General features: G+C 43.5%; 1 protein-coding gene across 1 annotated transcript; it reads right to left on the bottom strand.

The window, feature by feature from the left end:
• Positions 1–37202: 37202 nt before the first annotated feature.
• LOC126210215 (general odorant-binding protein 72-like) lies at positions 37203–124522 on the bottom strand. The gene is made up of 7 exons (XM_049939399.1): positions 124412–124522; positions 84782–84860; positions 69449–69501; positions 69186–69221; positions 61445–61559; positions 50819–50883; positions 37203–37470 (listed from the first exon to the last, which is right to left on the bottom strand). Exons 1-7 carry the CDS (start codon positions 124478–124480, stop codon positions 37453–37455), a joined length of 435 nt encoding a protein of 144 aa, XP_049795356.1. The 5' UTR covers positions 124481–124522; the 3' UTR covers positions 37203–37452.
• Between the last annotated feature and the right edge of the window lie 19657 nt (positions 124523–144179).

The raw sequence follows: 144179 nt of genomic DNA, 5'->3' as shown, positions 1-144179 counted from the left end.
TCAAGATTTAGCTGAGTTTGAACATGGTGTTACAGTCGGCGCACGAGCGATGAGACATAGCATCTCCGAGGTAGCGATGAAGAGTGGATTTTCCCGTACGACCATTTCACGAGTGTACCGTGAATATCAGGAATTCGGTAAAACATCAAATCCCCGACATCGCTGCGGCCGGAAAAAGATTTTCCAATAACGGGACCATCGACGACTGACGAGAATCGTTCAACGTGACAGAAGTGCAACCCTTCCACAAATTGCTGCAGATTTCAACGATGAGACACCAACAAGTGTCAGTGTGCGAACCATTCAACGAAACATCATCGATACGGGATTTCGGAGCCGAAGTCCCACTCGTGTACCGTTGATGACTGCACTATACAAAGCTCTACTCCTCGCCTGGGCCCGTCAGCACCGACATTGGACTGTTGATGACAGGAAATATATTACCTGGTCTGTCGAGCCTCGTTTCAAATTGTATCGAGCGGGTGGACTTGTAGCGGTATGGAGACAACCTCATGAATCATGCATCCTGCATGTCAGCAGGAGACTGTTCAAGCTGGTGGACGCTCTGTAATGGTGTGGGGCGTGTGCAGTTGGAGTGATATGGAACCCCTGATCTAGATACGACTCTGTCAGATGACACGTACGTAAGCATCCTGTCTGATTACCTGCATCTATTCATGTCTACTGTACATTGTGACACACTTGGGGAGTTCCAGTAGGTAAATGAGACACCCCACACGTCCAGAATTACTAGAGTGGCTCTAGGAACACTCTTCTGAGTTTAAACACTTCCACTGACCATCAAACTTTCAAGACATGAACATTATTGAGCATATCTGGGATGCCTTGCAACGTGCTGTTCAGAAGAGGTGTCCACCCCCTCTTACTCTTACGGGCTTATGGACAGCCCTGCAGGATCCATGGTGTCAATTCCATCAAGCACTACTTCAGACAAGTCAAGTGCATGCCACGTCGTGTTGTAGCACATCTGCGTGCTCGCGGGGTCTCTACACGATATTAGGCAGGTGTACCAGTTTTTTTTTTTACTCTTAAGTGTGTATTTGTGTTAGGCTATGTCTCAAAAGGGTGGGATTTTAAGGATATGGGACCTGGATAAACTGACTAAACCAGAGGTTGTACAGTGTTTCAGGGAGAGCGTAAGGGAACAAATGGCAGGAATGGGGGAAAGAAATACAGTAGAAGAAGAATGGGTAGCTTTCAGGGATGAAGTAGTGAAGGCAGCAGACCATCAAGTAGGTAAAAAGACGAGGGCTAGTAGAAACCCTTGGGTAACATAAGAAATATTGAATTTAATTGATGAAAGGAGAAAATATAAATATGTAGTAAATGAAGCAGGCAAAAAAGAATACAAACGTCTCAAAAATGAGGTCGACAGGAAGAGCAAAATGGCTAAGCAGGGATGGCTAGAGGATAAATGTAAGGATGTAGAGGCTTATCTCACTAGGGGTAAGATAGATACTGCCTACAGGAAAATTAAAGAGACCTTTGGAGAAAAGAGAACTACTTGTATGAACATCAAGAGCTCAGATGGAAACCCAGTTCTAAGCAAAGAAGGGAAAGCAGAAAGGTGGAAGGAGTATATAGAGGGTCTATACAAGGGCGATGTACTTGAGGACAGTGTTATGGAAATGGAAGAGGATGTAGATGAAGATGAAATGGGAGATATGATACTGCGTGAAGAGTTTGACAGAGCAGTGAAAGACCTGAGTCGAAACAACGCCCCAGGAGTAGACAACATTCAATTAGAACTACTGACGGCCTTGGGAGAGCCAGTCCTGACAAAACTCTACCATCTGGTGAGCAAGATGTGTGAGACAGGCGAAATACCCTCAGACTTCAAGAAGAATATAATAATTCCAATCCCAAAGAAAGCAGGTGTTGACAGATGTGAAAATTACCGAACTATCAGCTTAATAAGTCACGGCTGCAAAATACTAACACGAATTCTTTACAGACGAATGGAAAATTTAGTAGAAGCCGAACTCGGGGAAGATCAGTTTGGATTCCGTAGAAATGTTGGAACACGTGAGGCAATACTGACCCTACGACTTATCTTAGAAGAAAGACTAAGGAAAGACAAACCTACGTTTCTAGCATTTGTTGACCTAGAGAAAGCTTTTGACAATGTTGATTGGAACACTCAAATTCTGAAGGTGGCAGGGGTAAAATATAGGGAGCGAAAGGCTATTTACAATTTGTATAGAAACCAAATGGCAGTTATAAGAGTTGAGGGCATGAAGGGGAAGCAGTGGTTGGGAAGGGAGTGAGACAGGGTTGTAGCCTCTGCCCGATGTTATTCAGTCTGTATATTGAGCAAGCAGTGAAGGAAACAAAAGAAAAATTCGGAGTAGGTATTAAAATCCATGGAGAAGTAATAAAAACTTTGAGGTTCGCCGATGACATTGTAATTCTGTCAGAGACAGCAAAGGACTTGGAAGAGCAGTTGAACGGAATGGATAGTGTCTTGAAAGGAGGGTATAAGATGAACATCAACAAAAGCAAAACGAGGATAATGGAATGTATTCGAAATAAGTCGGGTGATGCTGAGGAGATTAGATTAGGAAATGAGACACTTGAAGTAGTAAAGGAGTTTTGCTATTTGGGGAGCAAAATAAGTGATGATGGTCGGATATAAGAGTAGACTGGCAATGGCAAGAAAAGCGTTTATGAAGAAGAGAAATTTGTTAACATCAAGTCTAGATTTAAGTGTCAGGAAGTCGTTTCTGAAAGTATTTGTATGGAGCGTAGCCATGTATGGAAGTGAAACATGGACGAAAAATAGTTTGGACCAGAAGAGAATAGAAGCTTTCGAAATGTGGTGCTACAGAAGAATGCTGAAGATTAGATGGGTAGATCACATGACTAATGAGGAGGTACTGAATAGAAATGGGGAGAAAAGAAATTTGTGGCACAACTTGACTAGAAGAAGGGATCGGTTGGTAGGACATGTTCTGAGGCATCAAGGGATACCAATTTAGTATTGGAGGGCAGCATGGAGGGTAAAAATCGTAGAGGGAGACCAAGAGATGAATACACTAAGCAGATTCAGAAGGATGTAGGTTGCAGTAGGTACTGGGAGATGAAGAAGCTTGCACAGGATAGAGTAGCATGGAGAGCTGCATCAAACCAGTCTCAGGACTGAAGACCACAACAACAACAACATGTCTCAAAGAAAAAGATTAACAGGTCGGACTGAAAGACGAAGTGCTAGAAAGACACAATTTTTTTATTGAGAAAGTAACAGGAATAATTCAGATGTTGATAATGATAATTCTATTGTCGTTCGGAAGGATACATTTAAATGAGCACTGAACATACTGTAATTCCAAATAATTTTGAGAACTTTAATTGCGGTTTGATGAGTTTACTCTGCAGATCTTAATCATTTCGCATCTGAGTTGACTTTATGCGCTACAACGACATTCACGTTTTGTTGTCATAAGGGAAAAGTTAATTTGCCGCCATTAACACAAAATTTATTTTTCAACGGAGTGTATCAAAGACTCCCTTCAAATGATCGAACAATTAAAGGGCAATCAAAGTATTATTTCAAGAATGCACGTGGCTACGATGCATCATTTGCCATGGATCAGTTCTGCGGCTAAAATTCCAGGCACTTTAAGGTACATGGCATTTGCTGTCACAGATCAGGTCCACTGTCGCAATTGGTCGAATTTCGACCTGAGGCGATACTAGTTCAACAGTAATGTCCGTGTCGTAGACTGCAAGCATTCTCAGTGTTCATTTAGAAATATCTTTTAATTCGATCAGGTTATTATGAAATTAATGATGTGTCTAAAAATGGTAAAATCCGGTTAGATTATATACCCTTCGTCTTAAACCTTCGGGTGGAATATTTTGATATATTGTACTCCTATAGGAACGCATAGGGGTGTGTGGCTTTGGGGCAATGTAAAGGTATTACTTTAGCTGAAATGAAATTCGGCTGAATATTTTCACTCACGTGAATTAATCCAAGGTGGACAGCTCTAATAGATGATAATGACAATATTGTTGTAGCGTAATAAAGCAGACAATAATATGAACAGCTAAGTATGCTACCAAGGCACATATGTTTGTTGAAGCTATCAGTACAACTGATGAACATGATATCTTCTGTAAATATTACAGAACGATAACGAAAGCAGACAATTGCCGACAACTGCCTAGAACTAGAACAAAGCTCCAATTGTTCTGTCTTACAAGAAAGGAGACAGACTAGATAATAAACAAGTGATACACCTATCATCGTACTCTCCTTAATGAATTAGGCGCACCGGAAAGTAATGTCGTTTTTATGCATTGAATTTAAACAGATCGTTTGTTAACTAGTTTTTATTTTAAATATATCGTAGTCACTCTCGTTATCAACGTACCTTTGCGCAGTTTTTCAATGACGGATCCATAAAAATTAATTGGTTTTTAGCGAAATATCTGGAGATGACATTTTGGACATCATCGAAAGTTTCACATTGTTTGCCATTCAGAAAATGTTGTGGCGTTCGGAATAAATCGAAACTGATGGCGCAGAATCGTGCGAGTATCGTAGGTGGGGCAGTACCTCCCGGGGTTCGTCTTGCGTAGTGCGGTCTTGCATTATCGTGTTGGAGAATAACGCCTCATCTGTTGATAATCGCTGGGCACTTTGCAGTTAAAGGTTGATTTACTCGATCCAGCTGTTCACAATAAATATCTGCATTCACAGTTTGTCCGGGTTTCGGCGCTTCATAATGGGTGAACCCGCGAATACTCCGCCAAAGGAACAAAAGTGCCTTTTTGCGGTGTAAACCTGATTTAGCTCTACTTAGTGGCGATTCATTCGGAGAGAGCCACTGCGTTTTGGGTTTTGGATTATCATAGATGACCCAATTTTTACCTCCGTTGATGAAGCGATCAAACAACGCTTCAGTATTGTGCCGCTAAAGCCTATGATGGATTGGTTAGCTTTGTTTATCTGCATCAATCTGCTACAGATGTTCTTTGGTGGTCGACAAAGATTGATTATGAGTGTTTGGCAGTTCCTCGACATCCACCCTTAATGTGACGTTGTATAAAGTTGTTGGTCTTCCTGATCCGTACGAATCGGAAAGATCAAAATCATCTGATTTGAACTTATAAAACCACGTTTGTCATTTACGAACGTCTAATGCACTTGGATAAAGATCGCAAATGCTTTTGGTAACAACTCTTGCGTTACTATACTACCGAAACTCAAAAAGCAGATTATGTACCTCTGCTGGCGTTTGCTTGGCCATTTCAACATAAATTGCAAAAAAAAATTAAGAATTAATTATTTACGAGTAAACAAGTCATTCAAAATGACTTTGGCACGACTTTGAAGTACATAATGAACTGATAAACGACAAACGCATATCGATACCGAGTGAGGTGGCGCAGTGGTTAGCACACTGGACTCGCATTCGGGAGGACGACGGTTCAATCCCGTCTCCGGCCATCCTGATTTAGGTTTTCCGTGATTTCCCTAAATCGCTTCAGGCAAATGCCGGGATGGTTCCTTTGAAAGGGCACGGCCGATTTCCTTCCCCATCCTTCCCTCACCCTAGCTTGCGCTCCGTCTCTAATGACCTCGTTGTCGACGGGACGTTAAACACTAATCTCCTCCTCCTCCATATCGATATGCGCAAGAACGACACTACTTTCTGGTCCTGCTAACGCAGGATATTCGCTGAAGTTGTCACTAGCCACTTAACGAAAACGTTAGATTTCAGTTAAGCAACAAACTTTAGAATTGGAGTAGTACGATGGACCATTTGAGAGTCTTTAAACGAATTATTATAGAACAGTGAAAAGAGGATGTATTATCGCTTTGTCTGGAATTCATTTATTAGCGGAAAGCCTTTGACTCAGCTGTAACAAAATATGCAGGAACAACCCAGTAGCCCCCATCCCGATTTCTTACAGTATCCAACTCCTGCGTGTAAAACAGCTTCAAACGTCTGATTACTTTACGATTTAGTTTTTCACACACTATCAATGTTTATAAAATCAAATCTCCTGAACTACGAGTCGTGCAGCAATATAATTTCCCAGCAACATTCAGTGGTATATGTAAACAATGTATGCAAAATGTATTGCGAACAAAGTTAATAACAAAAAAGTATTTAATTAAAAAATCGTGATTGATACTGAACTTTTACTGCATGAGCCGCGAAAATGTAGTACAGAGAAAGTTTTTTTCTGTTTTTTTTTATTTTTATTTTATTTTTCGGTGGGTGTTAGGAAGGAATACACTGAAGAGCCAAAGAAATTGGTACACATGCCTAATATCATGTAGGGCCCCCGCGACCACGCAGAAGTGCCGCAACACGACTTGGCATGGACTCGACTAATGTCTGAAGTAGTGCTGGAGGGAATTGGCACCATGACACCATGAATCCAGCAGGACAGCCCATAAACCCCCTGAGAGTGCGAGAGGAGGAAAGATTTCTGAACAGCACGTTGCAAGGCATCCCAGATATGCTCAATAATATTCTGGTTTGGGGATTTTGGTGGCCAGCGGAAGTATTTAAGCCCAGAAGAGTGTCCTGGAGCCACTCTGTAGCAATTCTGGACGTGCGGAATGTCGCATTGTCGTGCTGGAATTGCCCAAGTCCGTCGGAATGCACAATGGACATGAATGGATGCAGGTGATCAGACAAGGCGCTTAGGTACGTGCCACTTGTCAGAGTCGTATCAGAGGTCCCATATCACTCCACCTGCACACGCCCAGCCGGCCGCTGTGGCCGAGCGGTTCTAGGCACTTCAGTTTGGAACCGCGCGACCGCTACGGTCGCAGGTTCGAATCCTGCCTCGGGCATGGATGTGTGTGATATCCTTAGGTTAGTTAGGTTTAAGTAGTTCTAAGTCCCGGGGTACTGATGACCTCAGATGTTAAGACCCATAGTGCTGAGAGCCATTTGAACCATTTTGCACACGTCCCACACCACTACAGAGCCCCCACCAGCTTGAACAGTCCCCAGCTGGCTTATATGCGGGATCCATGGATTCATGAGGTTGTCTCCATACCCCTACACGTCCATCCGCTCGATACAATTTGAAACGAGACTCGACGGACCAGGCAACATGTTGCCAGTCATCAACAGTTCAATGTCGGTGCTGACGAGCCCAGGCGAAGAGAAAAGTTTTGTATCTTGCAGTCATCAAGGGCATACAAGTGAGACTTCGGCACGAAGCCCATATCGATAATGTTGCTTTGAATGGTTCGCACGCTGACACTTGTTGATGGCCCATCATTGAAATGTGCAGCAGTTTGCGGAAGGGTTGGACTTCTGTCCCGTTGGTCCCGTTCTTGCAGGATCTATTTCCGGCCGCAGCGATGTCGGAGATTTGATGTTTTACCGGATTCCTGATATTCACCCGTGAAATGGTCGTGCAGGAAAATTCCCATTTCATTGCTACCTCGGAGATGCTGTGTCCCATCACTAGTGCGCCGACTATAACACCACGTTCAGACTCACTTAAATCTTGATAACCTGCCTTGTAGCAGCAGTAACCGATCTAACAACTGCACCAGACACTTGCTGTCTTATGTAGGCGTTGTCGACCGCGGCCGCGTATTCTGCCTGTTTACATATCTCTGTATTTGAATTCGCATACCTACACCAGTTTCTTTGGCGCTTCTGTGTAGTTTCCTAAGGGTTTGAAATTATGTGTTAAATTTGTTGGAGGTCACCAAGCAGTCTCGTTCTCGATTACAGGATGAATATAGGATAACTTGAGCGCTGTGAGTTACTCTGCCTCAAGATACACGCATAGTTTCTAACTTTAATACTTGACTTATTGAGTTAAACTTTTAACATAATATTATACCTCTTAATGGGTAGATTATGACAGAATTGACTTTTTTTAAAAATTCTGTCAGTACATACCAGAAGAGAAATGCTCCTCTTGGAGAGCAAAAACAGCAAATGTACTCCTCTTTAAAAAGACTCTGACGGAAAAGTGGGCTACCAGGTACCTCAATCTTCTATCCTCGTTCCTCACCATAAACTTTGGCATCCAAACATATTTATTCCCTTTTAACGCAGAATATTCCAAATCCTTCTACCCAGTCGCTCTTTGTACTGCAGCCTTCACACTCAACATCTCCCTCTCACTGCCACTGTCTACATATGTCTCTCTCCCACTGTCTCCTTTGCACTTTCTCCTGTCTGCCTCTGCCATTGTCACTGTCTTCATCAGTTTCTCTCTCTCTTCCTTGCCACTGTCTCCTTCTCTGTCAGTTTCTCTGTCCCTCTCTTCCACTGCCATTCTCTTTGTCCCAAAATTTTTGTTTCCCATTGGTACTCTCTCTTTCTTTCTCGCACACAGTCTGCTTTCTTGCTCTTCAACCATAATTGTTTCTCCCTTCTACACATGTCCTTGGGGATGGTTTGCTCGAAGTTTTTAGCCATAGACAGGGAAACTTTATCACACTTTATAGGGGATGGGGGAAGTGTGCAAATTCTTTAGTGTTGAAGTTCACTGGTATGGTGAGTCCAGACCTCCTCAAGTTTATATATAGTCTGTACCCATATCTCTTTTTCATTTGCACTGTCTCCTCTCCCTTTTGCTCTCGCTGTTACTATCTCTATCTATCTCTCTTTCTCTTGTATTGCCACTATCTCTCACTGACAACAGCTGTCTCCCCTCTCTTTGGCTCCCACCACTATTGTCTTCGTCCTTCTCTCTTTCCCTTTCACTGAGACTTTCTGTCTCCCACCAACAGTGTCTCCTCTCTCTCTTTCTCTCCCAGTGGCACTGCCTCCTCTCTCTTCCACCGCGGCTGTCTCTCTGATATCACAAAATGCTCGAATATGTTCTCAAGGCAAAACGTTTCGTGAGGAAGGCGGAATGAGGGTTGATGCGGCTGGTCCCCACTTTCCTGTCAGAGTCCTATAAAGAGGACCATATTCGTAATTCTTGTGTTCTGACAGCAGCATTTTCCAGCTGGTTCTCTTCTTTTTTCTGTTCCACCAGGGTGAGCTGCTTATATAAACGAATGCTATAGGACAATAAAGTTTTAACAAATTATTTATATACTTCGACACATTTTTGTACTTTGACGCAAATAAACAACAAATAAGCACATATAATATGAAGTTAACACAAAATCGCCTCCCAGCGATCTCAAGCTCACTTTAAAGTTCCTTATAATTATAAAAAAGGCACAACATTTTTGGGCTACACCTACAGTATACCAAAAAATGCGGGGTTTGATTTACAAGTATAAAGAATTTCGTATCACGATATAACTTTTTGTAACTTGCGTACGCTACCGAATAATATCCAGGTGAAGAAAGCCTATATAGGCGTGAAGTACCAGTTATACAGAGTCATAAAGGTTTATTGTTGAAAAAAATGGTGACTAAAAACATAGTGTGGTGACCTCAGAATCCTTGCGATGATCCCAGGCACATTCCCACGAGTTCACTTCGTCACTTAAAACTACGTTGGTACCCCAGATCGGATATTACGTGCCTATTGTATGTGCATGAGTACTTAACTCTGAATCCCTGGATCTCGGTGATGGATAATGACAAATGGTTCAAATGGCTCTAAGCAATATCTTAACATCTGAGGTTATCAGTCCTCTAGACTTAGAACTACGTAAACCTAACTAACCTGAGGACATCACACACATTCATGCCCGAGGCAGGATTCGAACCTGCGACCGTAGCAGCCGCGTGGTTCTGAACTGAAGCGCCTAGAACCGCACGACCACAGCGGCCGGCCGAATAATGACATCGAAAAAAGTTTCACGATTCCCCTAACACGTCATCTTCAGAACATACTGTAAAAATGTCGTCGATTTGCCACGAATAGAAATTATAGTAGTGGTCCTTCCCACATCTTGTACATTTGGTACCGAAAAATCATGGTTTTGATAACGGATAACGATTTTCGAAGGCGGGAAAATGGTTTCTCTAAATAAATGTATAAAGAATCTACAATTAAAATTTGAGCAATTTTCTGCCGTTAGTTATTTAGATAATTGGGGCCCACAGTGGTAAAACGGCTAAAAACCGGTTTCTGCATAAGTATGGTAACGGATAATGATATCGAAAAATGTTTCGAAATACCACGAGAATATCGTCTTAAGAGCAAACCTTACAAAATCGACGATTTATCATGAATGGAAATGACAGAAGTGGCATTCTCACAATCCAAAAATCATGAGTTTTCGAGGTTTTTTCCGGAACCACCCATGAACAAATGGTGCTTTTATAAGCAGCCTAAAGCCACATCTAATACAAACGGTCGCTAGGCCAAGGACTATCAGAAACAGTTGACCCCATCTCTCTGTGATCAATAGAAGCTACCACTGGGAAGGATGGAGAAGAAACAGAGTGTGCCGTTTCAAAGGAAAGATCCCAGTTTTGGTCTTAATCGATTTAAGGAAATAATGGAAAACTTAAACCAGGATGAATAGATGCGGATTTGAACCACGTTTGTTAACTTCATAAGAAAAGTAATGGTTGGCCCTAACAAAAAATATCTGATGCAAAGGCCTGTGTGAGTTCACAGAAGGTTTGTTAAGGCGCCTAGTGGGACTATGAAGGTGTTCATTGTGACGAACTGCACCCAGGAGGGTGTGTCCATTGCAGTAGGACATGTTGTAGACAACTGAGACGTTTTGCTGTGACCATATAAGAAAAACGACTAAGGAAACTGCATCACGTGTTTCTGCTGTACGAGAACGTCTGTCTTCCCTCTGCTGATTTCACTTAAGAACCTATCCAGGAGCTTGGCTGGGAAGCAGTCACTACTGCACTTACTCTTCTAATCGTCCACCCACAAACGTTTACCTTTCTCGCTCATTATCGAACAACTATCAAAAAAATTTCTTTGGGGACGAAAAAGCAATTTAAACTTGGAATGAGGACATCTTCATCTACAAACCAGTAGCTTTCTACGGGCATGGAATCAAAATAGCTACATAAGCATCTTGATGATAAATTGAAGACATTAGTGTAATAACTAGATACGTCCACTTTGGACCTAAAATGAGATTTTACTATCATTGCACAGTTTGGAAATTGCTCTATCGTGTAGTTCAAAAATGCGATCTGTCTATGCGGTCAGTTCAGAATAACATAGGGAATCCATTGCACAAAAGTATGTAGTTCGCTGTAGTGTATCATTATTACAACTTACCTATCATGATTTCGTCATTCAGAAAGCCTCATCTACAACGATTTTTACTGAGAAATAAATTATAAAGTGCCTCTACCAGTTAAATATGAGAAATATAAAGAAGTCATGAAGCTTGCCAAGAAGTGTGTGGCAGTCTCAGACATGGAATTTTATTAAAAGGTGGTCCTTGAGAGAACTGTTACGAACGCTACATCCAGTTCATCAGAAGGAGAAACAATGAAATTGTCATTAACATTCCGCGTCTATGACTTTTATTAGGGTATCCATTTTTATTTACTTATTTTGCAACTCTCAGACTCTTCATCATATTCGATAAACTGTAAGGTGCTAAGAGCTGTTGCTTCTTTAGTTACTTGTTTATTTTCTGACATCATATTCAAAAACAAAAGTTGTTTTGTGCACGAGCAAGACAAATCCAATTTTTTTTTAATTCAGTAAATATCATAGTACATCTGTGTTTGATTATGAAATAAGCAGTTACGGTGCGTTGATGGACTAAGTAAGAGTTGGGATGACATCGATTAATAAAGTTTCCCATTTGGACAGGTTTTGTGGTTTACTGGGAAGTATCTAAACGTGAATTATCTGGTTACTGCACCAATATGCTCAATTTATATCTTACGTTTTTCCTGTTTCATTGAATAAATCAACAACAAGCACTATGAAATATCCATTGCTCTAAGACAAATGTATTACAGCTTACCATGCTAACCTTACAATGAAAGTCTACCTCAATAAACAAAAAATATTGTTAATACGAGCATGCGCAAAACCTCGCACATGGGTAAGATATTATACACTTTTGATCTTGATATGGTCTTTGTCTGCGTGAAGTCCTGTTGCCTACCCTAGAAACATTTTGGGACTACCAGGAAAATACGTAAATTTGGCAGTGAGAGTAACCAAAACAAAATCCAGTTAACAAATTAGTCAATACCACGCAACGATCAATCATACTGTGTCACAGGAAAGTATGTCAGTATAAGTAAAAAATACAAGTTTTAACTAGGGTGCAATGTCTCAATTTCTGAAGTTTTACACCTCTATGTCTAGGGACACTAGATTGACATTATGAGAAGACTTAAGATGGAGAAATTAAGGTTTCCTTACCGATTTTCGATCTGGAAGGTCGTAGCTTCGTAAGAGAGGAAGTGAAAACATGACAAATCGTCTAGGTCTCCAGCGAGATTGGAACCATTACCTAGCGGATCTGCCCCTCCACCAAGTGGCCACTTCACCACTAAGACAAAATATCGATACTGCCTGTGGTACACTATCATTGCCATAGTTATTGATAACACAGATAATTCACAGTATAAGATATGAGTTTAGATTGTGTGTGAAATTGTCTTCCTGGAATCAAATCATTTATTTAAAAAACCGATGTTACACCTTAAGCGAGAATCATTCAGATACAAGAAACTATCAAGCGAATTTAGCACGATAGTTCTCAAACCACTCCAGGAAGTTAATAGACGATCACGTAGTTGCCAAAAGTATTCAACAAAGCTGCCAACTCTCAATTAGACCGGCGACAGTGACAGCCAATCTGTTTCTTGAGTTGGGTTCTAGATGGGAAACTCGTACTTCAAAGATACAACAGCGCTGGAAGCCAAAATTCCTAAGGCACAGGCCAACGACTTCTTTCGCATTTCTGTAACTATGATTTGGGTCTAAAGCGTAGATACGAATAGTGGCCAGACGCACCGAGTACAACTCGAACAGCCGACCGCTGGTGGCCGAGCGGTTCTGGCGCTACAGTCTGGAACCGCGCGACCGCTACGGTCGCAGGTTCGAATCCTGCCTCGGGCATGGATGTGTGTGTTGTCCTTAGGTTAGTTAGGTTTAAGTAGTTCTAAGTTCTAGGGGACTTATGACCTCAGCAGTTGAGTCCCATAGTGCTCAGAGCCATTTGAACCATTTTTTACAACTCGAACATGATAAATAAAGAGCAATGAGGATTATCATTGGAGCAGTTTTAATCTTTAGTAACTGTTATAGGTATTTTTGTATTTCTGTCTTAAGAACACTGAAAACTAAAAATATCATTCCCAGAAGCGATCCATTTTCTTAGCATCCCCAGGTGCTAGTAACATTATGACCAAATAACATTCTTTTTAATGAGCAATAGTATCAGGACACACATTGATGGCAGCAGGGGCTATCTTGAAAGTAAACATCAAAGTATTGGACTACATAAGGAAAAATTCTTATGTTTCCCCGATTTGAAGCATCTGAGGACACAGAAAAATAAAAGGCTTTATGAAGCGTGACATTCTAGGGCGTTAGTTCTTCCACACGAAATTTTAGATGCAGTATTATTGTCTGGAAGAAAGGAATGATGCAATTTCATTTGCCAATCTAATTAGTCGTAACTAAGGTCGTGTTTTACATTGCGATAAACAGATGCAAATTACGTACATATCACGCCATCTTCTTCACACCATATTTATTCACATAGAAAGTTGCAATTGTTTTATTTTTACGACGCTACTCTTGTGCCAGAATGTGTTATTGTGTCCTCTGATGGTCCACCAGGGCTTTTATTCCTTCAGATTTTCTCGAAGACGTAACATGGCAAATTACATACTTTTCTGTGATTTAGTTTTGTTTCATCAACCATTTGGGGAAATCTTTGTTTTCAAACTCGTCTTTGTTGAAAGCCGTATTTCTTTTACCTTTATTCTTTGGGACAGACGAGCTTGACAAACTGTCTCCATCATTCCGGGAAGGACGAAGTATCTTTCCCGAACGCCGACCGTTTCTGATTCTACAATGCTCGAATTGGGTATGAAATCAGCTGGCAACTTAACTGTCCAAAAGCCCATAATTTAACATGAGCCAAATGTGTATTTTAGATCATGTATGGTGACAGGGAGAGAAAATTAACTCTTTCTCTTCGTACGTATGATTCGCAAATTAGGCCTAAGACGCAATGAAAGTATGTATCGAGTTCCTGTACCCTGGGTCCTGGACAGTATTTAAAATTCCGAGACAATACGGCTGAAAACTGGACGGGTGGCATTTTAAGACGTGTGTTTACACTTTTCCAGTGTTGACACGCTGGTCAGGCTTTCCTGGAGAATGGTGGACCTTTGCCAAGGAGCGATGATGATCTTAACAGTTAAATAACTGACCATTCAACCTTGACCTAACGGTCATCTTATCGGATATCGGCATTCTGCTACGGCCACTGTATCTGTAACCGATAGAAGCTCTCCCCTGTGTTGATGATATCTCGGCGCTGAGCACATTCTCTGCCCTTTCTGTCGCCCACAAACGATATTAATTTACTACTAGTATCGCAAGGGAGACACCAAGAAGTTGTATTCCGGTTCAAGCGTAAATCATACCTACAAGAGAGCGACAGAAAACGACAGAAGCTTAGAACGGAAGTGACTCACAAGAGGCGGCGGGGGGAGCATACGAAAGTTGAGTGAGTCACGGAGCAAATGTCACGATTGCACAAGCTTGTGCGTTCGGGGAAGAGGTAGTATGCGAGCCCACAAACGCGTTGAAATGCCGATCAGAAATGGGGGAATACACAACGACGAAAGAGCTATCAACACGTTTCACAAATTTATTTTCTTCTTTTATACAAATGGTTCAAATAGCTCTGAGCACTATGGGACTCAACATCTGAGGTCATCAGTCCCCTAGAACTTAGAACTACTTAAACCTAACTAACCTAAGGACATCACACACATCCATGCCCGAGGCAGGATTCGAACCTGCGACTTTAGCAGTCACGCGGTTCCGGACTGAAGTGCCTAGAACCGCACGGCCACCGCGGCCGGCTCCTTTTATACACTTACCGACAAAAACGTGGAGCACCCGGAAGGGTTGGAGGAAGAACATCAACGTCTCGCACTTAGTTTATAGAGACACGTGGAATAGGTGGACGAGTATTGTCCTACTGATGAAATGGTACCAATATGCTGTCGGATGAGAATGCAGTAGATCCGTGAGTGGCGTCAAGAGTTCCACCAATCACCTCCAGGGTGATATGGAGTCATATGTAGAGTTGTACTGTGTCAAAACTACAGATCGATACTTTAGGTACACGACGTACACTCAGCCGACAGATATGGGATAGCGATGTGCACATATACAAATGGTGGCAAGTATAGTGTACACAAGGTATGAAAGGGTAGTTCATTGGCGCAGCTGTCGTTTGCAGTCAGCTGATTCATGTGAAAAGATTTGCGACGTGCTTCTGACCGCACTTTGAAAGTGGAATGGTAGTTGGCTGGCTCTGAGCACTATGGGACTTAACATCTATGGTCATCAGTCCCCTAGAACTTAGAACTACTTAAACCTAACTAACCTAAGGACAGCACACAACACCCAGTCATCACGAGGAATGGTAGTTGCAAGTAGACGTATCGGTCATTCCTTTCCGGAAATCTATAGAGACTTCGATATTCAGGGATCCACAGGGTCAAGAGTGTGCTGGGAATACCAAATTTTAGGCATTACCTCTCACCACAGATAACGCAGGGGCCAACGGCCTTCACTTCACGACCGAGAGAAGCGGCGTTTGCGTAGAGTTGTCAGTGCTAACAGACAAGCAGCACTGTGTGAAATAAACGCGGAAATCAATGTGGGACGTACGACGAACATACCCATTATGACAGTGTGGAGGAATTTGGCATTAATGCGATATGGCGGTAGACGCCCGACGCGAGTGCCTTTGTTAACAGTATACGACATCGCTTACAGCGCCTCTCCTAGGACCGTAGAAAACTGGAAAAACGTGGCCTGGTGAGATGAGTCCCGATTTCCTCAGGTAAGAGCCGATTGTAGGGATCGTGTGTGGAGTAGACCCCACAAAGCCATGGAACCAAAATGTGAAGAAAGCACTGTGCAAGCTGGTGGTTGCTCCATAGTGGTGTGGCATGTGTTTACGTGGAACGGACCGGTGCCTCTGGTCCAACTGAACCGATCATTGACTGGAAACCGTTATTTTCGGTTACTTGGACAGCATTTGCTGCAATTATTTGTCATGATGTTCACAAACTACGATGGAATTTTTATGGATGATAATTCGCGATGTCATTGTGTGCCAGTTGCTCATAATTGAAGAACATTATGGACGACTCGAGGGAATGATTTGGCCACCCGCATCATGCGACATGAATCCTGTCCACAAGTATGAAGAGGTCCGTTCGTGAACAAAATCCTGCACCGGCAACACTTCCGCAATTATGGACGGCTGTAGAGGGAGCATGAGTCAGTATTTCTGCAGGGGACTTCAAAAGCCTTGATAATTCCATGCCACGTCGTCCTGCTGCACTATGATGGGCAGAAAGAGAACCACACGATATTAGGAAGTATCCCATGATTTTTGTCACCTCAGTATGAATGAGGTAGTAAGTGCTAAGATTAACAGTAGTCTTGGTAGCATTGGTAGAGAAAGATATGTAAATGAATGTGTAAGAGTGAAACGGGGAGCCGACAACTTCCCTTTCTTTTTTTGTTTGTTTTGCACATAATTACAATTGCACATCATTCGGTGTTAGTCCGCTGTGTATTTTATATCCTTACAGAATGTAAACTGCATTATGTAAGCAATAAAAGTTACATGGTCACGTGAGTACAATTTACACACACAAACGTATAGTCGTCATTTTGCGCTCAATAGTGCGTTCTTCATCATGACCAAACGAACAAGCAAGCAAACAAAAAAATAAAGAGAAGTTGTCCGTTCCCTGTTTCACTGTTACACATTCTTTTATGTCTCTTTCCCTACCGATGGTGCGAACACTACCGTTAATCCTAGCACTTACTACCTCATTCATACTGAGGTGACAGAAATTATGGGATACTTCCTAATATCGTGTGGATCTCTTTTAGCCCAGTGTAGTGCAGCACATCGACGTGGTATGTACTCATCAAGGTTTTGGAAGTCCCCTACAGAAATACAGAGACATGCTCCCTCTATAGCCGTCCATAATTGCGGAAGTATTGCCGGTGCAGGGTTTTCTACACGAACTGACCTCTGCATAAATGTGGATGGGGTTGACGTCGCGCGATGTGGTTGGCCAAATAATTCCCTCGAATTGTCCAGAAAGTTCTTCAAACCCATCATTAACAATTGTCACACAGCGACATGGCGAATTGTCATCGATAAAAATTCCATCTTGGTTTGGAAACATCAAGACAAATAATTGCTGCAAATGGTCTCCAAGAAACCAAAAATTACCATTTCCAGGCAATGATCGATTTAGTTGGACCAGAGATCCTAGTCCATTCCACGTAAACACAGGCCACACCAGTGCACAGTGCTTTTTTGAAATCTTGGTTCTGTGGCTTTGTGGGGTATGCTCCACACTCGATCCCTACAATCAGCTCTTACCCACGGAAATACCGAGACGTCTGGGCAGGCCACGATTTTCCATATTTCTACGGTCCAACCGATATGGTCACGAACTTATTGATGCAATTATTTACCAACAGCCGTATCTATTATAGAAATTTATTTTATTTTTTGAACTTCTATGTGCTACCAGTTTCGGCATTACATTGATGGCCGGCCGGAGTGGCCAAGCGGTTCTGGGCGCTACAGTCTGGAACCGCGCGACCGCTACCGTCGCAGGTTCGAACCCTGCCTCGGGCATGGATATGTGTGATATCCTTAGGTTAGTTAGGTTTAAGTAGTTCTAGGGGACTGATGGCCACAGCAGTTAAGTCCCATAGTGCTCGGAGCCATTTGAACCATTTTATTGCCGTCTTCAGGCCCCACTCGTCGTAGTCGTAAAATCGCTATACACGGAAGGAGCCATGTAACTGGATCCGTGAGTCAAGTCATCCTGCAACATCTCTTGGTGGCCAGGCGACACAGACTGAACTCGCCATATCGCATAACGCCGAATTCCTCCACACTGTTATAACGGGTACGGTCGTCGTACGTCCCACATTGATTTCTGCAGTTATTTCACACAGTGCTTCTTGTCTGTTATCACTGACAACTCTACGCAAACGCCACTGCTCTCGGTCCTGAAGAGAAGGCCGTTGGCTACCGCGTTGTCAATGGTGAGAGGTTATAATGAAACAGCCTTACCCAAAAGTCATAGGAAATGTCTGATACCACCCTTTTTGTATGCATCCGGGTGGTTGTCGGACGATTTGGTGCTTCCTAGGATGTTGCAGAGATACAAGTGTCATTCGACTCAGTTTACTAGAAAGCTGAATATTTTTTGATGACTTGAAAAATGTTTTTGGAGGAACGTACATTGTCATCATTATCAAGAGATTGTTGTCATCAACAAAATTACGTACAAATGCTGGATTGAATGTATAATAAAGAAACTGAAGGGATAAATATATTAAAATGCTGTGGAAGTGTTGGCATAGTTGGCTGCGCCTCTAATTACCATAATTACAATCGAGTAAGGAGCTAACACAGAAAACACCTTTATCTTAAGAAACAGCTTAAAAGTTATTGCCAAGCGATGAATTTTCATTTGTTATTTATTTTCATGTCTTCCTCTGCAATTAATAGTCTTTGTAATTACATTTCTTACTCTCCAACTGTTTACATTTCACAGTTTTCCAGTTTCAGAATTTGATGCTTCATGTGTAACTTTCTCGTATGCAGTCAGATAAAGCACAAGATTTGTAATGTCATTGAATGTTAGGAACCAAAACCCTACTGTAATTAACTAAGTAACTAAAATAATACGAGAGACAATATTGTAATTGAAGTTCAGAATGATTTTCTTACGGAAAACTACAGATATTACTAGAAAAGATTGTAATTCAAATATTGCATACTATACCTTATTCGGCTATAACATCAGTTTTGTAAATTTTAATTGTAACATTGAAATTGTACAAATTTAACAATGCTTTATTTTGGAAGCTATTGTTAAAATCCTATATAAATCGATGCAGCGAAACTGCGAGTTAGTTGTTGTTGTTGAGTCTGCTTGTCAGAGAGGTCAGTGATGTCGGTGAAGTGCTTTGTTTTAGCGTGTCGAGGATGCAGTTCTATTGTCAATAAATAATGAGAAGTTGTAAATTTATGTTCTTTCATCAAAATGAACTCCACGAAAATGTTAAGTAAGTAACGATCAAGAAGAATGTAGCATCGTTACAAGGTAATGCCAAAAATTTGGTATTCCCAGCACACTCTTGGCCCTGTGGATCTCGGAATATTGAAGTCTCTAAAGATTTCCGGAAAAGAAAGTCCGATACGTCTAGCTGCAACTTTCAAAGTGCGTTAATTGCCTTTGTGCAGTCACAACCACACCGTAAATCTTTTCACATGAATCAGCTGACTGCAAATGACAGCTGCGCCAATGGCCCACTCTTTTATACCTTGTTTACACTGTGGTAGTGATATTTTTCATGTCTGGTGCAAAGTGATATCAAAAGTGCGCGAGAGGTTTTTTTTTTTGGTCGTGTGTTGTTTTTTATCTTTGCCGTAAGACTATAGAGTCTCCTAGTTTTTGTTACTTCTCTTTTGTTTTTTTAGTTCCTTCTCATTGTGAGTTTTTACGAATAAATATTTTTTCGTTAACTAATTATACCGGACGGCTATGCAATTATTTGTTGTAGGCAAGTCGCCTACAACACTATACTTACCGCCATTTGTATATGTGTACATCGCTATCCCATATCTGTCGGCTGAGTGTACGTCGTGTACCTAAACTATCGATGTGTAGTTTTGGTACAGTGCAACTCTATATATGACTCCATGTCACATTGGTGGCGGTTGGTGGAATTATTGACGGCATTCACGAACCTACGGCGTTCTCATCCGACAGCATACGGGTGCCATTTAATCGCTAGGACAATAGCCTACTCGTTTACCTATAGCACGTGTCTCGATAAAGTAACTGCGAGATGTTGATGTTCTTCCTCCAACCTCTCCGGGTGCTCCACGTTTTTGTCAGGAAGTGTATAAAAGAAATAAATTTGTGAGTCTTGTTGATAGCTCTTCCGTCGTTGTGTATTCCCGCATTTCTGATCGGTATCTCAACGCGTTTGGGGGCTCGCATACTACCTCTTCCCCGAACGCACAAGCTTGTGCAATCGTGACATTTGTTCCGTGACTCACTCAACTTTCCTATGCTCCCCCCGCGGCTTCTTGTGGGCCACTTCCGGTCTGAGCTAAGCTTCTGTCGTTTCCTTGTTTCCTTATTGATGCAATAATTTACCAACAGCCGTATGTATTGTAAAAATTTATTTTATTTTATGAGCTTCTATGTGCATAAATAATAAAATAAATTTCTACAATACATACGGCTGTTGGTAAATTATTGCATCAAGAAGTTCATGCCAGCCGTCGTCCCACGATCCATAATGGATCAACGAAGATCTATCGTTTTCTGTCGCTCTCTTGTAGGTATGATGTCTTACGCTTGACACGCAGTACAACATCTTGGTGTCTCCCTTGCGATAATAGTAGTAAACTGATGTCGTTTGTGAGCGACAGAAAGGGCAGAGAACGTGCTCAGCGCCGAGATATCGTCAACACACAACACAGGGGAGGGCTTCTATCGGTTACAGATACAGTGGCCGTTGCTGAATGCCGATATCCGATAAGATGACCGTTAGGACAAGGTTGAATGATCAGTTATTTAACTGTTCAACATCGCTCCTTGGCAGAGGTCCAGCATTCTCTAGGAAAGTCTGGGCAGCGTGTCAACCCCGGAACAGTGTGGACACATGACCTAAAATGCTACCCATCGAGTTTCCAGCGGGATTGTCCCGGAATTTTAAATACTGTCCAGGAACCAGGGTACAGGAACTCGGTACATACTTTCATTGCGTCTTAATTTGTGAATCATGTATGAAGAGAAAGAATGATGTGTTAATTTTCTCTCCATGTCACTATAGATGATTTAAAACACACATTTGTCTTGTGTTAAATTAGGGGTTTTTGGATAGTTAAGTTGCCAGCGGATTTCATATCCAATTCGGGCACTCTAGAATCAGAAACGATCGGTGTTCGGGGAAGATACTTCGTCCTTCCCGGAATGATGGAGACAGTTCGTCAAGCTCGTCTGTCCCAAAGAATAAAGGTAAGAGAAATAAGGTATTCAACAAAGACGAGTTTGAAAACAATGACTCTTCCATATGATTCGTGAGAGAAAACGACATCAAAGCAATGTACATAATTTTCCCTGTTGCGTTTTCGAGAAAATCTGAAGGAAGAAAAGCTATATTCGATCATCAGAAGACACGAAAAAATATTTTGGCACAAGAATAGTGTCGTAAAAATAAAGCAATTACAACCTTCTTCGCGAAGAAACAGTCTGAGGAAGATGCCGTGATACGTGCGTAATTTGCATCTGTTTATCACAGTGTAAAACATGCCCTTACTTACAAGTAATTAGATTGCCAAATGAAATTGCATCATTTCTCGTTTTCATACAATAATACTGCATCTGAAATTTCGTGTGGAAGAACTAACGCACTAGAAACAGTCACGCTTCATGAAGCCTTTTATTTTTCAGTGTCCTTAGATGCTTCAAACAGAGGAAATATATAAAGTTTTCCTTGTTTAGTCCAATACTTCGATGTTTACTTTGAAGATAGCCCCTGCGCACATCAACTTGTTTCCTGATACTATTGCTCATTAAAAAGAATGTTATTTGGCCATAATGTTACCAACGCCTGGGGATGCTAAGAAAGTGGATTGCTTCTGGGAATGATATTTTTAGTTTTCAGTGTTCTTAAGACAGAAATACAAAAATACCGACAACAATTACTGAAAAGTAAGACCTCTCAAATGATAAACTCCATTGCTCTTTATTTATTATGTTCGAGTTGTAGTGGGTGAGTATGAAGACTATTCGTATCTGCGCTTTAGACCCAAATCATAGTTACAGAGATGCGAACGAAGTCATTGGCCTATGCCTTAGGTATTTTTGCTCGCAACCTATGTGTTGGCAGCTGGCGCTGCTACATCTTCGAAGCACGAGCTTCCCATGTGGCATCCAGCGCAAGAAACATCCTTGTCTAATTTGAAAAATATGTAAAAATCTGCCAACCGGTTGCATAGGTTTTCTATATACCTTGACCAGGTTTCGTCACCTCTAAGGGTGACTTCATCAGAAGGTAAGGTAATTACATGAAGAACATATCGTCAAAGATGTAGGTACAGTGATTTAAGAGCTGAGTTGCTCAAGTCATACATTAAAATATAAGACATAATGTTCTTCAAAAGTCAAACATTAAAACATAAGTAACACTGGTGTGGTGTGAGGAGACTGACTAGTCTAGTTAGCAGAGTTTTACATATTTTTCAAATTTGTGTGTACGGTTGCTGCAAACGTCAGCCATGGTCAAAGTTGTATCCTTGTCTAACGCATATTGAACGATGCTTTTGAATTTTTCCCATTTGTGTTGCACGTCTTTGTCCTCAGCACTGAACATTTGAGGTCGATTCTGCAATTTGTACCATGTCATTCTTGGTGAGCAAAAATACTTTTCTACTGCACTTTGATGGCCATTCTACGAGAGGTATTTGAAAAGTCCGTGCAAAAATAAAAACTACTTACGTGTTTGGGGTAAACCTTTTTTATTTTTCGACATAGTCTCCTTTTAGACTTACACACTTCGCTCAACGCTGTTCTAATTTGTTGATCCCTTCCGAATAATAGGAATTGTCAAAGTCTGAAAAATAGCTATTAGTTGTTGCAATCACCTCATTTGAATAAAATCTTTGTCCTGCCAGCCATTTCTTCAAATTGGGGAACAAATAATAGTGTGAGGGAGCCAAGTCTGGAGAATAGGGGGGATGTGAAACGAGTTGGAATCCTGTTTCCATTAATTTTGCGATCATTTAACAGCTGAGGTGTGTGCTGGTGCATTGTCATGATGGAAAAGGACTTCCTTGCGGTCCAATTGCCGGAGTTTTTCTTGCAGCTTGGTTTTCAAATGGACGAATAACAATGAATAATATTCACCTGTAATAGTTTTACACTTTTCCAGATAGTCGATGAATATTATTCCCTGCGAATCGCAAAAGACAGCGCCATAGCATTTCCAGCTGAAGGAAAGGTCTTCCCATTTTTGGCGCATATTCTCCCTTGGTAACCCATTGTTGAGATTGTTGTTTGCTCCCCATGTTGTTTGCTCCCAGGTGTATAGCAATGCATCCATGTTTCATCCACAGTGACGAAACGATGCTTAAAGTCCTGCGGATTCTTCCTGAACAGCTGCAAACCTTCCTTGCAACACTTCACATGATTCCATTTTTGGTCAAGCGTGAGCAATCACAGAACGCATCTTGCGGACAGCTTTCTCATGTCCAAATGTTTATGCAAAATATTATGTACCCGTTCATTTGAGATTTTCTGTCATCCATCACCATATCATGGATTTTATCAATGATTTCTGGAGTCGTAATCTCCACAGGGCGTCCAGAACGTTTGGCATCACTTGTACCCATATGGCCACTCCGAAAATTTTGAAACCACTTATAAACTGTTCTAATCGAAGGTGCAGAGTCACTGTAATGTTTACCAAGCTTCTCTTTAATCTCCTGAGGCGTTTTACCTTTCATAAAGTAATGTTTAATCACCACGCCAAATTCTTTTTCGTCCATTTTTTGACAATCACTCGACTTCCTTGATCCACACGAATGCGAAACACAAAAAAAAAAAGAAAAGAAATGACCAGTATGGCTGAAACTTGGTGTGCGTTCTTTCCAAAGATGCTACTAACTAAACATGGTGCCATCTCTCGGACTTTGCACGGAGTTTTCAAACACCCCTCGTATCTGTCACAGAGGATTACCGTTCTAATGATTTTCTTACCTGGCAGTAGTGTGCACATGTACAAAGTGACACTGACAACTGAGCATGTCTTCTCAGTGCTTAATTTTTATGTCAGGCAGTGTGTTTAATATTACTCGAAAGCAGCATGCGAAACATCAACTGTTCTTATGTTTTTGGATTAATACTCTTGATGACTGTTCATTGTAGTCATTCCGTTAGATGTCTGGTTTCTTTTTAATATATGCATCCACACTCTGAAAACCACTGTAAAGTACAAGGCAGAGGGTGCTTTGCGTTCTAAAAGATCCTTGGGCTTTGTCCTGCTCCATTTTTGTATGGAGTGTAGGAAGAACGATTGTGTAAATGCCTCTGTGCACACACTGTAATTAGTATTAACTTGTTCCCATGATCTCTATGAGAGTGATGTGTAGGCGGTTGCAGTATATTCCTACATTCCTCAGTCAAAGTTGGTAGTTGAAAGTTACTAAACAAGTACACTATACGTAAAACTGGTGCTCTTTGAATTAATTTCGCTATCCAGTTTCAATAATGCTTCATAACTTCATGATCACATAACGTTTAGAAACTGTATAATTGTAAAGCAGTACATCCTTCCAATCCTTCGTCGGCCACTCCCTACTCTGCAATGATATACAGATGTTACAGGAGATAAGTGACTAATGTCCCATCGTCAAAGAGGTCATCAGAGACAGGGCACAAGCTCGGATTAGGGAAGGATGTGGAAGGAAAGCGGCATTGCCCTTTCAAAGGAACCATCTCAGCAGTTGCCTAAATCGATTTAGGGAAACTATGGAAGGCCTAAATCAGGATGGCCAGATGCGGGGTTGAACTAAAGCGCTCCCGAATGCGAGTCCAGTGTAAAGACGTTACAGTTCTTGCCAAAAATCTTGAGACAATCGACTGAAGATATAACTTACATACAGAAATAATGAAACACATAGATTTTGTAATAATTTGAATTTATAGAAATTGAGTTAATAAATTAATTAAGTACTTGAAATATTTTAGTTTTATATTGTAATTTAAGAAAAAAATTAGCCGAGGGTACTAATAAGCTGCTTCCTGGACTCGGGTAGGCGCGCTGGCTGCAGATCAAATTCGCCTGGTGGATTAACGACAAGGGCCGGTGTGCTGGCCAGCCTGGATGTGGTTTTTATGTAGTTTTCCACATCCCATTAGGTGAATACCAGGCTGGTCCCCACGTCCCGCCTCAAGTTACACCACTCACAGAAAAACGTTCGCGCTATTTCATGAATTATACTCGACACAGACAGCTGGGGTACACTAACTCCATCCTGGGGGGTATGGGGTGGCGACAGGAAGGGCATCTGGCCACCCTCTGACGCTAACATCGCCAAGGCCACAGAAAATTATGACTGTAAGTAGAAAAATAATTTAAAAAATTACTAATACCTGAACTTGGATGCGAAAGGATCATGTGCATAATCATTATTTATGCAATCTTTGCTTCAAAAATAAGCCTGTAGTGATTTATCTGAATTTTGCATACGAAAATGATAAACGGAACTTGATGATGCAGCGCCATAGCATAAAAACGATAACGATTGAAATGAATGTCCGCACTTTGAACATATTACACAGCATTTCTTGGCTTCATGAATCATTGTCGTTTCCTTGTAAACCAATTGTTTCATTTTCTACACATATAAAAGTCAAGAAGTCTCAAGTCTGATGAATATGCAGGCCATTTTGTTTATCCAAAATGACTGATACAGCAATCTCCAAATGTTCAGTTAAGAAGGTTGAAAGATTATAGTGTAAAAATACCTGCATGTTGGTTTGAGTGGACCTGTAATTACAGCGTGGTGGACAGGGTTGTGAATAGTTTCGACAGACGTTTGGGCCATGGAAACTTTCACTGGGGAACTTCTGTATGTGTCAATGTGTGACAGATTTCTAGGAAGGAATGCTGAATATGGAGCACTTAAGAGAAAAATTTAAGCTCTTATATTGCAGCCCAGCTTGGAATACTTTTGTGGCAGTTTGCTTTAGAAATAATACAGGACAGGATTTTTTGAAAATATGTAAAAATCAGCCAACCGGTTGGCTGATTTTTACATATTGTCAAATTTGTGTATATGGTTGCTGCAAACGACAGCCATGTTCAAAGTTTTACAGGACAGGATGTTTCTGTGTGCAGATGGGACGGAGGTATTTCCAGTTACAAACATTCTCTGTTGGTGGTGCTTAGCCGGTGGGTTCCATATATGGGCAGTTTAGCTGGGCCAGTACCTAGGGGCTTAGCCAGCAGGCACTGATACACCTTCACTGATGTACAGACAGAACTGTCACCAGAAACTACTGAGACTGAAATTCCACCAAATTGAACTTACGAACATTTAGTGCGGGTACCACAACATGCAAAACTAGATACATTATTTCTAAACTGTGACATCCTTACTTAAAAATTAAAAATATGCAGATTCGTTCATAATTAAAAATACTCAAATGTGAATCAAAATAATATCAAACACTACATATTTAAAATGAATACTCTTTTAATTAATGGTGGCTGGTTGCCTCAAAAGGTATTTTATATCACATCATCTACATTTGCATACATACCTCGCAAGCTTCCATAACATGCATGGTGCAGGGTACCCTGTATATCTGTTAATCATTTCCTTTCCTGTTCCACTCACAAACAGAGCGAGAGAAAAATGTCTTATCTATATTCCTCTGTATGACCCCAATTTCTTGTATCTTATCTTCATAGTCCTTATGCAAAACGTATGTTGGTAACTGTAGAATTTATCTGCAGTCAGCTTCAAATGACAGTTCTCTAAATTTTCTTAATTAATGCTCCCTGAGAAGAATGCCGTCTTCCCTCCAAAGACTTCCATTGGAGTTACTGAAGCATCTCGAAACACTTGTGTTTTGTTAGAACCTACCACTCCACCTCTGAATTGCTTTGATGTCTTCCTATAATCTGACATAGTACAGATCCCAAACACTCATGCAGTATTCAAGAATAGGTCACACTAATGTCCTGTATGTGTACCACACTTACCCAAAATTCTCCCAATAAACTTAAGCTGACCAATTGCCTTCCCTAACACAGTCCTCACTTGCTTGTTCCGTTTAAGGAAGTCGGATGTATTTGTGCATCTCCACTGAAGAAGGTGGATTCAGTGCCCAGCTAGGCCTATCAAATTAAATGAATGTGTGGTATGTGTTCTTTCGGATATGCCCAAAAGAGTGGGCCAGATCCACAGCTGTTACACATTATACGTAAATTGAAGGTGAAGAGGGGAAGAAAGGAAAGAAAATAGGAGGGGTCACTGCTGTCAGCTTCATTGGGACATTATGCGGAATCAGTGGTGATGAGTGAAAATGTGTACTGGACCGGGATTCAAACCCATGATCTCCTGCTTACTAGATGGGTGCGTAACCACTGCACCATACAGGAGACAGAGTTACCACAGCTACGTGGACTATCATGGCTCACTTCATGGCCCATACGCATTTCTATCGAGCATCACCTATCTGCAGCCCCTGTCCATTTCTTCCATATTCACTCTTCTGAGATTCCCACAGGAGGTTGGATGCATTTGTGCATACACACTGAAGTAGGTGGATTCACTGCCCAGCTCTGACTATCAAATCATATGAATGTGTGGGAATCTCAGAAGAGCAAATATTGAAGAAACAAACAGAGGCTGCAGATAGGTGACACACGATGGGAGTGTGGATTGAGCATGAGGCAAGCTGAGATAGTCCGTTCAGTTCTGATAACACTGTGTCCTGCATGATGCAATGGTTACCACACCTGCCTAGTAGCTAGGAGATCCTGGTATCGAATCCTGGTTTGGTAAACATTTTCAGTCCGCTGATTCCACATAATGTCCCAATGCAGCTGACAGCAGTGATCCCTCCCCTTTCCTTTCCTTTCTTCCCCTCTCCACCTTCAATTTACACATAATGTGTAACAGCTATGGCTTCTGCCTGGTTTGTGTTCTTTTGGACATCTCTGAAAGAACAGACACCACACATTCATATTATTCTGTGTTATTTACGTATTTTTTCGTGAGTTTTTTCCCACCACCATGGATCCTTGCTCCTTCCATCTGCGTCAGTGCAGGAAAGATTCCTGATCTCTAGCCAGAACCCAGTCCCACTTCTGTTCCTTAGTTGTTGCTTGGCTCATGGAATCCCCCCAAATTGCCTTAGCATCAAATTACCAATCCCCAGCTGCCACCCTTCCTTCCATGATGACCTCCATCTGTTTAGATTCCACCAATCCTTAGCTCTCACCAACACAGTCTGGCAAAATCATATCGACCAGATCCAAACCTCCTTGCAATACCTTCTCTCCATTTGTATAATTCTTCTGTTATGCAATGCCAAATTCCCAGATCCCATACCACACACTGAAACTCTTGCCCTAGATAAATAAGAGCAACATGCACATCTCCACCTCAAAAAAACTCTCCAACCTGCTCACCTTCTCCCACCTTGGACTACCACTGTCCACCACCTCTACAACAACCTCCAAACCTCCATGTCCCTTCATAGCTGACAAATACTCTCTCGCAGACTTACTCTGCACTCCAGAACTCCCTCCCACCACTGTACAGAATCCAGAACCTAAACAGATCTGAAACACAGTCATGAACCCTTCCTCCTAAAGCCTTAGCCCGACAGAAGCCTCAGTCCTTTCCAAAGGCATCATGTTTTTCCCCACCTCAAGTCCGATCATGCAGGGTTTATTAAAGACCTTCTTTCCTTCTCCCGTTCTCTACAGTGGCAACAGTTTTCTGCTACCAATCCTACCAAACAGACTCAACCAAAGACCATTGTTGAACCCTGCCTGACTCAGTTCGCTCCTCCATCCAACTGTGATCCACCCCCACTGCCCCTAAATCATCACCTATTAACTTTCCAGGATTTCTTAACCTCGAACCTTGCCTCACCACCATTCCCTAAATCTCTCAATATGCAAATCAACCTTCCTAAACTCCTAGAATCCCAAACCCCTCAGCTGGTTCAGATTCACTGATGACATCTTTGTGATCAGGCTCAAAGCTGACGACACCCTGTCCACATTCTTCCAGAACCTTTACACCTTCTCCCCCATTCACTTCAACTGGTCCTACTCAACCCATCAAGCCACCTTCCTCGATGTTGACCTTCACCTCAAAGATGGCTATATGAGTACCTCTATCCATTCAAACCGACCAACCATCAGCAATACCTCCAATTCGACAGGTACCACCCATTCCTGTGCTTCCTGTGCCCATCACATCTGTAGTGATGAGTGGTCTCTCTCAAAGTACACACATCAAAAAAAATTTTGCATCACATCAGTTCCTAGAGTACTGGAACCTATACAGAAAATTGGAATAGAGATCAACATAAACATAATTTCCGCTCTTCTTATTGCTCGTGAAAACCACACATTGCATGTTGTACCACCAGAAAGTGAGACCTTCAGAGGTGGTGGTCCAGATTGCTGTACACACCAGTACCTCTAATACCCATAAGTACGTCCTCTTGCATTGATGCATGCCTGTATTCGTCATGGCATACTATACACAAGTCCATCAAGGTACTGTTGGTTCAGATTGTCCAACTTCTCAATGACCATATGGCATAGAACCCTCGCCCGAGTGGTTGGTGGGTCATGTCGTCCATAAACAGCCCTTTTCAGTCTATCCCAGGTATGTTTGATAGGGTTCATGCCTGGAGAACATGCTGGCCACTCTAGTCGAGCAATGTCGTTATCTTGAAGGGAGTCATTCACAAGATGTGCACAAGATGTCCATGAAGACGAATGCCTCGCCAATCTACTGCCGATATTGTTACAATATCGGTCGGAGGATGGCACTCACGTATCATACAGCCATTATGGCGCCTTCTATGACCACCAGCAGCGTACATTGGCCCCACATAATGCCACCCCAAAACAGCAGGGAACCTCCACCTTGCTCCACTCGTTGGACAGTGTGTCTAAGGCGTTCAACCTGACAAGGTTGCCTCCAAACACATCTGTGATGATTGTCTGGTTTAAGGCATATGCGACACACATTGGTGAAGAGAACGTGATGCCAATCCTGAGCGGTCCATTCAGCATGTTGTTGGGCCCATCTGTACCATGCTGCATGGTGATGTGGTTGCAAAGATGGACCTCATCATGGATGTCAGGAGTGAAGTTGCGTATCATGCAGCCTATTGCGCACAGTTTGAGTCATAACATGATGTCCTGTGGCTGCACGAAAAGCACTATTCAACATGGTGGCGTTGCTGTCAGAAATAATCCGTATGTAGTGGTCATCCAATGCAGTAGTAGCCCTCAGGCGACCTGAGCAAGGCATGTGATCGACAGTTCCTGTCTCTCTGTATCTCCTCCATATCTGAACAACGTTACTTTGGTTCACTCCGAGACGACTGGACATTTTTCTTGTTGAGAGCCCCTCTTGGCACAAAGTAACAATGTGGACATGGTCGAACCATGGTATTGACCATCTAGGCATGGCTGAACTACAGACAACACGAGCTATGTACCTCCATCCTGGTGGAATGACTGGAACTGATCAGCTGTCAGACCCCCTCCGTCTAATAGGTGTTGCTCGTGCATGGTTGTTTACATCTTTGGGCTGGTTTAGTGACATCTCTGAACAGTCAAAGGGACTGTGTCTGTGTTACAATGTCCACAGTCAACGTCTGTCTTCAGGAGTTGTGGGAACCGGGGTGATGCAAAACTTTTTTCCATGTGTGTATATGGAAGGTCTAATTGAGGCCTTTACAGATTGTAATTACCCTCCCAACCTTGTACAAAAACAGATCTCCCATGCCTTCTCTTTCCAGCCCCCGATACCTCCCGAAGCCCCACTGGCTGGCCACAGAGGAGCATTCCCTTCGTGATCCAGTACCACCCAGGACTGGAGCAACTTAATTTTCTTCTCCGTCAGGGTTTCGACTACTTCTCGTCGTACCCTGAAATGAGAAATGTCCAACCCACTATCGTTTCTGCTCCTTCCACAGAGGTATTCTGCCACTCATCAAACCTACATAATATCCTCATCCATCCCTACACAACCCATGTTTGTAGACCTTTGTCTCATGGCTCATATTTCTGTAATAGGCTGCAGTGCCTCTGCTAGATGCAAGACCTGTACCACACATCCTCCCACCACCACCATCACCACCACCACCCACTCCAGTCTGATCTCAAACATAATCTATTCCATCAAAGGCAGGTCTACCTCTGAAACCAGTCATGTGATCTACAATATAACCTGCAACCACTGTGCTGCATTCTACGGTGGGCATGACAATGAACAAGCAGTCTGTCTGCATGAATGGCCACCAACAAACTGTGGCCAAGAAACAACTGGACTTCCGTGTTGCTGAACATGCCACCAACACAATGTCCTTCATTTCAATGACTGCTTCATAACCTGTGCCATCTGGATCCTTCCCACTGAGACTGACTTTTCTGAATTGCACAGGTAGAAACTATCCCTGCAATATAATGTATGTTCCCGTAAGCCTCCCAGTCTCAACCTTTGTTAGTCATTGTCCTTACCCATCTACCCACTCCCTTCTTCATGTTTCAGCACTACACAGCCCTCTATTTCACCAGCACACCCAATATTTTTACCTCTCTCCTTTTTGCTAATACCCCTCTCTCCCTTGCCCTCCATCTAACCTCCCGACTGCACCCAGCTGCCCCGCTCTCCACGTAATCCCTGCATACTCCCAGCAGCTCTTTCCCATCCCCCACCCCTGATATCCCTCCGGCCTCTGCCCCAGCCTCCTCCTTAGCCCCACCTATTTGCCTCTACCATAATGCCCTGTTGTTATCATGTATGTATGAGTTGCATTTACATGAGTGTGTGTGTATGTGTATGTTGTCTAATTTTGAAAAGGGCCTTGTTGGCTGAAAGCTAATTGTGTGACAGTGTTTTTGTTGTGCCTTTCTGCAACTCAGCATCTCTGCTATATGGTGAGTATCATCTATCCTTTTCATTATATTGTTACATTCCAACCCAGGTTTTCCATTGTTTCATTTTGTAGGGTATAGATGTGGATATAAAAGTAGAAGTAAGTATGTCAGAATATATGAGGATGTGGTGAAATGTAGTGTCTTTGCATTTTTTTCTGTTCTCAATGTCAGGAGAAGTATTACATGTGATGCTTATGACTTGATCAACTTTCCTGCTTTGTTGACAAAAGTTGGAACCCTCTGCCACTAGATGACCTCAAATTGAAGCATATACGATGATAGTGCATAACATAACTATGAGAATACATAAGAAATGGAGTGCTTTATCTGAGTTTCTAACTGCAGAAAATTTACCTCCAATTGAAATCCGTAGAATAGTGAAAGCTGGGTACAGTGATGATTGTATTGACATCAGTAATGTATGACAATGGGTTATTTGTGCTTGTAATTAAGGGAATGGTGGTTACAGAGCTCAGAGTCGAACATTGTGTACAGCAATCAACAAGACTCATCAGAATTGTATTGATGAACTCATTTGAATTGGACTGATGAACTCATCAGAGAAAATCATTAGAGAACACAATGCAGCTCTCAGGTGTGTGTGGAATGTCACAAGAGTGTGTACAAGCCGTCATTGCAGAAATGAAGTACAGAAAAACTGTGTGCTCAGTGGGTGCCTAAAATGTACCCTCCTGGCATGAAACAGAAGATATTTGCCATCTGTCAACAATTGTAGTTGTGTTTTGAGCATGGGGGTGTGGGCTCCTTAACAATATCGTGACACGTGATGAAAGCTGGGTTCACTATTTTGACCCAAAAAAACAAGAGGGTATCAATGGAGAGCCACCACAAAGGACCACTGACACCAAAAAAGTTCAAGACCGTGCCATAATCAGGCAAAATCATGCTTACAGTGTTTTGGGATGTCCAAAGTGTGGTGCATCTGGATTTCATGCCTAAAGGCACAACCATACACTGAGGTGACAAGTCATAGGACAGTGATATGCACATATATAGAAAATGAAACAATCACATACACCAGATATAAAAGGGAGTGCAGTGGCAGATCTGTTGTTAGTGTTCAGGTGATTCATGTAAAGTTTCCATCATGATTATGGAAACACTATGGTAATTAACACACTCTGAATGTGGAATAGTAGTGTTAGACACATATGACATTCCATTTCAGAAATTGTTGGGGTATACAATATTCCATGATTCACAGTGGCAAGAGCATCCCAAGAATACTAAATTTCAGGCTTTACCTCTCAGCATGGACAATGCCAATGTCCTTTTCTTAATGACTCAGAGTGTACAGTTGTCAGTACTAACAGACAAGCAACAGTGTATGAAACAATGACAGAAACAAATGTGTGATGTATGATGAATGTATTCATTAGGACAGTTGGCATTAATGGGCTATGGCGGTGGACAACTGACACAAGTGCTTTTGCTAACAGACATTGCCTGCAGTACCTCTCCTGGGTTCGTGACCATATTGGTTTGGCTCTAGATGACTGGAAAACCCTGGCCTCCATGGTCCCAAGTTGTCAATAAGGTACTGTCCAAGCTGGTGGTGGATCCATAATAGTGTGGGCTGCGTTTACATGGAATGGACAGGGTTCTCTGGATGTCTGGCTACTTGGAGACCATTTGGAGCCATTCACAGATCTCATGTTCTGAAACAATGATGGAAATTTTGTGGATGATGTGCACCATGTCTCTGGGCCACAATTGTTCATGATCCATTTGAAGAACATTCTGAACAGTTTGAGCAAATGGTTTGACCATCCCAATTGTCCAACATGAATCCAATGGAACATTTATGGGACATAATTGAGAGGTCAGTTAGTGCTCAAAATCCTCCACCAGTAACACTTTCTCAATTATGGAGTTCTATAGAGGCAGTAGGGTTCAATATTTCTGCAGGGGACATATAATCACTTACTGAGTCTATGCCACATCAAGTTACTGCACTATGCTGGTCAAAAGAAGATCCAACATCATATTAGGAGGTATCCCATGACTTGTCACCTCAGCATAAACTCTGCAAGGTACTACAAGACCTACAGAAAACTGAAAGCACAAGTCTGAAGAGTACATCAACACATGAAGTAATCTATCCTTCAACATAACAATGCCAGAACACACACAAACACTGTAACATCTGCAATAGTCTGGCACCTTAGGTTCATTGTCATGTCATTCTCCATACATACCAACTTGGCCCCATGTGATTTTTCACCTGTCTCCAAAACTTAAAGAACACCTTCAAGTACTTCACATTGATAGTAGTGCAGAGGTGTGAGCAGAGGCAAGGTGGTTGTGTCAACAAAGTGAAACATTCTATAATGATAGTATCGACAAACTGGTCCCTCATTGGGAGAAAGGTGTTCATTGCCGGGGTCACTTTGTTGAGAAAGAAATTTGTAGACACAAAAAATAAAGATGCAGACTGTTAATAAAGTTTATTTTGCTTAAAAGCTTTAAGTGTTTTCACATAAAAAATTCATAAATATTACTGTATTTGTAGACTTGTGGGAAAGAATGGGATGAGGAGCAGAATGTGGAAACTGGCTGAAATGTAGAGAAGTTTGGCAGCTCAGTGAGTGGGGGAATTCTGTCAAAGATATGAGTTTTAAACAGTTTAGTGAAGGTTGGAAGATGTGACAAATTAATTGTAAAGAGTCTGAGGATAAGGCAAATTAGATATGGAACAAACAAAAACTAGTCAGTCGTATGAAATTGTGCCCCACAAAATAGCTATGGCGGAAATTGTTATACTTTCAGATCTCTGACTCATATTATGCAGATTCAGACAAACAATAATGACCTTCTAGCAGCAGAAGTAGACTTTCAGATCTCTGACTTATACTATGCAGATTCAGACAAAAATAATGACCTTTTAGCAGCAGAATTAGACATTAATTGTCATACACTAAATGAAGCACAGAGATTAAAATTTCATTGGGTCCAACTGGATAACAAGTTAAACTGAAGTCAACACATGGATAAACTAATCAAGAAACTCATTTCAGAATATTGCACCCTTAGAAACATCTCTCACTTGTTGACCTAAAGATAATAGTGTTGATTTATATTTCATATCTTCACTTTCTATTGTCTTATGGAATTAAGCACAGAGATTAAAATTTCATTGGGTCCAACTGGATAACAAGTTAAACTGAAGTCAACACATGGATAAACTAATCAAGAAACTCATTTCAGAATATTGCACCCTTAGAAACATCTCTCACTTGTTGACCTAAAGATAATAGTGTTGATTTATATTTCATATCTTCACTTTCTATTGTCTTATGGAATTATCTTAAGGAGCAGTGCATCCAAAGTAACTGAACTGTTTGTACAGCAGAAGTGAGCAATAAGAATAGAGTGTAAAGTACATAAACATATGGTTTATAAATGCTTTGTTAAGGATCTCAGAATTCTTGCACTCACTTCAAGAATACATTTACTCCTTAATGGTGTTTCTTGCTGATAATAAAAGTCAGGTTCAGCTCAACTGAGGTTTACACGGTCACAAATACAACACAGAAATAATTTACAGCAAGCTAGCATTATACCGGTTAGTGCTATTAATGCATATGATACCTAAACTGTAGGGAATGAATTAGGGAGAAAGCTGTTGCATTGGGAAAAAGCTGCTACCTCCTCAGTTTTTGTATACAGCTAATTTTTATCTGCTATTAGTAGCTTAATATTTCCTTGATTACAATGGCATTTTCTCACATCTGTAAATCCTGAACCTTATTGACAGGACGTTTTTACTTGTTATGCAGATTTAATACAAACACTGTTGCTTGCAATGTAGCTATTATAACTTTTCAGTCCCTGAATATAGATATTAAGATTATTTGTAAAAATACTGTCTTATAAAGTATGTTGTTAATTTTCTTTTTAAGTGATTGGAATTTCCAATTTCTTGATTTATATTGGATGAGAACTTGTTGAATATCTCCCTAGCAGGGCATATAACTCCAGTGTAAACCCTAAACTAAGAGGCGAAATCTACATCAAAATTAACCCTAAACAAGGAGGCAACATCTACATCAAAATTATTTTTGTGTCTTGTAATAGCGTGTGATGAAAAGTAATGCCTCTGAATGTTTTAAGATTTTTAATATACAACAGATGTTAGTAACATTAAACATCTTTATTCTTCATGTCTACATATTTGCAGCCTTCTGAGACTAAAGGGCTCCAAATTGCAGAATGTTTGTGCATGAGAAACAGCGTGCTGTAATCGAGCTTTGGATCTGAAGGCTTCGTCCACATGTGGCGACCCTTTCCTTTAACATGACAATGCCAGACCACACACAAGCGCTGCAACGTTTGCAGCAATCTGACTCTTGGGTTTGCTGTCATCAGTCATCCTCCATACAGCCTCAACTTGGCCCCATTCACTTTTCATCTGTTTCCAAAACTTAAAAAGTCGCCTTCAAGGAATTCACTTCGATAGTGATGAAGCGGTGCATGCAGAGGAGTTATAATGACCCTTGAAACAAAACCAAACGTTCTACAGTGATGGTATCAACAAACTGGCCTCACATTGGGAGAAATGTGTTTGTCTCTAGGGTGACTATATTGAGAAATAAATATGTAGGTATGAAGAGTAAAGATGTACAATGCTAATAAAATCTGTTTTATTTAAAACGGTTTAAGAGTTTTCACACAAAATATTGAGAGGTGTGTCCATATATTTATCATCTTGTATTGCTGCTTGATCTACTTCCATATGTTCCTTCAGAAAGTACAACTATTTTGTCTTTCTATCAGTTTCCAATTACTTTTAGTCAAGACTCTGTAAGAGCTTCTTTAGCTAACATGTGGCCATAGGCAGTATACTGCAGTTAATTTTGTTTATTGCTTCATTCTTGCATAACTCACAGCCTTGGATCTCTGCAGATTATCCTTCAGCCTTTATGTTCCATATATATTATGTGAATGAGCAAATGAAAGACTGAGTGGGTGGTCCCATTCAGTATGTGATTTAATACTTATCCTTAACTCAAAGTTCTTTTGTGTGCCCACAACAGTTCTACTACACTGCTGGAGATAAACACATATTTGATTATCTTACACAATGCTATCTGCTAGAACAAAGCGTACTCATTTTCAAACTGACTATGCTTGTTTACAACTTTCCCCAGAACACCCTCTTTGTGCTTCAATAAAATAACATTTGCTGTATTACATTGCTAGTTCAATACAATATAAAACATGGAGAATTTATAATAGTAAAATTCTGTCCATTATACCATTTAGAAAAAAAACAGTAATTAATTTAATGGAGTCAGCTCTTTATTTTTTATGTTTTCATGTGGTCGTCACAGATTTGGCATGCATAACATATTTACATATATATTAATGTTGGTATATTGTTCACTTTTGGAATTACCATCAGGTGATCATTGTGACTCATGCTACATGAAAGATAGAAAATACTGTCTCAGTCTGCTGGTGTAATTAATGCTGCTACTTCACTGGAATGAAAGATGAAACCTTGTGATGCTTGGCAGGTAGTGCACATCATGGGAACAAGAAAATCTAGAAAAGAAAAAGAAAAAAGTACCATTAGTAAAACCTTCTTGTAAGAACTGAAATGTTCAGTGTGTAGAACAAAACAAGAAATAGAATAATTTAATTAGAAAATATTAGACTTAAAAAAGATGTTTAGCATGAGCTTAAGTGTTCTAAATATTGTTCCTCCTTTTCTTTTATTTTGCTCATTCCTTGACATACAAACTTTATTTTATATGGTAAGGTTTTCAGGGTATATAGTCAGTAGATTTTTGAGAGTCCAACCAAGCTGACAGTTTTGTCTTTATGTACAGTATTTTGATGACTGATTTGTTTGTCCATCTGATTACAGACTGCATCAAGAACAACTAAGATCCTTATTTACAATAGCTGAGAAGACTGGTTTGGCCACTCATCAAAAATTGTACACAAAAATTGAAATTATCAACTCACCTGGGAAATTAAAAATACACTGTCACTTATCTAATGTTAAGTATTATGGAACCAACTACAGTCTAAAGCTCAGAAGGAAATTAAAAATAAACTGTCACTTATCAATGTTAAGTATTATGGAACCAACTACAGTCTAATTCTCAGTAGGAAATAGTATGCACTTAAATCAAAATGGAAAGAAAATCAATCAATTCTTGTATTACTAGTTTAGAGATGCAATTAGTCGATGACTATCAATGAAAAAGTGAAGTGCAGAGTATCTTTATTTTCTGAACTCATGTTTGCATTGTGTACTTGTGGTTTCCACCAGTGCATTACATGTTCCATTTGGCAAGAATCTTATTGCAGAGTTGCACATACTTAATTGGTGATTTAATAAAGTGTGTGGTTTTAATATCACTCGTAGTTTACTGTGGATCGAAGTACCCACAAGCAGTGGCTTCGAAGAAGGCGATGGATGATCAGAAACACATTACACAAAAGGAACATATGGTGACCTTATTAGTTAATGGCAAGCCTACAAAAGTTTCCATCCGGTCTATCTGCTCCAGGAGAATGACACTGATAGTTAGGCTCTCTATTGTCACCTGATGCCTATGTGGTATCATGTAGCAGTGCACATGCCTATGCTGTTCACCAGACCAGTCTCTACATCCAGTGCCTACATCAACTGATGCAGTTGCTGATGAGACTACGCCATCGACTGATGAGTCTCCATGGAGCACTCACCCAGTTTCTCCTGTTGTATGTCCAGTCTGCAAGAGGGCTGGCAGGATTGTATGGCACAAATCTCTCTTCGTCCCAGAAACTCCACTCTATGAGGGGGAGGGAGGGGGGCGGGGGGGGGGGGGGGCTGTGCGAGGACACAATTAGTCAAAGACTGAGAAGTGAAGTGCAGAGTATTTTTATGTACTGAACTCATATTTGCTTTGTCGCGTTTTCCCTGCCAGTGCATTGCATGTTTTCGTTTAGTGAGTACCATCTTTGTAGTGTTACATGTATTCAACAGGCAGTTTAATAAAGTGTATGATTTTAATATTGTTTATGTTTGTTGTGGATTATGTTTCTGATGATCACGGCACATGCAGTTTGGAAAAAAGTGCACTGAAGCAAGATGTTGTTGTCCTGAAGATTTTTAATCTCCATCCTTTGATCTTTATATACTTAGTGAAGTATGCTACAGAACAATGAAGGATAATGGCAGAGTAGACTGTACAGTAAACTTCACCAAAACATGACAGCCTAACTGTTTATAAATAACAATCATGAAAAATGTCGTTCCTGGGATCTGCCACAGTGCTGCAAATTGTCCAAGTAAATTGGCTACCCACAGGCTAGAAAATAATGGAATGCAAGACACAATGGCAAATTTTTTCCATTTGATTTACAATTATCTTAAATTAACTGTTGATTCTTATTTTTTCACATTTGTTGGCTTCTTATTCTGCAAACAGTCTTTCATCGCATCAAGATTCTCCCATTTTTTGTTCATTAGACAACTTTATTCTTACACTGCTACAGCTGAAGTCACTAATGCAAGGAGTAGTCATAAGGTTTTAATTTTCACCTCAATGAAGAAACACACGTTGTGACTATATAATTTGCTTCCAGAATGAGATTTTCACTCTGCAGCGGAGTGTGCGCTGATGTGAAACTTCCTGGCAGATTAAAACTGTGCGCCCGACCGAGACTTGAACTCGGGACCTTTGCCTTTCGTGGGCAAGTGCTCTACCATCTGAGCTACCGAAGCACGACTCATGCACGGTACTCACAGCTTTACTTCTGCCAGTATCTCGTCTCCTACCTTCCAAACTTTACAGAAGCTCTCCTGCAAACCTAGCAGAACTAGCACTCCTGAAGGAGAGCTTCTGTAAAGTTTGGAGGGTAGGAGACGAGATACTGGCAGAAGTAAAGCTGTGAGTACTGTGCGTGAGTCATGCTTCGGTTGCTCAGATGGTAGAGTACTTGCCCGCGAAAGGCAAAGGTCCCAAGTTTGAGTCTCGGTTGGGCACACAGTTTTAATCTGCCAGGAAGTTTCATATAATTTGCTGATGGTGTTAATCCTCTGCATATCTACCATGTATTGTGACACATTCTTACCAATTGTGGATCGCTTTGTGGGCACTTTGGTTGTGGAAGTAAGGGTGAGGAGAGGCACTAATTGACAGTGCAGAGAAATTACATATGTGACTGTGTCTTGTGCAGAATGAACTGACATGTTGTCGTGGAGCAAATACCTGTCATGCCCACCTACAAACTTGTCATGCTGTTTGGTGTTATGTTTGTTTGACAGTTTTCCTCTTATGACTGTACTATCTTAGGACCACATCTTGGTAGTCCCAGAAGACACTCAGTGTACCCTGCCTGGTCACAATCAGGTCCTCACCTTTTTCAGCAGAGGGGAATCCACATATTTCCACTGCTTGCTTTGCTTCTTTGTTTTGCATTAAACTAATACATCCAGCACTTGTCCATGGTGATTAGGTGGCTAAAGCAATCATCTTGATTGGCCTAACACAGCTTCAACATTTCTGTTGCTACCCTGTTCCATCGAGGTTTTTGAATGTGCATGAGAAGTTGCAGAACCCGATGAGGGGCAAGCTTCCTCTTGTTCAAAATATCCTATGAGATTTTGAAAACTGATCTGTGGCTAAATTTCACGTTTTTCACTGTGAGCTGGATTATGATGTGCTGTGATGTATCGTTCGTGATTACTAGACTTTGCACATATGCCCAGCATTAAATCCCAAACTTCTGGTGTCTCAGGGAGTGAGGACTCAAGCACAGTCTATAGTGAACCTTCTTTTGATGTGTATGATGAGCTTGGTGCATCCCTCCCCTGCCTTTCACACTTGGTGCCCATCTCTTTGATTATCATCAACAAGAGAAGACAGTTTGTAGGTTGTCTACCATGCACTATTTGGGTCTGCCATGAGATATGAACTGATCTTACAGGGAAATATTTCAGAGTACTATGAAAGTTTTATATTAGAGAAATAAGCTATGCAAAGAATGCCATCTAAGAAGGAAGATGAAAACTGTAAACTGCTGTTCCAGTTGTTCAATATCCTACAACTGCCATGCATTTATATAATGAAACACATTAATTATACAAAAAGCAGTTAGAATGCCTACACAAAAATATCTAATTCTCCTCCCCCCTGAAACTATAAATAAAATGCAATTACAAGTTATAACATATAACTCAAAAGTACAGGGCTATTACAAATGATTGAAGCGATTTCATAAATTCACTGTAGCTCCATTCATTGACATATGGTCACGACACACTACAGATACGTAGAAAAACTCATAAAGTTTTGTTCGGCTGAAGCCGCACTTCAGGTTTCTGCTGCCAGAGTGCTCGAGAGCGCAGTGAGACAAAATGGCGACAGGAGCCGAGAAAGCGTATGTAGTGCTTGAAATGCACTCACATCAGTCAGTCATAACAGTGCAACGACACTTCAAGACGAAGTTCAACAAAGATCCACCAACTGCTAACTCCATTCGGCGATGGTATGCGCAGTTTAAAGCTTCTGGATGCCTCTGTAAGGGGAAATAAATGGGTCGGCCTGCATTGAGCGAAGAAACAGTTGAACACGTGCGGGCAAGTTTCACGCGTAGCCCGCGGAAGTCGACGAATAAAGCAAGCAGGGAGCTATACGTACCACAGCCGACAGTTTGGAAAGTCTTACGGAAAAGGCTAAAGCAGAAACCTTACCGTTTACAATTGCTACAAGACCTGACACCCGATGACAAAGTTCCGGCGCGGTTGCAACAGCTCATGGAAGAGGATGTGTTCAGTGCGAAACTTGTTTTCAGTGATGAAGCAACATTTTTTCTTAATGGTGAAGTGAACAGACACAATGTGCGAATCTGGGCGGTAGAGAATCCTCACGCATTCGTGCAGCAAATTCGCAATTCACCAAAAGTTAACGTGTTTTGTGCAATCTCACGGTTTAAAGTTTACGGCCCCTTTTTCTTCTGTGAAAAAAACGTTACAGGACACATGTATCTGGACATGCCGGAAAACTGGCTCATGTCACAACTGGAGACCAACAGCGCCGACTTCATCTTTCAACAGGATGGTGCTCCACCGCACTTCCATCATGATGTTCGGCATTTCTTAAACAGGAGATTGGAAAACCGATGGATCGGTCGTGGTGGAGATCATGATCAGCAATTCATGTCATGGCCTCCACGCTCTCCTGACTTAACCCCATGCGATTTCTTTCTGTGGGGTTATGTGAAAGATTCAGTGTTTAAACCACCTCTACCAAGAAACGTGCCAGAACTGCGAGCTCGCATCAACAATGCTTTCGAACTCATTGATGGGGACATGCTGCGCCAAGTGTGGAAGGAACTTGATTATCGGCTTGATGTCTGCCGAATCTGTTGTGTCGATTCCCTAAGGTCTCGACACAATGAGTGGCTAGGTGCACGCGAAACTAACGCAGACGGGCGTAAATTCTGAAACAGGAGACTGGATGAAAACTATAAAGAAAAGAAGAGAGATTTTAATATACTTAACTTTAATGTAGTCTTGTTCTTGTTGAAATACATCTCTTGCATAGTAGTAAGCAATTAGCAATGATACACATGGCGCCTTGCTAGGTAGTAGCGATGGACTAGCTGAAGGCTATTTAATCTGTCTCTCGGCAAATGAGAGGAATACTTGGTAGGTCTAGTCGCAAGCTATGTCGTCCGTACAACTGGGGCGAGGTCATGTCCGTGTCTTGTGACCTGCCCTGTGGTGGCGCTACGTTTGCGAATACACAGTGGCGACACGCGGGTCCGACATGTACTACAGGACCGCGGCCGATTTAAGTTACCACCTAGCAAGTGTGGTGTCTAGCGGTGACACCACATTCCTCCCCCGCAAATCGGCGAACGGTCGTGAGATAAGGCTTCCGCCCGCCGTGGGGAGGACCCCATGTTGACGTATGCGATGAGGTGGGGAGCCTAACAACAGGCGAGGCTGTGCCACCCGCACCCGGCCATTCGGTCCGAGGGGAGCTAGGAAACGCCTGCAAACCTAGTCCAGGGTGCACGTCAACATGAGGTGTTTGCGCACGGAATGATATAAGAGGAGCCGCGGGGTCGACCTCCATGTGGTCGGAGCACCCGACGGGCGAAGACGACATCCGGTCCGGAGCGGGCAAGAGGTCCATGGCGGAGGACGGCTGGTCACGGGAAGCAAGCGGCGGCGCGTGACCCAGGGAGGCGCGAGGCGGCTGCAGCGAAGCGTCCGCTGCTGGCGGCGCCGGCGGCGGCTGCGGCGGCGCGACGCCATGAGGCAAAATGGAAGGCATCGTCGGTAACACCTGGGGATGAGGCGAGCCAGTAGATGGGTCCCCAGGGCGCTGACCTGACGGCTCCGTCGCTGAAAGCAGACGGGGAGCGGCAGAACCCAGGCGACGACAGAGGCGCAGCTGATTGAGATGCCGACGCACCTCACCAGAGGCCCCCAAAACCAAATACATCGCGCGGCCGAGGCAGCGAAGAATGCGCCCTGCGAGCCAACGCTGTGAACCGCGATAGTTGCGATAATAGACAACGTCGCCAGGAGCAAAAGCAGGAGTCGGCCGCTGCACAGGAACCTGATGTGGCGGATGCAGCAAAGACATCAGAGTTCGATGAGTGCGACCATGGAGCAACTCAGCCGGCGAGCGACCATCGCGGGGCTGAGAGCGATATGAGGACAAAAAGAGCAACAAAGCGTCCTCCCGAGAATGCGACTCTTTCAACTTCAACATCTGCGACTTGAAAGTCCGGACCAATCGTTCAGCGGCACCGTTTGACTGAGGCGAAAACGGCGCGGATGTCAGATGTTGAATACCATTGGCCTTGCAGAACGACTGAAATTCTGCGGACATGAATTGTGGGCCATTGTCGGAAACAATAGTCTGCGGAAGACCTTCAAGGCAAAAGATAGCAGACAAGGCTTGGATGGTGGCAGAAGACGTCGTGGAAGACATCCGGACAACAAAAGGAAAATTACTGAAAGCATCGACCACAACCAACCATCGAGCATTCCAGAACGGACCAGCAAAATCGATGTGCAAGCGTTGCCAAGGGGAAGTGGCTTTCGGCCATGCAAAGAATTTCCGCGGCGGTGCGGATTGTTGTTCGGCACACGCCACGCAAGAGGAGCACATATTCGCAATCGCAGCATCGATTCCGAACCAAGTACAGTGCTGTCGAGCAAGTTGTTTCGTTCGCACTATACCCCAATGTCCTTGGTGAAGAAGCCGTAAGACAGAGGACTGTAACGAACGTGGGACTACGACTCTGGATTGATCATTATCGGAACGCAACAACAAAACACCACGTCGTACAAAAAGTCTCTCCTTGTGAGCAAAAAAACGGCGAACCAAAGGATCCTCGATCCGTGACTTTGACAAGGGCCATTGCGTAGCAACAAAACGCAAAACGGGAGCAAGGACAGGGTCAGCAGCTGTGGCAGTAGCTACACGACGAAAATCAATCGGAAACGATGCGACCACGTCATCGGTTTCCGAATCAATGAACATGCAAGCAAGTTCGGAAGAATCGAATGCTTTATCCTCAGCAACAGGCAAACGGGACAACGCATCAGCGTTTCCGTGCTTAGCAGTGGACCGATACAAGATATCGTAGCGGTACTGCGAGAGAAAAAGTGACCAGCGAATGAATTTCTGCGCTGTACGTGGAGGTACAGGCTTGTTCGGATGAAAAAGCGATGTCAAAGGTTTGTGGTCCGTGATGATGGTAAAGTGACGACCATACAAGAAATCATGGAACTTTGTTACACCAAACACGAGAGCCAAAGCTTCCTTCTCTATTTGTGAATAATTTCTTTGCGCAGACGAGAGCAATTTGGACGCAAAGGCAATAGGGCGATCATGCGAGCCATCCTTGTGCGCAAGCACAGCACCGATCCCGAAATCCGATGCATCTACCATCAACAAAAGGGGTTTTCGGGGATCGAATGGCGTAAGGCAAGTATTTGAAAGTAACGCCGATTTCAACTGGCGAAAGGCGCGTTCGCATTCCGTTGTCCAGACGAACGGAACACCTTTACGGCGTAAGCGATGAAGCGGAGCTGAAATGGAAGAAGCATTGCGCACAAATCGGTGATAATAATTTACCTTACCCAGCACACTCTGTAGCTGTTTTAAGTTCTGCGGTGACGGCAAGTCCTGAATGGCACGAAGGTGCTCTGGACTCGGATGTATACCTTGGGCGTTAAGGACATGGCCCAGGTACGGTAAGTCCCGAGCAAAGAACACACATTTGTCCTTCCTCAAGCGAAGACCATTTTGTCGCAATACCTGAAATAATGTTCGGAGATTTTGCAAATGTTCTGCTTCTGTCTTTCCTGAGATTACAATATCGTCCAGATAGTTCGCAGCAGTAGGGACCGACGCACAAACAGTTTGTAAATATTGCTGAAATAAAGCAGGGGCGGATGCACACCCGAATGGCAGTCTTTTGAAGCGATACAAGCCAAGATGCGTGTTGACCACTAAGACGCGCTGGGATTCTTCGTCCACAGGTAGTTGCAAGTACGCATCTGCTAGGTCCAATTTTGAAAAATATTTTCCCGGGCACAGTTTGTCAAAAAGATCTTCCGGGCGGGGCAAAGGAAAAGTAGCAGTCACAAGTTGTGGATTCACAGTTGCCTTGAAGTCCACGCAAAGTCTCAATTTTCCGGAAGGTTTGGGCAAAATTACTAAGGGCGAGGCCCAGAGAGAAGCCTGCACTCGTTCAATGACACCTTGAGATTCTAATTCGGCTAATGTCCGGGCGACCTCATCACGCAATGCGTGGGGAACATTGCGCGCTCTGAAAAATTTCGGTTGCGCGTTGTCTGTCAGTTCCAAATGCGCTTCATAGTTCTTAGCGCAACCAAGGCCCGGTGCAAAAATGTCTGCAAATTCTTCACAAAGACTAGAAACACTGGCGGAAGGCACAGTCTGATTCACTGATAGGACCTGATTCACTATAGACAAATTAAACAATTGAAACAAATCTAAACCAAACAAGTTCACTGCACTAGAGGAACGAAGAACATAAAATGACACAAGTTTTGTCTGTCCCTTGTATGTTGCAAGAAGGCCGCACTGTCCTAACACAGGTATATGCTGTCCTGAGTAACTAGTTAACGTAACATTTGCGGCACGCAATGGCGGGGCGCCCAGTTGTTTGTACGTGTCGTGATTGAGCAATGAAACTGCAGCTCCGGTATCGAGCTGGAATGGTATCACTTTTCCTGCAAAGTCTAAGTCCACAAAAAGTTTATTGTCTTGTTGACGACAAGAGCGACTGTCTCGTGCAATTTGAACTGATACAGGTCCAGAAGCACGTGCAACTTTACGGGCTTTCCGGCGACGTCGACGCACACGTTGGGTGGGACGAACACAGTCACTGTTAGCTAAAGTGTCACTGGACGGGTGGGAATGAACTACATGGATGTCCATGGGCGAAGGTCCACGAGCCTGATTGTCCTGGGTTCGATTCCGGCGCGAAGCAAAGGGCCTGGAATTTGTGTGATTGTCTGATCTTAACTTTTTCCGGCAAACACTTTGTACATGTCCTTTCTTGTGACAGTAAAAGCAAATAGCTTGGCGTGACGGGCAATTTTCACGCGAATGTCTAGTTGCACACCGCGGGCAAGATTTCACTGCATTTGCTTGCTTACGCGGCGCACGTGGTTGCAAGCTAGGCGGCCGCAGCGAAGTCGGGCGCGAGGGCCGCTTAGCGTCCCGCACAGCGGGCCCGGCGGGCCGATTAATGTGACACACTGCTGGCGAAGTTTCAAATGATTCCTGAGCAAAGTCAAGTGTGTCTTGCCTGTCCAATATTTCTATCACTTGTTGCAGGGAGGGATTAACTAGCTTCAAAATCTGTTCCCTTATGCGAACATCAGAAACGTTCTGTGCAATTGCATCACGCACCATAGTATCTGAATATGGGAGGCCACATTCACAGGCAAACGCGCAGTCTCTAGTAAGGCCTTGCAAAGTTGCTACCCACTCCCTGTTAGTCTGACCGGCGGTACGTTTTGTACGAAAAAACGTATACCGTTTTGCAACAACATTAACTGTTTCTTTGAAATAGGCATCTAAAGCCGACAAAATTTCCTCGTAGGTCAGAGTTGCTACGTCGCGTCGGGGAAACAATTTCACTATCACCCGGTAGGTAGACACACCGACACAAGAAAGCAAAAACGGCTGCCGCTCTTTACCTTGAATTCCATAAGCTGTGAGGTGGAAGTTGAACTGATCGGCCCACTCAGTCCAGCTTTCTGTTGTGGCCTCGAAGGGCCTAAATGGCGGTGCGACAGCGTTGTGTGGCTGCGGTAGCGAAGAAGCGGCTGCCGCCGCATCGGTTTGCAGCGCACGTTGACCCTGGACGAGCTGTCCAAGGGCTTCCAATAACGCCTGCGTCTGCTGATTCTGCAAGCGAAAAAATTCGGACAGTACATCTGGAGAATGCGGCGAAGCCATGACACAAGCAAATTAGAGCAAATAGAACACAAAGACTGCAACGTGGGCGCGGCATCCCATCCTCGTCGCCAAAATATTGTTGTGTCGATTCCCTAAGGTCTCGACACAATGAGTGGCTAGGTGCACGCGAAACTAACGCAGACGGGCGTAAATTCTGAAACAGGAGACTGGATGAAAACTATAAAGAAAAGAAGAGAGATTTTAATATACTTAACTTTAATGTAGTCTTGTTCTTGTTGAAATACATCTCTTGCATAGTAGTAAGCAATTAGCAATGATACACATGGCGCCTTGCTAGGTAGTAGCGATGGACTAGCTGAAGGCTATTTAATCTGTCTCTCGGCAAATGAGAGGAATACTTGGTAGGTCTAGTCGCAAGCTATGTCGTCCGTACAACTGGGGCGAGGTCATGTCCGTGTCTTGTGACCTGCCCTGTGGTGGCGCTACGTTTGCGAATACACAGTGGCGACACGCGGGTCCGACATGTACTACAGGACCGCGGCCGATTTAAGTTACCACCTAGCAAGTGTGGTGTCTAGCGGTGACACCACAGAATCACTAAAGGGGCACATATCGAACATTTGTGAATGCCTAAAAAACTTTGAGTTTTTGTATGTGTGTGCAAAGCATTGTGAAAATATCTCAAATAATAAAGTTATTGTAGAGCTGTGAAATTGCTTTAATTATTTGTAATAACCCTGTATATAAAAATGATGTCAAATGTATTGGAATAAAAATATACACTCATCTTCTAGCAAACAACATATAAATCAACTGTTCAATAAAGAAGAATCAAAATAAAAAAAAACGGCTATTAGCTCATTGTTTCTATTCTACTAATGAATTTCTAGAAACAAAATTGTAACCTTCAGAAAATCTCAAACTTCTCTCAGTATGTGTTGTGTGTTCTTTCTAATCACATAGATACAATATTTTATGTGGCATGTTACTTTGTGAAGCTGAAATGTTACAGGTAAAATTTTCCTGTACAGTTACATTTATCACTTCAGTTAGGAAACCACCACAGCTTCACACAAGTAAGTCTAACTATCTACAGCTGGATATCTTGCCTACTGTGGCAGTAATTTTGTTTACAGCCCACTGTGTAGAGTTATGATTAAAATTAAGAGAATAACATTAAGTAACTGAATATCACCACTTTCATATAACTTAAACGATTTGGGCAGTGCATGCCAGGGAAGTTCTCGGGAGGCTTGAATCTTATCTGTTTCATATTTAATTGGTGTTTGGAGTGACATCTCATGGCAATGATGGGAGGTGTGAGCTGCTGCACTGCCCGGTCTGCCCAATTACAGTGTCAGAAGGGCATGGTTCACACAACCACAATAGAGTTTGGTGTGAGCTGAGCCACTTTCCTGTTGTCCAACTACAGTGTCAGTCCAGTGTGAGCAACATTTTCTGTGTGACCTTTTCTCACACTAACTCTATACCAAAAGCTGTGATACAATCAGCTTATTATCTGATACGTACTGCATTGCAGGTCATTCAGGAAGCCAGCAGTAGCTCTCACCAGCCAGCCAGTAGTGGTAGCTCATGCCAGCCTGGCACTATGGTCGGTGCCGAAACACCTTCCTTGTGAATCAGACTCTCTATTAGTGGATACTGTATCAAAATCTCTATAGTAGTTCCTGAGGTTATCCCAAAAATACAAACAGGAACTGTGGCTTTAATTTATACTGGATGTCTCACAAAGGTGTTTACACTGTTTGAATCTTAAAAACTGAGAAGGTATTAATGAAAACCTATTGCAATTATGCTTATATGGTGCTCTCTTGAATAGTGTGTGTAGCCATTCATTTGTTTTTCTTCTGTTTATTTTTGACTGCCAGTAACTACACATAAATAACAAAATGGCTGGAAACTTGTTCTTCAAGAAAAGGAAGTGGATTTTAAAATGTTAGTGGAAACGTGAAAACATGAAAGAAGTGTAGAGATGATGTTGGGCACATTTTGATACTACACCACTGTTACATATAGTACCAACAAAATTACATGGCAAATTTGTGAGGGAAGGAAGTTTGTGTGATTTGAAGAAGGGAGTTGTGGTAGGATGAAATCAGTAGTGGATGAAAGAGATGTGAATGTAGTGGTACAAGCTTTCACAAGATCCCCAAAGAAGTCCACACATCAAGCTGCATGTGAAGCAGATGTGTGCAAATTGATTTTTAAATCCAGCAAAGAGAAAACCCTACATTGCCAGGTTGCTTCATATGATGAATGAGAAGGACACAGATAGGCACCTCATATTTCGTGAATGTATTTGCAATAATGAACAGTTGACTGATGTTAGTGTTTGGTCTGATGAAGTGACATTTAAATTGAATGGAACCATCATTCACCATAATTGTGGGCAAGAGACAAGCCCCACATTACAAAAGAATGAGCTGATAATCTGGGGTACGGCATGTCTGTCAGGGGACTTGTGCGATGCCCCCCCCCCCCCCCCCCCCACTTTTTTTAAAAATAACAATGACAGAGATAAAGTATGTTACCATGTTGCAGGAACGAATTGTACCAGCTGTTCACCGAGCTTTTTCCAACAAGCCAATGTGGTAATTCCTGAAAGAAATATTTGCTGAGAGAGGAAATGTCAAAAAGGAAGTGCTGAGTTTCCACCCAGATTTCCCAATCAAACACTACTGGACTTATTCCTGTGTGGTACTCTATGCCACAATGCCACGTATGGTGGATGACTTGAGAGAGGTGACTGTGTCTGCCTGTGAATCCATTCCAATGTCAACCACAACACACGTGTGTTGATCTGTTCTGCAGTGTTGCAAACACAATATTGGGGGTGATGTATAGATTACACATTGCAAGAAGACAAATATTCTGCTGTGAGGAAACATTATTTATGATAGATACATGTAAGCCTTATATCACAAAATAGATTAGATGATCTCACTTTTCTGTTCAGTTGACAAGTTACTGCTTTAAGGGGCAGTGAAAGAAAATGCTAACCCTCAACTTAGTAAGGGTCACTTGATGTGTTGCATTTTCGAGTGGACCACACACTGATACAGAATAGGTCCATAAGAATTGCTAAAAAGCATTGTCTAGTACATAAATTGTTGTTCATTATTGTATTTATGTTCTTGTCTTTGAATTTAACCAAACATTTAACACACAATGTCTCAAAATATGGTCCTGTGGGTTAGCACTTCCATCCACTGACACAGTCAATCAGTAACTTGTCAGCTGAACAGGAAAGTAAAATCATCTAATCTATTTTGTGACATAATGGTTAAATGTCTCATAATAAATTAAAATCATGGTCTCTGTGTTTCCTTGTGGTAGGATATTTGTCTTCTGACAATGTCTAAAAGTACTGCCCTGCTTCACAGGGTTAAAATCTGAAACTCTTTCACTGATGTATTCTCAAACTTTTATAATGAACCTCAGTCACTCACCTCTTTGTCAGCTTCATAACTGCATTTAGTCAATTGATACGCCATTTCACAGTCATCTTCTCCAACTGTAACAAAAACAGTCATTTGCAGTAATTATGTTATGTACATATCCCTGATGCCAAAACCATATCAGGCTTAAGCACGGGAATAATAAGACCACAAAGAAATAATCACAATATTTTAGGAATCTTAAGCAAAATGCCAAACTGAATAATGAATCAAGAGGTTTTTGTATTTTTTTTCTTTTCAGATTAGCCCCTTTTCTACTAATTTTAGTATTTTAAATTTAGCCAAATAGATCACAACAGTCTAACAACAGCTGATAATTAAATCAGATTCTAAGAAATGCTTCGCTTTATTAATCCACTAGCTGATAAACTTGACATTGCCCACTTTTCTATTAGAAACGAAAACAAAAAAATAACTGTGTTTGTAGTGTAATACAAAAAATTTCATTTCCTTGTATTCATGAAAACACTTGTGAAATTATGAAACTGTCATATAAAGAGATATGCATGATGTACAAATGTACAAACAAATGTATGTGTATGTACAGTACTGAAATTAAGAAATATAATGTGCAAAATACAAATTCTCTCTAATGTTTACTTAACTCATAACTTGATTATAAACAATATTTATAGCTACATGCTCAGGAGCTATGAGGAATACATTCTTGGGTGAGCTCGCACTTGAGCAAGCAAAATAAAGTTGTCAGTGAGAAACACATGGAGATGTCAAATCCACTCCACAGTATTTAATACATTGTGCCTGAGACTTGTTAATTATAATGACAAATGCAAGTCTCACTGGAAACTGCCATTTCTTGAAATGAAAGGTGAGACCTGTCAGAGTAAGAAGTATCTTTTGAACTATGTGTTGTACAGTGATATATTTGTGTAGGTACATTCAGCAACATATGTGGATACTGTCTGCGAAATATCTTACAAAAAGAGTTAGAAGCAAAGAAGTGATAAAGTTATGTATCATACACAATGTGGCAGTTTTTGAACGAACTCAGTGACATGATAATGAAATGACCGCATGTCATTGTTTGTTCGAAGGTCCCAGCCAGGGAAGTTTGTCTGCCAGGTTGCAAGTCTTACTTCAGTCAATACCACATTGGGCAATTGGAGTGTCAATGACGATGATGATGAAAGGATGATGAGGATAACACAACATCCTGAGCACAACCGGAGAGATCTCCAATCCACCGTGGCATCAAACCTGGGCCTGCTGCCTGGTAGGCAAACACATTACCACTCAGCTAAGCAAGTGGACACCCAGTGACATATCTCCTAATCTATGTGTCATATAGTGGCATAAAATACATACGTACATTTTTCAACAATGGAAAATCCAGGATGGAATGTAACAATACAATGAAAAGGATAGTTGCTACTCATCATATAGAGGAAGTGCTCAGTTGCAGATAGACACAAGAAAAAGACTGTCAGAAAATGAGCTTTTGGCCAACAAGGCCATTGTCAGAGATAGAACATGCACATGACCACAGTCTATGACTGCTGAGCAGTCCGAGACTGTGGTCATGTGTGTGTGAGTTCTGTTTGCATCAGTGTGTGTGTGTATGTTGTATCTCTGACAAAGGCCGTGTTGGCTGAAAGCTCATTTTCTGACAGTCTTTTTGTTGTGCCTATCTGCAACTCAGCATCTCCCCTATATGGTGAGTAGCAACTATCCTTTTCATAATACACACACTTTTATCATATATATTGCTACTTGGAATGTTCCACATCACTGAAGGTTATCTCTCATGAGTGGATCTGTGGAACATGATGAATTAATAAAAGAAAATACACTGCTTTTTATTAAGTATGAATCATGTGGATAATCGATGCTACACAACGACAGAGTCATTCAGAGAGGTTTTTTTTTACTTTTTTGCTCTTTGTGTAAGAGGCAAGAACTGCAATGCAGCTACCAAACATGTTTACTTTACATACCCATTATAGAAAAGTTTTGTTAGTGATATGGCACGTATTGGTGCTCATCATAAAATTGCTTGACAAACAGTAAAAATAGTAATGTGCAGTAAACAGCACTATGTGTTAACAGACATAGGTAACTATTTTCTTTGAAAAATGTCAGAATCATCAAGGAAATATGAATCTAAAAAATAGAGATTTAGTATAGCTGAGAAAGCAGCAGCTTTCAATGTGTGTTACTTTGGTAATATCAAGAATAGCATTACGCAGAACTGTGAAAGTTTACTGTTAATACAGCTCAGATTAAGATTCTATGATCTGATTGAGTTTCGCTAATGTTTACCATCACTCATTCCACATTCTTGAAGATTTTACTTCTTGATGGGATCACCAGAATATGATGAACAAATGAATGAATGAACGTTATACCTCCAGTTCGCATTGCATTGAAAATGGTGCAGTAATAGTACTGTGAAACCAATATGCCAAACAAATATATACTGACTAATAAAAAGAAGCACCCAGAAAGGGCTTCTCCTTCTTGACAGGACCTTCAGAATATTTTGAATGAATTAACACTATACCTCCATTTTGTATTGCACTGAAAATGGAGCAATAATGCTTTGAAACCAATGTGAAAAATAAAAATACACTGCCTGTCAAAGAAGGTTAAGCACCCAGAAGGGTGGGTAGAAATGAAATGAAACTTCAGGAGTTGTTAGGGTATGAGATGTTATTCCAGTGATTACAAAATTGTGTCAAATTTACAAAGACCTTGCAAGTATGAGCCCACTTATCAATTTGATGTAGCACCCCTCTGGCCCAGGATTGGGAAAGGCATCATAAAGCTGTTGTATCCTCTGATGAAGGAAGCCAGCCCATAACTGTTGTAAGTCGACCTTGATGTCCTGGATACTTCCACTCAGATGGGGTTGATGTGTGAGTTGACTCCACACAACGTCTATTGGAGACAGATCTCAGGATCCTGCTAGTCATGAGAGTATCCCACCATCATGCAGACAGGTTGTAGAGACACGTGTCATACAGTCCTTTTGAAAAATGGCACCACGATACTGTCACATGAGAAATAACACATTGGTGAACAGGTTGTCCATGATGTACCATCAATCACTGCCAGCTGTGGACCTAAAGTCATACCCAATGATTCCCCACACCATGATGCAGGAATAGCAGAGCTGTGCCTCCCCAAAACATTGGAAGAATAGGACCTCTCCACAGGGAGCTGCCATATGCATTGACAATGGTCATCGGGGATAGTGCAGAACTGTGATTCATCTCTGAATACAGTGTAATGCATTCATCAGTAGTCCATCCTTCCTGATCATGGCACCACTCAGAACACTGCCGACCGAGTGAAGTGGTGCAGTGGTTAGCACACTGGACTCACATTCAGGAGGATGGTTCAAATGTGCATCCAGCCATCCTGACTTAGGTTCTCCATGATTTCTCTAAATTGCTTTGGGTAAATGCTGGGATGGTTCCTCTAATTTGATGGGACAGATGACCTTGCTGTTCGGTCCCCTCCCCCAAATCAACCAACTAAACACAGGCATCTGACAGAGCAATAATTCTGTCATCTGTCTGCCTATAGTCCTCAGTCAATGGTGCATGGTGACACAGAATGTTGCAGGGTGTGCACTACTTATTCTTGAATGGCAGATGCAGATGTGAAGGCATTATGATGGGTGCAGTGCACAATACAGTGATCCTCCCTTGTGATAGTCACATGTGGTCAATTGGAAACTGGATGATGAATATCCCTGCAGTCAAATCTCCATGCAGTCCACTGCTGGGCCACTGTCACCTCTGAATGCCCAAAAAATCTTGATATTGGATGATTTAATTGGTTGACTGGCATCTTTCAAACTCTGTCAGGTGATGATAATGCTTTCTCACACGGGTATGCAACATCTGCAAGTATTTCACAGTGACTACTCAATACCTGACACTATTCACACTCCTTGTACACCCTACCAGCCTGCATCTGGTGTGTGAGTGTGGTGTGTCCTTCCATAATGACATAAGGATCATTTTTTCTGGTAACTCACAAGCCAAGTTACAGTGTTCTGAGTCCAAAAGCATGCAACATGAAGTATTTGTGGTGTGAACTCAAGAAAATACTGCAGACGCTTGTTCAAGGAACTGCTGTTACTAACTACTGCTTCTCAATATATTTATCCTGTAATGAAATTGGTTATTAATAATATACCTCTTTTGAAGCCCACAGACCAGTTCAAGGAATTAATACTAGATGTAAAAATGATCTTCACGAAGACTTAAAGTCACTTACTTTGGTCTAGAAAGATCTACATTATTCAGGAACACACACTTTCAGTAACATACCAGAAGCCATAATTTAACTACCTATAAAGTTCAGTTTAATGGGAACTTATAGGATTTATTGGTTGCCATCTCCTCCTACTTTATTGACAAATTACCTAATAGAGGTTACTGATCTGTATGTAAAGGAGAGTCAAATGAAAACCTTAAATATTAATATTTTTATTGAACAAAAGTGGAACACAAATGTATCATTTTTTGACATAGTCTCCCTGCCATTCAGCACACTTCCTCCAGCATGTAGGAAGTGCATGGATTCCCCTGGAAGAAAAAACAATTCCTTTTGTCATGTGCACAGCTGCACCCCTTCATCAGAATGAAGTTTCTTTTTTCCTACCATCTCTTTGAGTGACCCAAACATGTGGTAATCACTAGGTGTGAGGTATGGTGAGTACAGCAGATGTGATAGAATATCAAAGTGCAGGTCATTGATGGCAGCAAGTATTGCATGGGCAGTATGAGGCCAAGCATTGTCATGTAGCAAAATGACACCTGCAGTCAGAAGTACAAGTTGCTTGACCTTAATGGAGGCTGAAGCTGATTTTTTTAACATTTGGAATGTGACACACTCATGATGGTGTTTCCCCCTAGTTGTATAGTGTTAGAAGACAATGCCTAGTCCATCCCAAAAGAGAGTCAGTAAAGCCTTCCTTGCAGATGGCTGTGTCCAGAACTTCTTGGGTTTCGATGATGATGAATGGTAACATTCCTTGCTTGCTCTCTTTGTTTTGGGTTGGTGGCAGCATACTCAGGTTTCATCTCCCGCAACAATTCTCACCAAGAAGGACAAAAAAAAAAAAAAAAAAAAAATCTCCACAGGCATAAACATGTTGCTCTTTCAGTTCTGGAGTGAGCTGCCATAGCACCTGTTTTGCAGACAGTATGACACTATGAATGATGTGATGTGCTGTGCCATGACTAATGTTCAGATTTGAAGCTATTTCATTCACCATCACATGGCAGTGTTCCATCACAATAGCCTCCAACTGCTGCAGTAGACTCTGATGTCACTCCACTCACATACTTGCTGCAGTAACAGACATGCATCACCATACTGGACCTCCATTTGCCAATTGATTTCAGTATGTTTCGTACCTTCACTATCTCAGAAAATGTATGACAGAACTCTGTGCTTCCTTGGTGCATGTCGCAAGTGGGGCAGTCATTTTGAACTGGTATCATAGCCATGTTTTGCTTGTCCATAGTATGCTGCCACCTGTAGTGCATTCCTTACATCACTGGCAACAGTCTGCCAGCTTTCAGAACAATGACACAAAATGTTAATTTTTAATTACACTTTTGAGGTCTTCATTTGATTCCCCTCTGCATATCATTAATAATATTAAATAATGTAAGCTCGCCCGGATAACCGTGCTGTCTAACGCGCTGCTTCCCGAGCAGGAAGGCGTGCCGGTCCCCAGTAGGAATCCGCCAGGATTTGTGTCGAGATCCGGTGTGTCAGCCAGCCTATGGATGGTTTTTAAGGTGGTTTTCCATCTGCCTTAGTGAATGTGGGTTGGTTCCCCTTATTCCAGCTCAGTTACACTATGTTAGCAATTGCTGTGCAAACATTGTCTCCACGTACACATACACCATAATTACTCTAACACGCAAACATTTGGGGTTGCACTCATCTGGTACAAGGTGAGACGTTCCAGGAGGGGGGGGGGGGGGTGTCCACTGGGGCTGAACCGCACAATAAGCCTGGCTTCAGTGTGGGCCAACAGCAGGGTGAATGACTGCTGCAACCTGTTGTGGTGTTGTGGACCACTATGGGCTATGGCAGGACGAAGCCTCTTCATCCCTTCTAGGTCCCCATTTCAATACACAATATACAGTATGAATAATGTAAGTATTTCATAAAGTATGACTTATGTACATCTTCAGCACGTTAATGTGAACAAAGTAAGTAAGTTTTGAACACAAATTTTTCTCTGTGATCATGCATGGTTACAACAGCCTAAGAATTATTATATGCAGCTCAGTGTAATGAATATCTACATTTTGTGACAAATTTGTTACTACATTTTAAACAAAAGTATGTCAAAGATTGTTTGGCTTCTTCCACATACACATGGACTGCTGATCTGGAATCTGTTGAAGGTACATTAGCATACCTTATCTTTTTTCTTTGTAAATATGTATTGTATATTTATGTTTCAGGACATGTTCCACATCCTAGGAGATCATTCATTGTGGGTCTATGTAATGAAAAGTACATCTAATCCAATCAGTAACTGGGAAGGAGTGTGACAGGTTTGTATTCTATCCCTACATCTACATCTACATCTACATTTATACTCCGCAAGCCACCCAACGGTGTGTGGCAGAGGGCACCTTACGTGCCACTGTCATTACCTCCCTTTCCTGTTCCAGTCGCGTATGGTTCGCGGGAAGAACAACTGTCTGAAAGCCTCCGTGCGCGCTCTAATCTCTCTAATTTTACATTCGTGATCTCCTCGGGAGGTATAAGTAGGGGGAAGCAATATATTCGATACCTCATCCAGAAACGCACCCTCTCGAAACCTGGCGAGCAAGCTACACCGCGATGCAGAGCGCCTCTCTTGCAGAGTCTGCCACTTGAGTTTATTAAACATCTCCGTAACGCTATCACAGTTACCAAATAACCCTGTGACGAAACGCGCCGCTCTTCTTTGGATCTTCTCTATCTCCTCCGTCAACCCGATCTGGTACGGATCCCACACTGATGAGCAATACTCAAGTATAGGTCGAACGAGTGTTTTGTAAGCCACCTCCTTTGTTGATGGACTACATTTTCTAAGGACTCTCCCAATGAATCTCAACCTGGTACCCGCCTTACCAACAATTAATTTTATATGATCGTTCCACTTCAAATCGTTCCGCACGCATACTCCCAGATATTTTACAGAAGTAACTGCTACCAGTGTTTGTTCCGCTATCATATAATCATACAATAAAGTATCCTTCTTTCTATGTATTCGCAATACATTACATTTGTCTATGTTAAGGGTCAGTTGCCACTCCCTGCACCAAGTGCCTATCCGCTGCAGATCTTCCTGCATTTCGCTACAATTTTCTAATGCTGCAACTTCTGAGCTGAGGGTATTACATTATCCAGAATGTTCTTCAAACCAATTGCAAACAACTGTGGGCCAGTGATATGGCATATTGTTATCCATAAAAATTGTCATCATTTTTTGGGAACATGAAGTCTTTGAATCACAGCAAATGTTCTCCCAATAGCCAAACATAACCATTTCCAGTCAATGATCAGTTTAGTTGTACCAGAGGACCCAGTTTATTCCATGTTAACACAGCCCACACCATTTGCAGTCAGCAGCAGCTAGCACAGTGCCTTGTTGACAACCTGGGTCCATGGCTTCATGGGGCCTGCACCACACTTGAACCCTATCATCAGCTCTTACCAACTAAAATGAGAACTCATACAATCTTTTCCAGTCATCTAGGATCCAACTGATATGGTCACGAGCACAGGACGGGCGCTGCAGGTGATGTTGTGGTGTTAGAAATGGCACTTGCATTGGTCTTCCGCTGCCATAGCCCCTTAACACGAAATTTCGCCACACTGTTCCAACACATACATTCTGCGTATGTCCCTCATTGATTTCTGCAGTTATTTCATGCAGTGTTGCTTGTCTGTTAGCACTGACAGCTCCATGCTAACTCTGCTGCTCTCAGTCGTTAAGTGCAGGCCATCAGCCACTGGGTTTTCCATGGTGAGAGGTAATGCCTAAAATTTGGTATTATCAGCACACTCTTAACACTGTATGTCTCAGAATATTGAATTCCTCAATGATTTCTGAAACAGAATGTCCCATGAATCTAGCTCCAACAACCATTTCATGTTCAAAGTTGATTAATTCCCATTGTGTGGCCACAATCATGTTAGAAACCTTTCCACATGACTCATTTGAGTACAAATGACAGTTCTGTCAATGTACTGCCCTTTTGTACATGATACTGCAGCCACCTGTATATGTCCATATCACTATACCATGGCTTTTGTCACCTCAGTGTAATTTCAAATGATTGAACATCTTTTCTGAAGTTACTTGTCTGGAGTGTTCAAACAATAAGGGAATAGAAAACTCTGAAATATGGTTGTCCAGGAAAATGTTGAGCATTAGACGGGTGGACTGGATGACTAAGGAGTTACTATTGAACTGAATCAAGGGGAAAAGAAATTGATGGCACAAGTTGACTGAGACATCAAGGAGTCTTTCAGTTTGATAATGGAAGGAAGTGCGGGGACTAAAAATTGTGGAGGCAGACTAAGGTTTGACTACATTAAACATATTGAAATAGTTGTAGGTTCCAGTAGTTATGCAGAGATGAAGAGGCCAGCATGGAGAGCTTCATCAAACCAGTCTTTTGGACTGCAGATCACAAAAATAACTCAGCTCGATACAAGTAAATTTTAAATCTACATTATTTTCATTCTGGTGTTCAAAAAACCAATATGTATATAGGTTGCGGCTGGTTCAGATTTACTGATGAAATGTTCATGAACTCAGGCCCAAGATACACTATCTTCATTTCTTCACAACCTCACCACCTTCTCTCCCATATGCTTTACCCGGTCCTCCTCAGCCGCTTTCCTAGATGTTGGCCTTCTCCCTCTGATGGCTCCATCCATACCTCTGCCCACATTAAACCCGCCAACCACCAACAGTACCTGCATTCCAACAGCTGTCATTCCTTTCACACTAAAAAATCCCTCCCATACAGCCTGGCCACACAGGGACTGCATATCTCTGGTGACAAGAACTCCATTTCCAGCATGCTGAAGGTCTCACCAAGGCCTTCAAAGACGGGCACTACCCCCAGGTCTGCTTGTGGAAGCAGATCTTTGCCACTACTCCTCAGACTCTCAATTCTCTCACCACTCCCAAGAACCAGCCACAAAGGAATGCACCCTTTGTCACCCAGTACCACTCCAGACTGAAACAGTTGAACCATTTCCTTCACCAGAGCTTTGATTAACTATTATTGTATTCTGAAATGAGGGAAATCCTACTTGAGATCCTTCCCAGCCCGCCTAAAGTCATGTTCCATGCCCCCCCTCCCCCCCATCCACCACAATATCCTAGTCCATCTCTGTGCCACTTCTGTTCCCACCCCCTTGCCACAAGGATCATATTCCTGTAGAAGACCCAATCCATCCAACCAACACTTCCTATTCCAATCCTGTTACAGGCTTATCAGAGGCTGGGCCATCTGTGAAAGCCGCTATGTCATGTACCAGCTCTGCTGCAACCATTGCATAGCTTCTTATTTTGGTGTGACTACCAAGCGGCTGACCATCAAGATGAAAGGCTACTGCCAAACTGTGGCTGAGAGCAAAGTAGACCATCCTGTAGCACAACATGCAGCTGAATATAACATTCTTGATTGCAATGGCTACTTCATTATCCGAGCCATCTGGATCCTTCCCTCCACCACCAGCTTTTCTGAACTGTGCAGGTGAGGGTTATCCTTACATGCTCTGCTCCCATGAGTTTCCTGGTCTCAACCTATGGCAACATACTGTCCCCACAACCTCCACCCAACAGTTTCCATCCCCTCTGTTCTATCACCTCCTCCCCATTCTCATCTTCCACATTCCATGTGTTTCATCCTTTGCCAATGCATCCACCCATCTTTCCCCACCCCTCTCCTTTTTCACTCTGTTTTCCCCACCTCCTTACCCCACAACCTCTGAGTGCTGCTCCTGTTGGCAGTCTAGTGCCTGTACACTCTGCCCAACAGCACTCCTCTCTCCCCCACCCATTTACTGCTATCCCTTCCCATTCCCCACCCCCTCCAGATTACTGCTTCCATTCTATGTGACAATTCCATTCTGTCTGGGTGGCTGAAGTTGGTGGTCATGTGTGCATGAAGTGTGCTTGCTTGTTTGAATGAATGGTGTGTTTTTATCTTCCATTGCCCCATGCAGGCTGTGGCCATAGCCTATGTGTAAGTGTCCTTTAGTTGCGCCTGAGGCGTCTAGTCGCAGTTTGTGGCTCCCCTCGTCGAAGGTTCGAGTCCTCCCTTGGGCATGGTGTGTGTGTTTTCCTTAGTGTAAGGCAGGTTAAGTTAGATTAATTAGTGTGTAATGTAAGTTAGGTTAAGTTAGATTAATTAGTGTGTAAGCCTAGGGACCGATGACCTCAGCAGTTTGGTCCCACAGTCCTTACCACACATTTCAATTGCACATGTTTGCAACTTAATGTACCATTTTTACTATAAGTAGCACAATCTTTTCCTACATTGTTGATATTCCAACATGGAATTTCCATTGTTTAATATATAGAATGCAGAGAAGAGGGAGCAGTACCTGCTTTGTCACTGCAAGCATCCAACATAGCTATGAATCTGTCCTTGAGATCAGGGGGCAGCATCTTTTCAGCCTGGTTCTTCGCAGCATTGACATTGTAACGGCCCTGGCGCAGCTGTAACATGCACATGATGTACACTCTGAATGATGTAGTCATACTTACTATCCTTTCTAATAAATGGTAAGATTGGTCTCTAATTACATTAATTTAAGCATTTCCTATTGTGCATAAACAAAAATATTTTCCATTTTTCAATTGCATAATTATTTTTAATACTGATTATTTTATTTTGCACTTTGTATACCATTTGCATTCCATTTGTATATTCAACCAATTCTACAGCATTATTTTTTAAGCATTGTACAGAAAGGTGTGCACTATCCAGCAAGTTTTATTTCTATAGGCTACCAGCAGAACTGAAAAAAACAGTGATAAACCTGAAGGTTCAAATGCAAGTTGGAAGATTTCATTGTGGAATTTCCTTGTATTCTGTTAGGTGTTCCTTGAGTATTTGGGAACCTATCTCTGTACTGTGTTGTTCATGAGACTGCTTTTTGTTTTACTGTGTTTTGTTAATTCTTTAACTCTTTGTTTATAAATTTTCTAATCAGCATTCTGTAGACTATGCAGGGACTCATTCCATGATCAAGTAAGTTTGCCTCGTGTGGTTCCATGGAACCTTATAAATAAATAAATTCTTTGTATAAAAAAGGTAGGTCTTGGAATGGGTAGGGAAAGGAAAGAGATAATGAAATACTGAAAGAGAATCCCATGCGAGATACCATGCAAAAGGCAAGATTAATACTGTATGGGCATGTTATAAGAATGGGAGTTGGCCACATACTGAGACAGATCCACTGAATGAAAATAGGAGGCAAGAATCCCTGCAAAAGACAGAAAGACAGATGAATCAGTGGAGTGAAGGAATGTGTCAAGAAGTGGGGAGAAGACTGGGGCAGAGTAAAGAGAGAAGTATTGCAGGACAGGAAAAGATGGGGGTAGGGGATGGGGGAGGGCTCTATGTTCCAAACAGACACAGCCAGGGCTGCGAACTGAAGAAGAAGAAGATGATGATGAAGAAGAAAAGATGATGAAATATTAATAGAGAAATGGTTAATGAAGATGGCAGAATCTCAGTAGGAATGATTGAACCTGGGGGAAAAGTAATGCAAAAGAAATAGCAAAATTATTTACAGAATGCCTGCAGAATAAGATAATGTAACAGCTCTTGAAAAAAGCTGTAATTTTTGTTTTGAGTCACTAGAAACGAGACAAAAAAAAGAGAAAAAAATCAACCAGTCAGTCTCCTTTCAACACTGTAGAAGATATTTCATTACAATCATCATCAACCACACAGAATATAAACATTGGCTCCTAAAAAAAGTAGATGCAGCAGAATGAGCCACTTGTTATATGTGAAAAAATTATAGAATATACGTAGCAACGAAAATGAATTACCAGTCTGACTGGAATTCATATATTCTGGGAAAACTATTGATCGGGTTTCAAAAATGATTGCTATCTATTTCTGAGAAAGAAGGAGTTGTTTCAAACTATAGTTTTGTACTGCTAGATATACAGAGGGTGGCACAGATGTCAAGCATGGGTTGCAGTGCCGTATAATTATTTTTTTTTGTAATTTGCTAATTTATTTTTTTCTTTTCAGGATTGTGAACATTTGGGACATGTATCATGGAGAGAGTAAGTTGTAAACAGTGCATGAAACTGTCAGAACTTTATTTTCAAAATCAAAGATCTGTCATCCTTATAGAACACAATGTTGGCACTTCAATGTGTGCAACTGTCCTCATCAGACTCCAATTCTCAATTTGGTAGCTTGCTTTTGGCATCATTATTCAATCTGTGATCACCCATGAATGGGCAGATGACGTTCAGTTTAGACTCCCAAAAATGTTCAACGAGTGTGGGACAGCATTAATAACAACCCCAAACATCAAACTAGATACATGCTACTCAGCTTGGGATGAACCGAAGGTCATTGCAAAGAATTTTAATAATGGAGTTGAAATTGTCCCCATACAAAGTGCAGGCTTTAGAAATATGGTGCTACAGAAGAATGCTAAAGGTTAGATGGGTAGATCACATAACTAATGAGGAGGTATAGAATTGGGGAGAAGAGAAATTTGTGGCACAACTTGATTAGAAGAAGGGATCAGTGGGTAGGACATATTCTGAGGCATTAAGGGATCACCAAATTGGTATTGGAGGGCAGCACGGAGGGTAAAAATCGTAGAGGGAGACTAAGAGATGAATACACTAAACAGATTCTGAAGGATGTAAGTTGCAGTAGGTACTGGGAGAGGAAGAAGCTTGCACAGGATTTTTGGAGAGATGCATCAAATCAGTCTCCAGACTAAAGACCACAACAACAACAACAACAACATAAAGTGCAGCTGATGCAGAGAGTGTTGTACCATTGATTCCTACTATTGCATACCTCTGAAATAAAGCAATTGTGGACAAAGCTTTATTTAATGTATTACTCTTATTTTGATGCAACACCCATGAAGTGTGTACTGTGACTTCTGAACCACACTGTATATGGGCACTGGAAAACTGCAAGGTATCTGCTTCTTTGCAAAATAATGAACAACGTACTATGACAAGCTGCTCTTTGTGAGGCTGTGAATGGCAATTATTTTAAACACATAACTTTTCCCATCTATAGCTTCCACATTCCCCAGCCATGTACCTCATTAGACAGGAGTAAATTATATGCATTTATCAGCACTGAAAAGAAAACTGGACAGAGCTACAATCAACTCATAGAACCAGTTGATGAGAACTGGTCTCTGTTTTTAGGGCAGATCAATACAATGACTGGATGGATGGCAAAAGAAATGATCAGAAGAGTAAATATGATCTGGAGTGGTTCTGTAAACTATATAGAGTTTTCTGTATCATGCTTTCAGTGTACTTGAGACACAAAGTTTACAATCAGTGTTGTTGTTGTTGTGGTCTTCAGTCCTGAGACTGGTTTGATGCAGCTCTCCATGCTACTCTATCCTGTGCAAGCTTCTTCATCTCCCAGTACCTACTGCAACCTACATCCTTCTGAATCTGCTTAGTGTATTGATCTCTTGGTCTCCCTCTACGATTTTTCCCCTCCACGCTGCCCTCCAATGCTAAATTTGTGATCCCTTGATGCCTCAAAACATGTCCTACCAACCGATCCCTTCTTCTACTCAAGTTGTGCCACAAACTTCTCTTCTCCCCAATCCTATTCAATACCTCCTCATTAGTTACGTGATCTACCCACCTTATCTTCAGCATTCTTCTGTAGCACCACATTTCGAAAGCTTCTATTCTCTTCTTGTCCAAACTGGTTATCGTCCATGTTTCACTTCCATACATGGCTACACTCCATACAAATACTTTCAGAAACGACTTCCTGACACTTAAATCTATACTCGATGTTAACAAATTTCTCTTCTTCAGAAACGATTTCCTTGCCATTGCCAGTCTACATTTTATATCCTCTCTACTTCGACCATCATCAGTTATTTTATTCCCTAAATAGCAAAACTCCTTTACTACTTTAAGTGTCTCATTTCCTAATCTAATCCCCTCAGCATCACCAGATTTAATTTGACTACATTCCATTATCCTCGTTTTGCTTTTGTTGATGTTCATCTTATATCCTTCTTTCAAGACACTGTCCATTCCGTTCAACTGCTCTTTCAAGTCCTTTGCTGTCTCTGACAGAATTACAATGTCATCGGCGAACCTCAAAGTTTTTACTTCTTCTCCATGAATTTTAATACCTACTCCGAATTTTTCTTTTGTTTCCTTTACTGCTTGCTCAATATACAGATTGAATAACATCGGGGAGAGGCTACAACCCTGTCTCACTCCTTTCCCAACCACTGCTTCCCTTTCATGCCCCTCAACTCTTATAACTGCCATCTGGTTTCTGTACAAATTGTAAATAGCCTTTCGCTCCCTGTATTTTACCCCTGCCACCTTCAGAATTTGAAAGAGAGTATTCCAGTTAACATTGTCAAAAGCTTTCTCTAAGTCTACAAATGCTAGAAACGTAGGTTTGCCTTTTCTTAATCTTTCTTCTAAGATAAGTCGTAAGGTTAGTATTGCCTCACGTGTTCCAACATTTCTACGGAATCCAAACTGATCTTCCCCGAGGTCCGCTTCTACCAGTTTTTCCATTCGTCTGTAAAGAATTCGCGTTAGTATTTTGCAGCTGTGACTTATTAAACTGATAGTACGGTAATTTTCACATCTGTCAACACCTGCTTTCTTTGGTATTGGAATTATTATATTCTTCTTGAAGTTTGTGGGTATTTCGCCTGTCTCATACATCTTGCTCACCAGATGGTAGAGTTTTATCATGACTGGCTCTCCCAAGGCCATCAGTAGTTCTAATGGAATGTTGTCTACTCCCGGGGCCTTGTTTCGACTCAGGTCTTTCAGTGCTCTGTCAAACTCTTCACGCAGTATCTTATCTCCCATTTCATCTTCATCTACATCCTCTTCCATTTCCATAATATCGTCCTCAAGTACATCGCCCTTGTATAAACCCTCTATATACTCCTTCCACCTTTCTGCCTTCCCTTCTTTGCTTAGAACTGGGTTGCCATCTGAGCTCTTGATATTCATACAAGTGGTTCTCTTCTCTCCAAAGGTCTCTTTAATTTTCCTGTAGGCAGTATCTATCTTACCCCTAGTGAGACAAGCCTCTACATCCTTACATTTGTCCTCTAGCCATCCCTGCTTAGCCATTTTGCACTTTCTGTCGATCTCATTTTTTAGACGTTTGTATTCCCTTTTGCCTGCTTCATTTACTGCATTTTTATATTTTCTCCTTTCATCAATTAAATTCAATATTTCTTCTGTTACCCAAGGATTTCTATGAGCCCTCGTCTTTTTACCTACTTGATCCTCTGCTGCCTTCACTACTTCATCCCTCAGAGCTACCCATTCTTCTTCTACTGTATTTCTTTCCCCCATTCCTGTCAATTGTTCCCTTATGCTCTCCCTGAAACTCTCTACAAGCTCTGGTTCTTTCAGCTTATCCAGGTCCCATCTCCTTAAATTCCCACCTTTTTGCAGTTTTTTCAGTTTCAATCTGCAGTTCATAACCAATAGATTGTGGTCAGAATCCACATCTGCCCCTGGAAATGTCTTACAATTTAAAACCTGGTTCCTAAATCTCTGTCTTACCATTATATAATCTATCTGATACCTGTTAGTATCTCCAGGATTCTTCCAGGTATACAACCTTCTTTTATGATTCTTGAACCAAGTGTTAGCTATGATTAAGTTATGCTCTGTGCAAAATTCTACAAGGCGGCTTCCCCTTTCATTTCTTCCTCCCAATCCATATTCACCTACTATGTTTCCTTCTCTCCCTTTTCCTACTGACGAATTCCAGTCACCCATGACTATTAAATTTTCGTCTCCCTTCACTACCTGAATAATTTCTTTTATCTCGTCATACATTTCATCAATTTCTTCATCATCTGCAGAGCTAGTTGGCATATAAACTTGTACTACTGTAGTAGGCATGGGCTTTGTGTCTATCTTGGCCACAATAATGCGTTCACTATGCTGTTTGTAGTAGCTAACCCGCACTCCTATTTTTTTATTCATTATTAAACCTACTCCTGCATTACCCCTATTTGATTTTGTATTTATAACCCTGTATTCACCTGACCAAAAGTCTTGTTCCTCCTGCCACCAAACTTCACTAATTCCCACTATACCTAACTTTAACCTATCCATTCCCCTTTTTAAATTTTCTAACCTACCTACCCGATTAAGGGATCTGACATTCCACACTCCGATCCGTAGAACGCCAGTTTTCTTTCTCCTGATAACGACGTCCTCTTGAGTAGTCCCCGCCCGGAGATCCAAATGGGGGACTATTTTACCTCCGGAATATTTTACCCAAGAGGACGCCATCATCATTTAATCATACAGTAAAGCTGCATGTCCTCGGGAAAAATTACGGCTGTAGTTTCCCCTTGCTTTCAGCCGTTCGCAGTACCAGCACAGCAAGGCCGTTTTGGTTAATGTTACAAGGCCAGATCAGTCAATCATCCAGACTGTTGCCCCTGCAACTACTGAAAAGGCTGCTGCCCCTCTTCAGGAACCACATGTTTGTCTGGCCTCTCAACAGATACCCCTCCGTTGTGGTTGCACCTACGGTACGGCCATCTGTATCGCTGAGGCACGCAAGCCTCCCCACCAACGGCGAGGTCCATGGTTCATGGGGGAAGTTACAATCAGTATGTTACAATCAGTATGTTATACAAATTTCATTGTATGGCGCTGAGACATGCCATAATCACTCAAAAACTGATGGCTTTCCACTGAGCCACAGAAATATGTATACTGAAAATTACAAGTAGACAGAATAGAAAGCAGCATCAGGTGGTCACTAACCAATACTTTGTCAGACTGGATAAAACACTGACTGCAAGTGATAAGTGTGAAGAGACTAAATGAACACTGTATAAATAGTTTTCATGTTATTAAGCTAATTTGTTACAAGTATGTATAAATGTATAAGAATTATACATTAGGTATAACCGAATAAGTTGTTGCATTTTTTGACACTTGCCTCAGACATAGGATGATGGAGTCTTTGCTCTGTCTGACCATTCTGATTTATCTTTTCCATGTAATGGTTCCTTCAACAAGACCACTGCCAATCACCTGTTCTGTCCTCTCCTCATTAAACACATGTCTGTATGCTTCATTATTTCACGGGTGTGGTGTTGGATAAAGTTGTGGAAGCTGCACAATATTTCAATGAGACAGCTGCTTGTCATCTTCAGGTGCTTACTATAAGCACCTGAAGACGATGAGCAGCTGTCTCATCAAAATATTGCGCAGCTACCACAACATTATCCAATGTGACACTCGTGAACCAGTGAAGCAGTTACTATGTCAGGAAAGTCTTAAACAGCAAACATGTATCATGACTGTATACTTGTATGTCTGTACATATGATAGATATTTTCCTTTATTTAAGCTGACAGATTCTATATAATTTTTAAAAAGAGCCATGGACGAATGAATTAATAATACCAATACTAACATTAGCCTCCTTTCGCCAGTGACCCACCACTCCCACTGAACAACAATCTCAAATTTCAAAAAGATGCATTTTCAAGCTCTACATTCTTTGGGAGAAGACATTACTGAGACAGAATGCTTGAATCTTGTGACATCACATACCTGACAAGCAGTTTGGTTGTTTGCCTTTCATCTCAATAAGAATTGTGACATTAATATATTCTATCTTTTTAGATAATACTTTCCTCTACCACTGGCTTGAAACTCACATAATTATTCAAGGAATGGTCAGGAATATTCACACAACTGGGTTGGCCCACAAAATTCACAAACTTAGTCCATTTGAAAATCCGAGGGACCATCAGGGACAGTGCATCAAATGTCGGTTACATCCAGATCATTTGTGCAAGATGTTGTGACGGGAGTGTTGACCCCTATATTTGGTATGTTGTCAAGCCCATACCACATAAAATCACAATATTTATCAATACTTGTGGGGGCATAACATGCTAGTAGTGTGTGTGTGATGAACTCATTGTTTTATGACCTTCAGTATATGTTAAGTTGTCTCTTAATAAAGTGTGTTAGCTGTATTACTTGATTTTTATATTTACAGTCAAAATAAAGTAAATGCTGCTGGGAAGATAAAAATGAAGAAATTAAATACACAAATACACTTACCACCTGCATTGCACCCATGCAGCATTTCATGTAACACTGAAATAAAAAAGAAAATGGGATGTTACTTACATGTGTCCACATTATATTGGAAGTTTAACTATGTAGCTTATGAACAACAGAAAGAAACAGGCTGATGCGATCATCTCTCATGGCAAATTAAACTTATGACTGTGATTATCTTAATCAGCTTTCTTGACATGTGTACAGTATTTTAAGTAAAATATTTAGACAGATCAACAAAAATAGAAGAAATGAGAACTCACTTTTAGGTTTTGGTCATCTGGAAACTTCCCTTCTTGGATTCCTTCCACGAGTGCTGAAATACAGGAAGCACATGGCATAACTCATTTAGTGTTTACTGCAGTTACTAGAATTTTGTACATCAAGGATATACAATTTTATAGATATATTACTGCTGTCAGAAGGCACTTTTTGCTGATTAATGAGTGATAAATGAGCTAGAAAATCACAGTGACGTATTTACTGCAAAAAAAGAAAACTGAATAAATCAAATTTAAGGCACGCTTCCCCTCCTCTTTTTCTTTATTTTTCTTCAGCATGGTGTTGGGCTATCACAGAGAGAAAGACATAGAAATATAGTTGTATACCTTGCAGCCCTTATGATTCATTACCAGACAAATTAAGACAAGTTATCTGATCTGCAATTGCTGCATTATGCAGGGTATGTAGCTTTCAGTTCAAAATTTGTAATGCTATTTAACAAATGTTATTGGTTCCAGTGTGTGGGAATGCATGAAAAGTGTCAGTATTTATGGCGTGGAATTCTGGGATAGGCCTACTCATAAAATCATATGTGAAAATATGAGTCACTCAATTACCTACACATGCTTTGTGTCCTACAGACATCCATGGATGTGTGGCTAATTAACTACATTACCACAGAGGTGATGAAGGATTTCTGTGAATTACATTAATAACTAACTACAGTTAAAGAGGTCCAATTATTTTGATTCTCAAAGCAACTTAGAACACACTATTGAGATTTCAAACCCATTATTTTATATATCATAAAAGAAGTAGAAACATGTCTACTTTAAGGAAAGAGGCTCCAACTGTTTTAATTTTACTGTTGATGAACTACCATTCAACAGTTATGTGAGAAGACTGATTGTTGGTGGTGGATAAGAGTTATTATTCACTATGTTATGGAAGACTATTACCAATAATTTTAAACAAACTACAGATACTCAGATACATTGTAGGTGTACCTATTGTTTGCTGTTGACAATTTATCATTATGTCATTTTACATGATATCAAACATGAGAGCTTAAAACAGAGAGAGCAACCCCAAGCTGTGGCTGAGCCGTGTCTCCGCAATACTCTTTCTTCCAGGAGCGCTACTCCTGTGAGTTTCACAGAAGAACTTCTGTGAAGTTTGGAAAGCAGGAGAGTATTTACTGGCAGACATAAAGCAGAGAGGATGGGTCATGAGTCATGCTAAAGTAGCTCTGTTGGTAAGAGCACTTGCTGATAAAATTTGAAGTTCCTGGGTTTAATTTCTGGTCTGGCAAACAATTTTAATCCACTAGGAAGTTTAATGTCATTACACACTTCACTGTAGAGTGAAAATCCATTCTGGAAACATCCCTCAGGCTTTGGATAAGACACCCTCTTCAATATCCTTTCTTACAGGAGATTGATGTTTCACATCCCGTCAACAAAGAGGTCATTTGAGACAGAATACATGCTAGGAATAGGGAAAAGTGGATAAGGAAAGCAGCCATACCCTTTCAAAGGAACCATCCTGGCATGTGCCTTAAGCAATTTAGGTAAATCATGGAAAACCTAAATCAGTATGGCCGTACACAGGTTTGAACTGTCGTCCTCCTGAATGTGAGTCCAGTGAGTTAACAGGTTCACCACTGCACTACCCCACTCAGTTCAAGTTTCATAGGAGAGCTTCTGTGATGTTTTGAAGGAACGAGATGAGGTGCTAATGAAAGTAAAGTTGTGTGAGTTTTGGGTGATACCTAAAATGGTCTTATACATATATAAACAGAAAAAATGATACGACATTAAAATAATATAAGAGTTATTATCTTACAGAAAACATAATTATTTTTTTACAAAACAACTTATTTCAAAATTTAGTGACTGCCACTTAAAATTATTATGACTATAGTTAATGTTTCTGTAATTGTTTTGAAAGAAAACATAAAAATATTTTTAACATAAACAGTTTATAATATTTAAATTTCATTGGAAGTAAAAAATCAACACTTTCTAAATTGCTGTGCTGTGCATTGCTGTTGAGTTAACATATTGTGGTGTGAGTTAGTAATGATTATCTGCTTGAGTTAGTTGTTGTCTATAATGGCTATGTGAGTCTGTCCATTCTTGGAGAGAGAAAGAAGACATGTTAGTTCGTTAAAAGCTGTATAAATATGAAGTTGTGATGATAAGATTGAATAAAAATTGTATGAAGAAATCCGACTTTTCATTAGCATGTTAATATAAATTACTCAAGCAGAATCTAACTGGATCTTAACAATCAAACAAAAAATCGGAATCGTATCTGACATGACAAAGAGACTACAATGGACAACAAGTGAAGTTCAGTAAGTACCTCTATTATATTATTCAGTTAGATTAATACTTGAGAACACAAACCCAAACAAAATCATGTTTTTAAGGGGTTTAAGGTAATATCATACTTTATTTTTGTAAAATTCAGTAAGAAGTAATGATGGAGGAGATTCGAATAGGGAGTTAAAATGAATAGGTTAGAATGGTGGAGCAATTCATAAGCCACACATTTCTGTAGTCAAGTGGCACTTGAGATGGTGTGAAGAGTAATGCCAATGAAGAGTGGATTACTGGAAATGAGTGATTCATGCCATATTCTGTAGCAGTCCAATGGAAGAGTTTGGGTTTGGCAGATTCCTGGAGAACCTCCACTGCTGTCATATGCAGTGTCAACATTTAACTACGGAGGAGGTGGTGTTACAGTATGGGGATGTCTTTCATGGTCCCCTAAATGTGCTTAAGCAAATGCTAAATGTGGAAGGATACAAACATGTGTTACAGCACTGTGTACTGCATACAGCAAAGGAGCAGTCTGGAGATGTTGATTGTTTGTAGCAGCATGGCAATGAACCCTACCATAAATTAGCTTCTATGGGGCAATGGTTTGTGGACAATAATGTTCCTGAAATGGACTGACCTACCCAGAGTTCTGATCTGAGACCAGTCTAACACCTTTGGGATGATGTAACTCTTCAGGCTTTCCCGGCAATCTAATGACACCTTGGGTTGTCGGGTGTTCTGCCGGATATCAGCGTTGTACTTGCATGATATTTTGGTCACGTAGCTCATAACCTTCATCAGGTGCGACCTGAGACTGCTCCTCGAGTGGACCTGGTCCAGTATTTATGCCTATGGTCTTCCCCCCCCCCCCCCCCCCCCCGCCCCCACCAACGGCTGCAGGCGCTTCCTCTGTGGTCCGCGCCCATTCCCTGCGACCTGCTGGAGCATTGCTGCTCCGTTTTCCGTCCGCTGCGGTTCTAGGTGTTCCCTCTGCAGTCCGCGTCCACCAAACCCGCTCCTGGGGATTTCATCTACGGTCTGGGGTACCAAGCATTCCCCCTGCGGTCCGCGCCCGCTCACCATGACCTGTTGGAGCGTTGCCGATCCGTTTTTCGTCCGCTGCGGCTCTGGATGTTCCCTCTGCGGTCTGCGCCCACCAGTACCACTTCTGGGTGTTCCATCTTCGGTCTGGTGCGCCTGGCAGTCCGTCAGGGGCTCGTTTTCCATCTCCATGTCTCTGGTTCTTCTGTTTGTGTAGTGTTGCAGCTGGCCCTGTTGCTCCTTTAACATTTCCAGAGCCGTATCCCAGGCTCTGCTTAGCTGGTACCCTGTGTCACGGTTCATAAGATCGTCAGCCATTTTAATTTCTATCGATTCTCTTATAACACTGTCCCAAAATCTGGGTGTTTGTGCTAGAATCTTGGTATCCTCATACTTCATGGCATGATCTAGCTGTAGACAGTGTTCAGCAATGGCTGACTTAGTCACCTGTCTTAATCTAGTGTGCCTCTGATGTTCTTTGCACCTGATCTCCACAGTTCTTGTCGTCTGGCCAATGTAGGACATGCCACATTGACAAGGTATATTGTAAATCCCTGGTTATCGTAACCCCAGGTCGTCTTTGACACTCCCCAGCAGTCCCCCGATCTTATTGGATGGACAGAAAACACAATTGATATTGTGTTTACGGAGGATCCTACTGATTCTGGCAGAAATAGAGCCAGCATAGGGCAGATATGCCACCTTGTTCGTTTCATCTTGGTCTTCTTCAAGAACCTGTGGTATAGTGGCTGGTTGGAGTGCCCTCTCAATTTGTCTGTCCATGTATCCATTCTTGGAGAAAACTGTTTTGAGACGTTCTATCTCTATAGGTAGATTCTCTTTGTCTGACAGGGCACGTGCTCTGTGGACCAAAGTATTCAGAACCCCATTCTTCTGTGCAGGGTGGTGACAGCTGCTGGCCTGCAGATATAAATCAGTGTGTGTTGGTTTTCGGTACACACTGTGGCCAATTGATCCATCTGGTTTCCTCTGGACTAGTACATCCAGAAATGGCAGCTGGCCATTCTTCTCCAGTTCCATGGTGAACTTGATATTAGGGTGGCATGAGTTAAGATGTTCAAGAAACTCATTGAGCCTGTCCATCCCATGTGGCCAGATCACGAAGGTGTCATCCACATACCTAAAGAAGCATGTGGGTTTAAATGTGGCTGTCTCCAATGCCCTCTCCTCAGAACTCTCCATAAACATGTTGGCAACCACAGGGGACAGTGGGCTGCCCATAGCTACACCTTCAGTTTGCTCGTAATATTGGTTTCTGTACAGGAAATACGTGGATGTCAGTGTATGACTGAACAGGTCCAACAGAGCACCGTCAAATTTCTCTGCAATCAGTTCTAGTGAGTCCTTCAGTGGGACCCTGGTGAACAGCGATACCACATCAAAACTAACCATGATGTCCGAATCTGTGATGTGCAGTTGCTTGAGGCGTTGCAGGAAATCTTCTGAGTTGCGGATGTGGGCAAATGTATTCACATTTAAATCCACATGCTTCTTTAGGTATGTGGATGACACCTTCGTGATCTGGCCACATGGGATGGACAGGCTCAATGAGTTTCTTGAACATCTTAACTCATGCCACCCTAATATCAAGTTCACCATGGAACTGGAGAAGAATGGCCAGCTGCCATTTCTGGATGTACTAGTCCAGAGGAAACCAGATGGATCAATTGGCCACAGTGTGTACCGAAAACCAACACACACTGATTTATATCTGCAGGCCAGCAGCTGTCACCACCCTACACAGAAGAATGGGGTTCTGAATACTTTGGTGCACAGAGCACGTGCCCTGTCAGACCAAGAGAATCTACCTATAGAGATAGAACGTCTCAAAACAGTTTTCTCCAAGAATGGATACACGGACATACAAATTGAGAGGGCACTCCAACCAGCCACTATACCACAGGTTCTTGAAGAAGACCAAGATGAAACGAACAAGGTGGCATATCTGCCCTATGCTGGCTCTATTTCTGCCAGAATCAGTAGGATCCTCCGTAAACACAATATCAAGTGTTTTCTGTCCATCCAACAAGATCGGGGGACTGCTGGGGAGTGTCAAAGACGACCTGGGGTTACGAAAACCAGGGATTTACAATATACCTTGTCAATGTGGCATGTCCTACATTGGCCAGACGACAAGAACTGTGGAGATCAGGTGCAAAGAACATCAGAGGCACACTAGATTAAGACAGGTGACTAAGTCAGCCATTGCTGAACACTGTCTACAGCTAGATCATGCCATGAAGTATGAGGATACTAAGATTCTAGCACAAACACCCAGATTTTGGGACAGTGTTATAAGAGAATCGATAGAAATTAAAATGGCTGACGATCTTATGAACCGTGACACAGGGTACCAGCTAAGCAGAGCCTGGGATACGGCTCTGGAAATGTTAAAGGAGCAACAGGGCCAGCTGCAACACTACACAAACAGAAGAACCAGAGACATGGAGATGGAAAACGAGCCCCTGACGGACTGCCAGGCGCACCAGACCGAAGATGGAACACTCAGAAGTGGGACTGGTGGGCGCGGACCGCAGAGGGAACATCCAGAGCCGCAGCGGACGAAAAACGGATTGGCAACGCTCCAACAAGTCGTGGTGAGTGGGCGCGGACCGCAGGGGAAACGCTTGGTACCCCAGACCGTAGATGAAACCCCCAGGACCGGGTTTGGTGGACGCGGACCGCAGAGGGAACACCTAGAACCGGAAGGAAAATGGAGCAGCAACGCTCCAGCAGGTCGCAGGGAATGGGCGCGGACCACAGAGGAAGCGCCTGCAGCCGTTGGTGGGGGCGGGGGGGGGGGGGGGGAAAGACCATAGGCATAAATACTGGACCAGGTCCACTCGAGGAGCAGTCTCAGGTCGCACCTGATGAAGGTTACGAGCTACGTGACCAAAATATCGTGCAAGTACGACGCTGATATCCGGCAGAACACCCGACAACCCAAGATGTCACCTTTGGGACGAATAATTATATCTACATTGCTCCAGACCCTAGCATCCAACATTACTATCTTTTCTAGTTTTGGATCTTGATGAAGAATGAGCTTTCATTCCTCTAGAGGCATTCAGACACCTCACTGAAAGTGTCTCCAACAGAGAAAAAACAACCTTAAGGGCAAAAGGTGGACACACTTCATTTTAATACCCAGTGATACATGTCTAGATACCTTTGACCAGATAGTGTATAGTGCTGAAAGTGTTAAGATTTTGAGGTTCCTAAACTTTCCTCTGCAAGATTTCATTGGATGTATTTTTGCAGTAGACCTCACAACTTTGTTTTAGAGCTTAACCAGTCTCTCTACATGTGTGTTGGCAGCACTCATGGTATACAACAAGAATTCTACTTTGACAAAGTAATTCATATATTTACAGATGTATTTCAGAGTCCAATGAGCACAATACTTTTGCAAACAACTGTACTGCCATCATCAGGTGTGCTGACTCCTTAATGGTTCATACACTGTGTCTCTCTCTTCCCTCAGCTACGTGCTTTGGTTGCAAAATATTCCAGAAACTTACATTTAACATAAAACAACAAATTGAGAATCTGTACCAATTGGAAAGGCAAATTAAAAATATACCTCAGTGTCCAATCTTTTCACAAATTACCTGGATAGGTAGATTCAGGGTCTTCAAAAGTGCAGTTAGCTACATGGCAAGTAGCAGTGCTGGTTGTAAAGTTGGATGACAATTAGTAATGACTGTAAAAAGGCTTAGACTTAACAGTTGCATGTAAATACACACACCAAAAAAAGTTTTCCATCACCCCGGTTCCCAGAAATCCTGAAGATAGACGTTGATTGTGGATATTGTATCACAGACACAGTCCCTTTGACTGTTTAGAGATGTCATTAAACCCACCCAAAGATGTAAACAAACATGCATGAGCAGCACCTACTAGATGGATGGGGTCTGACAGCTGATCAGTTCGAGTCATTCCACCAGGAAGGAGGTACACAGCTCATGTTGTCTGTAGTTCAACCATGCCTAGATGGTCGATACTGTGGTCTGATCACATCTGCATTGCTACTTTGTGACAGGAAGGGCTCTCAACAAGGGAAATGTCCAGGCATCTCAGAGTGAAGCAATGTTGTTCAGACATGGAGGAGATACAGAGAGACAGGAACTGTCAATGACATGTCTCACTCAGGCTGCCCAAGGACTACTACTGCAGTGGATGACCGCTACCTACAGATTATGGCTTTGAAGAACCCTGACAGCAATGTCACCATGTTGAATAATGTTTATTTTGCAGCCACAGGACATCATGTCATGACTCAAACTGTGTGCAATAGGCTGCATGATGTGCAACTTCACTCCTGATGTCCATGGTGAGGTCCATCTTTGCAACCATGACACCATGCAGCACAGTACAGATGGGCCCAACAAAATGCTGAATGGACTGCTCAGCATTGGCATCACATTCTCTTCACCAATGACTGTTTCATATGCCTTCAACCAGACACTCGTCAGAGACGTGTTTGGAGGCAACCCGTTCAGACTGAATGCCTTAGACACACGGTCCAGTGAGTGAAGCAAGGTGGATGTTCCCTGCTGTTTTGGGTGGCATTATGTGGGGCTGACAAACACCGCTGTGGTCATGGAAGGCACTGTAATGGCTGTACAATACATGAATGCTATCCTCTGACTGACAGTGCAACAATATCAGCAGAATATTAGTGAGGCATTCATCTTCATTGATGACACTTCGTGCCCCCATTGTGCGCATCTTGTGAATGACTTCCTTCAGGATAATGACATCGGTTGACTAGAGTGGCCATCATGTTCTCCAGACATGAACCCTGTTGAACATGCCTGGGATAGATTGAAAAGGGCTGTTTATGGAGGACATGACCCACCAACAACTCTGAGGGATCTATGCCAAATCACCATTGAGGAGTCAGACAATCTTCACTGACAGAGCCTTGATGAACTTGTGGATAGTATGGCATGATGAATACATGCATGCATCAATGCAAGAGGACATGCTACTGGGTATTAGAGGTACTGGTGTGTACAGCAATCTGAGCTACCACCTCTGAAGGACTTGCTGTATGGTGGTATAACATGCAATGGGTGGTTTTCATGATCAGTAAAAAGGGTGGAAATGATGTTTATGTTGATCTCTATTCCAATTTTCTGTACAGGTTCCGGAACTCTCGGAACCAAGGTGATGCACAACTTTTTTTGATGTGCATATATTCTTTGAAAAATACTATTGCAGTCAGTTAAATGTTTAGCTACTGATAGCAGCTAATCAGTAGCTGTAGTTTAACTGAGGAGGCAGGAGCTTTTTTTCAAAATAGCAGCTTTCTTAGCAATGTAATGGATGAAATTTTGATGTAAAAGTATGAATTGCATTAAGCAATATAGTGGTAGTTTTCTGTTGAGACAGTACACAGGTAAAGTTTCTATGATTTTTTTGTGATATGTTAATGTATACTGAGCTGTACAGGCTCATACTGATTGCCTATCTCTGGAAGTTATTTATACTGGTTATCCAGCAACAAGTTTGGGAGTGTCCCCCAAGAGGGCACAGCCTGTCTGCTTGGAGAAAGCTTGAAGGTGCTTGCCATGATGGTTGGATTCAGTTGATTTTCAGCCTTGTACTGGAGTGGTTCGGAAGAGTCAACCCTGGCCAAGCACTTGTCGAACACACTAATGCAATACTGTACTACAATAGGAAGTAAGCATTTTTGTGTGTTCTGCGAGGCATACCTGTGGCTGCACAAATTTGTTTGCCTTCTTGTATCAGCAAGTTTAGGCAAGGATTGTTGCAGTTTTTTTTTGGCATCTTTGTGTGACAGTGCAAAGCTGAGAATTGGAATTTTCTGTCAGCTTCTTAGTTGCTTAAAGTTTTATGAGTTAAATTACTTATTTTTATGCTTAAAGACTTCTTTTAATTTATTCTACCTTATATTCTGAATTCTTGTAACTAATATTGTCAAGTCCCCACTCGTGGCTTTAAGATTGTTACTGTTTTTAAAATTCTTAGTTCTAGGGATCTGTGCTAGCGAATTATTCTGAGTTTAACGTAATTTTCTTTGTGACTTTCACAAAGTTCTTGAATCATTACATGGAATTAGTTGCCCTATTTAAACTGTAAATTACTATTTTATTCTTTTTATTAACCCGTTTTAAATTCAATTGTTTCTTTTTTTTGTGTAATTATCATACTGTTGAATTCTTTATTGCTGGTGTTTCTAGCTGTTTATATTTTGTTAGTAATTGAGGCTTAAGAATGACCAGAAAAATTGTTCTGGTTTTCACATAAATTTGGATGTTGTAGTATGGCCAGCAGCTGCAGGAACATAGATGGAAATTGTGTGGGGTGGCACCTCCAGTACTGGTGGTCAGAGCCGATTTCTTGCTGGATGTCTTTTTATTCTGAAGCGGCTCTTTCAGTACTTGTGTTTTATTTTTCATCATCCACGTTTTATTGTAAATTTTTAGAGGTTATTTGTGTCATTTGAGTGTTTAACTAAATCTCAGTAGACATTTTCAACCTCTATGTGAATGATGTTTATTTGGTCACTTGGCACTTCCAACTCCTTGCTCTCTTGTTTGACATCCCTGAAGATTCTCCTTCTTGATGGGACCTACAGAAGATGATGAATGGATGAATAAATGAATGAAATGAATGTGTTCTCTGGGACTCCACATGTCCTCAGTTGTGATGGTTGTGAGGTGTTTGCTTCCTCCTCTTAGTGAAACAAAGAATGTGTTTCATGCCTTATTCATTTTGTAGCCAAAGTCGGACCTGATCATCTGGTATCTTATTTAAATCTCAACAGCTCCTTCCACAGTTTAAGCATTTTTGTCAGAAATTTAGTATGGTTGGAATCCAGTTCACATAATTTGAACAGACAGTGCTTTATGATAACCAAATTGTTAGGCTGCAATAACCAGGCTGCCAAGCTGTGGTCACAGTAGGAATCTTCAACAACATGCACTGTCTACCCAAGTAGTGCCCATACTTTATTCAGTGGGCAGAAAGCAGTCTTTACATGGCATTTCATGGGAATGCATTTTATTAGCTTCTGCCAGTTGTTTTGATGCTGCAGTGTGAAGGGCTTGCTGAATCTGCCAGTCTGCATAGTCATTGTTAGAAAATACTGCCTTCAAGTGCTCCAGACCTCCGGTGAAACTACCTGTACATTAGTGTATGCAAGGCACAAGCAAAAACACTTTCCGTATCATGTTCGCCTGTGCTAGACAGTGGTAGCTATTTATGTGCAAGTACAGATTAGTGCGCACCTTCTTGCACTACAAGATAACCTGACTGACACAGAAATGTGTTCTCGCCTTGAGTGCCAGGTGAATCAAACCTGTTGTTCCAAAGGGGTAGCTGCCACAGTTGACTGTCACCTGTTGACCTGCACACTTCAATCATTCATTCTGCTGTCTCATTACTACATAGAATGACAAGTCAGTCTTCAAACACTGTAGACACAGGAGAAGTTCTTCATACAGCTTTATGTCAGAAGAGGCAAATGAGGAAGCAGAAATACACTCCTGGAAATGGAAAAAAGAACACATTGACACCGGTGTGTCAGACCCACCATACTTGCTCCGGACACTGCGAGAGGGCTGTACAAGCAATGATCACACGCACGGCACAGCGGACACACCAGGACCCGCGTTGTTGGCCGTCGAATGGCGCTAGCTGCACAGCATTTGTGCACCGCCGCCGTCAGTGTCAGCCAGTTTGCCGTGGCATACGGAGCTCCATCGCAGTCTTTAACACTGGTAGCATGCCGCGACAGCGTGGACGTGAACCGTATGTGCAGTTGACGGACTTTGAGCGAGGGCGTATAGTGGGCATGCGGGAGGCCGGGTGGACGTACCGCCGAATTGCTCAACACGTGGGGCGTGAGGTCTCCACAGTACATCGATGTTGTCGCCAGTGGTCGGCGGAAGGTGCACGTGCCCGTCGACCTGGGACCGGACCGCAGCGACGCACGGATGCACGCCAAGACCGTAGGATCCTACGCAGTGCCGTAGGGGACCGCACCGCCACTTCCCAGCAAATTAGGGACACTGTTGCTCCTGGGGTATCGGCGAGGACCATTCGCAACCGTCTCCATGAAGCTGGTCTACAGTCCCGCACACCGTTAGGCCATCTTCCGCTCACGCCCCAACATCGTGCAGCCCGCCTCCAGTGGTGTCGCGACAGGCGTGAATGGAGGGACGAATGGAGACGTGTCGTCTTCAGCGATGAGAGTCGCTTCTGCCTTTGTGCCAATGATGATCGTATGCGTGTTTGGCGCCGTGCAGGTGAACGCCACAATCAGGACTGCATACGACCGAGGCACACAGGGCCAACACCTGGCATCATGGTGTGGGGAGCGATCTCCTACACTGGCCGTACACCACTGGTGATCGTCATGGGGACACCGAGTAGTGCACGGTACATCCAAACCGTCATCGAACCCATCGTTCTACCATTCCTAGACCGGCAAGGGAACTTGCTGTTCCAACAGGACAATGCACGTCCGCATGTATCCCGTGCCACCCAACGTGCTCTAGACGGTGTAAGTCAACTACCCTGGCCAGCAAGATCTCCGGATCTGTCCCCCATTGAGCATGTTTGGGACTGGATGAAGCGTCGTCTCACGCGGTCTGCACGTCCAGCACGAACGCTGGTCCAACTGAGGCGCCAGGTGGAAATGGCATGGCAAGCCGTTCCACAGGACTACATCCAGCATCTCTACGATCGTCTCCATGGGAGAATAGCAGCCTGCATTGCTGCGAAAGGTGGATATACACTGTACTAGTGCCGACATTGTGCATGCTCTATTGCCTGTGTCTATGTGCCTTTGGTTCTGTCAGTGTGATCATGTGATGTATCTGATCCCAGGAATGTGTCAATAAAGTTTCCCCTTCCTGGGACAATGAATTCACGGTGTTCTTATTTCAATTTACAGGAGTGTATTATTAAAATTTGTGTTTGATAGGGTTGCAGGTACTGCTAGGGGAGGTTCAAGAACATTTTTCCACACGAGAGACTTATCAATTGGCACCTACCTCGTCCCACCTTTTCCCTTGTACACTTTCATTCTTGTCAGTTTTTGCTAACTGAGATATGCACTGTATACATATGGTAATTCTGTATGTCAGGGATTCTGCCGCATATCAGTATCATTTACGCATACTTTGTTGACATGACTCATTATCTTAATAGGTGTTAACCTGAGACTACTCATCAAGCGTCTGGTATTTTTACCTGTGGTCAGCTCCATCCATGGTCAGTTCCAGGTGTTTGGTCTGTAGTCTGCTCCCAATAGCAGTATCCCTAGGCATTCCCTTTCAGTTTTGCAGTTTGGTACACCAGTCTCCAAACTATCACTCTGTTTTTGGTGCTGTGTGGTGCCAGATTTTCCCTCTGCAGTCCACTATCACTAGAAATGTTTTTACATGTTCCATCTTTGGTCCAATGCTCCATATATAATGGTGGTGTGTTATTAGTGGTCCAGTGCGCTATTCTCTGCTGTGGCATTCTGTTTTTGGTCCATTTCCTATGTGGTCCACTACCACTAGAAATGTCCTGTGACGTTCTGTCTTCAGCTGGTGGTCCTTGCACTCAGTCTGGGGTTAGTTCCTCATGTACACACCCGCAATTCTTCATTTTGTGGAGTTCTGCTATTGTGTCCATTGTGCTCTCAGCAACTGCAGTACAGGATCACAGGCTCTCTTGAGTTGGTACCCAGCATCATGATTCCTGAAGTTTTGTGTCACCTTTATCTCTATAGATTTTCTTATAACACTGTCCCAGAATTTGGGCGTCTGTGCCAGGAACCTTGTTTCTCTATAATTTGTGGAATGATTGAGTTCCATCCTGCCTCGGGCATGGATGTGTGTGATGTCCTTAGGTTAGTTAGGTTTAAGTAGTTCTAAGTTCTAGGGGACTAATGACCACAGCAGTTGAGTCCCATAGTGCTCAGAGCCATTTGAACCATTTGATTGAGTTCCAGACAGTGCTCGGCAATGGTTGATTTAGTTGCCTGTCTTTTGTTTTAGTTGGTTTGCTTTGGTTGATCCTTTGTTTATGTAATTTTTCCTTTTTAGGTGCTCTAGTGAGAAATTTTTGACTTTGAACATCTATATTCATCAAATTATTGGTCATACTATTCATAACCCATTAATGATACTAATTACAGACTCTACAACTGCAGCTCACGAGTTATACAAGGTACACACTTATGAGCAGGCTGTCAAACTTCACCTCTCCTACCACAAAATGGCCGTTCGCAATGGAGCCCGCACCACCACTACTGCTGTACCCTCCCCTACCGCACAGTTACAGACCAAGTTTGTTTTGTGCACACTCTACCTTCTGTTCTCCATTTTACCAGAGCATTCAGAGAGGACAGCTCTCCATACACTTCATCTTCCATGATAAAAGTGATATTCAGAATTCATCTTAGGGCTGAAGATCGCTTTATGTCCATGTTCACATCCAGATAGCAAGGTTTTGAAAAGAGAACTGTCTTGAACAAACATACTTTTATTCTTTTTAACCTGTACATGTTTCGGTGAAGTTGAACCATCATCACTGGGTTAGTTTCCTCTTTTTAATAGCACATACTGAAATTCATGTAGTTCTTAGCCATTTGCAGTGCAGCTGACATTCTGAAACTTCATCGTTTGCAGTTTTTGCAGTTTCCTTGGTGTCATGACTTACGAAAACTGTACTCGCAAACACATACTGTCACACTGTTTGCAAAATATTTGGACATATGGAGTTGGGAAGAGTGATGAATTCATCCAGTCAGTTTCCTCCATGTGGTCATATTACTTAGGTATCATCACCATAACAGAAGAAACAAGTCAATTTCCAAGAAACAAGTCAATTTCTATCGAGATGATACCAGGGCTTCCTCTGCGAAGTGCTTCAAGTGGATATTGATCACAACTAATGAGAGTGAACTTCCTATGTCCTCTCCTTCCATCTGGTCTAGTAAGTACTATCAGGAAGAAAATATGTTGGCGTCAAGACATGCATGAAGAAGTTGAAGATGTACCAGTAGAATTTTTGAGCAATAAGTTCCAAGGACTACGGTAAAAAAAAGAGATGACATGAAACCTAATAAAATGTTGGAAATATTCAGCCTTAAGCTGCTGGGGTATTGCACAAAATCTACAGAATTGCAAATATGATGTGGACATTTGCCAACATAATGGCTATGTATGTGCTCCAGGTACTTAATGCGTAAGTACATTGGGGCTTCAATGTTGCTAACACTGGGAGCAAAGTACTCTTTCTTTTTAATTTTATCCATATTTCGTGGCATCAAACATGATTGTATTCGATACACTGGAGGTATGAATTAAAAAGTGCCTACAGTCACAACTTTTCGTGTTTTATTAAGGACTCGATGCATTTCGGACCCTGTGTGTCCATCATCAGGTGTAGGCCTAATTAGTCTCAAAACATGCTAAAGCACTGTATTAAGACAAATTACACCTGATGATGGATCCACAGGGTCCAAAATGCATTGTGTACTTAATAAAACACGAAAAGTTGTGACTGAAGGCGTTTTTTAATCCATACCTCCAGTGTTCTTTCTTTACGAACCAGTGCTCTTAGTTGTAGCTCCTTAATCATTTAATCTTGTAGGACTGAGGCTTCTATACATTTTCAATGGCATCAGTGACCATCTTTTGGTAAGCATTATCCTCTTCCAAGCATTGCATTTACTTGATGTTGTCTTTGTTGAACAGGACTGCCACTGCATTGTCTTTGTCAGAAAACCAGATGATTCTTTTCAAGAAATGATCAGTTTCATAGGTTTCGTTCACTTAAGAGTACGTCCAACTTCTTCATCTGCTTCACATGGCAATCTACTAAGCTAATAATGTTGTTTGCCAAAATATTGTGCCCATTGGACTCCAGCTTGTCATGTATTACACTGGGAGAAACTAAATAGTGAGAAGGAGTTTACATTAATCAACAGAAGTTTTCGAATGTGGCACACAGTACCTAGGTCGACTGATGTCTTCTTGAGGCACATGTTCCTCACTATTTTGCTTGTCTGCCTCAGCTGCTCCAATGACAGGGCCTACAACAAAATGACCAAATGATTTAGATAGAAAGTAGAATCTACATAACAAAAAAGTTCCATAAGCTGCATCAGACTTGCGAGTAAAAACATTGATCCAGGAAGTACAGAACTTACTGCTTTAGTTGATCTAATAATGATCACAATAAATTGGAGATTTTGGCGAACAGTGACAATCTTCAGAAGTCAGGAAAGGGGAAACCAAATACAATTGCTGGACGATCTTCGTCTTGTAAACAATAAATTACGAAACAATGAAAATGTGTTATAAAGGGTGTTTTTAAAAAAGCGTCATGTATTCCCACGGGAGGTGGCGGTTCTACTGCCCGAAACTAGAAGAAAAGTCCCTGCACTGAAATGTCTGGAAGTGGGCCAACCTCTCATTCCCATCTGTCACATGTGGTAATCCTGCACTTGGTTACCATGCGTCCTGACACGTCCTTCAGCTGTTCTTCACAGTGAATCTTGCTCTCTTTCCAATACTCTTGGCTCCATTTGGATTGTGTCGCATGCATTGGGCAGATGCTCCAGTAACATCTGTACGTTGTCGATGGGCTGGACATATACCGTAAAACTGTCACTTATCATTATATCCTAGAGAACTAGGCTATTCACTCAACATTTGTTATAGGTAGATTATCTTGATTAATTTCATGATTACCTTCAAAGTAAACCTTTTCGTATTATTAAAGAGGCATATTTTTGAAGATCAAATACAATATGATTTTACGATTAAATCTGATATACAGGGGGAAGTCAAAAAGTAAGAGGACTTTTGAGAAAAGGAATATTCGTTCTGATGATACAAAACTGAAACGAAGATTATTTTTCTACAGAACCTACCTGCACATAATGCACTTTGTCCATAGTTTCGCAAGGTTTTTGATTCCGTCGGAAAAAAAGTTTTTTGTAACCTATTTTGCACGGCTTCTGCATCGGTTGCAAATCTTCTTCCCCTGATTGCTTCTTCCAACGGTCCAGACATGTGGAAATCACTTGGAGCCAGGTCTGGACTGTATGGCGGGTATTCCAACCATTCGAATCCCAACTCCTTTATTGACAGAATGTGACTGAGCGTAATCTTGCTGCAGGATGACACCTTTTCCCAGTTTTCCGCGACGTTTGCATCTGATTGAAGGTTTCAGTTTAGTTCGCAACACGTCACAAATAGTTCCCACTTTTCACAGTTTCGCCTCTTGGGGTGAAATGAACGACTACCACACCTTCAGTGTCCCAGAATTGTGTTAGCTGCTAAGCTGATGGTTGACATTTAAATTTCTTATCCTGTGGTGATGATGGCTGTTTCCAAGCCATGCTTGCAGTCTTACTTTCCGGTTCGTGATAATGTACCCACGTTTCGTCTACAGTAACGATTTTCTGAAAAAATCCATCTCCTTCGCGATGATGACATCCCAGATGCTTGTGAGAGATGTCCATCCTTTACGCCTTACGCTCCGGTGACAATTCTTCCGATAAACCACCTTGCACACATTTTCCGAAAATTTAGCCTGTCGTGCAAGATGGAATACGCCGAACCATGCCTGATATGTAAAATGTTGGCGATCTCCTCCACCATCAGTTCCAAATTGTCCTCAGTTGTTGACGCCGATGGCCTTCCCGGTCCTTCCTCGTCACACAGAGAAGTTCTTTCTTATTTGAAGCGCTCTCTCCATTCGTACGTCTTCATTCGCGATAGACAGTTGCCACCATACTGCGCTTGCATTCGACGAATAATTTCCGCAGGTTTAACACCTTCCGTAAACAAATAGCGAATCACTCCCCTCATTTCCTCCTTGGTGCGCATCGACAATGCAGTTGCAATGTTTCACTGTCTGCTACAATACAACGACTAACGCGGTAATAAGAGTGACTCGTCGTATAGAATTGCTGCAGACGACAACACTTCAGCCCTGGATACCAACAGCATTACCATACCATACGGCGAGAAATTGCAAAAGTCCGTTTACTTTTTGACTTCCCTTCGTCATTCATCGAAATGATAAAGCTGTAAAATATTTAGAAAAGATATTTTTATTCTATACCACTAATGTTTATTAATGCTGAATGTGAAAATTCTGACGAAGAAACATAACCAGCAGTGATGAGCATTTGATTAATCTTACTCGACGAAAGTGAAAAAAAACCAGAGATCAAATTTTAAACATGCTCATACAATGATTAGTTACGCAGTTACCGCTAATAAAAGATTTAGCCTGAAATTTAGCAACTTCACTGATATGAAGCCATCGCAAAGCTGTTAAAGTAAAGCACGATTTCCATTTATTTTGTTGTTATTGGTCTGGTGAATCCAATAAAACATGTCCCAGACGTGTATCTGCAGTAGTTTTCCAGAAAATCCAGAGAAGCGGATTATTATACAAGTAAATTTGGTTACTTTCAATTAAGAGTTTTAGAAACGTTTATGTCATTGTGGGCAACCATTAGTGAGTTGTTTCAGCCGTTTCCTAACCTTCAAACGAGTTAGTTTTCTGTATTGTTCAGTGAAATAACATAACAACAACAGTGTATTTAGTGAACCCACATAGTATCTGTTGTAGTTTGCAGATTATTTATGAAACAGGGATGCCTTTCAAATTTACGACAGAGAAATACGCCGATATCGTTTTATTCATGGCAAACGTGATAGTAATGCTGCAGCTGCAGTTAACAAATATCGCTTACGTTATCCAAATCGGAGGATTCCGAATGCACGAACCATTAGTGGAGTATTTCAAATGTTATGGGAGACAGGTTCTCTTCCTAGTGTTCATAATCAGTACGAGCGCTTGATACGTGAGGACGATGATGATGATATTATGGATCCTATTCACCAGATCAATAACAATAAAATAAATGGAAATCGTGCTTTACTTTAACCTCACACAGTTTTGCAATGGCTTCATACTAGCGGAGTTGTTAAATTTCATGTGAAATCTTTTTTTAGCCGTAACTCCGTAAATAAACATTTGCGGGCCTATGTCTATATGAACGTTTTTCTTTAGTTTTACTTGTAGAATAACATACACTACTGGCCATTAAAATTGCTACACCACGAAGATGACGTCCTACAGACGCTAAATTTAACCGAAAGGAAGAAGATGCAGTGATATGCAAATGATTACTTTTTCAGAGCATTCACACAAGGTTGGCGCCGGTGGCTACACCTACAATGTGCTGACATGAGGAAAGTTTCCAACCTATTTCTCATACACAAACAGCAGTTGACCGGCGTTGTCTGGTAAAACGTTGTGATGCCCCGTGTAAGGAGGAGAAATGCGTACCATCACGTTTTCGACTTTGATAAAGGTCTGACTGTACCCTATCGCGATTACAGTTTATCGTATCGCGACATTGCTGCTCGCGTTGGTCGAGATCCAATGACTGTTAGCAGACTATGGAATCGGTGGGTTCAGGAGGGTAATACGGAACGCCGAGCTGGGTCCCAACGGCCTCGTATGACTAGCAGTCGAGATGACAGGCATCTTATCCGCATGGCTGTAATGGATCGTGCAGCCACGTCTCGATCCCTGAGTCAACAGATGGGGACGTTTGCAAGGCGACAACGATCTGCACGAACAGTTCGATGAAGTTTGCAGCAACGTGGACTATCAGCTCGGAGACCATGGCTGCGGTTACCCTTGACGCTGCATCACAGAAAGGAGCGCCTGCGATGGTGTACTCAACGACGAACCTGGGTGCACGAATGGCAAAACGTCATTTTTTCAGATGAATCCAGGTTCTGTTTACAGCATCATGATGGTCGCATCCATGTTTGGCGACATCGCGGTGAACGCACATTGGAAGCGTGTATTCGTCATCGCCATACTGGCATATCACCCGGCGTGATGGTATGGGGTGCCATTGGTTACACGTCTCGGTCACCTCTTGTTCGCATTGACGGCACTTTGAACAATGGACGTTACATTTCTGATGTGTTACAACCCGTGGCTCTACCCTTCATTCGATCTCTGCGAAACCCTACATTTCAGCAGGATAATGCACGACCGCATGTTGCAGATCCTGTACGGGCCTTTCTGGATACAGAAAATGTTCGACTGCTGCCCTGGCCAGTACATTCTCCAGATCTCTCACCAATTGGAAACGTCTGGTCAATGGTGGCCGAGCAACTGGCTCGTCACTACTCTTGATGACCTGTTGTATCGTGTTGAAGTTGCATGGGCAGCTGTACCTGTGCACAACATCCAAGCTCTGTTTAAGTCAATGCCCAGGCGTATGAAGGCCGTTATTACGGCCAGAGGTGGTTGTTCTGGGTACTGATTTCTCAGGATCTATGCACCCAAATTGCGTGAAAATGTAATCACATGTCAATTCTAGTATAATATATTTGTCCAATGAATACCCGTTTATCATCTGCATTTATTCTTGGTGTAGCAATTTTAATGGCCAGTAGTGTATTAAAATATTTGCGTATCTTCGTGAATCACCCTGTATGTCATGCTTATTACTTAGGCGCCCTAAAACAAAACAAAACAGTCGACTTCCCACTTCGCTGACGCAAACAGCAACCCTCTGCGACTGCTGTGACTAGAGTGCTGTGAATTGTAACGTGCAACGTGGCAATGTGTGATGTAATTGTATCGGTGTAGTGAGAGATCCTCCGAAAACTAAAAGCACGAATTGGCAGAGTTCGTCCACACATGGGGCACCCTGTCCTTCAGCGTGACAGTCCCAGAACTCAAACGAGTGCAGCGACATCTGCAACAATCCTACCGCCTTGGGTTCACTGCCATCGATCATCCTCCCATACCGTCCCAAACCCACGGCCCCATCCGATTTACATCTGTTTTCAAAACTTCACGTTAATAGTGATGAAGCGGTGCAAGCAGAGGAGAGATTGTGGCTCTTGCAACATCAAGCGAACTGGTCTCTCATTGGGTGAAATTTGTTCGTCGCCAGGCTATCTATGGTGAGAAACAAATGTGTAATCATGAAGAATACAGATGTGAAATGTTAATAAAGCTTGTTTTATTTAGAAAGGTTTAAGAGTTTTCGCATAAAAAATTCAGAGTCATTACTCTCCAGCACGCCACAGTACATCTACTCACATTCACATAAATGCAGTTTCAATCACATAAAATGAAACCTTACAAATTAAAATTCGAAATAATAAAATAATTAATTGATTACCTAGCAATAGCTGATGAAGAAACGAATAACTATGCAGAAACACATGTGATACGAAACTACACAAAATGTAAATTTACACCTGGTCCTGATTGAAGGCGAATAAAAGTCGCTGAGGCTCTTGTCCAAATTTGTCAATGACTTAAGTTAGTAAAAACAGGTTTTTCAATCACTTTTATTCTGCGAACATTTAGCTCGAACAATTCCTATAACCTGTTTTCACTCAGTGTAGAAAACAGCCACTTTTTTCGCACAATACTGAAGGATCCTAACTGAGGACATGCACGAAAGAACGGGCCAATCCTCAAGTGTAAAAGCTTAGAGATAAGTGCTGCCATCTGTTGCTGGGTACGGGAACTATCAAGATTGACGTAGGTCTCACCCGTAAGTGATATTTAGGGGTGAGACCAATGTCAATTGTGCAAATAGTTGAAGCAAAACAAGAACAATTAATAGAGCCTTTTTCAGAGCAGGAGAAAACTCTGTGCGTTTATCAATAATATCGATGACTGATAGATTTATAAGTATTTGTGTTCTCATTGTCCAAGAACCCTACCACAGTGTTACTATAGATAAGACGTTATGAATAATACAGACTCGCACACGCATAGTGAACATTCGCGCGCCGGAGATCATCGCCATCAGTGTCTAGTGTGTGTGCTTCGTTTTGTGTTTCGTGCAATTACAACTCAACTGTTCACATGTGCCGTCGCCGTTCTCCGTGTTTTGTGCGCCGTGTCAACAAGTGTTAGCGTTTTTATCGTCCAACGTGAACGGCTTCTTGTTTATTGTTTTTTGTATCTACTTTCTTTGCCCGCCATTTTTTGTATTGTCTGTGTCACCTATATATTGTACACTCCTGGAAATGGAAAAAAGAACACATTGACACCGGTGTGTCAGACCCACCATACTTGCTCCGGACACTGCGAGAGGGCTGTACAAGCAATGATCACACGCACGGCACAGCGGACACGCCAGGAACCGCGGTGTTGGCCGTCGAATGGCGCTAGCTGCGCAGCATTTGTGCACCGCCGCCGTCAGTGTCAGCCAGTTTGCCGTGGCATACGGAGCTCCATCGCAGTCTTTAACACTGGTAGCATGCCGCGACAGCGTGGACGTGAACCGTATGTGCAGTTGACGGACTTTGAGCGAGGGCGTATAGTGGGCATGCGGGAGGCCGGGTGGACGTACCGCCGAATTGCTCAACATGTGGGGCGTGAGGTCTCCACAGTACATCGATGTTGTCGCCAGTGGTCGGCGGAAGGTGCACGTGCCCGTCGACCTGGGACCGGACCGCAGCGACGCACGGATGCACGCCAAGACCGTAGGATCCTACGCAGTGCCGTAGGGGACCGCACCGCCACTTCCCAGCAAATTAGGGACACTGTTGCTCCTGGGGTATCGGCGAGGACCATTCGCAACCGTCTCCATGAAGCTGGGCTACGGTCCCGCACACCGTTAGGCCGTCTTCCGCTCACGCTCCAACATCGTGCAGCCCGCCTCCAGTGGTGTCGCGACAGGCGTGAATGGAGGGACGAATGGAGACGTGTCGTCTTCAGCGATGAGAGTCGCTTCTGCCTTGGTGCCAATGATGGTCGTATGCGTGTTTGGCGCCGTGCAGGTGAGCGCCACAATCAGGACTGCATACGACCGAGGCACACAGGGCCAACACCCGGCATCATGGTGTGGGGAGCGATCTCCTACACTGGCCGTACACCACTGGTGATCGTCGAGGGGACACTGAATAGTGCACGGTACATCCAAACCGTCATCGAACCCATCGTTCTACCATTCCTAGACCGGCAAGGGAACTTGCTGTTCCAACAGGACAATGCACGTCCGCATGTATCCCGTGCCACCCAACGTGCTCTAGAAGGTGTAAGTCAACTACCCTGGCCAGCAAGATCTCCGGATCTGTCCCCCATTGAGCATGTTTGGGACTGGATGAAGCGTCGTCTCACGCGGTCTGCACGTCCGGCACGAACGCTGGTCCAACTGAGGCGCCAGGTGGAAATGGCATGGCAAGCCGTTCCGCAGGACTACATCCAGCATCTCTACGATCGTCTCCATGGGAGAACAGCAGCCTGCATTGCTGCGAAAGGTGGATATACACTGTACTAGTGCCGACATTGTGCATGCTCTGTTGCCTGTGTCTATGTGCCTGTGGTTCTGTCAGTGTGATCATGTGATGTATCTGACCCCAGGAATGTGTCAATAAAGTTTCCCCTTCCTGGGACAATGAATTCACGGTGTTCTTATTTCAATTTCCAGGAGTGTATTATTGTACCCCTTAAGGCTGAAGAGCAGCGTATTATGCTGCTGCCAGCCCGCCTTGTATGAGGTGATTAAAATTACAATAAAGGCAAAAAAATGAATATTACAATATTTTCGAGTCGCTTTGGGCCAGGGAACACTTAACTTTGTCGAGTTGTAAATTATCAAGTACATAACTATGTCACATCAGACTAAATTTCTTGTGAATACTGGAGACCATTCAGTGCACATCCAGACGTCAGATATGTCAGAGTGAACCTAATCAGTATTTTGATACGAGAAAACCCATACAATACAATTTACAATAATGGTGGGTACCTACAGTGAGGTGACAAAAGTCATGGAATACCTCCTAATACCTTGTAGGACCCTCACTTGCCCAGTGTAGTGCAGAAACGTGATGTGGCCTGGACTCAACAAGACGGAATTCCACTGCAGAAATATTGAACGATGTTGCCTGTATACCGTCCATAATTGCGGAAGTGTTGCCGGTGCAGGATTTTGTGCCGAACTGACCTCTAGATTACATCGCATAAATGTTCGACGAGATTGACGTCGGGTGAACTGGATGACCAAATCATTCGAATTGTCCAGAATGTTCTTCAAACCAGTCGCGAACTGTTTTCACCTGGTGACATGGCGCATTATCATCCATAAAAGTTCCATTGTTGTTTGGGTGCATGAAATCCTCGAATGGCTGCAAATGGTCTCCAAGTAGTCATTTCCAGTCAGTGATCCCTGTAAACACAACCCACACCACTATGCAGCAACCGCCTACTTGCACGGTACCTTGTAGATTACCTGAGTCCATGGCTTCAGGAGTCTGTGCCACACTCGAAACCTACAAACAGCTCTTACCAACTGAAATCAGGATTTATTGGGCGAGGCTACAGTTCTACAGTCGCCTAGGGTCCAACCGATATGGTCACGAGCCCACGAGAGGCGATGTAGAAGATGTCGTGCTATTTCTACATCTACATCTACATCTACATCCATACTCCGCAAGCCACCTGTGTGTGGCGGAGGGTACCTTGAGTATATCGGTTCTTCCTTCTATTCCAGTCTCGTATTGTTCGTGGAAAGAAAGATTGTCGGTATGCCTCTGTGTAGGCTTTAATCTGATTTTATCCTCACGCTCTCTTCGCGAGATATACGTAGGAGGGAGCAATATATTGCTTGACTCCTCGTTGACTTCAACAAAAGCCCGTACCGAGCTACTGAGCGTCTCTCTTGCAGAGTCTTCCACTGGAGTTTATCTGTCATCTCCGTAACGCTTTCGTGATTACTAAATGATCCTGTAACGAAGCTCGCTGCTCTCCGTTGGATCTTCTCTATCTTTTCTATCAACCCTATCTGGTACGGATCCCACAACGGTGAGCAGTGGTGGTGGTTGTTGGGATGTTTAAGGGGGACTAAACAGCGAAGGTCATCAGTCCCCCCAACGGTGAGCAGTATTCAAGCAGTGGGTGACAAGTGTACTGTAACCTACTTCCTTTGTTTTCGGACTGCATTTCCTTAGGATTCTTCCGATGAATCTCAGTCTGACATCTGCTTTACCGACGACTAATTTTATACGGTCATTCCATTTTAAATCCTCCTAATGCATACTGCCAGATAATTTATGGAATTAACTGCTTCCAGTTGCTGACCTGCTATATTGTAGCCAAATGATAAAGGATGTTTCTTTATATGTATTCGCAGCACATTACACTTGTCTGCATTGAGATTCAATTGCTATTCCCTGCACCATACGTCCTTGCAGATCCTCCTGCATTTCAGTACAATTTTCCATTGTTACAACCTCTCGATATACTACAGTATCATCCGCAAAAAGCCTCAGTGAACTTACGATTTTATACACAAGGTCATTTACATGTATTGTGAATAGCAACGGCCCTACGACACTCCCCTGCGGCACACCAGAATTCACTCTTACATCGGAAGACTTCTCTCCATTCAGAATGACATGCTGCGTTCAGTAATCTAGGAATTCTTCAATCCAATCACACAATTGGTCGGATTGTCCATATGCTCTTACATTGTTCACTAAACGACTGTGGGGAACTCTATCAAACGCCTTGCGGAAATCAAGAAACACGGCATCTACCTGTGAACCCGTGTCTATGGCCCTCTGAGTCTCGTGGACGAATAACGCGAGCTGGGTTTCACACGACCGTCTTTTTCGAAACCCATGCTGATTCCTACAGAGTAGATTTCTAGTCTCCAGAAAAGTCATTATACTCGAACGTAATACGTGTTCCAAAATTCTACAACTGATCGACGTTAGAGATATAGGTCTATAGTTCTGCACATCTGTTCGAAGTCCCTTCTTGAGAACGGGGATGACCTATGCTCTTTTCCAGTCCTTTGGAACGCTACGCTCTTCCAGAGACCTACGGCATTCTGCTGCAAGAAGGGGGGCAAGTTCCTTCGCGTACTCTGTGTGAAATCGAACTGGTATCCCATCATGTCCAGCGGACTTTCCTCTTTCGAGCGATTTTAATTGTTTTTCTATCCCTCTGTCATCTATTTTGATATCTACCATTTCGTCATCTGTGCGAAAATCTAGAGATTGGCGAACGGATACGTTCGTCGTATGTCCCACATTGATTTCTGCGGTTACTTCACTCACTGCTGTTTGACTGTTAGCACTGAGAACTCTACACAGACGCCGCTGCTATCGGTCGTTAAGTGAAGGTCGTCGGTCACTGCGTCGTCCGTGGTGAGAGGTAAAGCCTGAAATCTGGTATTCACGGCACACTCTTGACACTGACCGGAACATTGATTTCCCAAACAATTTCCGAAATGGAATGTCCTAAGCGTCTAGCTCCAACTACTATGCCGCATTCAAAGTCCTAATTCCCGTCGTGTGGCCAAAATCACGTCGGAAGCCTTTTCACGTGAATCACCCGAGTACAAGTGACAGCTCCGCCAATGCGCTGCTATTTTATACGTTATGTACGTAATAATACCGACATCTGTATATGCGCGTATCGCTATCCTACTTTTGTCATCTCGGTGTATATAGGCTTCGCTACCAGAAACCAAATCGAGAGTACCACTATCGGAAGATGTGTGTTTTTACAAAAGAGAAAGGACTACAGTTACCGGAGAAGTTTCAGGAGGGTGTAAAGCTGACTGTCGCCTTCTCATGCTGGAGGTATACATCCTACTCCTCCAAAGTCCGAATTACTTAAAAATGGATTCAGCTGACTGTGACAAATTGTTTGCCGGCCCGAGTGGCCGTGCGGTTCTAGGCGCTACAGTCTGGAGCCGAGAGACCGCTACGGTCGCAGATTCGAATCCTGCCTCGGGCATGGATGTGTGTGATGTCCTTAGGTTAGTTAGGTTTAATTAGTTCTAAGTTCTAGGCGACTGGTGACCTCAGAAGTTAAGTCGCATAGTGCTCAGAACCATTTGATTTGAACAAATTGTTTACTGCTTACATCAGCCAACTCTGAAAATATGAATGATCGTTCCCAGAATGTAGGCAACGAGGTACCGACGAAAGGAAAACTGTGAGGACGGACTGTGAATCGAGCTTGGGTGAAGCAGTTTGCCCGCGAATGTCAAAGATGCCAAATTCGAGCCTCGGTCCGGCACATAGTTTCAGTCTGCCAGGACTTTAAGTGGTGTTCAGTGAAACGGAACAGTGCGCCAGGAAGTGTGGCGTTTAGCTATTGCTGATTACGTTTAGAAGACTGGAGACGTGGGATTTAGCTGCGATACAGTTGGGTTACGCCTCGTAGCGAACTTGACAACAATACTTCGAAGAAGCCAATAAAGGAAGTCGTCACACCACACAAAAGCGGTTTTTTTCCCGCCTTCGTCTGATCCATGATATAGTAGCGTGATCATTATTATGGGCCATCCGGTGTGGCCGAGCGGTTCTAGGCGCTTCAGTCTCGAACCGCCCGAAGGCTACGGTCGCAGGTTCGAATCCTGCCTCGGGCATGGATGTGTCTGGTGTCCTTAGGTTAGTTAGGTTTAAGTAGTTCTAAGTTCTACGGGACTGATGGCCTCAGATGTTAAGTCCCATAGTGCTCAGAGCCATTTGAACCATTATTATGGAAGCCCGCCCTCCATAATCGAGTGTCTAGTGTTACACTTTCTTTTAGAGAGGGTAACTGCTATAGTATTGTCTCATTGCGATCAGCGACATATTGTTACAACTGGCGAAACGAGAGGTTTGCGGAGTCGTGGGAAATTACTTCTAGAAGTGTACGCCCCATTAGCTGAATGGTTGCCGGCACGGTAGCTCAGCGCGTTCGGTCAGAGGGCTGCGTGCTCTCTGTAATAACAAAACTGAGTCAAGGAATCAACGATCAACGCGAAGGGATGTCTTGTGATGTCCGCCCAGACCAAACGCAACGAACTATATCGAAAAAAAAGGAAAAAAGAAATGGTCAGCGCGTTGTATTGCCACGCACGTGGTCCCGGCTTCGATTCCCGACTGGGGAGGGAGATTTTCCCCCCTCAGGGAGTGGGTGTTGTGCTGTCATCGTCATTTCTTTCCCATTGTCGACGCGCAGGTCGCCCAATGTGGCGTCGCACTCAATAAGACTTGCACTTGGCGGCCGTACTTCCCGACTGGGAACTCCCGGCCTCTGATGCCATACGATCATTTCCATTTCCACCTCTAGAAGTGTATGAAAATTCCGTAATGAATAAGAACTCTGTTTTCTAGATTCCAGGAGGTGAAGGGAACATGTGAATCCCCTCCCCCCTTCCTAATGAACACCTGTGTTCTAGAATGAAATGGTTTGTAAGTTGCCTTTAACATACTTTTGGAGGATTATTTGGGATGTAAATTGATTGCCACGTTTCCAAAGCTGAAACAAAAAAGTCTATTTATTGTAAACGTTATGTCGATGATATTTTATCACTGATAGAATGGAATACTAGTGAGGGTAAAACATTGCCTCAAGCGTCCAAAAATGATTTTTTCTATAGAGGTGGAAGAAGAAAGCTACATATATATTAGAGTTAAGAAGTTAACAACAAATATCAGTTTTTGACCTCCAGTAAACATATATGTACAGATCTTGTGAATGCTAGTTCCCGCCATCCATCACGATGTACAGGGTCCAGTCATGTTACTGTGATCTACCTATGTTCGATGTAAATTTAAGGCCCGTTTCACACTGCGACACTGGTATCGGTCACCAGCGACGGTCACCGACAGAGATACATTTGTTTGAACTGGAGCGTGCCCCAGTAGTGACTCACCCTCGCCATATGTGACGGACAAGGTCACTGTGTTCACAGCAGTCTCCGCCGGACATGCATTAGTTTCAATTGGAGTGTTCGTACTGGACACAGACCACAGACACAGCGCTGCAGATTTGCCAACAGACAGGCAGTCATTTTTGAGACAGTGACGCGAAACATTCATTGTCCATTATACTGCAAACATTGAAGCATAAGTGAAGTAGAAAGTCGTCACGCCATTTGGGACGTCAAAAGCGATGACTATAGCAACAAAGTGGTGGCTAGGAGGGTAGTAACCTTCAAGCACATTTGCATCCCTCTCCCCCTTTTCTTCTGCATCAAGGCGTTCCGCCTTATGGTCCAAAAAATAGAGTTAAAACATTATTCTTAACTACAATCATTTACGCATATATGGCAACTACAATCATGAATTTTATTTATTATAATACACTACTGGCCATTAAAATTGCTACACCACGATGATGACGTGCTATAGACGCTAAATTTAACCGACAGGAAGAAGATGCTCTGATATGCAAATGATTAGCTTTTCAGAGCATTCACACAAGGTTGGCGCCTGTGGCGAAACCTACAACGTGCTGACATGAGGAAAGTTTCCAACCGATTTCTCATACAGAAACAGCACTTGATCGGCGTTGCCTGGTGAAACGTTGTTGTGATGCCTCGTGTAAGGAGGAGAAATGCGTACCATCACGTTTCCGACTTTGATAAAGGTAGGATTGTAGCCTATCTTGATTGCGGTTTATCGTATCGCGACATTGCTGCTCGCGTTGGTCGAGGTCCAATGACTGTTAGCACAATATGGAATCGGTGGTTTCAGGAGGGTAATACGGAACGCCGTGCTGGATCCCAACGGCCTCGTATCACTAACAGTCGAGATGACAGGCATGTTATCCGCATGGCTGTAACGGATCGTGCAGCGACGTCTCGATCCCTGAGACAACAGATGGGGACGTTTGCAAGACAACAACCATTTGCACGAACAGTTCGACGACGTTTGCAGCAGCATGGACTATCAGCTCGGAAACCGTGGCTGCGGTTACCCTTGACGCTGCATCACACACAGTAGCGCCTGCGATGGTGTACTTAAAGACGAACCTGGGTGCACGCATGGCTAAACGTCATTTTTTCGGATGAATCGAGGTTCTGTTTACAGCATCATGATGGTCGCATCCGTGTTTGGCGACATCGCGGTGAACGCAAATTGAAAGCGTGTATTCGTCATCGCCATACTGGCGTATCAACCGGCCTTTGGTTACACGTCTCGGTCACCTCTTGTTCTCATTGACGGCACTTTGAAGAGTGGACATTACATCTCAGATGTGTTACGACCCGTGGCTCTGCCGTTCATTCGATCCCTGCGAAACCCTTCATTTCAGCAGGATAATGCAGGACCGCATGTTGCAGGTCCCATACGGGCCTTTCTGGATACAGAAAACGTTCGACTGCTGCCCTGGGCAGCACATTCTCCAGATATCTCACGAATTGAAAACGTCTGGTCAATGGTGACCGAGCAACTGGCTCGTCACAATACGCCAGTCACTACTGTTGATGAACTGTGGTATCGGGTTGAAGCTGCATGGGCAGCTGTACCTGTAAACACCATCCAAGCTCTGTTTGACTCAATGCCCAGGCGTATCTAGGCCGTTATTACGGCCAGAGGTGGTTGTTCTGGGTACTGATTTCTCAGGATATACGAACCCAAATTGCGTAAAAATGTAATCACATGTCAGTTCTAGTATAATATATTTGTCCAATGAATACCTGTTTATCATCTGCATTTCTTCTTGGTGTAGCAATTTTAATGGCCAGTAGTGTATTATTGAGGTACAAGTTCCTGACATACTATAATTTTAATTGTAAGTTCCAATCAGTTCAGTGAATGCAATAATGCGACTTCTTACAGTTAACATAGTAATAATTGCACAATGAACATCACAAATACAATGCCAGATGAACAATGAGGCCAAACCACGTTAACGTTCACGTAACATTTCTAGCAATTACATTTTTTGCTGCTGCCAAGCCACTTCACCTTCAGGGGTAACGAAGTAGATTGCAAAGTTATCTCTGATACTGTTCGAAATATTTCCTCCACGGACTAAACGAGGTGACATGTCCTGCACTCCATGAATAGTTAACGTATCCTCAAACGACGTAAAGAATGTAAAACAACCCTTTCTCTGGCCGATTATGTAGCGGTGGATGTACGTGTAATCTTCATTCTCCTCCTCCTCCTCTTTAGAAGTACCAACAAAAGCTCCTCCTCGCACGAGTCCATTTCACTAACTAATGAGTTGGCAATAGCCGCGGTGTCGGACAGCTGTGATCCAGGAGTGTTCACCACAATTACCGGCGACCGTCACCAGTGTCCCTGTGTGAAACGGGCCTAACACCACTCACAGACGGTAGGGGCGCACAACACTGGAGGGTACACAAAGCGTATCCGAGGGACACGGAAAAGCAGTGCAGTCGTTGTCCTAATGCGGAAACGGAGCGATTTATCTGACGTCCAAAAGGGCACAATCATCTGCTTCCTGGACAAGGTTGAAAGCCTTTCCGAAACGGCTAAGTTTGTAAACTGTTTGCGTGCCGCTGTCGTTAAAGTATACCGTGCATAGCAACTGTGGTGCGCCACGAGCCGTAAATTACAGGGACAAACGATATAACATATGGCTTCAACATAAACAAAGCTACAGGGGCGGTGTTCCTGGACATCGAAAAGGCTTTCGACCGTCTATGGCACAACGGCCTCATTCGCAAACTCAGCGACGCGGGATTCTCCGACGGGCTGGTGCGTCTAATACACTCATACCTCACAGACTGGAGTTTCAACACTGACGTGCAGGGAAAACAATCAACACGACACGGTATACACGCGGGAGTACCCCAGGGAAGCATCCTAGGGCCCCTACTGTTTAACCTCTACATAAACGATCTCCCAACCACACACAACACAATGATGGCTATCTACGCGGATGACACAGCCATCCTCGCGCAAGATTGGAAACCATCAAACATTACGCCACGCCTACAGACTGCACTCAGAGTTGCTGAGCCTTGGTTGGAGAAATGGCGTGTTCGAGTAAAGGTCGACAAGCGCGAAGCCGTTCTGTTCACTAGAAGACCGAAGCAACTGCGCAAACACCGATACTGCAGACCAGTAACTCTACATGCACGCCCAATACGTTTCCGTGAGAAAGTCAAATACCTCGGTGTCTGGCTGGACCGGAAATTACTCTGGGGGGACCACATACAACACATGACCAACCGAGCTAGTGCGAGGCTCAAACAGCTCTACCCTATGCTCAAAAGGCGTAGCACACTGAACTGGAGGGTGTCGAGGTCCATGTACATGACACTTATCCGACCCCTGATGACGTACGCAGCTCCTGTCTGGGGATACGCTGCGCCTACACGCCTGCGCCGTCTGCAGCTCATACAAAACAAAGTACTCAAAATCATAAGCAATGCTCCACGATACACACGCATCGCGGACCTTCACCGGGAATACCGACTTGAGACTCTCACGGAGGTAATCTACAAACTCACCACAAGACTATACAGAAACTCCAGACATTCGCAGAACCCGTTTATTCTGAATCTGGGGAACTACGACCACAACCATAGATGAAAACATAAAAGACCAAAAGACATAGTTATAAGGACCTAACATCTATGACCAAGCATACGCAAACATAACGGTACAGGTGAGCCCCTGTTAATCAGACGCCATTACTGGATATCCAGCTGGAATACACTGCCGAATAACTGGCACCACGCAGGGAAGCCGTACCGTACACTGCATGCAGACAAGCTCCACACATCCCCCACACAGTGAGATGATCTATGGCCGATCTCCCACTACTGTATAACGATCTGGATTGTTCCAGGAATGTAGCGGCTGCAGCAACTGGGATACATCGCCATCGCTTGCCACGGTAATGATGCATACTAACAAATCCAACCTTGCATGAACTATCGCAGCTAGTAAGCCACTACTGCTCTTACTACCCACCCCACTGTTGCAGAGGTTTTTTTCCCAAGGCACGAGCCATGGCACTTTTTTCCCTCTGCTCTTCAAACCGCTACCCTCACTCGCGTTTCGTCCACTATCTATCACCTGATGGCCCCTGTTAATGCGTAGTATTACCCAGACGCACGGATAACATCACAGCCCAGCATACTGTGATCCACTTACTAGACAACTAACATGTTTACGGAGGTGACAGTAGAACTTTTGGTTTGGTCACCACGTTGGTGCGGGCGTGGAGGGGCCCCATCTCTCTCGTAAAAAGACGGCTGCGGAAATGTGTACTGGTGAACAGGCGTGCAACTGTTGAGTAGCCGACCGCCCAGATGAACCAACAGCATCGTCTCAACGAACGTTCAGCCTTGGAGCTCCGCAGCAGGCTCCTGGCTCATCTACCCATGCTGACTGCTGTTCATCAGCGACGAAGTTTGGAATTTACGCGCCATTGCTTCAAATGGACGTCCACTGAGTGGCAAGAGGTGGCCTTTTCAGGTGAATAGCGTTTTATGCTCTGAATGCAAACACATTGCAACAGTCATCGGAAGGGTCCAAGGCCAGAGGAGGGAGGATTATGGTCTGGGAATGTTTTCGTGACATTCCCTGGATGATCTCGTTATTCTGTTAAGTACAGGGTGTCCCAAAAAGAATGACCCGATTTTAATTAGAATCATTTATTAAGAAGAAGGGATTAACACGAACAAATTGCATACTAAATTACTCAGAAAAGACATAAGTTTATAAAAATCCATCATAAATGTTCAATATTTCCTCCATTGGCTGCACGGATGACATATAGCCGATAGCTGAAATCATCCCAAACTGAAAGGTGTCTTCTGTCACTGAAGTTACAGCAGCTGATATTTTGGTTTTTTGTTCGTCAATGTTGTGAGGTAAGAGAGGAATGTAAACACATTGTTTAACATATGCCAACAGGAAGAAATCACATGGTGTTAAGTCAGGGGACCTAGGAGGCCAAGAGTGTAAAGCCTGGTCTATGCAGTCCTGTGCGCCCTATCCAACGTTGAGGCACGTTGGCATTGAGGGAAATGCACACGTTGTTGTGCCAGTGCGGTGGTGCTCCATCTTGCAGATAGAAGAAATTGTCAGAGTGAAACGGTACAGTAGTTTCCGCTCTATAAGCAGCAGGTTCCGCTGCTCGCTCGCACCGGGAAATAGAAACAGAGGCGGCTCCGCAGCCAATTTTATTACACGAAGCGGCCGGCCGGGGAGGGGGGGGGGGGGGCAACAGAACCCATGTGGACGGGTGGAAAGAAATGTGTCAGGCTTCATAATAGGTATTTATAGGTGTCGTGTGTGTATTATGAAATCTTGTACGTGAATGTATTGTTCACCTCGAATTTTCTTTGGTGATGGTGGTTTAGCACGAAATCGAGTATGAAACGCCCGCTGAATTGCGATCAGTGATTGAGTACGACTAAATTCAATAACACAATACGCCTTCTGTTGCGCGGACGCCATATTGCGCAAGACTGGCTGCACGCTCCAGGTCAGCGCTCGTAGCTGCATCTAGCGGATTTTTTCTGAAACTCTAGACCATGCCGATTACGCCTAGCGCTGTTTTAGTTACTTAGTGACATTTGTCTCAATATTTTTACAAGTTGAAATCGGGTCATTCTTTTTGGGACAACCTGTACAATGGATCAACACAAGTATACATCTATCCCTGCACGCCACGTCCACCCCTACAAGCAGTTTGCTTTTGCAGAGAACGATGGCATTTATCAGCAGGACAGTACTACATTTTACACAGCTCTCAGTGCATGTCCGTGGTTCAAAACCCACCAGGGGGAGTGTACTGTACTCCCATGGCCACAAAACTCCCGGATTTAAACCCAAATCTAGCGCAGCTGGCACGATGCAGGAGTCGGCATGGCTCAACATCCCATTTGGTACCTTCCAGAACCACACTGACTGTCTTCCTGCAAGTCTCGTAGCAGTCTGTACTGCAAAAGGCTGTCAATAAGGCTTTTCGAAGATGGTCACATTAATATGACTGCACAGTGTAAAAGAGCCTTCTTTGCAGCAATAATTCACTGTCTCTATATAATCATTGGCCGACAGTGAAAGACGTAAAGAACTCAATACCGAATTTTAAAGCAAAGGAAAGAAAAAGCAATTTTTACGTTTCCCATCGCTCCCTAGTTGTTCCTATATTCTGAGAGATGTGGGATGTATGAAAGACCGTTTGTTTTGTGCCATACTCTATTGGAGTCTTTATTTATGGAGCATCTTCAGTGGCTTGTAATGCAAGTTTTATGTGTATAATAATTGGGTTAAATAGGGTGAGTCATTATTGCCACCTAGAATAACTCCGAAAGTATGATAGTAGCTGAAAAGTTTATGCCGGTCGCTGTGACCGAGTGGTTCTAGGCGCTTCTGTCCGGAACCGCGCTGCTGCTTTGGTCACAGGTTCGAATCCTGCCTCAGGCATGGATGTGTGTGATGTCCTTAGGTTAGTTAGGTTTAAGTAGTTCTAAGTCTAGGGGACGGATGACCTCAGATGTTAAGTCCCATAGTGCTTAGAGCCATTTGAACCATTTGAAAAGTTTGTGGGACAAATGTTGCATGGGACAATGGGGGCCATAATATGACGTTGGTTTTTTGTTGTTAGGTGGGGTCGCGTCAGAGGTATGAAGGTCAACTTTTTTTCTTTTTTATAAATGGGATGCTGTAGTTTGGTACTTATTTTCTGATAGCGGGTATCGAGACGAATCCAAAGATGTGTAATAGTAAGGTCTTTGAAGGTCAACGAAGGCCAAAAAGGTGGCATGAACGTCCATTTACAGAAGGTGTTCGAAGTGATGACCATTGGTATGAATGCAGTGCTACAATCTTCTTATCAGGGATTGAGTGGTATTCCTTATCACTTCGGCACTTATCGAAGCAGATGCTCTGACAGTTCTCTCTCGTATATCGTGCAAATAGTAAATATTCGCAGAATATGGCGTATCCATCTAACGTGCCATTGACATGTGGTGAACACCATTCGACGGTTTCGCAATACCACACTAATAGGAACGGTAAGACTAGTATCGTCGAATCAAGCGAATGTGAATGATGTATTCCTTCGAAGCACAAGACGATATGCTTCTCACTTACGGAGAATGCCAACGAAATTCAGTGAGAGCTAGAGATTTATATGCTGAAAGATATCCTCAACATACTCCCCTGCGCGTTGTACATTTAAATATGGGTATGATAAATTGAGAACAACTGGATCTTAAACGCATCGAAAACATCTCCGGCAAAGGAAAGTTACTGACAAAGAAACGGAAATTGGTACTCTTGCCACTGTGGTTCGAGATCCTTGTGTTAGTTCGCGTTAAATCGCAAGGGAATCTTGCATGAGCCAGAGTAGTGTTGTTCGTTTTCTTCATTGCCATAAATATCATCTTTACCATATAAGTCTCCACCAAGAATTAACTGGTACGGATTGTATGCGTCGCATTAAATTCTGTGGATGGGCTCAACTTCAGATTCAGAGGGATGACACATTTATTAATTTGACTATATTTTCTGACGAGGCTACATTCACGATTATATTAATTAATTTGCATAGCATGCATTATTGGGCAACTGGAAATCCATGTTGGCTGCGGCATGTCGCACACCAAAAACCGTGGTCGGTGAATGTATGGTGTGGGATTCTGGAGGACAGAGTTATAGGCCCCTATTTCATCGAAGGAAATCTTAATGGTAGGAAGTACACCACATTCCTGCAAGGAACGTTAAGTCTGTTATTGGAAGAAATACCTTTAGGAACAAGAAACAGAATGTGGTACCAACACGATGGGTGTCTGGCACATTTTTCGTTGATGGCTAGAAACGAGTTGCAGAGATAATTCCCCAATCGTTGGATTGGACGCGGAGGAGATGTGTCGTGGCCGGCTCGTTCGCCAGACTTGACGGCTCTTGATTTTTTCTTGTGGGGATTCGTAAAAGACATTGTTTATAAAGACGATCCAACTACACCTGAAAATATGCGAGAGAGACTTTCAGAGCATGTGCTTCGATAAGTCCCAATGTGATAAGGAATACCACTCAGTCCATGATAAGAATATTGCAGCACTTCACTGATATCAATGGTCATCTCTTCGAACACCTTCTGTAAATGGACGTTCATGCCACCTTTGTGACCTTCGTTGACCTTCAGAGACCTTACTGTTACACATCATTGGATTCGTCTCGATAGCCGCTATCAGAAAATAAGTACTAAACTATAGCATCCCATTAAAAAAAACAGAGTTGACCTTCATATCTCTGACGCGACCCCACCTAGCAACAAAAAGCGTCATATTATGGCCCCCGTTGTACCATGCAACTTTGTTCCACAAACTTTTCAGCTCCTATCATACTTTCGGAGTTATTCTTGGTGGCAATAGATAGTGACTCACCCTGTATAATGATTCCAGGTACTTGTTGGTTCAAATGGCTCTGAACACTATGGGACTTAACTTCTGAGGTCATCAGTCCCCTATAACTTAGAACTACTTAAACTTAACTATGCTAAGGACATCACATACATCAATGCCCAAGGCAGGATTCGAACCTGCTACCGTAGCGGTCGCACGGTTCTAGACTGTAGCGCCTAGAACCGCTCGGCCACCCCGGCCGGCAGGTACTTGTTGTTTCTACAGTACAGATGTTTGTTATTATCTTATTATTAAGCAACAAACAGCTCTTGGACCCAAAGTTTCTCCAGGTTAAGTTACTACTTGTTTCTACTCAAGATTTTGTGATCTTATTATTCCATATAATTATGTCGTCCTGCAGTTGTAGCTAGATGGCCTATGTACACAAGGATGTCCCATTTTTGGCGTTTTAGAATACATTTCAGTTAAACAATTAACTCTCCATTTTCTGCACTGTGGTCTATATAGTGGCGCTAACTGCCGCTTCTCGTTTTGTTTGTGTTGTAGTGTCTCGATATAGATCAGTTGCATATTTTCACACCAGTTAGTGTCGCGAATGTTAGACTGTGGTTCGGAGTGTGATATTGGTTCGGTGGTTACACGCTCACGCGCATATGTGTGTGTTTGCGTGTGTGTGCGTGTTTGTCAGTGGTGCGGCCAGTTCTGAGACAAGAGGGAAATTTTGAGTGGAGCAAATCGTAAATGAAAGTATTTTTTAAGTGCGTGTAGTAGAGAGATTAAGAGGATCTCACCAAGAAAATAGAGGTTATTCACTGAAGAGCCAAAGAAACTGATACCCCTGCCTAATATCGTGTAAGGCTCCCGCGAGCACGCAGGAGTGCCGCAACACGACGTGACATGGACTCGACTAATGTCTGCAGTAGTTCTGGAGGGAATTGACACCATGGATCCTGCAGGGCTGTCCATAAATCCGTACGAGTACGAGGGGGTGGAGATCTCTTCTGAACAGTACGTTGCAAGGCACACCAGGTATGCTCGATGATGTTCATGTCTGGGTAGTCTGGTGGCCAGCGAAAGTGTTTAAACACAGAAGAGTGTTCCTGGAGCCACTCTGTAACATTCTGAACGTGTGGGGTGTTGCATCGTCCTGCTAGAATTGCTGAAGTTCGTCGGAATGCATAATGGACATGAATGGATGCAGGTGATCAGACAGGATTCTTACGTACGTGTCACCTGCAGGAGTCGTATCTAGACTTATCAGAGGCCCTTTTTTAACCCAACTGCACACGCCCTATACCATTACAGAGCCTCCACCAGCTTGAACAGTCCCCTGCTGACATGCAGGGTCCACGGATTCATGAGGTTGTCTCCATACCCGTACACGTCCATTCGCTCTATACAATCTGAAAAGAGACTCGTCCGACCATGTTTTCAGTCATCAACAGTCCAATGTCGGTGTTGACGGGCCCAGGCGAGGATTAGAGCTTTGTGTTGTGCAGTCTTCAAGGGTACACGAGTGAGCTTCCGGCTCCGAAAGCCCATATCGATGATGTTTCGTTAAATGGTTCGCACACTGACACTTGTTGATGGCCCAGCATTGAACTCTGCGGCGATTTGCGGAAGAGTTACACTTCTGTCACGTGAAACGATTCAGTTCAGTCGTCGTTGGTCCCGTTCTTGCAGGATCTTTTTCCCGTCGCAGCGGTGTCGGAGATTTGATGTTTTACAGGATTTCTGATATTCACGATACACTCGTGAAATGATTGTACGGTAAAATCCCCATTTCATCGCTACCTCGGAGATGCTGTGTCCCATCGCTCGTGCGTCGACTATAACAACACGTTCAAACTCTCTTAAATCGTGAGAACCTGCCATTGTAGCAGCAGTAACCGATCTAACAACTGCACCAGACGGTTGTTGTCTTATATAGGCGTTTCCGACCGCAGCGCCGTATTCTGCCTGTTTACGTATCTCTGTATTTGAATACGAATGCCTATACCAGTTTCTTTGGCGCTTCAGTGTAACTAAGGAAATAAAACCATTCCATTGAACTTTCACTGGAATAAATTCCAGCAAAGAGAGGAAAGGTTTAGAAACCTAATGTTAAATGTGTTTGCCAAGTTAACAGTTCGCTCAAATTTCGGGTAAAATTTATGTTGGAAAGTGTATTCGACAAATTTGATTTCTTTGGGGTATATTGGATTCACTGTACTACCAAAACTGTAGTCATTCGAGTAACTGCCAAGTAAGCATGGGGTTGAAGGAGCATTTGCAGCCTTGTAAGTAAAGTGCCTCGGGGCTGCGGCTTGCAGGGAACGCCGAGAATAGTATGGGTATTCTCTGCAGAATTCCGAAAGGTCGTGCTCCCAATTTGCTAGCAGAGCTGGAAATTTACGACACCAAAGAAGCAAGAGCCTGGAAGAGAGCTTAAAAGGACAAAATGATTTTGTGGCCAATACCTGCTTTATTTTGTTTCACAGTGTCTTGCACTAATTGTCTGCCAGCAGGTCTGACCGAGCGGTTCTAGGCGCTTCAGTCCGGAACCGCGCTGCTGCTGCGGTCGCAGGTTCGATTTCTGCCTCGGGCATGGTTCAAATGGTTCAAATGGCTCTGAGCACTATGGGACTTAACATCTATGGTCATCAGTCCTCTAGAACTTAGAACTACTTAAACCTAACTAACCTAAGGACATCACACAACACCCAGTCATCACGAGGCAGAGAAAATCCCTGACCCCGCCGGGAATCGAACCCGGGAACCCGGGCGCGGGAAGCGAGAACGCTACCGCACGACCACGAGCTGCGGACTCGGGCATGGATGTGTGTGATGTCTTTAGGTTAGTTAGGTTTAGGTAGTTCTAAGTCTAGGGACTGATGACCTCAGATGTTAAGACCCATAGTGGTTAGAGCCATTTGAACCATTTTGAACTAATCGTCTAACGCCTCTACTGATATTACCTCGTACAAAGTGCATATATGCTTTATTTTTTTATTGTGCTCGTGTGACCCCCATTTTTGACTGTGGCTTCTGTGTGTTTACAATGTACTCTATCTAACCGAAAATATCTGGACGCTTATTAGTAGATATTAATATCTGTGACGGCTTCAACTCTGCTAGGTACCCTTTGAGCGAAATGTATGAGTATCTGTGTAGGAATGTCAGCTCATTCTTCGTCAAGACCGACACCAGAGATGGTAGTGTTGTCTACTGAGTTTCCTTTGGCGGGAAACCGGAGCACCGCATATATTCATAGCGCTTGCAGAATATCCTCGGAGACACTGAACAAAAGCACGGTGAGTCGTTGCGCGACGTGTCTGTCATCATCGCAACAAGGTCGCTTAAACCTGTTCGAGCGCCCGAGTGCCGGACGGCAATACACAGCCGTGACTCTTGCAGTATTGGAACGTGCGGACACTCTCATTCGATGCGATCGTCGAATTACAGTCAACACCTCGCTGCACAGTTGGACGTCTCTGTTGATAGGGCTCACACACTCGTCCACCAGTTGGAATACTCAGAGGTGTGTGCCATCTGGGTTCCTCGCCGCTTAACAGAAGATCATAAAGAGGAACGAAGAACCATCTGCGTGGAATTGCTTGTTCGTAACGATGCCGATAGTGACAGTTTTTTTCGAAAATCGTCACAGGCGATGAGACAAGGCTCCTCACTAAGAACCAGAAACGAAACGGCAGTTCTTGGAATGGCGCCACAACACCTCACATCGGAAGAAGACGTTCATAACCTCATCCTGAGTCGGGGAAGTCACGGGGACGTTCCTCTGGAACTCAGAAGGGGTTGTACTGTTCAGCGTTCTCCCTCATGGTGCAACGATCAACTCTGAAGTGTGTTGTGCTATCGTCAGGAAATTGAAGAAATGACTTCAGTGTGTTCGTAGCCACAAAAATGCAAACGAATCCATGCTAACACAAGGCCTCACACAAGTCTGCGCACCTGAGAGGAGCTCACAGAACTTCATTCGATTGTTCTTCCTCAACCACCCCACAGCCCGGATCTCGCAGCTTCCGACTTCGATGTGTTTGGCCCAATGAAGGATGCGCTCCTTGGGAAGCAATACGTGGATGATGGGGAGGCCATTGATGCAGCAAGGGGTCGACCACTAGAGCCGTACCATGCGGGCATACAGGGCCTCTCAGTAAGGTGTAGAAGTCCATCGCATTGACCGGATATTACGAGGGCCGTTCAGAAAGTAACCTCCGGTTGATTTAAAAAAATACACCAAGTTAAATAAAAATATTTTAGTATATACATCTTACAACTACATCTTTGCACTATTTTTCTACATAGTCTCCATAGCGATTGAGGCACTTGTCGTATCTCTTCACAAGCTTTGAAATTCCTTCTGCATAAAAATCACCCGCTTGTGCCTGGAGCCAGCCTGTGACCGCATCTTTGAGCTCTTCGTCGTCATCAAACCGCTGTGACCCGAGCCATTTCTTCAAATGCATGAAGAGGTGATAATCACTTGGCGCCAGGTCTGGGCTGTAAGGTGGATGGTTGATAACGTCCCACTTGAAGGACTCAAGAAGGGCCGTTGTTCTGTGAGCAGAGTGAGGACGGGCGTTATCGTGCAAAAAAACGATACCGGAAGTCAGCATACCACGGCGTTTGTTCTGTATAGCCCGTCGTAACTTTTTTATTGTTTCACAGTACACGTCTTGATTAATGGTCGTACCACGTTCCATGAATTCAACCAACAACACCCCTTTGGCATCCCAAAACACCGTTGCCATCAGTTTTCTGGCAGAAAAATCTTGCGAACCTTTTCTTGGTTTGGTAGGCGAATTTGAATGTGCCCACATCTTTGATTGTTCTTTTGTCTCAGGGTTCACGTACTTAATCCAGGTTTCGTCACCGGTCACGGTTCTGTTTAACAATGGTTCTCCTTCGTCCTCATAACGTGACAGAAAGTCTAATGCAGAGGCCATTCTTTGAGTTTTGTGGTGGTCGGTAAGAATTTTGGGCACCCATCGTGCACAGAACTTACGGTAACCCAATCTTGCTGTCACTATCTCGTACAAGAGAGTCTTAGAAATCTGTGGAAAACCAGTAGACAACTCCGACATTGAGAAACGTCGATTTTCACGAACTTTTGCATCAACTGTCTGAACGAGTTCGTCAGTCACCAATGATGGTCTACCACTCCTCTCTTCATCATGAACGTTTTCTCGTCCACTTTTAAATAAACGTACCCACTCACGGACAACTCCTTCACTCATAACTCTCGGTCCGTACACGGCACAAAGCTCACGATGAATAGCTGCTGCAGAATATCCTTTGGCTGTAAAAAACCTTATGACAGCACGCACTTCACATTTGGCGGGGTTTTCTATTGCAGCACACATTTCAAACTGCCACAAAAACTAAACTAGCGCAGGTACGACGTTCACTCGACCACGGCTTGATGCCGACTGACCTGTTGAGTGCGTGAACGCACAGATGGCGTCGCTACTCCCCCCACAACCCGCACTGTGACCAATCGGAGGTTACTTTCTGAACCACCCTCGTATATTGAAACATGAGGTTTAGTAGGCTAAAGAGTGGGGAATAATATGGCGTATTGGATTCCTGAATGAAACCAACCCGCTTTCAGAAAGAAAAAGTGCTGTATTACATATTGAACACCCGAGCTATCCACTTGTCAAAACAGATCACACAGAAAGTGTGACGAATTCAAGTGTTAAATTCTCTGGTCACCTAATTTCTCGTAATGGCGACTTACCTCGGCCTACACGTTTCTCAACTCTCGGCGTGTGAAATGTATTTTGTTTTTGTTTCCTGTTTATCGGAGGAACCTTCTTTCTTGAAGACAATATTATCGAAAGGGAAGAGGAGGTAGATGAAAAGGAGATGGTAGATACGATACGGAGAGGAGAATTCGACAGAACACTGAAAAGACGTAAGTTGCAACAAGGCACTTGGAGTAGACGACATTCCCACGTAATTATCGATATCATTGGGACAACATGCCGTGAAAAAAACTATCCCACGTGTTCTGCCACACATATGAGAGAGAGGCGAAATAACCACAGACATGAAGAAGAAGCAAATAATTCCAATTCAAAGAAGAAAGGTGCTGAAAGGCGTGAATATTACTCAACCGTGAGTTTAGGAACATGGTTTAAATGGCTCTAAGCACTATGGGACTTAACATCTGAGGTCATCAGTCCCCTAGACTTAAAACTACTTAAACCTAACTAACCTAAGGACATCACACACATCCATGCCCGAGGCAGGATCGAACCTCCGACCGTAGCACGAGCGGAACATGGTTTCACTCACGAAAATTATTTACAGACGAATGAAAAGAGTAGCGTGAGCCAGCAACGAGGAGTATCAGTTTGAGCCAAAGAGAAATGTGGCAACACGTAAGTAAACCTAATGCTAAGACTTATCTTAGAGTGAAGAAACGCAGGCCTACGTTTATAGCATTAGTGGATATAGGGAAACCTTTTTACACTTTGAACTGGAATACACCTATTAATATTCTGAAGGTAGCACCGATAAAACGCAGGGAGTGAAAGATTATATAGGAGGGGTGTTCAATAAATAATGAACACACTCTCTTTCTGGAAACGGGTTGGTCTTATTCGGGATTCCAATATATTATTCCCCACGCTTTTGGGTACAAAAACTTATTTTTCAACATACTCTTCGTTCAGTACGACAGCCTTAAGCCATCTTAGTGGGAGGGCCTCTATGCCCGCATGGTACCACTCTACTGGTCGACGTCGGAACCAACGCCTTGCTACACCAGTAACCTCCACATCATCCATGTACTGCTTCCCTTCATTGGGCCAAACAGATGGAAGTCGGAAGGCGCGAGATCGGGGTTGTAGGGTGGATCAGGAAGAACAGTCACATAAGTTCACCATCATGCACCTCACACCACTGTATCACGATTCTGAGTTTACGACACGAACAGTTACCCTGCTGGGGCATCGGGAAAGGCATCAAGCATTAAGTGATGCAGATGGTCCCCTTCAATGTTCACGTAGTCCACAGCCGTCCGAGTGCCTTCGATAACTGCCACAGGTCCCAGTGAAGCACGGGTCAATCTGCACCATAGCATAATACTGACCCATTGGCCTCCATCCATGGTGCGTTGCATGTTTCGAACAGTCGTTCACCTGACGGCGTATCCAGATACGACCACCGGCTGGTGTAGCAACAGACCAGATTCTCCCGAACAGAGGACACGTTTCCATTGATTCGTTGTTCAGTCCCGATGATACTGGGTCCACTGCAATCGTGGATCGCTGAATGGGTGGATTTAGAGCTGTTGGGCGCTAAATAGCTTGGTCATCAGCGCCCTAGCTCAAGATCGTTGGACTGTGTTGTGAGTAGTCACTGTTATTAAAACGAAAAGGAAAGGCCATAAATCAACAGCCACGGTCACAAAAATGTGACACACATTCTCCAGTATATCTGTTCATTCCATTGTCATATGTTAGCAACATTAATAAAACAGTGGATGGCATAAAGGTGGCTGGATGATCGTGGAACTGATAGGATGAACCAACCACCCAAAAACACCTTCCGATTAAATTGGGTAGGAGTTCTAATGGTGCACAAAATGTCAACAGTTTTCTTGCTGTTGTCCCGTCATCGCCTACAACTGAGGGTACGTCCATGAGCAGACCAAAGGTTATTCTCCTATTAGACTTCAAAACACACGACGTTAAAACAAAATGTACAGCGAATGTGACGCCACAAATACTGCTTTTTGGAGGATATTCATGCCACAAGAGATAAACATGGATCATTGGGCAGTGTCCGATACGAATGCAAATGAAGACCACTTTGTCTCTTTTTTGTGTTCGGAAAGATATTCACCTTGGTCGAATAGTTGATTCGATCGAATGCAGCTTGTTGTTGGCCATTTTCACACTCAGCCGTCACTCTCTTTGTTACCCATACCCACGACACGTCAGCCTGTGGGGGGGGGGGGGGCGTTAAGGTCGACTGCTGTAGTGATTTCCTGGCAGACTGCTTTAGGTGCTCTGTCAGCTTCTTCACCGCCGTCGTAAGTGACGATGCGTTGGGTCAACATAATAACATGTAGAGGTCAGCTGCTGTAGAGCCCCATGTTTAACACTGGACGGTGTTCTCCGAAACACTTATGACTGCATTGTAGTCTCGACCATCAGACCTGCCGAAGACCGCCGCCTATCCTGCTTTACAAATCGGGCGACCTCCGACCCTCCACTTTCTGTGATGAGGCATGGACCCCCAAGACTTTGTCGCCTTCAAGAGGTTTCACTGTCCTTCAACCACTTCCCACAGACGCTCACGATAGGCGCACACGAACAACCGCTTCGCCGTTCTTGATGTTCAAGTTCCAGGTGCCGGGTCACAACAATCTGCCCTTTGTCAAAGTCGCTTCTGTCAGTGGATTTTCTCATTTTCGGCCAGTATCGTTGCCAGAATGACTGTCTATTCGTCTCTGCTCTGTTTACATACTTTCCTTGCCCATAGAGTGTGAGCTGCGCCACCAGGCGGCCTTTAGTCTCGCTGTGGGCAGTGCTGATAGAGTTCTGGGTCATACGTTTACGAACGTTTATTGAGGCAAGGTATAGAATCGCTATAAAAAGTCGCATTCTCAAGTCTTTGGCAGTAACGTCATATGGCCTTATTTTATAAGGAACTACGTAATAGCAGTGCCTGCGTTATTAGCAAGTGTGATACGAAGTTCCTTCGGACGTGTATGCATCGTACTTCTTAATAACATGAGCACTGCTTTTTAGTATTTATTCGCCAATACTAAGCCTTCGATTTTCAGTAAATATGCCCTTCCTGGACAGGAATATGTACTGATGAGCCAAAACATTATGACCGCCTGCTTAATAGCTTGTTTGTCCGTCTTTGGAGGGAAATACATCACTGATCCTACGTTTCAGGGACCAGACAGGTTGTTGGTAGGTTTGTGGAGGTATGTGGTATTAGATGTTTACGCACAGGTAATGTAATTCGCGTAAATAAAGAGCCGCTGGTTTGGGTACGAGGTGGTAGCGCGATATATCGATCCAGATGGATTGTTGTTGTTGTTGTGGTCTTCAGTCCTGAGACTGGTTTGATGCAGCTCTCCATGCTACTCTATCCTGTGCAAGCTCCTTCATCTCCCAGTATCTACTGCAACCAACATCCTTCTGAATCTGCTTAGTGTATTCATCTCTTGGTCTCCCTCTACGATTTTTACCCTCCACGCTGCCCTCCAATGCTAAATTTGTGATCCCTTGATGCCTCAGAACATGTCTTACCAACCGATCCCTTCTTCTAGTCAAGTTGTGCCACAAACTTCTCTTCTCCCCAATCCTATTCAATACCTCCTCATTAGTTACGTGATCTACCCACCTTATCTTCAGCATTCCTCTGTAGCACCACATTTCGAAAGCTTCTATTCTCTTCTTGTCCAAACTGGTTATCGTCCATGTTTCACTTCCATACATGGCTACACTCCATACAAATACTTTCAGAAACGACTTCCTGACACTTAAATCTATACTCGATGTTAACAAATTTCTCTTCTTCAGAAACGATTTCCTTGCCATTGCCAGTCTACATTTTATATCCTCTCTACTTCGACCATCATCAGTTATTTTGCTCCCTAAATAGCAAAACTCCTTTAGTACTTTAAGTGTCTCATTTCCTAATCTAATCCCCTCAGCATCACCCGATTTAATTTGACTACATTTCATTATCCTCGTTTTGCTTTTGTTGATGTTCATCTTATATCCTCCTTTCAAGACACTGTCCATTCCGTTCAACTGCTCTTCCAAGTCCTTTGCTGTCTCTGACAGAATTACAATGTCATCGGCGAACCTCAAAGTTTTTACTTCTTCTCCATGAATTTTAATACCTACTCCGAATTTTTCTTTTGTTTCCTTTACTACTTGCTCAATATACAGATTGAATAACATCGGGGAGAGGCTACAACCCTGTCTCACTCCTTTCCCAACCACTGCTTCCCTTTCATGCCCCTCGACTCTTATAACTGCAATCTGGTTTCTGTACACATTGTAAATAGCCTTTCGCTCTGGATGATGATGTTTAATTTGTGGGCACTCAACTGCATGGTCATCAGCGCCCGTACAAAGGCCCAGTTTTTATACAGTCTAAGTTTTTTGCACAGTCCAATCTAGCCACTGTCACGAATGATGAAGATAATGATGAAATGATGAGGACAACGCAAACACCCAGTCCCTAACCTGGCCGGGAATCGAACCCAGGATCCCGTGATCCAGAGGCACCAATGCTAGCCACTAGCCCACGAGCTGTGGACCAACCGAGATGGGTTTAATAGGATTGGCATCAGACGAATTTAGCCGAGACATCAACATGGGTTCACTATGATGTTCATCAAACGACTGTAGCAGGGTTCCGGCCCGAGACACAGACGGTTGCGCTGAATGTGGCATCGCCGTCGGGGAAGACATCAAGCATGAAGGGGTGCGGGTGGTCTGCAGCTGTCAGCCTGTCTTCAGTTAATACCACAGGTCCTATGCAAGCGCAGAAGAATGTCTTCCATAGCATAATACTGCTCCCAGCAGCCCACGTCCGTGGCGCGCTGCACGTTTCATGCCGCCGATCACCTCAATGACGGCGTTTCTGAAGACGACCAGCGACCTAATGTAACAAACGTGTGACCCACCCTAACAGCCGACACGTTTCCATTGATCGGTGGTCGAATCCCGATGGTCCAGTGCCCACAGTCGTCGTATCTGACGATGTCGTTTGGTCAACGTGTGAATACCTAGAGGTGGTCCGCTGCTGAGCTCCATGATCAACAGTGTACAATAAACGGTACGATCCAAAACACTTGTGCATGCACTAGTATTGTGCTCTTTCAGCAGAGATGCTCACATCACGAGCTATCCAATTTTACAGAGCAGACAAGCCTCCGAACACCAAGTTTTGTGAAGGGTCGTGAATGTCCAACCATCGGTGGTCGAATCCCGATGGTCCAGTGCCCTCAGTCGTCGTATCTGACGATGTCGTTTGGTCAACGTGTGAACACCTAGAGGTGGTCCGCTGCTGAGCTCCATGATCAACAGTGTACAATAAACGGTACGATCCAAAACACTTGTGCATGCACTAGTATTGTGCTCTTTCAGCAGAGATGCTCACATCACGAGCTATCCAATTTTACAGAGCAGACAAGCCTCCGAACACCAAGTTTTGTGAAGGGTCGTGAATGTCCAACCATTTAGCCGCTACCTCTCTCCATAAATTCTCACGGCAGTAGAGAATTTCGCCCTTCTCGAAATACTAGTTCACAGGCTCTGCTTGATAATAATCTGCACTTTGTGAAGGTAGCATAGCTCAGTGGATTTTCCCAATTTATAGCCCAAATCTTCACTAGGGTCATACACCGTCTGTGTCTGCTTCGCCTACATACTTTGTTTACCACGCCACGTGCCCTCAGTGCCACTGGGCAGCATCCAAAGTCGCGCTGGGCAGTGGACGTAATGTTTTCGCTGATCAGTATACGCAACGTGCGAGTGCAGGTTGTGACATATGGACGACGACGTACGGAAGTTTGGATCTGGCAGTGATACGCGTGGCGTAAAGCGGGAAATCCATGTTCGAGAGCCCGTCCGGCACACACTTTCACTGTCGTCATTCTAATATACAGGCGATGGTGGTTCATATTCGCAGTTGCGAATACAATTCCTACGCTACTTGCTACACCAAGAAAAAAGGCAGAAGATAAACTGGTATTCATTGGATAAATATACAGGGTGATTCAAAAAGAATACCACAACTTTAAAAATGTGTATTTAATGAAAGAAACATAATATAACCTTCTGTTATACATCATTACAAAGAGTATTTAAAAAGGTTTTTTTTCACTCAAAAACAAGTTCAGAGATGTTCAATATGGCCCCCTCCAGACACACGAGCAATATCAACCCGATACTCCAACTCGTTCCACACTCTCTGTAGCATATCAGGCGTAACAGTTTGGATAGCTGCTGTTATTTCTCGTTTCAAATCATCCATGGTGGCTGGGAGAGGTGGCCGAAACACCATATCCTTAACATACCCCCATAAGAAAAAATCGCAGGGGGTAAGATCAGGGATTCTTGGAGGCCAGTGATGAAGTGCTCTGTCACGGGCTGCCTGGCGGCCGATCCATCGCCTCGGGTAGTTGACGTTCAGGTTTCATAACTAACCTTTTTCGTAGGACTCTCCATACAGTTGATTGTGGAATTTTCAGCTCTCTGCTAGCTCTGCAAGTCGATTTTCCTGGGCTGCGAACAAATGCTTGCTGGATGCGTGCTACATTTTCATCACTCGTTCTCGGCCGTCCAGAACTTTTCCCTTTGCACAAACACCCATTCTCTGTAAACGGTTTATACCAACGTTTAATACACCACCTATCAGGAGGTTTAACACCATACTTCGTTCGAAATGCACGCTGAACAACTATCGTCGATTCACTTCTGCCGTACTCAATAACACAAAAAGCTTTCTGTTGAGCGGTCGCCATCTTAGCATCAACTGACGCTGACGCCTAGTCAACAGCGCCTCAAGCGAACAAATGTACAACTAAATGAAACTTTATAGCTCCCTTAATTCGCCGACAGATAGTGCTTAGCTCTGCCTTTTGTCGTTGCAGAGTTTTAAATTCCTAAAGTTGTGGTATTCTTTTTGAATCACCCTGTATTATGCTAGAAATGACATGTGATTACATTTTCCCGCAGTTTGGGTGCATAGATTCTGACAAATCAGTACCCAGAACAACCACCTCTGGCCGTAATAACGGTCTCGATACGCCTGGGCATTGAGTCAAACAGAGCTTGGATGGCGTGTACAGGTACAGCCCAAGCAGCTTCAACACGATACCACAGTTCATCAAGAGTAGTGACCGGCATATTGTGACGAGCCAGTTGCTCGGTCACCATTGACCAGACGTTTTCAGTTGGTGAGAGATCTGGAGAATGCACTGGCCAGGACAGCATTCGAACATTTTCTGTATCCAGAAAGGCCCGTACAGCACCTGCAAATTGCGGTCGTGCATTATCCTGCTGAAATGTACGGTTCCGCAAGAATCGAATGAAGGGTAGAGCCACGGGTCGTAACACATCTGAAATGTAATGTCCACTGTTCAAAGTGCCGTCAATGAGAACAACAGGTGACCGAGATGTGTAACCAATGGCACCCCATACCATCACGCCGGATGATACGCCAGTATGGCGATGACGAATACACGCTTCCAATGTGCGTTCACCGCGATGTCGCCAAACACGGATGTGACCATCATGATACTGTAAACAGAACCTGGATGCATCCGAAAAGCCGGCCTGTGTGGCCGTGCGATTCTAGGCGCTTCAGTCTGGAACCGCGTGACCACTACGGTCGCAGGTTCGAATCCTGCCTCGGGCATGGATGTGCTTGATGTCCTTAGGTTAGTTAGGTTTAAGTAGTTCTAAGTTCTAGGGGACTGATGACCACAGATGTTATGTCCCATAGTGCTCAGAGCCATTTGAACCATCAGAAATCATCCGAAAAAATGGCGTTTTGCCATTCGTGCACCCAGGTTCGTCGTTGACTACACCATCGCAGGCACTCCTGTCTGTGATGCAGCGTCAAGGGTAACCGCAGCCATGGTCTCCGAACTGATAGTCCATGCTGCTGCAAACGTCGTCGAACTGTTCGTGCAGATGGTTGTTGTCTTGCAAACGTCCCCATCTGTTGTCTCAGGGATCGAGACGTCGCTGCACGATCCGTTACAGCCATGAGGATAAGATGCCTGTCATCTCGACTGCTAGTGATACGAGGCCGTTGGAATCCAGCACGGCGTTCCGTATTACCCGCCTGAACCCACCGATTCCATATTCTGCTAACAGTCATTGGATGTCGACCAACGCGAGCAGCAATGTCGCGATACGATAAACCGCAATCGCAATAGGCTACAATCCGACTTTTATCAAAGTCGGAAACATGATGGTACACATTTATCCTCCTTACACAACAGGCATCACAAGAACGTTTCACCAGGCAACGCCGTTCAACTGCTGTTTGTGTATGAGAAATCGGCTGGAAACTGTCGTCATGTCAGCACGTTGTAGGTGTCGGCTCCGGCGCCAACCTTGTGTGAATGCTCTGAGAAGCTAATCATTTGCCTATCACAGCATCTTCTTCCTGTCGGTTAAATTTCGCGTCTGTAGCACGTCATCTTCGTGGTGTAGTAATTTTAATGGCCAGTAGTGTATATAATAAGGGACTGTTGCAACATATTGTCCTTATCACTTTTGAAAACGGGAGAGTTTGTGCTACCACCGAAGGGCCCAACTGCGTTGCTGGACCTTATTGTAGTTCATCGTAAGCTAGGCAGGAAAATTGTCATTTAGAGTTCCCTCATAACGGGGTCATCCCTGATAGGAGAAAGATGAAGAAGGAAAAAGGCTGTGTCATTTTTTAAGGAACCGTTCAAGCATTCGCCTTAATCGAATTAAGGAAACCATAGAAAACCTACGAGGTAGCATCGATAAGCACCAGTAATTTCTTGTGTGCGCAAATGGTCACCAGCAGACTAAAATACCGCTAGGCGTCTCCCCCATACATCTTCCCTGAACCAGAGCGGTTAGCGACTGCAACCTGAGTGGTCTGGTTGGTATTGGTGAGTTTATTTCCAATGTGCTGTTTAAGTGAGCTTGCGGTTTGCAATGTCTCACTTGAAAGAATAGCGTGTCTGTGTCAAAACTCGTGTTAAACTGTCGATGTAAGCTTTTTCAGAAAACGCTTTAGCTCAGACACAGACTTGAGGACAGATATAAGGTTTAAAAAACGAGCGAACATTGCTTTGTGATGATCGTTCTGGTCGCCCGTCGACTGGCGTAAATGTGCAGGAAGTGACGGATCTGATTCTGCAGGTTCGTAGACACACCGTCCGAGACCTCTGCGACACGTTGGGGATGGCGGATGTGAAAGTATTCTGTCAGAAGAGTTGAACATGGGAAGGATAGCGGCGAAATTTTGGCCACAACTGTTTCAAGATGATCAGAAGAACTCAAACAACTGCTTCCAGACAATACAGGCTTTCTTTCACAGATTGTCACTAGTTTCAACGATTAGGTTTATGAGTGCGATCCTGAAACTAAGCAATCATCGTCGCAATGGAGGAGTCATTCTTTACCCAAAAATGTTCGACAAGTCATGAGTTGTTTTCAGTCGTTGTTGGTCGGCTTTTTTGACGGTTCATAAAGAAGTTGTTCCCCCTCGTCGAGCAGTCAATAAAGCGTTCTATCACTATGTTGCAAGACGTTTGATGCGGGACGCGAGGAGGAAACGACGACGGAAGTGACGTGCGAAAAGCTGGGTGCTCCACCATGGCAATGCACAACTGCATACACTGAACATTACTGAGGAACTTCTGAATAAAAACAAGATGTCAAATGTTCCTCACCCCCTCTTTTCACCACACTAAGCTCGTAATGGGTTCTTACTCTTTCCCCGCGATCGAAATCAAACCGAAGAGACGCAGGTTTGATACAGCAGAGGAGATTCGGGCGTAAACGCGGACGGAGCTTAACTTCTTAACAAAGAGAGACTTGCAGGACGCAGTTCATATGGGACAGAAACGTTGGGGCGGTTGTATTCGCTTCCAAGGGGACTACTTCGAAGGTGATGGTACAGAGTAAGATGTAGGTAAGACGTAATAATTTTAAATAACGTATCGTTGTTGTGGTCTTCATTCCGAACGCTGCTTTGGTGGAGCTCTCCGTCCTACTCTATCCTGTGCGAGCCTCTTCTTCTCTAAATAACGCCTGCAACCTACATTGACTAGATTCATTTGAACCTGCTTACAGCATTTAACATTGGTCTCTACCTACACTCACTCCTTACCCACTCACCCCGTTGCACACACATACACACTTTCTTCCATTACGAAACTGGCGATTCCTTGATACCACTAGTTGTGTCCTACCACCTGATCGCTTATTTTAGCCAAGTTATGTCATAAATTTCTTTTTTCCCCTAATTCGAGACAGTAGTTCCTCTAACCATCTACTCTTCAGCGTTCTTCTGCAGCACCATATATCAAAAAATTTGATTCTATTCCTGTATGAATTGATTATCGCCCACGTTTCACTTCTTTACCAATCTGCGCTGTGTACAAATACCACCAGAAAAGGCTTCCCAACATTTATATGTATTTTAGATGTTAACAGATTTGTCTTTTTCAGAAACGCTTTTCTTGCTATTGCAGTCTGCATTTTTAAATCATCTCTACTTCGCTGTATACAGGGAGGAGAAAAATAGTGTCATGAAATTTTAGCCATGGACATCTGATGCCAGTAGGAACCAAAATTACTAATGTTGTGTATGTCGACAACGCACCGTTTCTAACTACAGAAACTTGGCACCAGGCACTCCGATTGGCGGCGGGATTGTCCTGTTGCCGAATGCTCTGGACAACGCATGACTGTGAATGCTTTGCCTGCCGGAGATTGCGATGTATACCAGGCGGCCCTTACGCTCCGTAGTAGCGCACCAGGCTTGCACTCTGGGGGGAATCAGCCGGGGTCTCGAAACGTCCATTGTAGTTTCATGATAAGACGTACCGGGAACAAACTCGTCAACAGCTATTAGTCTTTTACAAATTGAGTCGGCCGTGAAAAGGGCCTTTTTGTAGCTAGGACATCATTTACTTAAAGCAGGTGCTGGAACTGGCGACCGTCTGACGCGACACAAACTTGGTAACGACGAACGGTGTTTTTTCGAACTCTTTCAAGGATTCCCGGCATTACCCTGATGTGATTGGCGGCATGTTGAATTTGATCCATTAATTACTCTTCGTTTCTAGGTGGTTCGCGTCCAGGAGGGAGAACTAGAAACTTGAAGAATCCCCACAGGAAAAAGTCCGGTGGCGTGAGGTCTGGTGATCGCGGGGGCCATGTCCTACGAGCACCTCTGCTAATTGCCCGGCTGTCGAAGAGTTCATCTAAATATCCGCGCACTTCACGACATGTGTGGACGCCCCATCGTGCTCCAACTACATGCATAGCCGTATGTCCAGGGGAACATCTTCCAGCAGGCCGGGTAGAGTTTCTTGCAAAAAGTGAAGACAATTTGCGCCGTTATTTCTACCCAAATGATGAGCAAAAATCATTCCTGGCGTCCGTGGATGTATCTGACGTGAGGATTTCCCCTTGCTCAGTAATGAACATTTCGAATGTTGTAAAGGCCATCCCGAAGGAAGGTGCACTCGTCGGTAAACAACACAATGGTGGGGAAGTCGGCATCTCGTGCAACAAGTCGCAGAAACCACTGGCAAAACCCTAGCTTGTGTTCATAGTCCGCCACAGGATTTAAGTCTCGGACGGGTGGAAACTAAATGGAAGCTGGCCGTCATCCCTCGGAACCTCCCAGACTAACTGATGGGTGACTCCCAAGTCGCGTCAACCGCTCGAGTGCTTGTCGGAGGTGCTTGCTCGAAGCGCTCGAGAACAGGCTCTTCAAATGCAGCATCCGTAGTGTTCGAGGTCTTCCAGCATCAACATGATATCCCGGTAACAAGCCTGTTTCGCCAAGTCGCCGGTGAATTACTGTAAACGCTTGTGGGTGTGGGTAGCGTCTTGCTGGGTACCGCTCCTCATACAACCGTCGAGCTCCATGCGCATTACCGTCAGCTAGTCCATACACAAAAACCACATCTCGTTGGTCTCGAATGAATAATGTGCCGCCATGCTTACTGTATGACTAAATCGTAGGTGACGTGCGTGTGCTCCGAATTCCTATGACGAGAGGTGGAGACAAAGAGCATGACCTATTCGACACGTGTGCGTATCACGTTGGGGCAGCGATGGAGCGAGGGAAGTTTGTATGTGTGAACAGCAACCATAGCGCTGCCCGTCAACTGATGAACGGCAACAGGGCAATCCCACAGCCAATCGGAGCGCGTGGCGCCAAGTTTCTGTAGTTCAAAAACGGTGCGTTGTCGACCTACACCACATTAGTAATTTTGCTCCCTACTGGTATCATCTACCCAGGGTTAAAATTTCGTGACAAGCTTTCTGTGCCCTGTATACGCAGATTGAAGTGACGAATGAAAATTTTACCAAGGCTGGGATTCGTACCCAAATCTCCTGCTCACTAGGCAGATGCGCTAACGACAGCTCCACCCTGGCACAGTGGTTTTTGACGAATGCACCGACTACCCTAGCATGCCCTCTTCCTCAATCCAGATTCCTATTCTCTACTCCCTTTGGGGGAATTCCAGACACCAATTCTTGAATCTGTATGGTTGGGTCAGGAAATCGAACTCTGCTTCTCCCGGAAGTGAGAAGTGCTGGTAATCCATTTGCGGTCCTTGGCAGTAGTCAGAATGGAATGCTAGTCTTTTGTATGGCAGCCACACACTCTGACCACTCAGCTACGGAAACAGCAGAGGCGCCTTGTCTTTAACAGCAATACAGAGAAGATACGAGTGTAGCTAGAGACAGCACCTGCGTGTGAACAGCGGCGACCACGATCAGCAGGTAGGCGGTGAGCGCCGCGGAGGTACCCTTGTCCATGGTGGCTGCTGCAGGTGATGGTCGCACAGAACGCTGGGGAAGAATATCGCTACGGGAGCTGCGTGCCTCCTTATGAGAAGACGGCGCGTCCTTGCCGCTGGAAAATGATAGACTACCGCCAGTAATTACACGTGGGGGGCGTGACTGGCCCTTGTAGGTCTCCTGTACTGCCGTGTGTGCTGGGAGGACGGCAGTGGAGGAAACGACCGTGACAAGATGGATGTCCGACATCAAGGGCCACGACAGAGCGAGCTGGCGCGCTGTTGAGGCTCTTGGCTCGCATTTGGGTGGACAACGGCTCAAGCTCATGTTTTTTTGTAAGTTATTTATGCAAAAAAAAAGGACTTCCTCAAGGATCAGTTCTAGCACCCTTGCTCTTCAACCTACACAGTGACATGCCTAACACTAGTAGCAAAACGTTTTGCCATGTCAGTGACCATGCAATAGTCTACGCTTGAGGAAGGAGAAAATGTCTAGAGACTTAGAAACTCTCGGTATTGATTACAAAGCATGGAGACTCAAATCAAACACAAACAAGGCAGAAATCTCCACTTTCAAACAGCAAACTATCAGCTCAGTGTGAATTTCTGTCGACACAGGATCAGACACAGTTACAGACCGAGTAGCTTGGTGTCACACTCGATCGGTCTATAATGTACAGAAGACACCTGGAATATACTAGCTTCAGGCTAAAGACACAACTTCAGAAGGAAACTGGCTGACACAACCAAGGGTGCTGAAGCATCCACTGGATGCAATGCAGCTTTGGCAATAATATACCCAGTTGCTGAGTACTATGTCCCAGTATGGCAACACAGTGCTTGTACAAGGAAACTGGACAGCCATCTGAATGAATCAATCAGCATTATTATAGGTGCACAAAAACCACATCAATGCCTTGGCTACACATAATAAGTAACATTACACCACCTGAACTGCAATGCCAACAATCCGCCAATCTAGCCCCGAACCTTACAATTCATACCATCTTAAATGACCCTCCTCCAGACAAATTGATGTGTTATACTGTGGGATAACGGAAGAAACAAGAAGTTTATTTAATATGTCAAGGGTTGTATCAACGACAGCCGCACTATGCCATTGAAATCATTCAATGGCGAAAGATGAAAATTTGTGCCAGACCGCGAGTCGAACTAGGATACCCCACTTTCCGTGAGCAGTCACCTTAATCGCTTTGGCTATCCGAGAATGCTTCACGTCGAGCCCAAATTCTCAACTTATTGCACACTCATAAGTTGCGTCCCTGCCCATTTTAACTAATTTTCTCGCAGCATTTCCTATATTCCCCCAAGAGGATTGGGCCCTATTGTGCCTCTGCACCGACGATATCACAGCAGTCAATCTTACAGTTGTTATACGTGTAACTTATGTGTGGTGTCGGTTCTGTCGGACATGTCCAACAGAGCAGACACCACACATTTACAGTGATCAGTCAAAACATTACGACCACCTACCTAATAGTCGCTATGTCCACCTTCGGCATGGACGCCGGCCGCAGTGGCCGTGCGATTCAAATGGTTCAAATGGCTCTGAGCACTATGGGACTTAACATCTGAGGTCATCAGTCCCCTAGAACTTAGAACTACTTAAACCTAACTAACCTAAGGACATCACATATATCCATGTCCGAGGCAGGATTCGAACCTGCGACCGTAGCGGTCGCGCGGTTCCGTACTGAAGCGCCTAGAAACGCTCGGCCACAATGGCCGGCGGCCGAGCTGTTCAAGGCGCTACAGTCTGGAACCGAGCGACCGCTACGCTCGCAGGTTCGAATCCTGCCTCGGACATGGATGTATGTGATGTCCTTAGGTTAGTTAGGTTTAAGTAGTTCTAAGTTCTAGGGGACTGATGACCTCACAAGGGAACCTCCCCATCGCACCCCCCTCAGATTTAGTTATAAGTTGGCACAGTGGATAGGCCTTGAAAAACTAAACATAGATCAATCGACAAAACAGGAAGAAGTTGTGTGGAACCGTGAAAAAAATTAGTAAAATATACAAACTGAGTAGTCCATGTGCAAGATAGGCAACATCAAGGAGACTCTGAGCTCAGGAGCGCCGTGGTCCCGTGGTTAGCGTGAGTAGCTACACAACGAGAGATCCTTGGTTCAAGTCTTCCCTCGACTGAGAATTTTACTTTCTTTATTTTCGCAAAGTTATGATCTGTCCGTTCGTTCATTGACGTCTCTGTTCACTGCAATAATTTTAGTGTCTGTGTTTTGCGACCGCACCGCAAAACCGTGCGATTAGTAGACGAAAGGGGAACCGAAAACATTTGATCGCAAGGTCATAGTTCAACCGATTCCTCCGCGGGAAAACACATCTGATATATTCTATACGACACTGGTGACGGAATGTGCGTCAATTGACAGGAATATTTTGTCGACCCACCGAACTTGTACACTTAGCGAATGGGTAAAAAGATTCTTCTACCTTGCCCGGTTTAGGTTTTCTTGTGGATGTGATAATCACTCCCAAAAAAGTGATGAAAACATAAGAGTTTGTCACATAAACTGAAAATGAAAAATTAAACTTTTCACTCCAGGGAAGACTTGAACCTAGGACCTCTCGTTCCGTAGCTGCTATCGCTAACCGTGGGACCACGGCGCGCTCCTTGACTCCGAGTGTCCTTGATGTTGCCCATCTTCGCATGGACTACTCAGTTTGTATACTTTACAAATTTTTTTCATAGTTCCACACAACTTCTTCCTGTTTCCTCGATTGATCTGTGTTCAGTTTTTCAAGACCTATCCACTGTGCCAACTTATAACTAAATCTGAAGGGGCTGCGATGGGGAGGTTCCCTTGTCAGATGTTAAGTCCCATAGTGCTCAGAGCCATATGAACTATTTTTTTTTTCGGCACGGACAACAGCGGCAGTACGTCGTGCCATGGAAAGAATGAGGCCTTGGCAGGTCGCTGGAGAGAGTTGGGACCACATTTACACACAGAAGTTCCCCAGTTCTCGTAAATCCCGGGGACGGGGGTAGGCGATGACCTCTGACGCCAATCACATCCCAGATGTGTTCGCTTGGGTTCAGATCTGCAGAGCTGAGGGGCCAGCACATCAATTGGAACTCGCCACTGTGTTCGTCGAATCACTCCATCACACTCCTGGCCTTGTGACATGGGGCATTATCTTATTGAGGAATGCTACTGCCGTCGGAAACAAGATCGTCATTAAGGGATACACGTGGTTTGCAACCAGTGTACGGTACTTCTTGGCCTTAATGGTGCCTTTCACGAGCTCCACTGTACTCATGGATGCCCATGTGAACGTTCCTTAGAGCATAATGGAGCCGCTCACAGCTTGTCCCCGTCCGGCAGGAGCTGTTCCCTACAATAACTTTATTATTTGAGATATTTTCACAATGCTTTGCACACACATACAAAAACTCAAAAAGTTTTTTTAGGCATTCACAAATGTTCGATATGTGCCCCTTTAGTGATTCGGCAGACATCAAGCCGATAATCAAGTTCCTTCCACACTCGGCGCAGCATGTCCCCATCGATGAGTTCGAAAGCATCGTTGATGCGAGCTCGCAGTTCTGGTACGTTTCTTGGTAGAGGAGGTTTAAACACTGAAACTTTCACATAACCCCACAGAAAGAAATCGCATGGGGTTAAGTCGGGAGAGCGTGGAGGCCATGACATGAACTGCTGATCATGATCTCCACCACGACCGATCCATCGGTTTTCCAATCTCCTGTTTAAGAAATGCCGAACATCATGATGGAAGTGCGGTGGAGCACCATCCTGTTGAAAGATGAAGTCGGCGCTGTAGGTCTCCAGTTGTGGCATGAGCCAATTTTCCAGCATGTCCAGATACACGTGTCCTGTAACGTTTTTTTCGCAGAAGAAAAAAGGGGCCGTAAACTTTAATCCGTGAGATTGCACAAAACATGAGAGGTGGCATGAGCCCCCTCTCATATTTCTATCTTACGATTCTCCTCTCTAGTTGCATGCGGTGGAGGGTTGCTTTTCCTTAACACGCGTACTTCCCACGCAGCGTCTCTCGTCACCCGGGTGGGCCGGTGACAGGCGGGCTCTGTGGAACTGGAGAGAGTTAAGCCGACGTGTGTGAGGCAGTCGAGTGAATGCTTTTCAGACGCCGACATTGTCAAGAGACACGCCCGCTGGGGTGTGAAGTAGCGGCTGGGCTAGAGGTTCCGTTACTTCAGAGAAACTTTGCGAAAACACTTTCTGGCGGGCTACCAGCGAGGCGTGGGAATGACTTGTGTACCCACGCAGTTGTGGCGGGAAAATTCCCGCACTTTCTGCAAAATCAGCACAGAAATTGGCGCCAAGAATCTCCATTGGTGGAATGGTAGTGCTCCGGCAATGGAGTGGAATTTCCGCCGGTTTTCGAGTTGCTGATTGGAACGTAACCACGGCCACTGTCGTGGGGGCGGGAATGTTCGGTGTTCGGCCTGTACGGGTGCTCTTGGTAGTCGGCAGTCGCCTTTCGGTCGAGGACGTCGGAGCAACCAGCCCTCGCCTGCGGTACGCCAGATCGTGTTCTGGGAGATAAGAAGACTGTTGGTAATGTACGTCCGCAGCACCGGCAGATAGGGATTTTCCTAGGTGATAATCAGAGCTCAGCAGAGCGCGCCTGTTCATCCTTTTCTAACTTTGTTCAGTTTCGAGTAGCAGCAATTACTATTGGGTTAGCTGTGTGTCTCTCTTGAGATTTGAGTGGAAAGGAATTGGCTCCACATACCACTTCGTCTTAAACCTCACGATCTAAGTTAGGGACAACTTCACCTTTACTGTGTTTGTATGAATCTCCAATTTTAGCCAATTTGATGTTTTATATTTCCTGTGTCTCTTTTACTATTCTGCGTTTAATCTTAATAAACCATATTGTTATTTTGGACAGAACTTTCTTTCTGTTAATCAATAGAGCAACCCTATCATTCCTCACTATGCTAATGAAACCTTTGTTTATTTAACTTATTTATCAAATTAAATTATTGCAGGTGCCAAACTCTCTTCTACTCCACTAGCAGGGTTGATTAGAGTCAGTTCGCGTATTTGTTTTATCCTTGTGCAACAGCAAAAGTCGGAGTTAGAATAGGGGGGGCTTAGAGCATGATTTACACATGTGGATTCTAGTAGAATTTAGTGATAAATACACTACTAGCCCCGGCACCTCGCATAATATGGCGACCCTTGGCCTTGGATCTTTCCTGTGAATCTCTGATAAACAAACAGGATTCTTAGTAGGAACATTCAATTTTTTTTCTCTCTATTTTTTTAATGATTAATACCCAAGTTTTTTTTGGTAGTTCCGCGTTTAGTTTTAAGTAGCGGCGCATGACTACAGTTTTTGTTTTCAGTGTATATATTTTTTGTTCATTGTTTTTTTTGTGTTTCGCTGATGTGGTGTCTGTACCGCATCGCACTTTGTCGGATTTGTGTGCGGTTTCTGTACCACATCAAATTGTGTTTGTGATTACAGCGTTGGAACAGCGTTGTTGAAATTTTATGTTTATGTGTAAAAAATATATGGAGTAGATTAATTTTATTGTGCATTTTAGATGAATTTGTTTTTATGAATGATAACGAGAAGTAAGGCACGACTATTATCGGGCGAAGCTAAAACAAAAGAGGATAGCATAATGGATAAGGGGCAGTTTACTGACGGGATTAGGTTCGGAGATGAGATGGGCACATTTTTAGCAGGACAGGACGCCAGGGGCATTGATGAGGAAGGTGATTTGGACGCGATCTCAGAGCAGCGTTGCGGCCGTGATTATGATAGTGAAGTAGAGGATGAAACAGAGACAGGCACACAGGTCGAGACGGTAGCAGAAGTTTATAGTCAAACGAACGAGTGCAGACAGAGGCCAGCTCGGTCACGTCAGAGCTCTAGCGCCCAGGTGTCCAGAGTTACATCGCCCATGTTTGAAGAGGATCAAGAAGATGACGTAAACCCAATACTGAGCTTCCTACGATCAATGAAAGAAGAAGCTGACGAACAGCGTAAGAAGCAGGAAGAAGCTGACGAACAGCGTAAGAGGGAGAAGGAAGAAGAGGAGAAACAACGTAAGAAGGAGAAGGAAGAAGCTGACGAACAGCGTAAGAGGGAGAAGGAAGAAGAGGAGAAACAACGTAAGAAGGAGAAGGAAGAAGCTGACGAACAGCGTAAGAGGGAGAAGGAAGAAGAGGAGAAACAACGTAAGAAGGAGAAGGAAGAAGCTGACGAACAGCGTAAGAGGGAGAAGGAAGAAGAGGAGAAACAACGTAAGAAGGAGAAGGAAGAAGCTGACGAACAGCGTAAGAAGGAGAAGGAAGAAGAGGAGAAACAACGTAAGAAGGAGAAGGAAGAAGAGGAGAATCAACGTAAGAAGGAGAAGGAAGAAGCTGACGAACAGCGCAAGAAGGACACGGAGGCCATAATTTCGCATATAGGGGAAATTCGTGGGGAATTATTAACAATAAAGAAAGAATGTGGAGAAGCAAAACAAATGTCAACGGTAGCACAAAAAGTAGCAGGCCTTGCCAAAACTGCAGCAACAGGGGCAATGAAAGTCGCGGAAGCAACTTCTAAACTCGCAGGGCGCTTGCGACGTACAACACAATCCCACTCAAAAATCCCTAGCATTCTTAAAAACTCAAGGTAATATCGCGGTTGCGAACTCCACGAAACGAATGGAAGAAGTAGAGAGTCGGATAGCAAAACTAGAGCAAAACGGGCACACGAGCACTGCGCGTTCGGATACCCATGATGGAGTACACAGAATTGTGTCTCCGAGGAAAAGCCCGCCGTGCTCTAGCCCAGTGACAGAGTGCGGAACTAACAATGCACACGCAGAAACAGCAAGTAATAGCTCCAATAATTATAGCCCACTTAGGAGAGTGAATTCTGAGTGCCACTTCCACTGTGATACAGAGGTTGCACATCACAGTTATCAGCAAGATAGAACAGGACACTCAGCAGACGTGCAAGTATCGGAAACGAGTGACAACACCAGTGCGAGGATCAGACAGGATTTTGATCACAATCACTTCCTGTCGATACTGAAATTCCAGAAGTTCAAAGAAAATGGAGGGTCGATGCATCCGAAGAGCTGGGTGATGCAGTTTACAAATTCATTACCGGCATCATGGCCAACCCAGGCAAAATTAGAATTCATGTGTGGACACATCGAAGGCCAAGCCGCGGAAAAGATGCGGGGTGTGGCAGTGACGTGTCGGACTTATCAGGAATTTGTTGGTGCATTCCTGCGGACCTACTGGTCAAAGGAAACGCAAGATAGGATTAAAGAGGAAATAATATTTTGTCCTGAACTGGAAGTGTCCGGGCATAGGAGCGCAACCAAATTTCTTGATGATTTACTCAAGAAGAATCAATTTTTAGATAGTCCATATAGTAACGGAGAAATCATTAAATTTTGCTTTTCCAAATTGCCAGTTAGGTACCAACAGACACTTGTCGGCAAGTGTGGAGCTGACATAGAAGCATTCAAGATTCTATTGCGCGAACTCGAAGTAGTCTTTGATAAACAAGACGCAAAGGACAGGAAGAAGGGGCAAAGTAACAAATACCACCGGCCAGGAACAGAAGACGACAGCAGATTGCATAATCGCACTGGTCAGTTAGGAAACCAGGGTTACGGAAGTCAAGGTTACGCTATTCAAGGTTATGGAAACCAAAGACACGGAAACCAGAACGTCAGGGAGCAGGGTCAATCTAGACAAGGAATCTGGGATAGAAGGAATAACGAACGGCAAAGCGACCGTAATTGGAGAGAGCGAAACCAAGGACAACGGTGGAACCAGGAGATTGAAACCAGACCCGCAAATCCTAATGCACGTCAGAGGAGGGGGAGCCTAACTAGAAATTGACGCCAGACTAGTGCGAACACAGGCCGCCGGAATTTCGCACGTAATCTCGGACCTGGCCAACTACGGATGATACATTACGAAGATTTATCAGAAATCCTGCTCGAGGAACATAAAGCAACTCCTCGACATGATCGGCAGCCTCTTATCACAGTAGCAATAGCTGAAAAGAGTCTGAATGCGATAATAGATAGTGGAAGCTACATAACAGCAATATCTGAGGCAGCATACAAGAGGTGCTCTCAGGAGATGGACTGGCCTGTCCTATCGGTTAAGAAAACCAAAATAAAAGGGGCATTAGCGGGTAAATGTACGGAGGTCACCCAACAAACAAGACTGGAATTCTCCTGCCAAGGACACAAAATAGAGTCTAACTTCTGGATCGTGCCAAATCTGGCGATCGACATGATAATAGGAACGGACTTCCTAAATGAACATGAAGCGATAGTTGATCTAGGACGAGGTGAAGTGGTTTTGAGGAAAGGGAATCCCGTCCACATTAAGTTCGACGATCAGCTGATCCCAGCTCAACTACCGTCTAACTGTGTTCGGATAAACTATGCGTGTCTGAAAGACAGAAAGGAAGAACAGGACGACGTTGCGGATAGGGGAGAGGACACGGATGAGAATGAAGTCGGAATAATGGGAGAAATAAAGGAGAAAATAGGAGAAAAAGTGGAAGCAGTAAAGAATATAAGGGGCGAACACCGCAAAGAACTTCATAAATTACTAGTAGAACATGCGGAGGTCTTCCTTCCCAAGACAGGATCAATAAAGAACTTCCAATATGAATTTCGTGTACGTCCGCACAACCAGTTTCGTGTGCCACCCTATCCAATCCCCTTGGCATATCGACAGAAAGTAGCAGCTGAAATTACGCGAATGCTGAGTGAAGGAATAATAGAACCTACGGCTTCAGCCTATAATAACCCGTTAAGAGTAGTCGAGAAGGCAGATGGTAGTATTCGTTTAGTCTTGGACTCGCGACAAATTAATACCATAATAGAACCCGAAACAGACAGACCGGAACGATTAGAGGAACTCTTACAAAACTTCCATGGAATATCAATCTTCTCATCAGTTGATCTAAAATCGAGTTTCTGGCAGATCGAGCTCCATCCAAATTGCAGACAGTACACAGCCTTTTTAGCATTTGGAAGATGTTACCGGTTTCGTCGTCTACCATTTGGTTTGAACGTTTCATCTGCCGCATTCATTCGGGGGCTGGACGGCATACTAAGCGATAATTTGAAACGTCATGTCACCAGCTATGTGGACGATTTGCTGATCGCGGAGAAATCTTGGGGAGAGCACAATGCGGTCCTCGGTGAACTCCTAGCGACATTCAAGGAATACGGTGTGACTATCAATATCGAAAAATCGAATTTTGGGACGTCCTCTGTGAAATTTCTAGGACATATCATCACGGGTGAGGGCATTGCGCCAAATCCCGAAAAGATCGAAGCGATTGAAAAGTTTCCCATTCCTACGACAAAGAAGCAGTTAAGGGGGTTCTTGGGGATCATAAATTTTTACAACCGCTTTATACATGTCAAAACTCAGAGCAGTCCTCGGTTGCATCAACTTACAGGAAAGAAGATTCCTTGGGAATGGGATGAGGCGGCCGAATCCGAATGGAAAACATTAAAATTCGCATTATTACAAGCACCCATCCTATCACACCCTAATTTAGCTGAAGAGCTTTGCATAGTAACGGACAGTTCATACTCCGGTCTGGGTGTCATGGTGTTCCAAGACTATGTACATGAAGGAAACAGGGTGTGGAAGACAATTGCGTTTGCTAGCAGAGTACTAGCCAAGAGTGAGAGGAATTACTCAGTAACCGAGTTAGAGGCGCTGGCTATTGTATGGGCGTTTGAAAAATTCAGATACCTTCTGTTTGGTCGCAAGACAAGGGTCTACACAGACCACAAGGCACTCGAGTTCTTGATGACTGCAAAGCTTAATCACAGGCGGCTCATTAGGTGGGCATCGTATCTACAGCAGTACAATTTTTCGATAGAATATATCCCCGGCAGTCAGAACATCATTGCAGACGCCTTATCACGGTCACCGATCGGATTTGAGCACAACATGGAAGAAGATCTGGAGGAAAATCACTACTGCCTTTACTATATGCAGAAAGTAGCCTTTGAAAATTTTATTACCTGTAGTATGCAGGACATCAAGGAGGAGCAAGACAAGGACCCTGCCCTAGTGTTATTGAAACAGAAATGGATAGACAGAAGACACGCCACCATCAGGCAGTTCTACCTCTTGCGGAAAGGCATAATTTTCCACCGAAATTATACCAATGACACTGAATGGGGGGTATGCATCCCTGAACACCTAATAAACAAGGTTATATGGCATACTCACCTCAGCTATGGACACTTCGGACCACGCAAGTGCAATCTCAAGCTAAGGACCATGTGTTACTTTCGAAACATGGAGCGTCGAATTCGGAGGGTACTGTCGGTGTGTAAAGACTGCCAAAAGGCTAAGCACACTACTGTGAGCATGCAGGCACCATTATACCCAATCGTACCGACCAAATTAAGACAATTAGCAGCAACAGATTTGATGGGACCTTTGCCAAGAACAAGAAGAGGATATACTTACGTATTAGTGTTTGTTGAACTAACGTCCAAATACGTTACCTTTACGCCACTGAAGAGGGCGACAGGACGAACTGTATCACGAGCCCTCATCCGGGATTTCCTACCACAGGTTGGTCATGTGAGTAGAATCATTTCTGATAACGGGCCACAGTTTAAGTCAAAAACATGGAAGGAGATGTTGCGTCGATGTAAAATTGATCCCATTTTTATATCTTCACACCATCCGAGCTCGAATGCTGCAGAACGGGTTATCAAAGAACTCGGAAACTTGTGCCGGTTGTACTGTAACAAACAGCACACGACATGGGACGTTTTCCTTAAAGACTTCCAGGAGGTGATCAATGAGGCACCCCATGGGATAACAAAATTGGCACCCATTACAGTACTGAAAAACCGGATTCCTAAGGACTTGATAACCAAGGTCGTAAACTTCCCACCAAGGGCGCGAACGCAGCACCAAGCCATAGTGGATTTGGCTCTCAAGAGGATACGGGCTGCAGCAGAGGTCAGGAAGAGACGTGCCGACAGGGGAGCTCGTCTACGACACTTCCAAATTGGACAAAAGGTGCTCGTTAAGTCTTTCCGACTTTCGAACAAACAAAAAATGAAATGCCAAAAATTCTATTCTGTTTACAACGGCCCGTACCGTATAAGGAGAGCAGCTCACCACAATGCTTATGAATTGGAGACGCTGAAAGGAAAGAAGTCCATAGGACTCCACCACATATCTCACATAAAGGAGTTCGTAGAATAGTAGTAGTGTAAGAAATGTACATAGTAGAATAGGCAAATATATGAACCTTTGTTCGGGGAACAATAATCGTTACATTAATAGATTAAGATTGCTAAAGTATTAACACGCTGCGTTGTCTTGCATAAGAATTTACTGCTGCTATCCTCTTTTTGTTTATGTTTGCGATCTCCAATGTCGATGGAGTAGGAGACACTACCTTTTCATGAGCAATGTTTTTGTCCTTTCCTATCTGGTGTCCATGTTAAGGGATAAGGATGAGTGACGAGACGTCGCACAAACGGGCGCATACAAGAACGTGCTCTTAGAAGCGTTCTGAGAGGTCGTGATACGCTCCATAGCGGCCACAACCAGTTCGTGAGACGTTCATACCAATGCTTGCAGGCACGCGTCAGTGCACTGCACGATTGTGGTATATTGCGCGATTTCGAGGGTGAATATGGGCAGTATAGTTTTTGCAGAGCTGCGCCGGTATCGTTGTCTTGCAAGTCGGGGTGAACCTGTGAGCATTTGACTCTAATGGTGCCCTAGACGAGAGAAATGAGGGCATAAAAGCCTACCATGCTAATGTGCTGGTTGGGGATTTAGCGTGCTGCTCGTTTTTGTCACAGATGAATCACCAAGGAATTGTACTTGGATATTCGTGACATACTGTGTAGCTGGCGTGTGTTGGGTGTCTGAATCCTCAACAGGAACCAGTCCTGGCTTGGTCATATTACATTGCTTCTGGAAAGGTGTACTTCGATCGCGAAAACCGCTTCACATAGAGAAGGAAGTTGCAACTATAAATTTATTGTCGTGTATAGCCATGGCTAACCCAGTCTCTGGAGTTTCAGTGAGGCGTAATGAAAACTCGGAGGTCATGTCGTACGGCGCGCACATCACTGTCGTCAATAGCGGCGAGCAGCAAGACATCTCAGCGTAACAGGAACTATGTAAGGGTATTGTATAAGGTAAATAAAAAAATAAATAAATAAATAAATAAATAAATAAAATAAAATAAATAAATAAATAAATAAAAGGGAAAGTACGATACTAGGATAAGTTAAACTGTAGGATTTAACAATAACTAGATTAATATTGTGGGGGTTTTCTACCACAAGTGTGGCGCGCGCCTGTTGAGTTGCTATTTTTCAGGTCACCAAACCACAGACCCGAGATGGAGGGACGACGGGCGAGCGAAAGTAGCGTAGTTGCATGTTCTTTATAGCACAGTAAAACTTAGACCTGCATAACAACATAATTTAATTAAAAGACGTAGAATGTAGATCGTTGGGATATGGTAGTTAATTCTTGAAGCATGTCTACTGTCGATCTATATAATTAATAGTAATATTAGTGCGGGCCCGCACATTTAGTTGTTCATCCATTACAAAGCATCAGTTATCACACACCATGTACTTACTGAGATCGGTCTCTACATGTATATCAAAATAAATTATTTCCATGTCTAGATTAGATGTTATAATGATTGCCATAGATTAATAACTATAAAAGTAAAATAAGAGTGTCTGAAATGACAGACCATCAATGTTTCATTATGTAAATTTATTATAACATAGAAGGTCATGGGAAAAAGTTAGGCATAAGACTTTTGTAAGAATTGTACAGATGACGAGGAACGTGGCAATGCAGAGGCCAGCCAGCGCAAAAACAAGAGGTCTTCGGCTACCTGCTAGAGGGCGAGCGTCCCGTCCTACACGCGGACAGTCACCCGGCTGCCTACCTGAGGGATTACACGGGACCCTTGCCCCGCCACAAGCGAAAGTGGGGCTGGCCGTTGACCCTGACACGCGACAGCCTGCTAGCTCTCCGGACGCGGCAGCCGCTTGGAGGGATTCCCTGCGGCAGACCACGTTGTCGTGAGTACACGAAGAAGATCACATATAGTGTCAGAACCTGCGCCTCATGTGCCTCAGGACAGAAAGGGACGCTCTATACTCACCTGTTTGGGTTTTTACAACTCACTAGCATTGGCCGATCTGCATACACAAAGCAGTATCGTGCCACACTAACAAATGTATGGTCTCATGTCTTACTTCTCCTCTCTATTAGAGAGCAGTTTTTAACAATAGTCGCTCCTAGTTCGATCCTGTATGGATGACCTCACACACTTGTGGAGTCACTCCACGTGCCATCATCCCTCGTCGAACTGCAATATTGGGAAACATAAAGTTCTGTCCAGCGAGAGAAGAGACCTAGACTAGTGATGTATCCCAACGAGTAGACCTCAGAGACAATTAATCGACGTGAGGAGAGCCTATCACTGTGTCTTCCTACCATACGGCCGTGATCATATGCGTGGGTATGACTACAATCTCAACAGCGTACTGCAGACACTCCAGAACTCCCTATTGCTGGTGCCACAACGTAGCAACTACAACCGACGTTTAGCCTTATGTGATGTCAGTACAGTGGAATCAGTGAAGTGCCACGGATATTTCTAACAATGTGATTTAGTGCCTCATTCTCAGCACAGTCGTGAACTTTGTGCAATGTGCACGCACAATTTGATGCCCCATGAACCTTGTTTTTTTTCTTAAATTTCTTTTTCTGATGTTGTTTTTGTAATGTATGTTATACCTTGTATGCGTTTGTGTTTTACACTGTAATTCTTATTACAGATTACTGTATTGTTCTCCACACCATGTTTTTTTTTTGTATTTTGTGTTTATTGTTGTGTGTATGCAAACAGTGTGCCTGAAGTCCCCATAAACTGAAGCAGATACCACCACTGTCATTGTGAATGGACCATCAGTTCAGGGAACATTTTGTAAAGGTTATTCTTGCTGCAGGGAGACAGAATGAATCGGAGGTTGTAATTAGATTCTGAAAGCTCACAAAGAGATTGTTAACTTATATAGTATCATGTGTGAGTGAGTTCAGGTTAGTTTAATGATTAAAATTGTTGTAACATCTTGGGCATTTAATTGCGGAGCACTCCAACTCTGATTGTAAAGAATAAACTGCTCCATATTTGGCTCAGATGCCCGGGCCATATTTAGAGAGTGAATGTCTGCGTGAATCGGTGTTTGGGAAGGGGCTCCCTGGGTATGGATGTGTGATGTGAGTGTTAGTGTTCCATATTAAGAAGGTGAAGTTGGCTACATCATAAATAATCCTCCCTCTATGAGTTGCATTTTTCAGTTGCAATGATCTTTTTTATAGAGTGCGGTATGTGGAGTCACTTTGTAAGATTATTCTTGGGCGATTGACTCACTACCTTGCTCCTAAGTGAGCCAACCGCTCACCAATTACAATCTAAAATGGCGTAGGGGCAATGAGAGGTGGCATGAGCCCCCTCTCATATTTCTATCTTACGATTCTCCTCTCTAGTTGCATGCGGTGGAGGGTTGCTTTTCCTTAACACGCGTACTTCCCACGCAGCGTCTCTCGTCACCCGGGTGGGCCGGTGACAGGCGGGCTCTGTGGAACTGGAGAGAGTTAAGCCGACGTGTGTGAGGCAGTCGAGTGAATGCTTTTCAGACGCCGACATTGTCAAGAGACACGCCCGCTGGGGTGTGAAGTAGCGGCTGGGCTAGAGGTTCCGTTACTTCAGAGAAACTTTGCGAAAACACTTTCTGGCGGGCTACCAGCGAGGCGTGGGAATGACTTGTGTACCCACGCAGTTGTGGCGGGAAAATTCCCGCACTTTCTGCAAAATCAGCACAGAAATTGGCGCCAAGAATCTCCATTGGTGGAATGGTAGTGCTCCGGCAATGGAGTGGAATTTCCGCCGGTTTTCGAGTTGCTGATTGGAACGTAACCACGGCCACTGTCGTGGGGGCGGGAATGTTCGGTGTTCGGCCTGTACGGGTGCTCTTGGTAGTCGGCAGTCGCCTTTCGGTCGAGGACGTCGGAGCAACCAGCCCTCGCCTGCGGTACGCCAGATCGTGTTCTGGGAGATAAGAAGACTGTTGGTAATGTACGTCCGCAGCACCGGCAGATAGGGATTTTCCTAGGTGATAATCAGAGCTCAGCAGAGCGCGCCTGTTCATCCTTTTCTAACTTTGTTCAGTTTCGAGTAGCAGCAATTACTATTGGGTTAGCTGTGTGTCTCTCTTGAGATTTGAGTGGAAAGGAATTGGCTCCACATACCACTTCGTCTTAAACCTCACGATCTAAGTTAGGGACAACTTCACCTTTACTGTGTTTGTATGAATCTCCAATTTTAGCCAATTTGATGTTTTATATTTCCTGTGTCTCTTTTACTATTCTGCGTTTAATCTTAATAAACCATATTGTTATTTTGGACAGAACTTTCTTTCTGTTAATCAATAGAGCAACCCTATCATTCCTCACTATGCTAATGAAACCTTTGTTTATTTAACTTATTTATCAAATTAAATTATTGCAGGTGCCAAACTCTCTTCTACTCCACTAGCAGGGTTGATTAGAGTCAGTTCGCGTATTTGTTTTATCCTTGTGCAACAGCAAAAGTCGGAGTTAGAATAGGGGGGGCTTAGAGCATGATTTACACATGTGGATTCTAGTAGAATTTAGTGATAAATACACTACTAGCCCCGGCACCTCGCAAACACGTTAACTTTTGGTGAATTGCGAATTTGCTGCAAGAATGCGTGAGGATTCTCTACCGCCCAGATTCGCACATTGTGTCTGTTCACTTCACCATTCAAAAAAAATGTTGCTTCATCACTGAAAACAAGTTTCGCACTGAACGCATCCTCTTCCATGAGCTGTTACAACCGCGCCGAAAATTCAAAGCGTTTGACTTTGTCATCGGGTGTCAGGGCTTGTAGCAATTGTAAATGGTAAGGCTTCTGCTTTAGCCTTTTCCGTAAGATTTTCCAAACCGTCGGCTGTGGTACGTTTAGCTGCCTGCTTGCTTTATTCGTCGACTTCCGGGGGCTACGCGTGAAACTTTCCCGCACGCGTTCAACCGTTTCTTCGCTCACTGCAGGCCGACCCGTTGATTTCCCCTTACAGAGGCATCCAGAAGCTTTAAACTGCGCATACCATCGCCGAATGGAATTAGCAGTTGGTGGTTCTTTGTTGAACTTCGTCCTGAAGTGTCGTTGCACTGTTATGACTGACTGATATGAGTGCATTTCAAGCACGACATACGCTTTCTCGGCTCCTGTCGCCATTTTGTCTCACTGCGCTCTCGAGCGCTCTGGCGGTAGAAACCTGAAGTGCGGCTTCAGCGAACAAAACTTTATGAGTTTTTCTACGTATCTGTAGTGTGTCGTGACCATATGTCAATGAATGGAGCTACAGTGAATTTATGAAATCGCTTCAATCATTTGTAATAGCCCTGTATATTGGGATTGATCAGACCATGCAACGCTCTGCCTCTGAGCAGTCCAGTACCGATGCTCACGTGCTCGTTTCAGTCGTAGTTGCCGATGTGGTGTTAACGATGCGTCATGCATGTCTTGTCCTCTGTAGAGGCCCATCGGGTACCTGTGTATTCAGACACACGTGCACTCTGCCCAACACTAAAGCCTGATGTTAGATCCGCCACAGTTCACGGCCTGTCGTATTATACCAGTCTGCCCAGCCTACGTCGTCCGAAATCTGTAACGAGGGGTGGCCGCCCAACCCCACTGCTTTGGCTGTAGTTTCGCTTTGGTTTCACCACGTGTTGAAGACACTCACCACAGCACTCCTCGAACGTCCAACAAGTCGTGCAGTTTCCGAAATGCTCGTGACGAGCTTCCGGGCCATCACAATCTCCCCTCGGTTAAACTCGGATAGATTGCTCGCCTTCCCCATTCCACACACAGACATCACGTTCACTGAATGCACCGTGCGTGGGTCTGACTAACAGTCATTCCTCGCCAGGTGGTGCTGCTATCGCCTGGACAGGTTTATATCAATAGTAGCCCGGTGGTCATAATGTTCTAGCTTATCAATGTATTGTATAAACGAGAAATTTGATATTAAAGAAGAGTGCTGCAACAGATGGACTGCTGCAACAATAAAACAAAAAGGTGTTCAAGATCCAGCTGCCAACCTACCAGGATACGATCTGAAGAGAAGTGACTGAACGAGACTGAAAACAGGATAATAACAGGTCGAGCTGGGTGCAATGTTGTGATGCACAAATGAGGACTGCGAAAGTCTCGAGCCTGCGACTGCAGGGCCCCAGAACAAACTGTTCAGCGCATTGTCAGAGTCTAGACTCTGAGGAAGTACTGAGGACCATTGATTGACCTTCTGAATGAAGCTCCCTCTGCTACCAGTTCACTTCATTCACTATATGTTGAACTCTGGTTAAATGTACCTTCTTTAATTAATAGTCAGTTATAGAGTTTAAACTATCTGAGTACCCAGCGTTGCTCGAGTACGTATTTATTCTAATCTCCTATTAGTCCATCTTCTCCTTCCCCTCTCTCTGACTGCCTCCTCCTGTCGCCCCCCCCCCCCCCCCCGTGTCCATCTCCTCTCCCCCACTCCCCACACTCTCTCCTCTTTTTCTCCTCCTCACTCTCTCTGTCCAATGGCTCCTTCCCGTCTCTCCATCTGCTTCTTCCCCTTCTGCCCATCTTCTCCTCCCCGCTTCTCTCTCCAGGTCACCATGCTCGCTCCAAGAGGGGGCTGGAGTTTCTTAACGCTACAGTACTTCTGTCCTGATCGTAACTAATATGTAAACCAAATTTCGTTGAAGTCATTAAAGGGGTTTAAAATCAGCTTTCTACCTGTGGTTTTGCCTCTGTATGAACATGTCAAATATATATATTTCACATATACTTAACATATTTCACATGCATCTCTGTACATATTTCACCTGTATCTCTAACGAATTTGGCATTGCAGTTTCATTTTCACGTATCTCAATGTTTATGACATCATATCTCCTGTACCATGTGCTATAAAATGATATAATTTTGCAGGTACGCTGAGAAGCCAAAGAAACTGGTACACCTGCCTAATATTGTGTAGGACCTTAGCGAGCACCCAGAAGTGCCGCAACACGACGTGGGATGGACTCGACTAATGTCTGAATTAGTGCTGGAGGGAACTGACACCATGAATCCTGCAGGGCTGTCCATAAATCCGTAAGCGTACGAGGGGGTGGAGTCTCTTCCGAACGGCGTATTGCAAGGCATCTCAGATATACTCAATTATGTTCATGTCTGGGGAGTTTGGTGGCCAGCGGAAGTGTTTAAACCCAGACGAGTGTTCCTGGAGCCACTCTGTAGCAGTTCAGGACGTGTGGGATTTCGCATTGTCCTGCTGAAATTGCCCACGTCCGTCGGAATGCATAATGGGTATGAATAGATGGAGTCAATCAGACTGGACGCTTACGTAAGTGTCACCTGTCAGAGTCGCATCTAAATGTATCAGGGGTCCCATATCACTATAACTGCACACGCCTTACACCATTACAGAGTCTCCATCAGCTTGAACAGAGCCCTGCTGGGATGCAGGGTCCATGGATTTATGAGGTTGTCTCCATAACCGTACACGTCAATCCGCTCGATACAATTTGAAACGAGAGTTGTGCGACCAAGCTACATGTTTCCAGTCATCAACAGTCCAATGTGTGTTGACGAGATAAGGTGAGACGTAAGGCTTCGTGTCGTGCAGAGATCAAGGGTACACGATTGGGCCTTCGGCTCTGAAAGCCCATATCGATGATGTTTCGTTGAATGATTCGCACGCTGACACTTGTTGATCGCCGAGCAATGAACTCTGCAGCAATTTGCGGAAGGGTTGTGCCTCTGCCATGTTGAACGATTCTCTTCAGTCGTCGTTGATCCTGTTCTTCCAGAATCTTGAACCGGCCGCAGCGATGTCGGAGATTTGATGTTTTACCGGATTTCTGATATTCACGATACACTCGTGAAATGGTCGTATGGAAAAATCACCACTTCCTCGCTACCTAGAAGATGCTGTGTCGATCGCTCGTACGCCGACTATAGCACCACGTTCAAACTCAAATCTTGATAACCAACCATTGTAACAGCAGTAACCGATCTAACAACCGTGACATATACTTGTTGTCTTGTATAGGCGTTGCCGACCGCAGCGCCGTATTCTGTCTGTTTACATATGTCTGTAATTGAATACGCATGCCTGTACCAGTTTCTTGAGTGCAAGTCCAGCGCTGTATGTGGCTACTGTCTGCGAAATTTTTTGTGAACAGAGTTAGTAGTAAAGGAGTAATAAATTAAAATCTCATACACGAGGCCACAGTTTTCTTGCATCTAAAAATTTGACGTTATATCTCCTAAATAATGTGTCGTACAATGATGTATTTCTGTTGGGACATTCAGTGACTTATGTGGATACTGTCTGCGAAATATTTTACCAACAGAGTTAGCAGTAAAGAAGTAATAAATTAAAATGTCGATCATGACGCAGCATTTTTTCACGCATCTCAGTATTTGATGTCTTATGCCCTTAACTGTATACCGTACGTACAATGACATATTTTTGTAGGTATATTCGGTGGGCTATGTACACTCATGCTCATAAATTAAGGATAATTGC

This window comes from Schistocerca nitens, chromosome 10, assembly GCF_023898315.1.
Source record: "Schistocerca nitens isolate TAMUIC-IGC-003100 chromosome 10, iqSchNite1.1, whole genome shotgun sequence".
Lineage (NCBI taxonomy): Eukaryota > Metazoa > Arthropoda > Insecta > Orthoptera > Acrididae > Schistocerca > Schistocerca nitens.
The sequence above is the reverse complement of the archived record's forward strand: the minus strand, read 5'-3'. Positions and strand labels throughout refer to the sequence as shown.

What these genes read in the sequence shown, in the direction of transcription:
- LOC126210215 (XM_049939399.1), bottom strand. Translation starts at nt 124,480, where the DNA reads ATGGACAAGGGTACCTCCGCGGCGCTCACCGCCTACCTGCTGATCGTG. An exon ending in CAGATGACCAAAACCTAAAA is followed by an intron (nt 69,222 to 69,448) that starts GTGAGTTCTCAT and finishes TTTTTATTTCAG; the next exon opens with TGTTACATGAAATGCTGCAT. An exon ending in TGCTTGCAGTGACAAAGCAG is followed by an intron (nt 50,884 to 61,444) that starts GTACTGCTCCCT and finishes TTTTTGTTACAG; the next exon opens with TTGGAGAAGATGACTGTGAA.